Genomic DNA, 118914 nt, shown 5'->3' on the forward strand with positions numbered 1-118914 from the left:
AAAGGTTTTCTTTGAAAAAAAAATCATCATGAATTTTGGCGCAAAAATTTCTTTTTTGTCACATTTTGGACGACATGCTAAACTATAACATTTTTGGTGATATTTTGGATGACTTTTTTTCAAATTTTGTACGACATGCTAAACTATGACATTTTTGGTGATATTTTGGACGACATACTAAACTATGATGTTTTTGGTGACATTTTGGACGACATACTAAACTATGACATTTTTTTCACATTTTGGACGAAATACTAAACTATGACATTTTTGGTGATATTTTTGCCGACGACATTTTTGGTGACATTTTGGACGACATACTAAACTATGACATTTTTGGTGCTATTTTGGACGAAATACTAAACTATGACGTTTTCGGTGACATTTTGGACGACATAGTAAACTATGACTTTTTTTCACATTTTGGACGACACTTTAGTATGACGTTTTTGTCACATTTTGGACGACATACTAAACTATGACGTTTTTGTCACATTTTGGACGACATACTAAACTATGATGTTTTTGCCACATTTTGGACGACATACTCAACTATGACGTTTTTGTCACATTTTGGACGACATACTAAACTGACGGTTTTGCCACATTTTGGACGACATACTAAACTATGATGTTTTTGTCACATTTTGGACGACATACTAAACTATGACGGTTTTGCCACATTTTGGACGACATACTAAACTATGACGCTTTTGCTACATTTTGGACGACATACTAAGGTATGACATTTTTGGTGATATTTGGGACGACATAGTAAACTATGACGTTTTTGATGATATTTTGGCCGACATACTAAACCATGACTTTTTTTCCATATTTTGTTCCACATACTAAACGACGACGTTTTTGGTGATGTTTTGGACGACATACTATGACGTTTCTTTCTAAGTTGTTTTTTGGGCTCTTTTGTTGGTTTTATTCAATAGGTAAGTCAAGAGGAGACACAAAATCAGGGAAGACATGCAGTAAAGGGCCATGGGCTGCATCTCCGACACTGTCCTGTTTATAAACATTGTGTGACCTAAATTTATAGCGGGCGGCAGGAATTGATGGGACTAAAAAACACCCCACAGTTTAATCATTTGTTCCTTGTGTGATTTCCAACTGATAAATCACAGTCAATTTGTAGTAGGATTGCAATCATGTGATCGTCAGCACTGGCACAGTGTTCACTTGTTGTCATGGCTACAGCAACGCCATGCCAGCAGCAATATCTCGCAATGTGAAATCCTTATCAAAGCCGTGGATCCAGACTATAAGCTGCATCACTGTGAAAATTCAATGAGGTGGTCTTTGTGTCATTTCTGACTTCCCCTGAAAATTTAATCCAAATCCTTTAGTCCGTTTTTGAGTAATGTTTCACACAGACAGACAGATTCACAGACAGACAGATGCCGATCGTCACATAACTCCGCCGTTCCTTGACAGAGTAAAAATCAATTCTGAATCAAAAGTTAGTCTTAAAAAAGTTCTCAAGAAAGAGTCTTCAAGTAGTCCTCAGAGTCTGATCTGAATAATGTTATTCAATACAGAGTCTGTAAGAACAAACATGAGCAAAATCTCAAGATTTTAACAGACTACACAAAGCGTTACATCATCTTATATACTCATACAAACTTCTTCTAAACACTCCTCTTATGTTTTGGAAAACCACAATCCAAACGTCGATCGTCCTCAGACCCAATCAGGATGTATATGATGTAATCGTATCAGAAGTTTAACCGCCTCCTCTTTTTAAATTTCTGCTAGGTTGGCATTATTTCTGCTTAACTCAGTGTGACCTTGGTTTCAACTCAGGAGGGCAGACGAAGAGAGGGCATGAACTTCCTGTCTTACGCCTTATATGGGCTTCCGTTGGGTTGCTGCTTTCCACAGGATTATTTAATGCATACATAACTTCTGTTGGCACATTAGGTCTTCCAATCTTCTCATTGTTAGCTCTTTAGTTTGATTCAGACATTATATTCGTCAGATTTTGTCATTTGTTCAATCTTAAAATGCCATAATAAAAGAGGACAGAAGTCTCAACATTAAAGTTTACTTAAAAAGACCTACATACAGTCCAATAGCTGCTGTTTGACTCCCACTGGAACGCAAACCGGAGAATATCCAAACCTTCCACCACTGCTGGTGGAAGGAAATTAAAAAAAAAAAAACGCAAAACAACACGGTCATACCATATGTGACCGCTATGTCTAAGAAACTTCCTTTTCTCCGAACAAAACATCCCGGTACACTTGAGACCCAGCAATGCTCTTAGACAATAGTTCGGCCGATGGATAAAACACCCAATCATGAGCTGAGCAAAGAGTGCACAGACCTACATACAGGGGAGTGAATAAAGACGTCGCTGTTGAACTGGAACATCCATCTCTAAACAGGATGGTCACATACATTCCTCCTTAGGCAGCTGAACCAGCAGTCATACCATGAATCATGTGAGTTGGGAGTTAATAAATCTCTCCATTATTCTGTTACAACTGAAGAAGGCCCTTGTAGAGAAGTCCACTCTCTACTGAAGCACTGAGGATTACCATGACTGAGGGTGATCCAGCCCCAGATGAGATTTAAAAGCATTTTATCCAAAATCATAATTCCACCAGAAACACACTCAGCAAGAACCATCATCAACTTTTAGACACTCTTGGATCATCATTTTGTGTTGTCTCTGATGAGTGTAATACACATCCTGTCAGGATCGTTAGTTGGTTCCTTTTATTGAATTTGTGCAAATCTCAAAAGAAAAACAGACATAATATTTGCCTTTTATTTTTTAGTTTCTTCTGCTTCTTCCTCATTGATGAGACTGATGAGATTGATGAGCCTTCACTGCTGATTTTGCTGTTACGTCTTCATCTCTCTTTTTTTGAGTTACACTTCAGTTTATTTTGCATCCCACCGCCGTCAGTCATTTACATTTCTATACTTCTCTCCTGCTCTCTGTGCTCATATACATTGTATTTCAGCTTTTTTTTCTGTTTCTGCTGTCAGACAATAGAATTAAACAGTAACTGAAACGCAGCCCATGAAGATTAACCCTCGTGTCGTCCTATGGGTCAAAACTGACCCGATTTAAAGTTTGAAAATGTGGAGAAAAATAAATATTTTCACACTGAAACTTTTGATGTCCACATTTTCAACATTTTTGGGAAATCGTTGAACATTTTTTGGTGGGAAAAAAATGTTAAAAATGTTTCTTAATAACATTCACAACAAAATCAACAAAAATCCAGCAAATTTCGCTGGATTTTGGTTGATTTTCATGTGAATGCTCTTAAAGAAAATATTGGACGTTTTACTGATATATATGGAATCACTTTAGATATTTTTAGGATTTTTTTGGAAGATTTTTACTCATTTTTTGAAAATATTTACAAGAATTTTCTTGCCAAATTTCGGGGATTTTTTAAAAATAAAACTTTTACGGAATTATTGCAATTTTCTACCTGAAGGTTGTGCAAATTTTCAGAAATTTGGGGTATTTTTTTGCTGAATTTTTGGGATTTTGTTTAGACAAGGAAACAATATTTTTTGGTGGCCATAAATGAGGACAACACGAGGGTTAAATGTTAACCAGCAGTTAGCTCCAAACTGCTGCTAACATTCAAAATTAACATTCTAATTTTCTGACATATCTCTCAGTACATGAGTTAGAAAAAATGATGGTTCTGCTCATAGAAAATTTGGCCATATTTCTATGTAAAATGATCACTCCCAGAGAAAATTAGAAGTGACAGGATGTCTTTCTTATTTTCTTCTTGTTTTTTCTCTAACAAAGCAAACGGATCCATCTAGCTCTGAATAACAAGCAGGGAGGCTGAGCTGCCACTCAAAAACTCATCCACCAAAACAGCAGGACCAAAAGGCTTATTAAGGATGATGGATATGGGTTGCTGTGTGGTGGTTAAGAGAAGCTGTTCACTTCTGTATTTCTACTTCTATGTTGACACAGCCACATGAAGAATGTAAAGGGCTGTTAATTAATAAAGATACTGTTGGAAAAAGTGTGTGTGATCAGTGAGGAAGATGCATATGGAACTCAAAAGGTAAAAGGCCAAACAATTTGCGTTTTTTTCCCAATGATTTTTGCAAGCTTTTCTTTGATTATAGTGGCACAAAGCGCATCCTATTTCAGGGCAACTACAGTCCAGACAAAAGTCTTGTCGCATAAGGACATTTCTACTCAATCCATTGTTACAATAAATGGTTCATTTTAATGTTAAGGGCTTTCACATTAATGACTGGGTGCTAAATGAAACCTTTCTAAAGTGTCCTGAAGTTCACAGCTTGGTAAAGCCCATAACGTCTGTTTTTGCAAGGACAAAATCTTGTCTTGACTTTAAATGATTCAATCAAGATACCAACCTAAGATGATGGAGGAGGCCTGGAAGATGAAACAGAAGAATCTTGATGGAGTCTTGCTAGATGGCTTTCTTTGCCATTCCAGATGGCTTCATCAATTAGTTGTTTGAATCACTGGCAATCACGATATTCATTCTTTTTTTGCAAGGCACCGTGACTCTATGTTCTGATGCTAGTGTATCATATCTGTGTATTCAAAATAACGTGTACGTATAATTCCTACATTATTTATGGATGCAACAAGACTTTTGTCCGAGCAAAATCTGTCCTTTCTGTCCTAATTAAATGATGAAACTCAATGAATGATACAAAACATTATTTCATATAACCAGCATCATCTAGAGGGCTTTGCCTTTCATATCAGCCATTTCTATTTTCAATTGATCGACTACAAGTCAAGTTGTTATTTGTTGCTCCTACACCTTGGATAAGCGACAAGACTTTTGTCAGGGGCTGAATGCAATAATTCAGACTCTCAAATAACACGTTGAAAGCTAAATGGAGTGAACGTTTGGCCACAGATGGTGATATGCTGTTAATAGAAGTCCTACTGTACCTCTTTAGTGAAGTATTTGGGTGTCCAGGGTTTGTTATCAGCTGCTCTCTGCCTTTCCTCTCCTCTCTGACACTCTTCCAGTCTGTGTTTGTGCTCCGTGGCCTCGTCGATGTTTCCTTCCTTCAGTGACTTGGTGACATGTTGCCATAACCGCCTGCAAGACGAACAAAAATTTCAGTTCCACACTAATGCTACACACGTTCTAAATCAGACTGTCCAGAGGGCCGTGTCCAGTCGGTCTCACCTGGATTCTGTCCTCCCCTGTTTCTCCACAGGCCTCAGCTTCTTCCTGGTGACTGGGAGTTTGGCCGTGTCCATCACTTTGGTCTCGCCGCTGCTGTAGGTGAACTCCAGAGTGCCGTTCCACTCGCCCTGCGCTTTGCACACGATGGTGTTGGTCGGGTTGTGTTTGACCTCTGCTGTCACTCTGCAGTGGCAAAACGGATAAACCACTCAGGAACTGAAACCTCCTTAATGTCTGGGACAGTTCACTTTTTCATGTACACTAATGTTCAAAAGTCTGGGGTTATGCAGGCAATTTTATGTTATAAGATGAGCTCTACTTCATTCAGCCCAGAGGAAATTATTTTGCCAGAGTACAATGCAATCAACAAAGGTTAGTGGAATATGCACAGTTACACAGAGGATAGCAGTCAAATAAAAATAACAAAGAATACAAAGTGCAAAGTGTCTAAAAGTGTCTAGAAAAATAAGAATAAAACAAGTACAAGATGCAAACTGTAGACTAATAACAAGAAACAGATTAACAGATGTATTGCACTAGAAATATTGCGCTTGAACAATGATAATACACATCGTGACTCTATTAGGAAAGAGTCTGATGATTTTGCACATGGAAAAGTCTGTTGATTGTGACTCCCCTCTGCAGAAGGGGGACGAATCGTACAGTCTGATTACTACAGGTAGGAAGGACCTCCTGTGGCCCAGCACATTATAGCATAGAACACGACACTTCTCCAAGAAAACTCACGCTTTTATACATGTGCTAACATAACTGTACAAGGGTTTTGTAATCATCAATTAGCCTTTCAACACCATTAGCTAACACAATGTAGCATTAGAACTCAGGAGTGATGGTTGCTGGAAATGTTGCTCTGTATCCCTATGGAGATATTCCATTAAACATTTACAGCTAGAATAGTCATTTACCACATGAACAATGTCTAGACTGGATTCCAGATTAATTTAATGTATCTTCACTGAAAAAAATGCTTTTCTTTCAAAACTAAGAACATTTCTAAGTGACTCAGAACTTCTGAACAGTAGTGTATGGACGTATTTTGAGCATTGACATGGAACTGGAAACTGACAAAAATCTTAATTTTGCTGCTGTAACTGATTTGCCTGCTATGTTTATACTCTGTCACAGCTAATTTATTGTGAAATGACTTAGAATTAGTAAGCAGCAGCCTACTATAATTGGATTTACTGGCTATAACACTATATTCTAATGATATTTCTGTCAGAGAGATTAGCAGGTAATCAATATGTGTTGACTTCTGTGTTGGTACTAATTTGATGGACTTGAACTGCAAGTCACACCTGAATTAAATCAGGTGAAATCTACATATGAACCTTCATTATAACTGATGAAGACATAATGTCAAAACATTTCAGTTGTATTTAATAACGTGTCGTTCTGAGAGCACCTACTCTTTCCTCTTTCTTTCAATGCTTCAAACAAGAAAGCAAGTAAAAGACTCATTAAATATTAATGTCACTGTTGATTTTGTGTGACGGTTAACTCAAATGGAGAGTACTGACACTTTAAAATGGAAAATTAACCTGCAAAAAGGACTGTTTTCATGCTGCCACTGTTTAACCTCCATTACAGCAGCGGGTGACCCATTCTACCTGGCATTTATACTTAAAAGTCAAACCTGACAGCCTCACAGATGAATAAAATATTTTTGCTCAGTCTGCAAAGTATTAATGCATGAAGTCAAAGATAAGAACCAGTCTGTTTAACCATTTTCTGGAAGAGAGGATGGATGACAGGCAGTGGAGGAGGACAGAGACTCACCTGTGCACCTTCCCTCCGTAGAAAGGCTTTGTGTGGAAGGTGACGGTGGCCGAGTAGCCGCTCTTGATGCAGTTGATGGAGACTTTGCCTCCCAGCTCCACCCAGGGCACGGTGAGGATGGAGCGGGCGTAGGCACAGGGCAGCGTGAAGACGTACTCCTCGTCGTGCTCGAGGAGACACAAGACTCCTGGAAGAAGAAAAGTAGGAAAGTCAGACCTCAAACACAAACATGACCCATCATTCGAGACCTTGATAAAAGCGGGAAACAGCTAAAACTGGGTTTGGCAACATTTTGGAGACAATATTATTATTTTAAAATCAGGTGAGGAAAACCAACAACTGTAGAAGTAATAAATGGAGCTTAACCTGTGCTCTGGTATGTAGATGTTTTATCAAAGCCAATTACAGCTGAAGTCAGACGTTTACATACGAGTCTATCTATAATCGAGGGACTTTTAAAGTCCATGGGATATATCTTGTATACATTTTATTAAAAGTAAAAAAAAAAAACTCATGTTTTTTATGTTCATTATGATCATGTCTTTACAAATTCCAGAATTATTTATTATGGAAACAATCACTTATTAATAAAAAATGACTGGATATCACTAAAATGTCAACTAAATAACCGTCCCAATTTAATAGCATCCACCTTCTAATGAGCTAAACAATAATAAAATGAGCTGATTCAGAAATAGTTTGGATTGTCTTCTTTTTATTAAGTTGAGACAATCATGACAGATATTTCTTTTTTGGAAATATATCAAATTTTATATGGAAAATAAGTTACCCATTTAGGTTTACTACAATATCTTTAGAAATAACTTTCAATTTCAATTTTACTCAATTGTATATATAATATTTAGAAGAATCTTTCTGTAAAATGCCATGTGGTGTTTGGTTATAGGCGGTCATGTTGATTTTAGGCCTGAAAACAGCAAAAATGTCAACTATGGTACCTGTCAACTATGTTATAAAGAGTCCTGCAATTATATATTGACCCATACAACTTGTTTTTCAACCCCTCCACAGATCTCATGTAACCAACTATAGTGTTAGCAAGTCGGTTAGAATCTCTACTTTATGCATGACAAGCAATTTTTCCAACAAATGTTTACAGAGAGATTATTTGCCCCTTCATTTACTATATTCCAGTGGCTCAAAAGTTTACATACACTAAGTTCACTGTGCCGTTAAACAGCATGGAAATTCTAGATGCCATGACTGTAGAAGCTTCTGATAGGCTAAACAGCATCATGAGCATTGATGGGAGGTGTACCTATAGATGTGCTTTAAAGTATACCTCTACACTCAGTGCCTCTTTGCTTCAGCAATCAAAATAAAACAGCTAAGACCTCACAAATAATTCAATGAGTTGGCTTCAGCTTTACAAGCAAGTTCCAACAATCCACCACATCAATCTGAACACAAAGTGTGGTGCCAACAGTCAACAAATCAACCCCTGAACAACCGTAACATATCCTGTCAAGATGTTGGAGGAAACCAGTGCAAAGGCATGTATGGCCACTGTAGTTGAGTAGAATATAACCTGAAAGATCACTCAGCAAGAAAGAAGCCACTGCTCCAAAACTGCCACAAAGCTCACAGCTACACAAAGAAATGTCCTCTGGTCTGATTAAGTAAGAACTGAACAGTTTGGCCATGATGGCAAGCATTATATTTCAGGGGTAAAGGATGAGTCTTCAAGCCGATCCCATCCTGACCATACAGCAAGGTGGTGGCACCATCATGTTGTAGGAGTACTATGCTGCATAAGGTGAACTTAGAAAATAAGAGGGAGGATGGATGGATGGACGGACGGACGGACGGACAGATAGACAGATACTCCATGTTTTATGGTGCTCTAGCATACCATTAATAATAAAGAGTTCTCAAGGCTGTTATAGCAGCAACAGCTTTTAGTCTTAATTAATGCTGTAACTAAAACAACCCAGCGCAGTGTGTTTTCATGTCCTGTGTGCACCGAGAATAAAAGTTACATCATTTAACCTCACTGGCAATAATCGTTTTCTGTTACACACAAACCCGCTGTGAAGAACATTATATAAACCCTATCTGTTCTGTGCAGCTGTATCTTTTGGTTGCAGGGATTCCCGCAAGAAGCTTTTGTGATACATCGTCTGTATCATTTCATCAGCGCACAAGTGGATTTATTTTGTCGCAAACAAAGCCTCTCCGGTTTTCTTCTCATCCCCTCATGTCCGTAAATAGTTTTCACTTCTTACATCAGAACCGCTGTCTTACAAGGGACCAGCGATGTTTCACAGTCAAAATAATGCCTGCAGGGGGGTAAAAAAGCTGCATTGTGGCTCCATTGTGAGCAAATAATGATGCCGAGCGTTGACAGAGTGAGAGATAAACCTATCCACAGTCACAACAACGGCCTGCAGCCATTCACTTTCACTTTGTAGCAGGCTGAACTGTGTGATCACCAATTACTGCAGAAAGAGCTGCCTGGATGATATATGGATGAGTCTGTAAAGCTTAAACACACGGAGCTGTGGAATTATTCAGAGCCTCGGGAAGTAAAAAAAATCCCAGGATGTAAAATGTCCCTGTAACAAGAACAAATCCTTCAAACATTATATTTGACAAGAGTGTTATCAGAAGTGTGCATAAAAGCATTTATTAGGCAGAACTACTTCTATTACAAAGCTCCTGAAGTCTTGAAAGATGTCTCTGTCTAAATATAAAAAACTTATCAGGACTTGAGGAGCTTTGTGTTAAATATTTAACTTTATTGGATTTCTTTAATTATTAGAGCTTTAATGGAGCTGGTTGAGCTGGAGCAGATTTGAACTTTTAGAAGTGTTTTGATTGATTAAACCTGTTCTCTCAGTAAAGACTGAGTGGACGTGGACACGCTGGGTTTGACTGACATCTCTCCCACTTTCATGTCAGTTTCGTTGCAGAACAAATGTGTAGCGATGCACGATATCGGCTTTAAAATTAAATGAGCATCAGCCCAAAATAAACATCAACAAACAGATAAACAGCCTGTCAGGCTACAAGTTTAAAGGTTCTATTTTTTCTCCAGTTTGCTTAAAAAATACATAATTGTCTCTCAGATTTGGAAACGTTCACATTTGGATTTTTCTTCATAGCTAGATTTTAGACGAAAAAGGGAAAAAAAGAATATTTATGTGCCTGTATAAAAGCTAAGTTGTGTGTCTCCTTTCAGTCCCTTGTTCTGTTCATGCGATTCCTTCCTGCAAGTAAAACTTTGCTTTGACCTGAGAGACGACTCTGAGTGTTAATTTGGAGAAGTCAGGACTACACTGGAGAATTTTCCTGACAAAGAACCATCATTTTTGTTTTCCTTATATATGTTGTGTGCGTGTGGTTCTCAAATAGAACCTGTAGGCAGATAACCACATGAATCATGACATAACCTAAAATTAAATTTGGTGTGTTTTATATGTAAGTTGAAGTCTTTTTTTGGGGGGGAACCATTGTTTGTTATATCTGAGTCAATATATAATTGAGGGACTTTTGAAGTCAAAAAAGAAACCTAAAATCAACAAATCAAGAGAACCAAACACCACATGGCATTTTTACACAAAGATTCTTCTAAATATTACATATACATTTGAGTAAAATTGAAATTAAAAGTTATTTCTAAAGATATTGTAGTAAACCTGTTGACTACTTTATATTAAATAACTCAGAAAGCCTTGGAGTCTGGCCAGTCTTTTCTTCAGGAGGAAATGACATCATGTGGAGCAGGTCATGTGATCTGGAATTAACACACTTCCTGGAGAGGTGTTTTTGTAATGAGGAACTTAGTGGAAAGTGATTTCTGGGACAAAGATATAATTAGTTATTTTCCATATAAAATGTGATACACTGTCAAAAAAGAAATATCTGTCATAATTATCTCAATAAAAAGAACACAATCAAAACTATCTCTGAATGAGCTCATTTTATTATTGTTTAGCTCATTAGAAGGTGGTTGTTATTAAATTGGGACGGTTATTTAGTTGACATTTTAGTGATATCCAGTCATTTTTTTATTAAGTGATTGTTTCCATAATAAATAATGATGAAATTTGCAAAGACATAATCATAATGAACATAAAAACATTTTTTTTTTTTTTTTTTTTTACTTTTAATAAAAATGTATGCAAGATATATCCCATGGACTTCAAAAGCCCTTCACCTATATAATGACCTATTTAACAGTTATTTTGTAGGAATCTCTTGTCACGTTGACATGAAAGAGTCTTTATTTGTAAATTCTTGTCAAAAGCAACATATCAAATTGATTTAGATTTGTACTGGTGCTAAAGGTACAGTCCAACCACACAAAGATGACTGAAAACAAAGGAATTCTGTCAATTTATGAGCGCAATTTTGCAGTTTAGTAAACCGTTTTATAACCTATTTCTTCAGTTTATCGATCTTTATGCAGATGTTTTCACATAAATATTTCTGTCCTCTACATGTGACCCCTTCAGGGCTCCAGACAAACTTGTATAGGTGGAAAAACATCCAGCTCTACTAAAACCATCAGCTACCGTATCTCTGCTCTTTTTCTTCTGCTGCTGACTCACTGCCAGTCTGAGCCTTTCACAAAAATACGCTTTCAGCTGCAATCAGGGAAGCAGCCACTGCAATAACAAAAAAATTTAATCCAGAAATCAATATCTCCTGGGGTGAAGGTCACCGTGTTCTCTGACGGCAGCATCCGTCTCCGTACACGATAATGATGAACCGCTGCGTCACGACCTGCCAACAGGTGGTCAGAGGTCTGTTCGGATCAGTTCATGCATCCAGAGTCAGTCGATTGGGCTGAAGGACTTCCTCTGTGTGGGCTCAGGGTGACTCATCCTGGACACACTGTACTGAACACTGTGCTGACAGAGGCTGGGCTACCGGGAGAGGTCTGGGAGTGTTTATACAGACAGCAAACTGAGGGCAAACTGGAGTATTTGAAGTGCAAAATGTTATTTTACACATGTGAGTTATACTAGTGCATTTAATTTCAATATTTTCCATCAGCCATTTAAAAAAAGTGAAAATTTCATACATTCTAGACACATAAACGAAAATATTTTAAGCCTTTTTGTTTTCATTTAGATGATTATGGCTTATAGGTCATGGGAATCAGAAATCCTGTATCTCGAATTATTGGAATATTAAAGATGCCAGAGCCCGATTGTTGTTTAACGTCCTCTGGCAGGAACCTTCTGACTGTTCCTGAATCTCGTCTTGTGATCAGATGTGATCGTGTCTCTGAGGACCTCAGACTGGCAGCATCAGTGTTAATGCACACCTTCTTTTATCACAGGACCTTCTTCTGACTGCTTTTATTGTGGTTATTTTATTCTTATATATTTTACTTCGCTCTTTTACTACGTTGGTCCACTTGTTTTTTTTTAATCCTTTGCATTGTGTTTTTATATACATTTGCTGTTGTGTCCACTTGGTTTTATCCCATTTATCTTAACATCTGCTTTGTGTAGCAGCTTGAAACTCTGTAACAAAAGATGCTCTTTAAATACTCTTCTGCTCTTATTAAATTATATATGTGATATTCTTTCCACAGAAACCAGATTTAATATTTCTGTATCCAGTGAGAGATTTACCCTCAGTTTAGGAAGCATTGTGTCAGGAATATAATGAAAGTTAAATTATATGTACTGGAAAAGTCCTCCACTTGAACTTTAACACGATGTTGCTGTAAAAACTACGTACGTTCAGGTGACCTACGTTGTATAGATTAAGATAAAATACACATTTAGTGAAATGTGATAGTAAATTCTGCTTATTTCTGTATTTTTAAGGCAGCATGGCTTCTTAAAGAAAAACAAGCAGGCTGAATACCCACCTATACTGCTGGATAAAAATACTTCAAAATGCTAAAAAAATATGTTGATACTGAACAAAAGTATATCATCAGTACATTAATTAAAATATATCAGTGGTATATTAATTTAATGGCAGAATAGCATAAATTTAACAGTATATTTAATGAACTGTATCATGTTGATTAATATAAAAACCAGTGACCTCAACATTAATAACAACACACAAAAAATACTTTTACAAGCTTGTTTGAATTTACTATAGGGGTGTTTGTTTTATCCACCTGCGCAAGATTAATGATGCTTACATGATGAGTATGTTTAACAAATGTTGGGGAAAAACTACAGTTTTCAAATGAAATTATCTTAAATAACACATACTGTATGATTACCTTATAAACAGCTTATTCAATGGTATATTAAGTGTTGAAAATCAGCTCCATCTCAACCTGCTACAGCATTAAAACACTACTTAGGGAACTGTTTATGTTAACCCACCAATGACAGTAATCCACTTTTATATGCTGTAGTGTTGTGTTTGAGCGCTGATTTCGTCTGTTTTGTGTGTATTGTCTCACATTGTTTTTGTGCAGCCATCTTTGGGCAGTTTATTTTTTATTTTTTTAAAGAGCTTAATGTTGGGTTTTTTTTGGCCTTTTCGGCTTTTATTTGATAGGCACAGTGAAAGACAGACAGGAAACGGGGGAGAAGAGTGGGGGGAAGACATGCAGCAAAGGGCCACGAGCGGGAATCGAACCCGGGCCGCTGCGTCGGGGACCAGCCCCTGTACATGGGTCACCCGCTTAACGCGTTGAGCTATACGGGCGCCGAGCTTAATGTTTTAACTGAGAGTGTTAGATTTAATGGTAAATGAACTCACCTTCTCCCACCATGGACACTCCTATAGACATGCCCATGAACTTGCTCTTGGTCCACACGTGGGCGTTGACACACATCTTTCGTTCCCGGCACTCACAGTAAAACCCCGACACCGGTGGATGATGGGAAACCTGCTCGGCCACAAACCGGACTCTGTAGCAGTCTCCCGGTGAATCGTCGCCCTGCTGAGCGTTGTTCGGGCCCCTGCTGGGCTCCCTGGATGACCCCTGGTTCGACCTGACCGGAGGCCTGACTTTGTCCCGAGGAACCTCCCATGAACAGTGGAAGGTCTCCCCCAGCACGGGGTTGTAGGGCTTCTTGGCCACGGCGCCTTTCCGGCCCTCGTGGAAGGCGGTCAGGTAGTACTCCACAAAGCGAACTATTCGGTCCTCGGCTGTGGCTCCGGCTGTGATGGACAGGAACATGTCTGGGTGGGCCATGAAGTTGGCGTACATCTCCAGCAGTGATCGCTTCTCCAGAATGAAGGTAGGTAACACCACCTGGGAAGGAGACACAAAAAACTTTAGTTTCATGAGTTTTTGGTAAGATAAGAAAAGATACGATACACTACGATACGATAGGATACTCTACGCTATGCTACACTATGCCGTGATAAGACACAACAAGATAAGACACACTACGATACAATAACATATAAGACAAGATGCACTACGATGCAATAAAATAAGATACGCTATGTTAAGACATGCCGTGCTACGATGTGATACAATATGCTACGCTAAGATACACTATGACACAGTAAGATACGACACAATACAATACGATATAAGATATGCTACGATACAATAAGATAAACGCTACGCTAAGATATGCAATGCTACGATATGATACAATATGCTACGATAAGATACGTTACGACACAGTAAGATACGATACAATATGATACAATACGATACGATATGATATGATACAATAAAATAAGAAACGCTACGCTAAGATATGCCATGCTACGATGATACAATACGCAACGCTAAGATAAGATACACTATGACACAGTAAGATACGACACAATACAATACGATATAAGATATGCTATGATACAATGAGATAAGATATGATAAGATATGCCATGCTACGATATGATACAATAAGATATGCCATGCTATGACAAAATAAGGTATGATACAATAAGATAAGAGTCGATATGTTATGATTCACTACGGGAAGATACGATACGATAAGTAAGATACGATATGCTAAGATACACTAGGATACCCTACAATCTGATAAGACACGATAGGATAAGATACGATATGCTAGGCTATGATATGATAACATACGCTATACTGCAATATGCTATGCTATGATAAGATAAGATACAATAACATAAATTACGATAACATACTATTAGATAACATATGATAAGGTTAGCCTTTACTAATCCAATAGTGGGGGAATTTGTGTTGTTACCGTAGCGATGGAGATACCAGGAACACCAGTACAAAAATAAATGAGAACTAGTTCAGAACAGTGTTGCACATATCAGTGGTATTAAATGATTTCCTCCGGGATGAATAAAGTAGATCTTATCTTGTCTTATCCTATTGCACAGATTTTTTTCATGAATAGAAATACTGAGAGAAGTATTAATACTGCACAGAGTATTGTCTATATTGCACACATCTGTCCATAAGTAGAAAAATAATGATATTGCGCATATTCCAGTATATGTAGAAAAACAGATATTGTACAGGTAAACTTTGACCAGCTCGGCGTTCCTGAGATGGTCAAAGTTTACGAGAACAGGAAGGTGAAGCTGGATGAGTTCATCACTAACGGCGTGATTTTGGACCAAGTCAAAGACGCCATCGAACTGATGAAGCACAACAAATGTATCTGGACAGTCCTGAGTCAAAGTAATTCAGTAATCTACTGCTGGGTCATTCCACACCGGCTTACATAACCCTCCTAGTTCAAACGTCTGTTCACTTCATGTGACTTTGTGTAATTCTGGAGCTCTACTCTGAACCCTTTTAAACTGAATGTCGAATGAAATGTACAAAACATTCAGAATACACAGCTAGAGTGGGCGTTGGAGTGTTCTGTACCCGTGTGAGGTCCATGCCCAGTTTGAGCTGAGAGAGCAGGTGGAGGATGATGCTCCGCTGGTCGTCCAGGACGCCCAGGTCCTCCTCCTCATTGTCCTCCGTGTCCGTCACCTCCTCGGCCGGGCTGATGTCCTCCAGCCCTGGGTGGTGCTGAGAAGACAAGAGGGAAAATTCACTTTGTCAGGATAAATGACAACTTAAATCAAGCCAGTAACTTTCTGTCCAAGCACATTAGTTACTACTGTAGATGCAATACGTATATACACTGTAGTTTAAGCAGAGTGTTTCCCTAAAACAGCTGGAAATGTAGTTTTTTTAGCAAACTTTACTCAAATGGGAGTAAATAGCAAATGTATTGGGGACTACATTCAGCTGTGGATCAATACGAAAGTGTAAGTATTTATGGCAGCAGAACAGCATAAAGGGTTTGCCACAAAATACTTCACCCAGTGCAGCTATTTGTCTTAATGATTTGCTTCAAAAGTGGAGCTCTGTGACACAGAATCATATGATATAACTGCCTCGTTGGTGCAGACAATTCAGGTCAGTAGGATTAATCTGCTGTTGGTTTGTTTTTTTCACAGAATCTGTTGACAGAAAGAACAATCCAGATTATTGTCAGCCTTCTCATTAATCAGAAATCAATCGAAGAAGTGAATATCCGGAGCAGTTGCATACTAAAATATGGGATAGTAAATGCTGGTGTATTAGTTTCATAAAAAGAAGCTGTAATACTGAGAGATGCCTCTGTTCATTTCCTCTTATTCTTTTTATTGGACTGCATCTATATCACATGACTTGGGGAGTTTCTTTCACTTGGAGGAGGCGGAGGTCACAGGAATCTTGTTTCATGTTCACTGTTGGACCATTACTTTTGCTACTACGTTTCATTTGATCTTGTGATTTCAGTTTTGCCTTCATTTGCTGTTTGATTTAGTTTAGGCAGCAAAAACATACAGTAATTAGTTGTGATTTGCATTAAAATACATCCTTTTACAACATCAACTGGGTCAATATATAACTGAGGGAATTTTGAAGTCTATGGGATATATCTTGCATACATTTTATTAAAAGTAAAAAAAAAAATATGTTCATTATGATCATGTCTTTACAAATTCCATAATTATTTATTATGGAAACAATCACTTATTATTAAAAAATGACTGGATATCACTAAAATATCAACTAAATAACCGTCCCAATTTAATAACAACCACCTTCTAATTAGCTAAACAATAATAAAATGAGCTGATTCAGAAATAGTTTGGATTGTGTTCTTTTTATTAAGTTGAGATAATCATGACAGATATTTCTTTTTTGGCAATATATCAAATTTTATATGGAAAATAACAAATTGTATCTGTGTCTGAGAAATCACTTTCAACTAAGTTCCCCATTACAAAAACACCTCTCAAGGAAGTGTGTTAATTCCAGATCACATGACCTGCTCCACATGATGTCATTTCCTCCTGAAGAAAATACACAGACTGTCATCTGTGACAAGATGACCCAAATAAAAAAATAACACTGCCAATGAGATTCTACATTATATCTGGACTCTGGCCATGCTAACCATTCCACATCTCCACAAACACAATGCAGCTCAATCCGACTCTAAAAAAGGCCAGAATAAGGAAGCCAGAGTAATTTTCAGTATCATTGTTAAGGTCACGCGACTCATTCAAACGGCAGCACATGACCTGTGACAGCAGCGGCCTATAAATACCCAAGGAGACAAGCAATTACCAATTATTAGTTCACTTTTCACTGCGTCCCATTCACGTCCATTCAGCCGTGTCAACCTGCCTTTCAAGCCATTTTCAGCGCTTCATACGGCAACAGCAGTGAGTGCCTCTTGTTTGCTCCTAAGAGCCCTCAGCATCGACCTTCGCTGGTCAAAGTGCACACAAGTTGTGTCCTTCGCTTGTGTTCCATCACTCAACTGGAAACGGATCCGGTGGAGTTTAAAGAAGAGCTGATGCCTTTGATATCTCCTGCAGCAACTTGGGGCAGGAAGGAAGACAGGAAAAACAAAAAAAAAACAAGAAAGGGGTTGATGTATAATGCAGAAAGTGCACCCAAGCCTGTGGGCAACAACAACTCCCTGCGCCGCCCCTCTGCTCTTCATCCTCCACCTCCCTGCGTTTCCTTGTAGCAACACTTACAGATACATGTGTGTCCCTTATTCCAACTTGGGGATAATTTATTTCAGTGAAGCTGCTGTAACAAAAAAGCAAAATAAGCAGGAACTGTGAGGGGAAAATCTGAACTCTTGGCCGAATAATTGCATATGGAGCTCCTGCAGAGAGTGGAGGGAAAAACGAGAGAGATTTCCAGGACCGGAGTGGCTGCCTGTCACCTGAATATTTCATTCCATGCATGCATGCCAACAGCTCCACATATCCACTCACACATGCACACTCTGAGTACGCTGTGTGCACCGAAACATTTTGCACAGAAGACGCGAGCATGCATGAACACACACGTGCAGGAGTCCCTGGAGCTGGTCGCTTCTCTGAGCAGTGATATATATAGAAGTGAAAGGGGGGGAAAGAAAAGAGGGAGGCAGGGGGAGGACTGTTATGATTTCAGTGGTTCTAACTAATTAAAGAGGCTCCTGACAGAAACAGGAAATTACTGCTGAAGAGGTCAGGACGTCTCTGCGGAAAAGCCTCGAGTGGATATCTTGGTGGGCTTAGTGGCTGGCATTTACTGAGACTTTTTATTGCAGTTTAACTTGTCCAAAAGTGGATAATAATGTGTCTCAAATGATGAGGATAATGAATATGTGGAGGGAGAGCGGAAGAGGAGAAGATGGAGAATGCACCTTAAAGGTTTTCAGCACAAAATACTTGATTTTACTATTGTGTAGCAGCAGAAACAAGACGATATTCTGCCGTAATGTGTCTAAAAACGTGCTTGTTTGCAGGAATCTGTGCATTATATCACAGATTTACCTTTTAATAAGCCACTGTTTTGCCTGCAAGATGCTTCCACAGCCTGCTGCTGCTATAAAAAGTTACATAATTATAAGATTTAATTATGCACATATGGAGAGACAAAGCTTAAGCTTTCTGGGTCATTGTGATGAAATTCAAAAAGAATGCTTATCAGAGATAGAACAGCAAAACAGTGAGTGCTGCAGCTACTGAAGGCCATAGATTTACTGGGATTTATTTATAAATGTTAACTACTGGCTGATCAATCTTTAATCCTCGTGTCGTCCTGCGGGTCAAAATGACCTGTTTTAAAGTTTGAAAATGTGGGAAAAAAAATATAGTTTCACAGTGAAACTTCTGATGTCCACATTCTCAACATTTTTAGGAAATTTTTGAGCATTTTTTTGGTGGAAAAAAAGAAATGTAAAACAAAATGTTTCTTTAAGAACATTCACTAAAAAAATCAACCAAAATCCAGCGAAATTCACTGGATTTTGGTTGATTTTTTGTGAATGTTCTTAAAGAAAATATTAGAAGATTTACTGATATATATGGAATCATTTTGGATATCTTTAGTATTTTTGGAAGATTTTTACTCAACTTTTTGAAAATACTTAGACGAATTTTCTTGCCAAATTTGTTTGTTTTTCCTTTTTTTATTGTAAAACTTTTAAAGAAATTTTTAAAGGAATTATTGGAATTTTCTTCCTGAAGGTTTTGCAAATTTTCAGAAATTTGGGGAATTTTTGCTGAATTTTTGCATTTTTTTCAGACAAAGAAACAAGATTTTTTTTTGTTGTCTGTAAATGAACACAACAGGAGGGTTAAATAAAGCTTTATAGATCAAACAAGAAGACATTAACACAACTTTCAGGTCTTCAGGTTGCAAAAAATCCCATAGTAGGTTTGTATCATAGTTAAACCAAAGTCCATTGGATTAGATCAGCATTTTCTGATTAATATTATGATTTTTTAAAAACAGATTTCTGATTAAAAAGAGGAATTTAATATGGGCTACACTGACCGAGATGCATCTGAAACCTCTTATAATTGGTTACATGTCACACATAACTAATCAGTGTCAAAAAGTTTTCTTTTAATTAAACACACGTAAAATTTAAATTAAAAAATGCATTTCAACTGACTTTTGTGAGTTTTAGTTTTTCTTATTTTACATTCAGTTTTATTGCTAAAGCAAATCTGTTCAGTCTCCTTGATTACTAAAGTTACTAAAGTTATATGTGTCATAACTGCACACATGATGTTTTAGGTCTTTAGATTTCTAACATATGAAACTCTAGAAGTTTTAATCTGTGTTTACGCTGCAGTTTTAAGGTGGAGAAGCTCAGCCGTGATCCTGTTCACTCACCATGCGTCTTCTACCATATAAAAAAAATCACGTGGACATGTTAACCAGTTTGAAACTTGATTTTCAGCCGAGGGGGACACTGGATCATCTTCAGAAATGTGCTGTTCCATCTACAGCATACAACAGAAGTGGGTGTGCAATATCGCTTGAATGTCAAATTATTCACAATGGTGTCACCCTACGGAACCACATTACTTCTAACTTGGGTTGAAAGTAAGAAGATAAAAATTTTAAAATGCTTTCATCAAGTTATGAAGGAACAGTTTAGATTTACTATGTGAAACATGGAGTCCACACAGCAAGTCCTCAGTTCAACAAAAGTCAGTACAGTTATTACAGAGATTTTAATCTTTTATTTTTAACACTTTGTATGTCCAACATGTTCTGCCAGTCTTTACTGACTGCTGGCATGGTTTTGTTGCTCTACCTTAACTTTAAAATACCCCAAAGTGGTTCACAACTTAAGAAGTATTAGCATATTAGCATCACAATATAATTAAACAAGAAACTGCAAAAAGCAAAAGTTCCAAGCAGTCCTTGATGTAATCATCTGTGACGTGACGTTCCATCAAAAAACTGAAACAGATCTGAAATTCACATTGGGATTTTTCATCTGAATCCCTTTATTCTACATGTCTCTTTTAAAAATTCACCAAAAACAAGCCATTAGCAAAAACTAAATTCTGTAAAAAAGAAAAAAACTGCACTGTTCTGCACAACACTGAAGACATAAGTGACTCAGCTGTGACCAGCAATCATGTGACAAAAAAATTCAGGGACTTTTAGGCTGAACTGCAGGCTGTGTTCACACAAAATATAAGAGAGACAAGAATAAAAACAGGCTTAAAATGTGAGCAGTAAATTATCTATAGTGTGTGGAGTCTACTGGTAACACTTGTTACAGATTGTGGGCAGATTTTTTCACTTTTTGTACAATAAATAATAAAAGAAATTCCACTTTTTTATAATCAATGGTCTCCCAACTGTGTCATTTTTCACAGAGGACATTTCTGATTTCCTCTACTTTCTAGTCATGGTTGTGCTGTTTCCATAGAGCTGCAGGACTTTATACTACAGTGGAAAATGAGCCCACAGGGAGGAAAAAATGCACAGAAACTGCCTGAAGTTCAGATGGATAATCTGCAATATTTCAGTTTATTAGTTAGATTTAAGTTTAGTTCTAATACTATGAACATGAAAAGTAACTAAAGCTGTGAAATAAATGAGTTCAGTAGAGCAATCCTCCTCAAAATGCAGAGTATTAAGCAGCATAAAGTGCCCAATAATCCCACTTAACTACAGTACTTATGTAAATGTACTCAGCTGCACTGTTTATCAGAATTTCAAGGAATTTCTTTAATCTCTTTAAAAAGGCTGTCATATTACACAACTGTAGTCACTTCTTTTATAATCTCAGCAGGATATTGTATGAATCTGAGTCAGTAGAAAGCTGATATTTCACCTTTTCCATTAAAAAAAAAAAAGGTTTCAGCTTTTTTCAGCTGCTGAAACTGTTTATCTCTAGAACAAGCCCCGCTGGCTAGTTTGTTCTATAATGTATGAACTCAACAACGGCGCTCAGTGTTGGAGGAAAACTCTGCTTCCCATTTCAGATCAGGGACGTTTGCAGCTAAAATGCACTCGGCGCTCGCCGGGTAACCCGAGGCTGCATCTACACTCCTCACCCCAAATCTGAAAGAGATGCAAAGACGAACCACGCAAAGGATGCAAACACAAACACGAGCTTGTGAACACTCACACTGCACTGCTGTGTCGCTACAGGCTTGACCTGCATGAAGCTGGATCTCATCTCCAAACAGGGAAAAAGAAAAAAAAAGTAGTGGAGTCACCTCAGGTAAATGCCACAAAAAATTAAAAAAAAAAAAAAAATCCAGCAAAGAGGAAAGAAGTTGAAGCTCCACAAACAGGATGGCGACTGCACGAGGCTTCAGTGAGTGTATAATCCAATTAAAGAGGACGTTCTCTCAGTGGAAAACCTGCCCAAATCTGGGTCTTGTGAGCTCTGATGGGCCCCTCAGAAAAAACAAACTGTCTTCCTCCTCATCTGAATTTGCTGCCTGAGTGAGCAGCTGTCTTAAAGGAGTCCTGTTATGCTTTTTTTTAGAGCGACCGGCCGAGTGGAGCTGCTGAGCGGCTGTGCGTGACTAGCAGAGCTTCTATCCTCTCTGCCCACCACCCACTCTGAAAAAACAGGGAGGAGGCAGAGAGGAGCTGAGGGAAAGTCCCAGTGACGTTTCCCTCTCCTCCCTCCCATCATCCCTCTGCTGTGTTTCCCTGCATCTCTTTCCACTTTCACCTCCTCATCATCCTCACTTGTTCCTCCTCCTGTCCTCTGCTGCTTTCTACGCCTCCTGCTTCTCCTACTAAATCCCTCTCCTAAATCCATTTTCCCTTTAATTGACTCCACTCCTGTGTTTGATTCATTCTTCCTCTCTCCCTTCGCGCTGTCGTCTCCATCACCCTTTCTTTCATTCACCCTCCCTTCCCTCGTGTCCTCATTCATGCCATCTGCTATTCTGTTTCATCATCATCTTTCTACTTAACTGTCTCCTCATCCATTCACATGCTTTCCTCCTCCTCCTCCTTCCTGATAGAGTTTTTAGATCACCTCTCTGTGTTCCGTCTACCTCTGAGCGTTAGGGGAATGTGTGGGCGTCTGCAGAAAGCCTCAGATAGAGCAAGTCAGCTCTCACTTCAAAGACCTCCTTTTTATTCTCAGGCTACAACTTTGAGGGTCTTGCCCTCCTTCGCCAGCTGTCCTCTTCATCCCCCGTCACCAAAGCTTCCACCTTCGCCCATTTCTTAGTCAAAACAACATCTGAGAGGGACACTATAGGTGGATGAGAGTCAGCTTCTAAACGTTTTGCTGTGAAGACGTCCTCCGGCAGAAGTGGCTGCTTTCTAGGACAAGAAGAAACAGTAGAAAACCATGCAAGACATGGAAAGCTCCACTGTTTTTAAGGCCTTCAAAAGGAAAACTTCACTTCTCTTTTAATTGATCCATTCTGTGAGGTATTTGATCAATTTCAACCAAATCTCCACAAAATTATGTTCCTACTAGGGCTGGGACTTTAAGAGCGTTAATTACGATTAATTAATTACAGAAAAAATAACACGTTAAATGTAAACGTTACAAATGTTTACATATGTCTATTCATTGATTCAGTCATCAACAAAAATGTATTTGACTTGAAAAATTGTCAGATCTCGCTATTTGACAAAAATGCAATTAATTACCACATTAACAGTGTCTAGATTGTATTTCTGATTCTTTTAATGGCATCTTCACTGAAAAAATGCTTTTCTTTCAAAAATAAGAACATTTCTAAGTGATGTCAAACTTTTGAACAGTACTGTATGTCCAGTCAGTTTCCAAAAATGGGTAATAATTCTTTCTCTCCGGAAAGAATATTTTAACAGTGTCCAAGCCTCTTTCAGTGCATTAACAAAAAAAAAGATAACCTGCAATATATCAATATATTTGGAACAAGAAAAACCCAAGAAATCTGTCAGGTTTGTTCACGTTATGTCATTTCATTCTCTTCAAACAGCTCCAAGTAACATCAGCTAACACAACGGGGTTCATGTCCATGTTTTCAACATGTAGTTTTTTGAAATTATTCTTATTTTCAGCCACCTTTTAGGGAATTTAAAGCCCCAAAACTACTTGGTTAGGTTTAAGAAATGTTAATGTTTTGGGTTGCAACAATCTTCTCCTCCACTTTCTTAAACAAGCGACTGCATCTATAGTGAGGTCAAACTTAACTCTGTGCTGATTATGCTGATTTATGTGACGTCCCTTTTTGTTTGTTTTTTACTGATTTTTTTTTCTCTGCACAAACGTACAAAATATATGTACATAATATATGTATTTGCATTTACATGAAGTCTATAGGCCCCCATTTAAGAGAAATAAAGAAACACAAACAAGTGTCCTCTTTCTAGCTCTGCCTTTGAAGCTGGTGAACTAAAGCGGATTTCTGCTCCTTTGGGAACAATCTGCAGAAAGAAACAGGAAATGCAAGTGAAATGTTTTGTCTCCACCCAGCTCAAAGTCAGATTTTAATTGGCTGGATGTATTTCCTGCTGCGTTTCTGCCTAATGTAGAGCGTAAACTCGACCCTGAACTTGAAGTCTTTGTCTGTTCTGCTGCATGTGAGAGTCTTCAGCATGATCAGCAGCGACCTGAGGGCTGATTTTGGACAAAAAACTCCACATAAGAGAGCTGTGTACTGACATCCATCTTGTTTAGTGAACAAGATTAAAGTTACTTACAGTTCAGAAGTCTGTCTCTGCAGTGAGCGTGTGCACGGTTTGACTGAGATTATGACGCTGATTGCTGTAACAGCGCAGAGTGAGCATCTACAGTATGATTCATCCGTTTCTGTCTGTAAAACCGTTTCAATTTCCAAAAACTTAGGATGGCATCTTTATATAATTTGTTTTGTTCAGACCAGCAGTCCAAAACATACCGTACAGTCCAACAAGAGAGAAAATGTCAATAAAAACCACTGAATGTTTGCCGTATTTTGCTCGGTAAATAACCGCTGACTGTATTAAAGTTATATGGACTGTCCTATGTCAGCACCCACATGTCACTAAAAGCAGCGACACACTTAACTTTCAGCCTTAATACAATTTAATGGCTGAGCTATATAAAAATTCTGCCTTCATATGACTGTCTTGAACAGTAAAATTATCTATAGAGATCAAAACTGTTACTTCTACCAGGCTGTAAACGTGATTATTCCTGCTGTGAAGTTTGACCGTTTAACATTGGAGTCTATGGAGATTGACTCACCGTTGGAGGCTGCCTCAAGTGGACATTTTATGAACTGCAGTTTTTTCACACCATGCTGAGTTTACCAAAACAGCTGTTGTTTTACATTTTATCAGCCAAGCAATCTCCCTATCAGTCAGCTTTATTAAATCAGCTTTTATCATTATACAGGCTGAGCTTTAACATAGTTTCACACAACGGACAGTTCTGTGTAAATGCAAATTGTAAGTTAGTGTTTGCTATTTTTGCTTCTTCGTATCAGTGCCACACACAGCTTCAAGTGTAATTTTTACTTTCCTTCACATGTTGTTAAGACAATGAACAATATAAGCTGCTTTTATACCTTTCTACTGCTCAACAATAAGGGACAGCCGCACACTAATCAGATGTTGAGTAGGTCATCCTTATGCCGTTAAAACACCTCTGACCTGTAACAGGATGGACACAGGATCTCTGCATATCGAACCAGTTCCTCAGCACATATAGACATGATGCCAACTGTCTAATCTTTTCTCTTTGAAAATGCCACCACCATTCCTAGAAGATCCAATGGAGCTAAATATACCGGAAAAGATCTCTTAAAAAGGTAGACCTTTTCAGGTACCATCTAAACCCTTTCCTTTCCTTGCCGAGCACAGATACGAGAGACATAAACTCTCAGTGGAAGGAACTCTTTCCTCTTTCTATTCTTTTTTCATGTGAGAGCAAGAAATTTCAAAGCAATTTCATTGTTCCATGGGCCTTTGTAGCGTGATATAATGCGAAAACTGAGTCTGAAGGACTAAAGCCTTGTCCTTGTTGACCTCGTAAGATTTGCTCTAAGCCTTCTTATCGGTGTACATGATGATTTAATATTTCTTCTGTAGTTTAACACTGCTGGTGCTGCAGCTGAAAGAAAAAGGCTAAAAATATCTCACACTGCAGAAGAGTCAATCTAAACAACGCATTAACGTAATAGAATATGGAATTGTATATAGTCAGATCAACTCATGAGACAGTAAAACTGTTAAGCCTGGTTAGCATTCACATGGTTGGCAGTTATTTGCCATTTGTCCCTTCTGGCTCTTGCTGCAGCAGTGATGTTGCTTTTGGCCTGTGTTATCTTTTAAAGCCCCTAATGTTGGTTTAGGATTACAGTTTTTCCTTCATGTGAGAAATAAACATCTCTGCACTTTTCCATGTTTGGTCATCTAGTGCCAGTACCAAAAATTTCATACGGAGGAGCTCAAGGCCAAGTTCAGACACTCTGAGTTGACAACCAGCTTAGTGGGACTGTGGTTGTCAGGTTTATCCATCCATCCATTATCTATACACCACTTAATCCTAACTAGGGTCACAGAGGAGCTGGAGTCTGTCCCAGCTGACTGAGGGGTGAAGGCAGGAGACACCCTGGACAATTCCTTGTTGTGCTCCTCAAATTCTAGCAGTCAACTGATTGCATTTTTTCAGGGTCAGTAACGATTACTGGTAAGAATGTTTTATTGCCCACTAAGGCCCATATCTAAAGTATTATTAGTTACTGTTTTCCAGACAAGTTTTCTGGGTAATCTGCAGCTGCCTTCTAACTTAGTCGCTAGCCGTTAGCATAGTCTTAGCCACTGTAAAAGCAGCTAATGTCAACAAAAAAAGAGGTAAAAAATTTGATAAAATAGTTACAAAGCGACAAAAAATTGACAGAAACAAGACAATTACACAAATGACACAAACGAGACAAAAAATGACAAAAACGACACACGAAACGATGAATAAAGCAAAGCATAAAATGACAAAAACAAGACAAAAAACACAAGCGTGACAAAAAGGAAACACAAAATGACAAAAAGGAGAAGCAAAATAACAAAAACATGAGACAAATGACAAACAATAACAAAAACAAGAAAAAATATTACAAAAATGAGACACAAAATGACGAAAAAACAGTCTAGTATTTTACTTTATGATCAAAACAATTTGTCATGGTCTAGAAATGATTTTAAATTTATAGTTTTACTAATTTACAATCTGCAGTTAATGTCTTCTCTGGAATTTTTACACTTTGAGGGCTGGATTGGACCCTCTGGAGGACCGATTTTGGCCCGCGGGCTGCATGTTGGACACCCCTGAGCTATAATCAGACAATAAAAATACCAATACTAACAATCAGAAAAAAGCCAAACATCTGCCTCAATAATTGCTCAGGCTGATCCCTAGTTCCTGCTTCTTGCAGAGCATCGTCCTGATGGGGAAACCACTGCTTTTTTTAATGTATTTAATCACAGAGCTGTCGTGAACTCATGTTATCTTCTTGTACTTGCAGACAATATTACTGGATCCTGCTAATCACTGTCACTGGGAAATTAGCCTGTTAGCCTCTGACCTCTCTTACATCAGCGTGGTATTTTCACCGTCAAGCCTGTAGCTGACGAGGTGTGTTTTCTCGCTCAGGCAGCTAAATCAAAATCACTTCCGCTACCCGCTGTCCAATTATCTGACATTTACTCCAGCAGTCACTGAGCTTCCTGTCTGTGGTCTTCATCCTGTATTTAAGTGAGAAAGAGCCTGAAAGAGCAGAAGGTATCTGAATAAACTGATGGGCCTGCTTACTGAAGTAACAATCGTGTGTGTTTCTGAGCGCCGCTTCCTCCTGTTAAATGTCACGGATGTTTTGAATGTCAACTGCCAGGGAGGTACAGAACAGCTTTTGAGTTGCAGCTTCTAAGCGGTTCCAGTTTGGGTCCCCGTTTGGCATTTATCTCAAAGCTACAAGTGACAGTGTAAAAATTCCAGAGAAGACATTAACTGCAGATTATAAATGAGTAAAACTTTAAATTTAAAATAATTTCTAGACCATGACAAGTTGCTTTGATCATAAAGTAAAATACTGGATTGCTCATTGTTCTTTTGTCATTTTGCATCTCATTTTTGGAATATTTTGTCTTGTTTTTTGTTGTTTTTTGTCTTTTTTTGTTCCTCAATTTTGTCATTTTGTGTTTCCTTTTTATCTCGCTTGTCTTTTTTTGTCTATTTTTTGTCGTTTTGTTCCTTTTTTGTCATTTTTTGTCTCATTTGCATCCATTTTTTGTCGCTTTGTAACTCTTTTGGCAAATTTTTCTTTTTTTGTTTTTTCCTGTCATTTGTCTCATTTTTAAAATATTTTGTCTTGTTTTTACTGTTTTTGTCTTTTTTGTCTCACTTATCTCATATTTTTGTCGTTCTGTTTCTCGTTTTTGTCGTTTTGTGTTTACTTTTTGTCTCGCTTGTGTTTTTTGTATTATTTTTGTCATTTCGCATTTTGCTTTATTTGTTGTGTTGTGTGTTTTTTTGTCTCGCTTGGGTTGTTTGTCTTTTTTTTTGTCATTTTGTTTCTTTTTTGTGATTCTTTGTCTCGTTTGTGTCATTTTTTTGTTTAGCTTTCGTCTATTTTTTGTTGCTTTGTGACATTTATCAAATTTTTCATAGCTTTTTTGTTTTGTTTCATGTTGTTTGACTCATTTTTGTAATATTTTGTCTTGCTTTTGTTGTTTTGTTTTTTTTTGTCTGACTTGTGTCATTTTGATCATGAAGTAAAATACTATATTGTTCAGTTCCAGATAGCTGTGACTAAATGTTGTGTTTCTTTGTAGACACTCTGTGATCTGGAAGTTGTAATGTGTAAATAATAAACTGAGGCTGAATGATGTTGAAATTGAATTTATATTTCTTGAGAAATTTCAGGTTGTTCATGATGTTTTGTAAAAAGATAATTCATTAAATGTAAACATTTTCGGAATGTACTTGTTGGCACTAAAACAAAGGGAAATTTTTGGAGTTGTGGTTATTTATAGGTTAGTATGTCATGATTTTACTGGTCAAACTGGGCTGAATGTGGAACCTGAACTAAAATGAGTTTGACACCCCTGGCTAAGTGGATCTCTTGACAAGCTGTAATGTATTTACTGCTCATTATGATTAAATGAGTCCAGGATTTTCTGCCAGAAGTCCAGGTTTAGCATAAGAATGAAATCCATGAAGTGACACAAGCAGAGACGTTGCAGATTATTACAGTACAAAGATGGAAAAAAGAGGTGGGAGTTGACCTAGATGCAACATCAGAGCTGCAACAAATAATTCACAGACTCAAGCATCGCTTCAATGTTCATGAATGGAAAAGCAGATTGAGACAGGAAGACCTCCCAAATCTATCCCAGTTCTTTTAGACAAACGGGACCAAGATGCTGAGTTTGAGCCCTTTGTGTATAAATTATGTTGAGCTGTTTCATCAGTACGGAATCTAATGAGAAGATGTGGAGTACAGCCGGTGCAGACACACTGCTTAGGCACACGCATGCATGCTTATCCAGCCTCGCACAAAACAGAAAATAAGCTGTACACCATTTACGCTCGGGGGTGAGTCGACCAGACGCCCGCTCAAGTTAACCGTGTAGCGTTTTGCACGATAATTTTGAGCTACTGAGCAAATTACACAAAGGCTGCTGTCTATCACAAAGGACTGCAGTGAAGAAAAGCTGTGATAGTAACACAATAAAGGGACAAAGATTCACTCATTCATTCATTCTTCAAATCGTTCAGTCCATTCAAGCTTCAGCAGAGTTACAAGCGACTTCCTCCAGCTCGTCGTGAGGGATCCCCAGCTGCTCCCAGGACAGATGGGAGATAAAATCCCTCCAGCGAGTCCTGGATCAGCCTCAGGGCCTCCATCCTTCCAGCTAACTGTGCCTGTTAGACTTGTAAGGCATCCTTAACAGAATCACCTCAGCTGGCTTCTCTCAACATGGAGGAGCAGTGGGTCTCCTCTGAACTATTAACAGATTTCTGAATTTCTCACCCAATTTCAGGTCAAAAACTCATCTCAGCCACTTGTATTCTCTATCTTGCCCTTTCACCTAAAGCTCATGACCACAGGTGAGGGTAAGGATGAGGCTGACTGGTAAATCAGAGTGTTGTGGAAACTACACTCAACCTACCGTCAATCTCACAAACCCTTAACAAGACCCTGAGACACTTGAACTCATCTATCCTTAAAAGCTCTTTTTAAATACAGATACATTTTACTAATCTTGTGAGGGGAAACTGTCTTATCTCATACCCCAGCTTGTTAGGAGGCTGGGGTCAGTTACACTAAGGCATCCCTGATGGGCAGATTGGCAGTGCAGGGGCATGAACCAGACGAAAGCGTTTAACATTTAACCACCACCTTTAGACATTTTCCTGAAAAGATGTTAAATGAGTCAGCATTAGTTGGATTAAAGACTACAAGTTTAAAAATGAAACAAAATCGGGACAGGTGCAGTTTGTAGTCTTGCTTTCCCAGCCTGTTCTATGGAACATAATGCAGCTTCCAATCTGGTCGTGGGAGGACTTTATAAAGTGTAAAAATTCCAGAGAAAACACTAACTGCAGATTGTAAATTAGTAAAACTATTTCTAGACCTGACAAGTTGTGTTCATCATAAAGTAAAATACTAGATTGTTCATTGTTCTTTTGTTGTTTTGCATCTCAGTTTTGTAAAGATGGCCAAGATGGCCGCACGTGCGGACGCAGCGGCTTTGTGCTCCCACCTTCATTGCTTAGTTATATTTTGTCTTGTTTTTGTTGTTTTTCTGTCTGACTTTCGTTGTTGGTCTCATGTTTTTGTTGTTTCGTGTTTCCTTTTTGTCTTGCTTGTGTTCTTTGTCAATTTTTTTGTTGTTTTGTTTCTTACTTTTGTCATTTTTGGTCCCACGTGTCATTTGTATAATTTTTTGTCTCATTTTTATCGTTAGTCCAATTTTGGCCCTGTGTAACTTTTTTATCTAATATTTTGTCTATTTTTTTTCTTTAGTTTAGTGTCTTTTGTCTCATTTCTTGTCTCGTTTTTGTCATTTTGTAATATTTCGTCTTGTTCATGCCGTTTTTCTGTCTGACTTTTGTCGTTGGTCTCATGTTTTTGTTATTTTGTGTTTCCTTTTTGTCTCATTTGTGTTTTTTGTCTTAATTTTGTCATTTTGTGTTTTGCTTTATTCGTTGTTTTGTGTATCATTTGTGTCATTTTGTGTTTTTTTTGTCTCGCTTGTGTTCTTTGTCCTTTTTTTGTTGTTTTGTTTCTCGCTTTTGTCACTTTTGGTCTCTTTTGTGTCATTTTTTGTCTCGTTTTTGTCGTGTATCCATTTTTTGTCCCTTGGTAACTTTTTAGTCTAATTTTTTGTCTCTTTTTTGTTTTGTTTCGTGTCTTTTGTCTCATTTCTTGTCTCATTTTTGTCATTTTGCATCTCATGTTTGTAATAGTTTGTCTTGTTTTTGTTTTTTGTCTTTTTTTGTCTTACTTTTGTCATTTTTGATTTGAAATTGAATTGATTTTTTCTTCAGAAATTTCAGGTTGGTCATAATGTTTTGTAAAAAAAAAAAAAAAAAACTTAAAAGTGAGCATTGTCAGAACGTACTTTTTTGCATTAAAACAAAGGGAAAATTTAGAGTTGTGGTTATTTATAGGTTATTATGATGTGATTGTACTGGTCTGGCCCACTGGAGATGAAATTGGGCTGAATTTACTGTTCAAAAAACATTATTTTTCTCACACTGAACATGCAGCTCTTCACAGCGTCCTTCTGAAATCCTGTTTTAGTTTCTGCCTTTTTAATGCCTGACTTTCAAGAAGCCTGGTCTGCTCTGATTGATCACTTGTTCCAACAAAAGTCAGGCAACGTTGGCTACATACCATCAGTCCAAATCTCTGAGTACAGTGATGTATCCCTGAAGGAAGGGCTTTAGACGGGGAATAATGGAGCCCTGTGAGGAAGCTGCTCATTCTTTGTTTGAGGGCCAAACTAGCCGCTCAGCAGGTGTTATGCAAATGTGGTGATGTAGATAAGTAATGAGCCGTTTCAGGCAGGTAAGGACCAGTGCTTTCTCTGGACATTAGATTTTGTAGGTTTGCAGATTTTTTTCATGCACAAAGCACCTATAAAACACATTCAAGAAAAGAGCAAATGCATCATATGAGCTCCTAAAACTGACAGAAATAGCCCTAAATGAGCCTGTAGCAAAACACAGCTAAAGTTTAGTTTTTGCACAGAAGCAATTTTCTGTTTGTAGCCTGGACAATTATCCAATGAAGCATCGAGTCATGCAACCCACAGAAAAGTGTTGGGCTCTGAGAAAACATGGAAACACCTGTAAATGAAAGTATAGTCACAGTCTGGTCCTTCAGGTTTTAAACAATGGATGAGTGAAGTCTTCAAAAACATTGCAAATCTTTGTCTCGGAGCTTTAAGGAGAATTCATCAAAGAGAACTGAAAAGGGATAAAAGCGTGTTTAAAGCAGGTATTTTTATTTTATTTTAACAGGCAGGCAGCACCACAGAGGAGGGGTCTTGAGAAGATTTATAGGAAGTAAAAAACATTTTAAAACAATGAGAAACAGCTAAATTTAGTCATATTTATTAAAAACGTTTTTAAAAAACTGTTATTCGGCTTCTCCTACCTCCTGTTTCTTTACTCAGTGCTACAGTTTACACATGGATATTTCTCTGACTTATGTATTCTGACTGCAACTAAACTACATTAAATTACTGTAAAACAACAGGTTATTAGGCTGTTGTGTTGTTTTGTGTTGCTGCTATGCCTGTGTTTGGATAGTTCTATCAGTGTCATTGTGTTAAATTATTGGTAGCGATCAATGCACGAGTCTGAAAAGCTTTTCTGAACCCATCTTAGGTACAAACTAGAGCTGAAATGATTTAGCAAAAATTTTGATTATTGAGAACAGGAGTGTCAAATTCATTTTAGCTCAGGTTCCACGTTCAGCCTAATTTGATCTCAAGTGGACCGGACCAATGAAATCAGAGCATAATAACCTATAAATAACCACAACTCCAAGTTTTTCCTTTGTTTTAGTGTAAAAAGTGCATTCTGAAAATGTTCACATTTAAGGAATTATCTTTTTTTTTTTTAACAAAACATCATGAACAACTTGACATTTCTGAAGAAAAATCAATTCAATTTCAAATCAAAATGATAAAAGTCAGACAAAAAAGACAAAAAAACAAGACAATATATTACAAAAATGAGATGCAAAATGACAAAAACGAGCCACAAAACGACAAAAAAGCAACAAATGACACAAACGAGATCAAAAATGACAAAAGCGAGAAACAGAACAACAAAAAAGTAGACAAACAACACAAGTGAGAAAAAAACACAAAACGACACAAATCAGAAACAAAATGACAAAAACATGAGACAAATGACAAAAGTCAGACAAAAAATGACAAAAAACAACAAGAACAAGACAAAATACTACAAAGATGACACAAAATGACAAAAGAGCAATCCAGTATTTTACTTTATGATCTAAACTTGTCATGGTCTAGAAATTATTTTAAATTTATAGTTTTACTAATTTACAATCTGCAGTTAGTGTCTTCTCTGGAATTTTTACAGTTTGAGGGCCGGATTGGACCCTCTGGAGGACCAATTTTGGCCCGCGGGCCTCATGTTTGACACCCTTGATTTAGAAGTTATTTGTCTTTTTTTTTTAGGGATTCACAGGTTCTAGCTCCTTTGAGATTTTTTCAGGTTTTGAATAACGTTGGGTTCCAAAAGTACCTTTCTTATCATCGACAAATAGTCAGATAATTGAGAAAATGCCTGCCAGATGAATAAATAACATAGAAACATGACAGGATGCTTTTGTGTGTGCAGCAGAAGAGAGGAAATGAGGTGTATTTTTGCTGTTGTGTTTCATTTCCACCTGTAATAATCTAAAAAGCAAAGGTTGTGGTGTCTATATTGAGACGTGCAGGTGTCTTATTCAATCTGAAAACTAAAGCTGGAACAGATGACAGAGCAGAGGGTGACTCATGGGCTGAGATGTTTTTCCCGCTGAACAGACTGAATCCGAGCTGAGATGTCGCTGCTCATTACGTGTTTTTGTTCACACTGATGGGATCTTTGTCCGTTCATAAAGATTCAGGAAATGCTGCACAAAATTAGCACATTTAGACGCTAAATAAATCTTATAATAGTTCACTTGTGGGTTTGACTCCACATGAATATCTACAGATACATGGCTTTAGTTAAAACAGGGGGGTCAAACATGAGGCCCGCAGGCCAAAAGCGGCCCTCCAGAGGCTCCAATCCGGCCCTCAAACTGTAAAAATTCCAGAGAAGACATTAACTGCAGATTGTAAATTAGTAAAACTATAAATTTAAAATCATTTCTAGACCATGACAAGTTGTTTTGATCAGAAAGTAAAATACTAGATTGTTCATTGTTCTTTTGTGTCTCATTTTTGTAATATTTTGTCTTGTTTTTGTTGTTTTTTTGTCCGACTTTTGTCGTTTGTCTCATGTTTTTGTGTTTCCTTTTTGTCACGCTTGTGTTGTTTTATTTTTGTCATTTTGTGTTCTGCTTTCTTTGTCGTTTTGTGTATCATTTTATGTTTTTTGTCTCGCTTGTATTGTTTGTCTACATTTTTGTTGGTTTGTTTCTCGCTTTTGTCATTTTTTGTCGTTTTGTTTCTTGATTTTGTCATTTTGTGTCTTGTTTTTGTAATATTTTGTCTTGTTTTTGTTGTTTTCTGTCTTGTTTTTTGTCTGACTTTTGTCGTTCATCTCATGTTTTTGTTGCGTTGTTTCTCATTTTGCATTTTTTCTCCCTTATTTACAGGTCGTTATGATTTTACTTCTCCAGCCCTCTTGAGATCAGATTGGGCTGAATGTGGAACCTGAACTAAGATGAGTTTGACACCTGAGTTAAAGGATTCCTCTGATATACTGAACATCCTGAGGAGCTGCTCAGGGATTCAGAAGAAGACTTTGCTGCTCTCTGCTGGAGGAAATAAAGAATATTAACTCCACATTGCAAAGAAAAAGCAAGACTTTTGCTCAGAATGCAGGAATGAAACAGAAAATAAACCCTCATCTGATAGGACTGTTAGCTTATTTGGATTTTTGTGTCTCTAAAAGTGAAATTTTAGAACTGTTTTTACTCTCTACTCTGTATATATAATGTCTATTTCTTGTCTAGAACATCCTGGATGAAGGATATTTCTCTCTTTCTGGGTGCTTTCTGCTTTCTCTAATCCAAACATTGCATCTAAAGACAGCCTTTGTAATGTGTTGCACAGATTATGAGCTGATCGATGATTTTCTTTTGTGCCCGTCTGGAGCATTTCCGCCATTTAATATAGATTTTTAGCAGAATTTGTGCCTGTAAAGGGAGAAAAAATCCATCAAATTACCGCAAAATAGTGCAAAAGCAGATGAACATGAACATGGGAAGAGAAACGATGAAAAAAGGAGGGAATTTTCCTCTTTTCTTGTGGGTACAGAGCTGGCTGAAGGTCTGTCATTAAGCCTGTCCTGTGCAGCAGCAGCTCATAACTACAGTAATACGGCAGACAGGTCTAATATGTGGCGAGCGAAGGCACTGGAGCTACTGCAAATGCATCCTAGATTTCTGCAAGCACTAGCAATTTCCTCTCCATTTTCCCCACAGTCACGCAGCAGCTCTGTGCTTACTCTTGTCGGCTGCATACTGAATATCAAATGCCACGGCGGTGCTACATAATTCAAACTGCAAACCTTTATTATTCTGGGGTGATGTATTTTCTTCCTCGCTCTCAGAGACTGTTCATTAGATTACTGGGAAAATGGCAAAACTCCAAGATTAGCGAGCGCTGACCTTGAGCTTCACTGCACCAGAATGTAACTTTGGAAAATGTGAGAAACTACAAGAGCTTTGCAAGAAAAAATACTCATAATGAAGCGTTTTCTGTTGTTCAATGTGAGAAAGAGTTGATATAAAGTGACATTTTAAATCAGGGGTGTCCAACACGCGGCCCGCGGGCCAAAAGCGGTCCTCCAGAGGATCCAATCCGGCTCTCAAAGTGTAGAAATTCCAGAGAAGACATTAACTGTAGATTGTAAATTAGTAAAACTATACATTTAAAATCATTTCTAGGCCATGACAAGTTGTTTTGATCATAAAGTAAAATACTAGATTGTCCTTTTGTCATTTTTGGAATATTTTGTCTTGTTTTTGTTTTTTTGTCTGACTTTTGTTATTTGTCTCATGTTTTTGTCATTTTGTTTCTCATTTTTGTCATTTTGTGTCTCATTCTTGCTATATTTTGTCTTGCTTTTGTTTTTTTTGTCTTTTTTTGTTTGACTTTTGTCGGTCTCATCCTTTTGTCCTTCTGTTTCTCATATTTTTGTCATTTTGTGTTTTGCTTTATTCGCTGTTTTGTGCATCGTTTGTGTCATTTTGTGGGGTTTTTTGTCACGCTTGTGTTGTCTATTTTTTGTTGTTTTGTTTCTCGCTTTTGCTATTTTTTGTTGTTTGTGTCATTTGTATAATTTTTTGTATTGCATTTGTCGTTTGTCCATTTTTTTGTCGCTTTGTACCTTTTTTGTCTAATTTTTTGTCTCTTTTTTGATTTGTTTCGTGTCGTTTGTCTCATTTTTTGCCATTTTGCATCTTATTTTTGTAATATTTTGTGTTTTTCTTGTTTTTTGTCTTTTTTTCCAAATTTTTGTCATTTTAATCATAAAGTAAAATACTATATTATTCAGTTCCAGATGACTAAATGTTGTGTTCCTTTGTAGACACTGTGATCTGGAAGTTCTAATGTGGAAATGATAAACTGAGGCTTAATGTTGCTGAAACTGAATTTATTTTTCTTCAGAAATTTCAGGTTGTTCATGATGTTTTGTAAAAAGATAATTCCTTCAATGTGAACATTTTCAGAATGTACTTTTTTGTACTAAAACAAAGGGAAAATATGGAGTCATGGTTATTTATAGGTTATTTTGCTGTAATTTTACTGGCTGAATGTAGCCCCTGAACTAAAATTAATTTGACACCTCTGCTTTAAAGCCTCCTGATGCAGTCAATCATACTGAATTCAAGATGCATTTTGTTTTTCTACCACAAGATGGCAAACTCAGTGTCTCACCAAATCCAAACGGAGAAAAACAGATAAATCCTCATCCAAACGCTTCATTATCTAACCCTCACCTTGATGAGAAAAGAGAAGACAACTCTTCAAACTTTCCTTTTTCTTTGCGTCACATTAAACTTCCAATGACTAAGACAGGAGGCAGTGTTCAGAAGGTTGGTGGGTTCAAAAAATCCTCTTTAAAAGCTAAATAAACATTAGTGTCAGCCTGGAATACAGTGTGCTGCCTGCAGTCTTCAAACAGCAGCCAGAGCATCTTTAATGAAATCTGGTCGAGGCTGCAGAGCCGAGAAGCAGCAGAATATTACAGAGCTGTGACAGAGTGGAAAAGTCCAGGTTTAAAAGTGTCTTTCTAAAGCGAGACGTCTGCTTTTCCTTCACACAGTGACACCTCTGCTTTAAGATGACAGTTTATATCTCTATTTAACTAAAGCTGTAAGCCAAACGCTGACATTGTTTGAAGTCAGTTTTTAGACGGTGTTTTTCAATTTTCTGTCTGTTAAACCAGAACACGCTTTGATTTAAGAGGAAGACTGAGAAATGTCTGCAGAAAGTGTGAAATTAAAAGAACAAGACCTACTTTTGGATTCTTCAGTCACATCCCGCAATACAAAACTCACTACAAGACACCCTTTATGAATGATTCAGGGGAGTCAAACTCATCTTAGTCCAGGTTCCATATTCAGCCCAGTTTGATCTCCAGTGACCAGTAAAACCACAGCATAATAACCTAGAAATAACCACAACTCCACGTTTTCCCTTTGTTTTAGTGCTAAAAAGTACACTCTGAAAATGTTCACATTTAAGGAATTATCCTTTACAAAACCTTATCTGAAATCTGAAATTTCTAAAGGAAAATAAATTCAATATTATGCCTCAGTTTATCATTTACACAATAAAAGATCACAGTTTACCTACAAAGGAACACAACATTTAGTCACAGCTATCTGGACCTGAGAGATAAAATATTTTACTTTATGATGAAAATGACAAAAAAAAAAGACAAAAGTGTTTTTTGTCATGTTCCTTCTGTCAGTTTTTGTTTTGTTTTTGTCCATTTTTTTGTCGCTTTGTAACTTTTTTGTCTTTTTGTTTTGTGTCGTTTGTCTGGTTTTTGTCATTTTGTGTCTCATTTTTTGAAATATTTTGTCTTGTTTTTTGTCAGATTTTTGTTGCTTGTCTCATGTTTCTGTCACTGTTTCTCATTTTTGACATTTTGTGTTTCCTTTTCGTCTCGCTTGCGTCATTTCTATATTTTTTGTCATTTTCTTTCTCTCTTTTGTCATTTTTGTAATATTTTGTCTTGTTCTTGTTTTTTGCCTTTTTTTGTCTGACTTTTGTCGCTTGTCTCATGTTTTTGTCGTGTTGTTTCTGGTTTTTGTTGTTTTGTGTTTCCTTTTTGTCTCACTTGTGTTTTTTGTCTTATTTTTGTCATTTTATGTTTTGCTTTATTCATATTCATATCGTTTGTGTCATTTTGTGGTTTTTTTTGTCTTGCTTTTGTTGTTTGTCTACTTTATTGTCATTTTGTTTTCCCCTTTTGTCATTTTTTGTCTCGTTTGTGTCATTTGTAGAATCTTTTGTCCCGTTTTTGTTGTTTGTCCATTTTTTTGTCGCTTTGTAATTTTTTTGTCTCATTTTTTGTTTATTATTGTTTTATTTTGTGTCATTTGTCTCATTTTTGTCATTTTGTGTCTCGTTTAAGTCATTTTGCATCTCATTTGTGTACTATTTTGTCTTGTTTTTTTGTCTGACTTTTGTCATTTTGATCATAAAGTAAAACACTATATCATCAGTTCCAGATAGCTGTGACTAAATGTTGTGTTCCTTTGTAGACACTCTGTGATCTGGAAGTTGTAATGTGTAAATGATAAACTGAGGCATAATGTTGCTGAAATTGAACTAATGTTTCTTAAGAAATCTATATAATATTTTGTAAAAAGATAATTCCTTCAATGTGAACATTTTCAGAAGGTACTTTTTTTGCACTAAAACAAAGGAAAATTTGGAATTGTTGTTATTTATAGGTTCTTATGCTGTGAATTTACTAGTCCAGATCACTTGAGATCAAATTGGGCTGAATGTGGAACTAAACTGAACTAAAATGAGTTTAACACCTCTGCCTTAAAACCAAAACAATGAGCTGAAAGACTCTAAAAGGATTCTTTCATACATCCATTTCTGCCTTTCCTATCATTACTTTGTATTGTAGCGCCAAGCAGAATGTTAATAGAAAAGTAGATGAGTAATCTTTAACATCTTGCTCTGTTTCTTTTCGTTGCTTCATAGAAATAAATAGAGTACAGTACTGACAGCAGCAGGACTGTCTGTCTGGCTGAGGACCCTGAATCATAACTGCCATAATGCTGTCTTTAAAGCAGCTGAATCCCCGTTATGAGCTGCCCTCCGTCCTCTGCTCTTAATTGTGCGACATGAAGTACGTCGAACAGCTCGACAATTAGCTGGAAATGGGTTGACACGGCAACGCCCTAATACCCATTTTACACTTGTGTGTCAATAGAAAGTGATCATTAACATGACAGATTACATCTCTGCGCCTCCAGATTAGACTGCCGGGCTCTGAGCACGCTCAGATCCAGGGTAAAATGTCCCTCGCTGCCTCCCGTAATTTGTTTTGGGGTTGGACTGAAATAAATGTCAGGCCTTTGTGAGCCCTGACACGAGTGTTTAGCGGGTTGTTTTACAGCACAGATGTCTGACAGGTGAAGACAGAAGTGTAACATTTGACAAAGAGGCCGTAACGAGCAGGCGAGGCAGCGAACGACACCGACAACATTAATCTTCATCTGGGTGTTAACAGCTGAGGTTTCCATTATTCCACTAGAGTTGAATTAAAGGATGATGGAGCCAAGGATGAGTGTGAGTCGGCAAATAAAAGGTGTCTCTGAAAACTAACCTGTTGGTGTTTAACCCTCCTGTTGTCCTCATTTACGGGCACCAAAAAATATTGTTTCATTGTCTGAAAAAAAATTCTGCAAAAAAAATTCCACAAATTTATGAAAATTTGCAAAACCTTCAGGAAGAAAATTCCAATAATTCCTTAAAAGTTTCCCTTAAAAAATCCCCCAAATTTGGCAAGAAAATTCTTGTAAACATTTTCAAAAAATGAGTAAAAATCTTCCAAAAAAATCCTAAAAATATCTAAAGTGATTCCATATATATCAGTAAAACTTCTAAATATTTTCTTTAAGAACACTGACATAAAAATCAACCAAAATCCAGTGAATTTCGCTGGATTTTGGTTGATTTTTATGTGAATGTTCTTAAGAAACATTTTTAACATTTCTTTTTTTCCACCAAAAAATGTTCAAAGACTTCCCAAAAATGTTGAAAATGTGGACATCAGAAGTTTCACTGTGAATTTTTTTTCCCCACATTTTCAAACTTTAAAACAGGTCAGTTTTGACTCGCAGGACGACACGAGGGTTAATATTGGACTAATGCACGTAAATTGATCAAGCAAACCCTTTTCCACCTATATACAAGTGAAAAAGGGGTAAATGTTTTTTTATTGGCTGCAGGTTTTTATGTATCCTGATTTTAGAGGAATCTGCAGCCTTCTACTGCCGGCGTCCTGAAAATGAATCATTTACAGCCGATGTCCCGAACAGCCAAAAAACATGTTTCAGCTATTAGAACAAAATCCACTGCAGCTGTAGCTGGGAAGACTTTGATGTAAGCCCAAATTATCCTTTATTTTTTTCTTTTTTTGGGGGGTATCCATGGAAACAAGATCACTACACTGAAGATCACTGCTTTTTAACAGCAAAATGTTTTTTTGTGATGATAAAGTTGTATTTATGCGGCAGTTTATCAGTTCTCCAAAGGGAATAAAAGCAAGTTTGAATTACTTCTTGTCATGTGGAATTTGTCGTGAGCTTTTTAACCCTTGTGTTGTCCTGGGGGTCAAATCGACCTGGTTTAAAGTTTGAAAATGTGAAAAAAAAATACTTTCACAGTGAAACTTCCGATGTCCACATTTTCAACATTTTTAGGAAATTTTTGAACATTTTTTGGTGGAAAAAAAGAAATGTTGAAAAAAATCTACCAAAATCCAGCAAATTTCGCTGGATTTTGGTTGATTTTTATGTGAATGTTCTGAGAGAAAATATTAGAAGTTTTACTGATATATATGGAATCACTGTAGATATTTTTAGGGTTTTTTGGAAGATTTTTACTCATTTTTTGAAAATACGTACAAGAATTTTCTTGCCAAATTTGGAGGATTATTATTATTTTTTTTAATAAAACTTTTAAGGGAAAGGAATTATTGGAATTTTCTGCTGAAGGTTTTGCAAATTTTCAGAAATTTGGGGAATTTTTTGATTTTTTTCAGACAAGGAAACAATATTTTTTGATGCCCGTAATTGAGGACAACAGGAGGGTTAAAGGAACAATTAAAATCCACAAAATAATTTTTAGTGTTTTAAATTAAATCACACAATTGCTCAGTTTTCACCGGACCAGAAAAATGCACCGTCATGCAACAGTAATGTAACAGCAAAAACAGAAAGAGGAAGATGTTTTTTCTGTGATGGACGGCCAACATTAAGACACTGATTCATGATTGAGCTCAAGTAAACCCAACAACGCATACTTCAAAAATAGAAAATCCCTCTAAAAACACATTAAAAAGCAGCTGCCATTGAGTAAAACCTGCATAATAAACACATTTTATAGGTGAGCAGGAAACCAAAACATCCCATGGAGATGTAATTCTCCCGGTTCGATTACTGGCCGTGACCTTTGCTGCCTCTCATACTCGCTGTGTTTCCTGTCCGTCACATCATAATCCAATAAACGCAAAACAACAACAACTAAAATAAAAATCACCACGTTCTCCACACTTACGCCTCGCTTCATGAGCCGGAGCCTCGGACCGAAGAAGCACCAAACAGGCAAATGGAAAAAGATTCCCTGTGCAACCATCCAACCAACCGCTGTCTCAACAACACCATCTGTCCCAGATTAATTGTGCAGCTGTACAGTGTTCAGTCCCACTGTAATCCAAGGCCGGACCAAGTCAGCGGGGGGTGAGACAGAACATCTAAACAGAATTCAGAGGTGATAATTGACAGCGTGACGAAGCTTCTCACCTCAGCACCATGGGACAGACTCCTTTTCCTGAGGGCCGGGGAGGGCTCGGCTGATCGTAGAGGAGTCAGACCTCCGTTCTTCAACGGCTCCCCTGAGGGCGACTTTGGTACAGTCCACACAGGAACACCATCTGAAAGACGACAGGGCAGCGTCAGAGCCGACACTGGCGTTTAGTTAACGAGTGGAATCTACAGTGACTTTAGGTTGAAAGAATCAAAGGATGAAAAATACTCCGATTACTCTCCTATTTACATCTGACATTTAACCCTCCTGTTGTCTTCATTTACGGCACCAAAAAATATTGTTTCCTTATCTGACAAAAAATCCAAAATTCAGCAAAAAAAATTCCCCATATTTCGGAAAATTTGCAAAATCTTCAGGAAGAAAATTCTAACAATTCCTTAAAAGAGAAATTCGCTGGATTTTGGTTGATTTTTTTGTGAATGTTCTTAAAGAAACATTTTTAACATTTCTTTTTTTCCACCAAAAAATGTTCAAAGATTTCCCAAAAATGTTGAAAATGTGGAAATCAGAAGTTTCACTGTGAAAATATGTTTTTTTTTTTCCCACATTTTCAAATTGTAAATTTGCAAAACCTTCAGGAAGAAAATTCCAATAATTTCGTAAACGTTTCCCTTAAAAATTTGATTTAAAAAAAAAAAAATACCCCAAATTTGGCAAGAAAACTCTTGTAAATATTTTCAAAAAATGAGTAAAAATCTTCAAAAAAAATCCTAAAAATATCTAAAGTGATTACATATATATCAGTAAAACTTCTAATATTTTCTTAAGAATATTAACATAAAATCAACCAAAATCTAGCGAAATTCGCTGGATTTTGGTTGATTTTTTTTGTGAATGTTCTTAAGAAACATTTTTAACATTTCTTTTTTTCCACCAAAAAATGTTCAAAGATTTCCCAAAAATGTTGAAAATGTGGACATCAGAAGTTTCACTGTGAAAATATATATTTTTCCACATTTTCAAACTTTAAAATGGGTCAAATTTGACCTGCAGGACAACAGAAAGGTTAAACAATCAAAGGAGGATAATGAAAAATACTCCGATTACTCTCCTATTTACATCTGGCATTTAATACTGAGGAGTGTGAATTACTGGCAGAGTCTAGACAGCAGGAAATTGAGTGTGTGCGCTGTGTGTTTAAATGTGATATTTGATCAATGTTATATCCTGCTCTGCTGTATTGATTCGACTCGGTCAAACATTCAGCGGTGAACAGAAGGATGAATCATTCTGACTCTGGTCCACAGGAGATAAAACGTTCTGCAGAAATACAAAGAAATCAGCATTCTGTCGCAACTTAACGGAGCCTTTAAACCAGGGGTGTCCAACATGCGGCCCATGGGCCAAAAGCGGTCCTCCAGAGGGTCCAATCCAAAGACATTAACTGCAGATTGTAAATTAGTAAAACTATAAATTTAAAATCATTTCTAGATCATGACAAGTTGTTTTGATGTTAAAATGAAAAACTAGATTGCTCATTTTGAGTCTCATTTTTGTAATATTTTGTCTTTTTTTTTGTCTGACTTTTGTCGTTTCATGCTTTTGTCGCTTTGTTTCTGATTTTTATTTTGTGTTTCCTATTTGTCTCGCTTGTGGTGTTTGTCTTCTTTTTGTCATTTTGTATTTTGCTTTATTGGTTGTTTTGTGTATCATTTGTGTCATTTTATGCTTTTCTATCTCGCTTGTGTTATTCGTCTACTTTTTTGTTGTGCCGTTTCTCGCTTTAGTCATTTTTGATCTTGTTTGTCTCTTTTTTGTCTCATTTTTTGTCATTTTGTGTCTCATTTTTGTCATTCTGTCTCATTTTTATCATTTAATGTCTCATTTTTTGTAATATTATATCTTGTTTTTGTTATTTTTTTGTCTGATTTTTGTTGTTTTGATCATAAAGTAAAATTATATATCATTCAGTTCCAGATACCTGACACTGAATGTTTTGTGTGTTTGTAAACACTCTGTGATCTGTAAGTTGTAATGTGTAAATGAAAAACTGAGACATAATATTGCTGAAATTTATTTTTCTTGAGAAATTTGTTCGTGATGTTTAATAAAAAGATAATTCCTTAAATGTGAACATTTTCAGAATGTACTTTTTTGCACTAAAACAAAGAAAAAAACTGGAGTTGTGGTTATTTATAGGTTATTATGCTGTGATTTTACTGGTCACTGGAGATCAGATTTGGTTGAATGTTGCCCCTGAACTAAACGAGTTTGACACCCCTGATTTAAAGTATTCCATGCTTCTTATTAGAGCTGTTCGAGCATTTAATATTATTACATTTAATCTCCATCTTCCCCTACAGTGGAAGGAGTGTCAGGATTATTCACCTTAATGTTTTTGTGCAGCTGTAGATCACAAATATCTCTCAGCCCGTGTTGTCCTCATTTGGTTTGTCAGACTTCTCTTCTTACCACTTTGTAATTTGTCGCAGAGTTTGTGAACAACGCACCGAAAAAGGCAGCAACTGCTTTAAATCAAATGGCACCTACACTCAGTATTATGTCGGGAATAAATAAGAACAACGTAGAGGATTAAGAGACATTAACCCTTTAAACTCCAGGCAGTTTTTGGGTGTTTTTTAGTCACTGTGGGCTCATTTCTTACTACATCGTTAAGTCCTGCACCTCTATGGAATCAGCACTACCACGACTAGAAGAAGACAGGACTCAAACATGTCTTTATGACAAAGTTATAATGCCATAAATAAAAAATAAAATAAAAAAATTATTTTGTTTATAAAAATTGAAAAAAAAAAAAACCTGGAATTAACATGAAAAACGTTTTTCCAATTACACACATTAGTGACTAATACTGGAAAAAAATGCGACTTTACATGCTACAGATATTTCATCATGTTTTTCCCTATAACTGATTAACTGCACAGAATAAACACTGCCTGCAGCTCAGTTGAAAAGCCGCCAAAATTTTGTCACATGACTGATGGCTTCTCAGTTCTATTGAGGATTGAAGTTTTTTTTTTCTTTGTTTTTACAGGATCTGTTTAGTGCAAACGGTTTATTTTTGACATTGTTTTGTACACAAGTCATGTAGAATAAAGCAATTTTTGATGCAATATCACAATTTTAAGCTTAGATTTGATTGATTTTCTTGGACTGGAGGTCATACATGATTAGTTTGAGGACTGTCAGAAAGCTTAAAATCTTAGAATCATTTCCGTTTTCATTGTTTATTCCTCTGAGGGTTGAACGTAATCAAGATTCTCATTTGTCTATTTTCAGCTTTACCAGGATTATATGACTACATTGCAAAATTAGTTAGTTTCTTTTTTTAAAACAAAACAGCAATTATATCATTTGCCAATTATTAAGAAGAATTAGGGCTGTCAAAAATACAGCGCTAATGTGGATTAATTGATCATCGTGATTATTCTGATTAAAAATTTAACACAATTCACCCATCTGCAGCAAAATGACTCAAAATCCCTGAATCTAAATATCTATAGTAATTTTGTGGTGTCTTGATCTTAAATTTGTATTTTATGAAACATTTTAGGGTCCTGACCTTAATATTTAAATTGGTCAGGTAAATTTGTATTCTATATAATATTTTACATCAGTCAGGTAAATTTATGCAACATAATTTGCAAGGTGTTATTCTCATTGTTTAATTTAGTCATATATATTTATTCTCTTCTTTCTTGAGTCTGTCTGCTTATGCAAAATGAAACACGATTGATATAGATTAAAAATGAATGATATGAAATCGTGATTAATCGACATTAATCCACAGCAAGCATGAGATTAATCTGATTAAAAATTGTAATCATTTGACAGTACTAAGAGGAATGTTTTCCAAAGTTGTACTAGCTATTCCAGTCAGCCCAACATCTAGAAGAGTCGTTTTAAAGTAGCCTCAGCATGAACTTTCGCTTCATGAATTACACAATCATGTAACGTGGTTTGGTGAAAAGTCGCCAAAATCATGATGACTCAGGCCAAACACCGGAAAACTGCAGTAAGAGGAACTAAAGGTTGCAACACTGACTAAAAGGCTTCTGACTGGATATCTGCATAACAAGAGAGAAACTTTTCTAACAGGGCAGCAGCAAACCCACATTTAACGAAGGGCTGTTCAGTGAGACTTATCAGAAACTCTAAGATGATTTCTCACTTAGATTAAAAATAAAAAATCTAATAAAAAAACTGCAAATTTCCTCATTTAACAGCTTCTAGTACACATGACAGTAGATCCCATTTCAAAGTGCTGTTAATGGAGCAGCACCAGAGGCCCTTCTCATCTCCACTCCCAACACTCCAATTGGGTTAAAAACCTAATGCACCACCAGGCTGCTCTTTGATATCCATTAGCGGAAAGCAAGCTGTGCTGACGCAGGTCAACATGCCAGCGAGCCCGAGGCCAGTCTGCCTCGACAGAATGTGCTGAAAAAGCCCTCAGGCCAGATCCCTGCATTGGCCAACTGACAGCTTGACAGACAGGAACCTGAGAAATGTGAGCGAACCTCCTCTAGTGATACTGACCTCCTGTAAAGCAGAGACATGAACACCTGCCTGAGGGCCAACGGGATGTCAGTGATTTGCAAGTACAGTAAAAATTGAATTTTTGAGTTTGTTTTTCTTTTTTTCTCACAAGGTTACTCTCAAGATATTTGGAGGTTAATGGGTTCCTGAGCTCATTTGGAGGAAAAAAAATCTGTGGAAATTGTTGCTGTGTTTATGCTGTTTCTTTTCAGAAGTACAGATTTTCTGGGATGTCACAGTGAAGCACCAGAAGTAGAGACGTTACTACCCCTTTTCCACCAACAGGAAACGGATTCTGTTCCGATTCGCGCATCCAATTCTGAACCTTTCAGAGCATCTCGACCAAAATAAAATGGTTTGCAACCTAAAAGCAAGATTCCGTTGACGACATGAATGGGACGTCTTAAATTTTACGAGTCGGAAAGAGATGGCGGAAAAGTCAAGTGAGAGATGGTTGCAACAAAAGAACATGCATCGGTCTGCTGATGAAATCTAACGCCTGCCGATAATTTGGTCGTGTCTTGAGTAGGGCTGGCCCCGAATATCCGAAAATTCGATCGTTGTGGTACTATCCAAATATTAATGTTGAGATCCGAATATTCAGAATACCTCCCCCCGTCGCCGAAGCCACCGAATAGCTTACCAATGACGGTAAAGCATTGGTCAACGGTACTTTTGATTGGTCAGTTGGCTGGCTTTATCACGCAGACCTACCAACTCTGACGTCACGCTTCCCTTCGTCCGAGTTTGTAAACAGAAGACAAGATGCTGAAGACGGAGATATCCATGCTAATGCTAACGCTGTTGGACTCTGACGATGGACACCAATCTTCCACCCCTCCAAAAACTACCACCACCACCACCGCCCACCTGCCCCACCCCGCCACCACCACAGACGAGCCAGATATTCGTCATACATTGGGCCCAAATATCTGGAGCCCAGAAATTGCTATTCGGACCAGCCCTACTCTTGAGTTCATGTTGTAAGTTGTGGAGTGCCCTCCTTTGATGGCAAATCCTTGATTTCAATGGTTTCGCTCAAAACTGGTGAAAATGCGGTTGGTTTGCTAGATAGCACTGATGTTCCAAGACACCTGAACAGAAACGATAAAAGAACGAGGGATAATTTGGTGGAAAAGAGGCGTGTGTGAGCGGGGGCATGTTGGGGCCATTGGATAGAAGCATGCAGGTGAATCAAAAAGCTATCGCAGGTCAGACAGTGGAGAGACAAACATTCATGCAGTAGATGTTTCCAATGGCTTCATCTTCCATTTCTGGGCTGTGACATCAGTTCAGACTCTTACCCTACATGTTCATCTTAAAACTTTCACTACTATTTTGGTTAATTGGGGTACTTGTGCGTTAAATCCTTTATGTTAAGCTGCAAAGGGGACTAGTTTGCAGAGTTAATTTCCTTTATGGATTTTCATTTCCTTAAAGGAAAATGTTGTTTTTGTGAGGGTGGGGCTTCAAGCTCTTTATGGCAGTGACAGAGGGGAGGGAAGGGGGATCCGATAGAGCAAGAGCGAGCAGCAAAGATCCTACGTGACATCAGCTGATAATATGCTGTCTGGTTTGTGACTGGCAGGTTTTTTTTGTTTTGCTGGGGAGTTTACAAAGCTCCTTCAGGTTCTTCATTCTCTTTGCCTTTACTAGAGCCGACTCAAACAAGTCGCTCTGGTTTTGAAGTAACAACAGAAGCCCGGAGGGACCAACGTGCCGGCCAAACTCAGTCCAACCTCATGCTTGGCTCTGTACCAAAGAGTCATGTTGCCCATGCAGTGGCAATGCTTTATTGTAAGGGCATAACAAAACCATTCAACCAGCCAACCGACCAGCCAGCCACGACCTTTATCAGCTGCATCAGATCAGGACGCTGCCCATGCTGGTGAGCAACACTATCCATCACTCGGCAAAACCGAGGATCCTAACAATAAACTCTTCACTGAGGTGTGGGGGATACATGCCGGAAGCGGGGAGCAGCTGGACCCCCACAGGACTGATCAGCCAGGCAGCGGAAGGAAAGAGGTTTGTACTTGCGGCCCGGCGGTCCCACTCCACACCACCCCCTGTCTGACGAACAGGTACAGGGCAGGGTGACTGCTGGCGCAAAAAGAAGACCAACAAACTGTGAGGACTTCAGGACGGGATCCTGCACCCATCCAAACACAGACACCAAACCACCTTCCCAAAGTCACAAATGCAGGTAGACCATGACTTCTTGACTTCAACACTCCACCGCAAACCTGCAGGGTGTAAAGGACGCCTCTGGAAATTTTGTAGCTTGCTCTTTGGGAGTTGTTTAAATTCACAGCAGGTACAAAGGATTACAGTGAATACCTAGAAGTCCTTGATGACTAGTAAGTGTACTGTCAAAGCTGACGCAGTAAGAATACATTTAAACATGAGATAAGCCCCAGCAGAAGGCAACTGGGCTTTTTTCTTGAAGACCTTACACCTCTCATCTTCAGGTTTTATGAGTTCAAGCCTCTTGGATGAGAGGTAAAACATCTCCAGGAACCAAAAAGTAAAGTCCAGTTGCTTTTTTACCAAAGATTTAATGATTACTGTGACCTGAATGACTGAGAATCTACACGAATGGCACATTTAACACTTGCATTTGAATAAAGAGAGACGTTCCATAAACATTAGGATGCTGCACATGTTTGACAAACTTCTACTTCTAAAAATAACACATTTTTTGCTTATGTTTAAGCACTTGGATCCATTGTAACTGCTGTGAATGCAAACCGACTGTCACCTTCCACAAATGGAGCAAACTACATTTCTTCAGAGCCACCTTTCAAGCTACAAGCAATGAATATTTGGTACTCAATAGCTTTTCAAGTTTCTCAGTGGAGTTAAATCGGCTCCACTCCTCTTTCCTGGAGACAACATTTATGGGGCTGTTGTTCCGGAGCAACCTGGAGACTCTAAATGGATTATAAATATTTGTTTGTACTTGGGGGGCCAATAGGATTAGACCACAACATTTGATGGATTTCACCTTATCTTAATAGAGTCTACTCCTGTCCTGTATTTGTTGTCTACCTTACACTGTTAAGAAGTGCTCTTTAATCCTCATCCTTGGTGTTATGCCAATAGAACCACCCTCAGGCTGCAAATGGTTTAAATAGAAACAACTTTATTGGATCCATCTTGATCTGGCACAGAGAGGGTTAAACATGGCTGACATTTGAGGCACCATTGTGGATTCCTTTGGCAAAGACAAAGATCCTTTGAGGAGATTTAGAAGTGCATAGTCATTATATTTAGGTTTACTCATTCACACAGAAACCCTGATTTTCTCTGACATGCATGTAGGGAGACAGTCTGAAATGCTTTTATGGGTTCTGTCAACAATACTGAGGATATATTCATTTTCATACACACTTCAATCATGCTTGTACTTGGCACTACCTTTTTAAGGAACTTTTGGCATTTCAATGCAACTGACGACATTGAAGACAAAAAAGAAACAAATGGAAGACAACACAGAACAATACTTAGAACTACAAACTATGACAAAAACAACACAAACGGAACAAATAAAACTATTTAACACACAAATGCAACATTCAACAACATTTACTACAAACATTTAAGTTCAAGGTACCCATCAGGCAGGGGCAAGAGCCACAGTCTAGCTGCCCAAGCTGGGCCTTGCTGCTGGAGCTGGGCTCTGGAGGAGGAGACTGAAAACACAAGGGGGATGGGGGAGATGGAGGGGTCGGGGGCTCCAGTAGCAGCACTGGAACGGGGCCCGGGGCGGACTCACCGGAGGGGGCTCCGTGGCCGGCGTGGTTGCGCTGGGAGGCCTGGGACGGAGGCGGCGCCTGGCTGTGGCTCTGAGTCTGTTGCAGGATGTTCAGGCACTCTCCCAGGCAGCTGAGTGTGGCGGCCGACGTGGCTTTGAGCAGCAGCAGGTCCTGGTCCAGACAGGACAGCGGACCCCTGGTGGGCAGAGAGTCGATGGACTGGACGAGGTTCTTCTGTTGGCCCTCCGCTTGGGACATCACCTGGGGAAGGACAGGAACGTGAGACATTAACCTTCGTGTCGTCCTGCGGGTCAAAACTGACCCGTTTTAAAGTCTGAAAATGTGGAAAAAATATATATTTTCACAATGAAATCTTTGAACATTTGAAATCTTTGAACATTTTTTTGTGGAAAAAAAGAAATATTAAAAATGTTTCTTGAAGAACATTCACGTAAAAATCGACCAAAATCCAGCAAAAGTGAACCCTTTAAAATGGGTTCACTTTGTGTTTGCAAGCAACATGGTTAAGATTAGAGAGATGTCCCTGAAGTTTAGAGAGGAGATAGTTGCCAAACCATGCAACTGTATTAATCTGTGACATGCCATTTTATTGGAAAATTAACCAATTCTAGCTTAAAATTCAGATATTTCATCAAAACCACTATATTCTACATGACTCATTTAAAAAAAATCACCAAAATAAATCAAATGCAACAACCACATTCCGCAAAAACAAAAAAACCTTCACACCTCAAGACAACTGTGAAGCCGTTAGTGACGATACTGCAACCAACAATCATTCTGGGATTTTTAAAGTGAGTTGGGTTGAACTGCAGGCTGTGTCTACAGAGCAGATAGGAGATTAGTGTGGAAACAAATGGAAAATATAAGCAGGAAAATGTCTTTGGTATGTTCACATTTTTTTTCCAACAATAACACCGATGGTACTTGCCAAAATGGTGCTTTCATTTTTTCTTTTTAATGACTTATTCTGTGGTAACTTTGTCATACATCACAAAACACATTATTTAGTTCTCTCTACTTCTAGTCATGGTCATGTTGTTTCCATAGAGGTGCAGGACTTTATATTGCAGTTAATATGTGAATATATGGTCATTATTGTTTTCCAGTGCTGGTAACAATTAAGGGCACTTGACAAATGTTCATGTTGATTTCTGTTTGTTAGCTTTCATTTTTCTTCTTTTATGATTTATGGCATTATAACTGCATCATGCTGCACAGAAGACATTTCGGAGTTCTTTGTACTTCTATCTATGGTTGTGCTGCTTCCAAAGAGCAGCAGGAGTTTGTGTCGCCATGAAAAATGAGTGAAAATGTGACGGGAGCACAGAAACATCCAAAAACTGCTCGGGGTTCAGAGGATTAATGGGGTTTGCTGACAATAAGAAAACATAGAATAACTCTTAAACCTTCAATGTACAGTTTCACTGCTGACTCATGAATCACAGACCTAATTAGTCTAATTAGTTTCACTGTAATACGATGAGTCATCAAATTTTTTAAAAAATAAATTAGTCTGCTTGTGGAAACACTAAGAACGAAACTAGAAGTTTTCCTTTAAAAGCTATTTTTAAAGGTAAAAATTAATCGTTAGGGACATCACAATCTAAAGTGAACTATTTTTTAAAATAATAACGTTTTATATCTTGGAATGTTGGCAAACAGCTTTGGATTAGTCATACAGCTGAAGAGAGACTTAAAGACAAATATGAATGTATCTTTCTATCCTCCACACTGTGTAGGTAGCGACACATCTTAGCGTTAATTCTAGTGGTAGCGCCTCAATATCTAGACTGCAGACAACAACCGATCCACACAACCATCTGCTCCGACATGACAGCGCCAAGAAAGACACCACCGAAACTCTTCAAACACAAAAAAGTTTCTCTCCAAGCTCCCACAGAACTTTCAGACTCGGAAAATTATTTTTATGCGACTCCCCCTTTCACAGTCTAAATGCATCACAAAAGGAGAACGACAAAGTTGGCTCTCGCTGGCGGGTAATGCAGCGAGCATCTCTCAGGGCTAATGAATCTGGGTTGTTTATCAGCCTGGAAATGTTGTATTCATTAATATTGTAGGGCTCCACAAACACTTTCCCTGTGCACACACTCGGATGGCACATCTGTCTCCCTGCATCAGTACACAGAGTTATTTCTGAGCTGCTGAGAAGCTGTTGCTGTGAGGTTAGATGTGGCGACGACATTCTCTCATTTTAATGCACAGCACTTGTCCAATTATTGAGCCTTTTATCCGGGTCGGATGTTGACGTCCTCGGGCAGATGGAGCTCGAATTTTTATTCCGAATGCCTGTTATAAATAGATTTTTAGTGTTCAGCACGCTGACACCATATCATTTCCACTGTGCCCTTCAAACAATCACAACTCTTTGTTTCACTATTGCACACAAGAACTTCTTTTCTTTTAAAACCCTGCAGACAGTTTGTGTCTCATTCAGCTTTACTCGTAACACAAACACAAACTGATCATTTGTGATGAGAATAATACTGGATGACAGAATGGTCCAGATGTTCCAGGTGTTACTTCATAGACATGTCAGCAGTTAACCCTCCTGTTGGCTTCATTTACAGGCACCAAAATTATTGTTTCCTCATCTGACAAAAATCCAAAAATTCAGCAAAAAAAATTCCACAAATTTCTGAAAATTTGCAAAACCTTCAGGAAGAAAATTCCAATAATTCCTTCAAAGTTTCCCTTAAAAGTTTTATTTTTAAAAAAAATCCTCAAAATTTGGCAAGAAAATTCTTGTAAATATTTTCAAAAAATAAGTAAAAATCTTCAAAAAAAATCCTAAAAATAACTAAAGTGATTCCATATATATCAGTAAAACTTCTAATATTTTCTTTAAGAACATTCACAAAAAATCCATTAAAATCCAGCAAAATTCGCTGGATTTTTTGTGAATGTTCTTAAAGAAACATTTTTAACATTTCTTTTCTTCCACCAAAAAAATGTTCAAAAATTCCCCAAAAATGTTGAAAATGTGGACATCAGAAGTTTCACTGTGAAAATATACTTTTTTCCACATTTTCAAACTTTAAAACGGGTCAATTTTGACCCGCAGGACGACACGAGGGTTAAAGCTACTCTGAATCCAAACTGATTAGAGTGTTTGATGTTTCATAATAAACATACATTCTGTATTCCGTTTGATGGGATATAAATTATCAGTGCATGAAATATGATCAGAACGGTGCGTTGATGCTGAAGTTGTAGGATAAGTGTAGCTTTCCTAGACAACAGCTACAGATCAGGCAACATGAAACTGATGGCAGAGATTTAGAAGTATAATCACCTGAACCTCCCTCAGGGTCGATATTCACTGAAGGAAGCCTTTAGCGAGTGGAAATGCAAGTTGGAGAGCAAATGCGTTGCTATGCAACCTAAAGTTACTCAAAAAAAAAACATACCATGCACAAAAATAACAGTTCACTGGGTTTATGGTGTTCAGTAAAATGCAGAAACCTTTCTTGATGTTAGTGAAACATGACGTTTCCACATCATCATGGAAACTGCCGTAGAGAGGATTGTTGCTGTGCTTGTGCCAAGACAGACACAAATAAAAGATAAAGAAGATCAAATTTAAGGATTAAAAGGAATAATTTTAAGCAAAACAGGTGGAAAAATATGAGAACATTGAAAAGTATCATCTATAAAACTACCAGACTGAATTAAGAGACGGAACACAAAGACAGAAAGGACTAATATAATAAAAAGGAGAAAAAACTTTTCCTTATTGGACGCTTTTGGAAACAGCTGCACCTTCAAGTAACAGTCAGTCAGATGAGTCAATATATAATTGTAGGACTTTTTGTATCATAGTCGACATTTTTGCTGTTTTCAGGCCTAAAATCAACTATAACCAAACACCACATGGCATTTTTACACAAAGATTCTTCTAAATATTATATATATACAATTGAGTAAAACTGAAATTGAAAGTTGTTTATAAAGATATTGTAGTAAACCTGTTGACTACTTTATATTAAATAACTCAGAAAGCCTTGGAGTCTGGCCAGTCTTTTCTTCAGGAGGAAATGACATCATGTGGAGCAGGTCATGTGATCTGGAATTAACACACTTCCTGGAGAGGTGTTTTTGTAATGGGGAACTTAGTAGAAAGTGATTTCTCAGACACAGATACAATTTGTTATTTTCCATATAAAATTTGATATATTGCCAAAAAAGAAACATCAGTCATGATTATCTCAACTTAATAAAAAGAACACAATCCAAACTATTTCTGAATCAGCTCATTTTATTATTGTTTAGCTAATTAGAAGGTGGTTGTTATTAAATTGGGACGGTTCTTTAGTTGCCATTATTGTGACAGCCAGTCATTTTTTATTAATAAGCGATTGTTTCCATAATAAATAATTATGGAATTTGTAAAGACATGATCATAATGATGTACTTTTAATAAAAATGTATGCAAGATATATGCCATGGACTTCAAAAGTCCCTCAGTTATATATTGACCCAGATGCACACAGAGAAAACCTGTGCAAAAAAAACACACATTACATTTGAATATTACACATAAAATAATAAAATCTTGATCCTGTAATATGCTTAATAATTCCCCGTTTGTTTTATACACGTGAACACAACAAGAACATGAAACTGAGTGTTCTGGAAGCTCCCCCCTCCACCACCACACAGCTACAGCTCTGTGGACCAACGATGCTTCCAGAAATAGCCTCACCTCAATGATCCGGCCACGCAGCCTGAGAGCCCAGTGCTGCTGCTGCACCGACAGTCGGGGCGTTTGATGAGTTCACATCAGTCGGCTGTGACAGGCTGACTGAGGGGAGACGGTTATGTGGTCTGACTCCCACCATCACACGTGTGCTGAACGGACAGATCCACGCATGGATGGACAGACGGATGGGAGGCGACAGCGTGACAACGGCCCGAACATTCGACACGAGACCTCACCGATAGACTGGGACTTTAAGGATGTCTATCAAAGATGTCAAGATTAGAATTACTGCTGTCAACGCAATGAGGAGGATTGTTTCAAACTACAGTGGACCTTTAAGGGCTGCAGATTAAAGCCCCGAATACATTTAAAGTGTCAGAGGAAGATGTTGAATTTTATCAGACGTGGAAAACACAAACGCATCTCGGAAGAAGAATAATAAGCTAAGATGGACTTTTACAGTAGATCATTTAAACAGTTTATATTAAAAGCATCATTCAAATGTCCAACACTATATTATAGATCAGGGGCGTCAAACTCATCTTAGTTCAGGTTCCACATTCAGCCAAATTTCATCTGAAAATCACAGCAAAATAACTTATAAATAATCTAAATGTTTACTTTGTTTTAGTGCAACAAAAGTACATTGTGAAAACGTTCAAATTTAAGGAGCTATCTTTTTACAAAACATTATGAGCAACCTGAAATTTCTGAAGAAAAATAAATTCTATTTCAACAATATTATGCCTCAGTTTATCATTTCCACATTACAACTTCCAGACCACAGAGTGTCGACAAAGGAACACAACATTTAGTCACAGCTGTCTGGAACTGAACAACATATTTTACTTTATGATCAAAACGACAAAAAAAGATTAAAAAAGTAACAAAAACAAGACAAAATATTACAAAAATGAGACACAAAATGACAAAAATGACACCAATGAGACCAAAATTGACAAAAGGGAGAAACAAAACAAAAAAATAGACAAACAACACAAGCGAGACAAAAAACAGAACGATACACAAAACTACAAATAAAGCAACACACAAAATAACAAAAAGACAAAAAACATAAGTGAGACAAAATGGAAACACAAAACGACAAAAACGAGAAATAAAAGTACGAAAACGGGAGACAAACGACAAAAGTCAGACAAAAACGACAAAAAAACCCAACAAAATCAAGACAAAATACTAGAAAAACGAACACAAAATGACAAAAAATTAGACAAACGACACAAAACAAAAGAGCTAAAAAATTGGCCAAAAAAGTTAGAAAGTGAAAAACAATGGACAAATGACAAAAACAAAACAAAAAATTACACAAAATGAGACCAAAAATAACAGAAAGTGATAAACAAAATCACAAAAAAGCAAACAAAAAACACAAGGGAGACAAAAAACCCCACAAAATGTCAAAAACAACAAAAAAAGCAAAACACGAAACGCCAAAAATAAGACAAAAAACACAGGTGAGACAAAAAGGAAACAAATATAATGTATGCATGAAGGTATTTAAGATATATCCCATGGACTTCAAAAGTCCATTAATTATATATTGACCCGTTTTTGACATGAGAAAGTCGTTTTTGTAAACTGCTAATTAAATTGATCGTGATTCACTGTTGAAAAGCAATAGAAGATGGATGAACAATGCATTTGTGTGACTTATTTTGGCTTTTTAACACTTAGAACAGCTTTGATTGAATGGTTGAATCCTTTTAGACATCTAATCCTACCACATGTTTGCAGACCTCCAACTCCGAGCTGCTGGGTTCATCCTGCAGATCGGAGCCTCCTGCCTGGTCTTAGGATGGTCCAGTGAGTGCTGGCGGGACAGAGGATCAACAGGGCAGCGCTGAGGAGGCAGATCATGGGACGATTCACTGAGGCGGAAAGACAACTTTGAGCTACAGCGGGGTGGTTGGAGAGGCTCACAGGAAGCAGCAGAGTGGTGTTTATGAATATCACCAGCCATAGCGACCAGAAAACAGTCGGGATGTACGACACAACATCCCCGATGCTGCTGTCTGACCCTAAATCTGCGACGTAATCGGTCTCTACTGTGTACAGATGAGTATAAATCTCAGCGTGGCTAAAGCCCTCAGACGAGTTTCTAGGCTGGTTATGAATAAAGGAAGGGAAACAATAAATGACCCGAGGAAGGAGGGAAGAGGCTGAAGGAGATGAAGAGTGGAGTTACACGATATGAATCAGGTCACGGGAGCCTAATTCTACAAAAACGAACACAAAACGACAAAAAAGAGACAAAAAATTTGGCAAAAAAGTTACAAAGGGAAAAACAATGGACAATCGAGAAAAACAAGACAAAAAATGACACAAAAGAATGTCCCAGAATGTGAACTCCCATATAGGTGATGAAGCTGACCTTCATTACAAAGAAATATGAAAGTATGAAGCTAATTTGACATTAAACAAGCAAAAATAGATGTTTTCAAGCAAAAATGTCACATTTAGAGAGAGGATTTTTCTCCTCTACTATCAATCCTTTGTCAGACCAAACTAGCAATTTGACACTTAAGGTTCAAGAAACCTTTGATGAGATTTCATCAAAAGGTGCACGAGATTACATGATAATGAAAATAATCAGGAGCTGCAGCCTCACAAGTAATCAAGTTCATTATTCTGTATTTTCTGTGAGAGATGTTGTCGTCTCATCATCCAGCTGGGAATTTACATTTGGCCCGTGTTGATGCAAATCACTTTCAAACCTTTAAGCCTGCATTAATGGGCGCTTTTGGAAGCAAGCTGTAAAAATTATACCTTTTAATCTGATATGGAAAAATTAGGCGCAAACACAAAGCAGCAGTCCTCCTGAGGACATTCAGAAAGACCTTAAGGTTTTTGCTTTAACTCATCATAAAGTAAGTGTTCACAATGACAATGATCAGCATTTAGAATGGTTTTCTACACTTTCTCTTTGCTATTCTGTCTGCCACCAGATATCTCCAAGGAAAACGAAGCCTTGATTCACATCACCAAACAAGTGCATTTGCAATTGTGCAATGAAAACAGGAAGAAGACAGCGCTTTTGTTTCCCCTGGTAGCTGAAATAGACAGCGGAACAATCTGAGTAACACTGAAAACACTATCTGGCAAAAGAAATAGAGCTTTGAAGGCAGATAAAAGCAGATAGTGACAGAAAGTGAGGTAAGAGTGAACCTTGGACAAGTGTTCACTCTGGATAGGGTTCAAAATAGGCATTAGGTTGCTGTTATTTCTTCCAGATCTGTAAGTAACAAAACCTGCCAACAAGTTAATAAAACCGGATGTTTCCCTCTGCCTTTATCAAAGCACCAACATCAAGGTTTCTATTTGAAATTGCTACAGTTGTTTCTTGCTTTGGATGGGATCCAGGCTGTTGGCAGGAGCCTTGTTGTCATCACAGCCAGAAAGCAAACCAGCAGATATGAGGAGACTAATACGAGCCAGAAACTGGAACTTCTGGGCTAATTTAGGGCGCCCCAACACTTTAAGGATGTTCTGATCGCAAGAACCACCCGTGTAGAAGCTCCTTCAGGGCTGATTATCTGGGAAGAAGAAGAAAAAAGAACCTGCTCCAGGGTTTGTTCTTCTGAGTGGCGCTAAAAAGCTGCTGTGGGTCTTTACACCGATTGGTCGAACTCGGAGAAGACAACAAACGGCATTTTTTTCTGATCTCGTCCAGCAGCAGATTTCTTCAGCTTACTATAAATGCTAACATAAGAAGCTTCTATTGTTCCTAAGCGCTCACTGAACTGGAGTTGGGTCAATATATAATTGTGGGACTTTCTGTAACATAGTTGACATTTTTGCTGTTTTCAGGCCTAAAATCAACATGGCCGCCTATAACCAAACACCACATGGCATTTTACAGAAAGATTCTTCTAAATATTATATATACAATTGAGTAAAACTGAAATTGAAAGTTATTTCTAAAGATATTATAGTAAACCTGTTGACTACTTTATATTAAATAACTCAGAAAGCCTTGGAGTCTTGCCAGACTTTTCTTCAGGAGGAAATGACATCACATGGAGCAGGTCATGTGATCTGGAATTAACACACTTCCTTCAGAGGTGTTTTTATAATGGGGAACTTAATCGAAAGCGATTTCTCGGACAAATACAATTTGTTATTTTGTGTTTTAAAATAACACAAATGACCACAGAAAAACACAAAACGACTCAATGAGACACAAAATGATCACAAAAAGAGACAAAATGACCACAAACAGACTGATGATGACCAAAAATGACCACAGAGAGACACAAACTGACAAAGAAACATAAAATGTCCAAAAAAGGCTCAAAAAGACACAAAATGACTTAATGAGACACATAATTATCATATAAAGGCACAAAATTGACCACAAAACACGTGAAAATGGCCACAAAAATGCACAAAATTATTACAAAAACACCTAAAATGCTCACAAAACGGACTGAAAATGACCACGAAAGAAACAGAATGAGCACAATCACACACAAAACAACCACAAAAAGACCCAACATTACCACAAAAATGCGCAAAATGACAAAAACGAGACAGAAAACGTCAAAACCGATGCACAAAGCGTGGAGCAGGTCATGTGATTTGGAATTAACACACTTCCTTGAGGTGTTTTTGTAATGGTGTGTAAAATTTTAGTGATACTTCAGTCATTTTTTTTAATCAACAAGTGATTGTTTCCATAAAAAATAATTGTGGAATTTGTAAAGACATGATCATAATGAGCATAAAAGACAGGATTTTTTACTTTTAATAAAAATGTATGCAAGATATATCCCATGGACTTCAAAAGTCCCTCAATTATATATTGACAGTTATATCCAGTAACTACCATTTGTTGTTGTTTTTGTGCATTCTGAGTTGAAGTTGTTGGATTCTACACCACAATGGACACAGAAAGGCTAAAAGAGATGATTACAAGGCTGTTTCTGTAGAAACTTCTTGCACCTGTCTTCAGTTTCTGCAGTGTAAAGCCACCAAACCGCATCATCTGTGTTTGTTTCTGTAATAAAAGTGCTCTCTGTTGACACTTTAATTAAAACAGTAGCATTGTGGGCCAATATAAGAACAAAAAAAAAAAAAAAAAAACAATGAGCTAAAAGATGATAAAATGCTCCATAAAGCCGGGACAATCAACACAGATGCTAACTTTCTGTGAGTTTTTCCCTACAATCGACAATTTTCCCACCCACAGGTACACCATTAAGAACAAAAAGTATCGCCTAAAGCACTTAAAAAAGGAAATTCTTCAAATCAAATGATCCTTTTGCTCTGAACGACAACAAAAGATAACACAAAAATTAAAGGAAAAAGTTTCTCACAGCTCAAGGACAAAAACAAGTCTTGCGGGGATCAAACAACATTTTCCACAAAGCCAGGCGTGACCTCTTCCCTGTCGGATTTTATTTCTTTTCCTCTGTGCCGACGCTTTACACGGGCAGAAGTATTTTACATTTAGAAAGCCTCTTGTCTCTCCTTGTCCACGTTTCCTCCTCCATCCTAACAGCTAAGTCATCTTATCTCCATAATTCAGCGGCCAGATGCACAGCTGCCTGGCAACGATCCGAGAAGAACGTCTCGTCTCTAAACAAAAGGGGTGAAAGCAAAAAATAAAATCAAAAATGCTGCAGCTAATGGGCCTACGGTTTGGCAGCCAGGCAGGCGTACCATCATGTCTTCATCGTGTCTATCATTTTCGCTTCGCAAACCCAACTTCAAGCCTAATCTCTTGCAATTAATCACTCTAAACCGACTCCAGACAGGCTATTAAGAAGTGACGGGGAAAAAAAACAATCTTCTCTTGAGAGATAAGCAGGGAAGAGTGACTGACTGCTCTGAGTGCATGGAGATGTAGCAGATGAGGACGGAGTGGTAACCAGAACTGACAGGTCTGGTGACTGAGGCGGAGAGAATTAATGAGGATCTGAGCTTCAAACCAAGTCAAAACTGATAGGAAATTTCAAGTGGAGAGCTTTTTAATTAACTGGCCAAGTGCTTGTAGGTCTGCAAATGGAACCACTTAAGGAACAATACAGGCTTTATTCCATACATTCAGGGATTAGCAGGACGACGCTGTTCCATACGGACGAACACGCTGCCACTTTTCCACTTCCATCACCTCCACAATTTATCTTCGGCAACACATTTACAATTCGTATGTTGATTACTCACCGCACTGATTCAACAACGTACGCTCCGGCCGCTCTTCCCTCTGTCACCCGCCATCTTAATCAGCATTAATATATACAACAAAAACGCCAACAAAGCTGAACGTACAGCGAAGAGTGAGCACACTGCAGTCAGTGTCAGGCCCGAGAGAGCCAGAAATATCTGCTGAACTCACTGCACCAGCATCCCACCTGAGACCAGAGCAAAGACCACACCAACACAGTGCAGCTCTGTGGAACAAGTCTGGGCCAAACGGTCAGAAAGAGCAACAAACCTTTACTGACGGAGTTCAGATGATAGTTCGTCTCTGTAATATTTGAGAATTTTTTAAAGAATAAATCCAGTTTATTACAAATTTGAGTCAGTTTTTTGTAGTTTTGTCCTTACATTATGCTACAAAAGCAGAGATCCAGCAGGCAAACGGTCAAACAAACAAACCCTACAGTTAGCCAAGCTTGAATTTCCCTCAGGATCGATCGATTTTATGCAAATCCTTGTATAAAATACATTTGTGGGGGTGGGGGGTGGGGTGGGGGGGTTGCAAGTGTCCACTGGTGTTAATACCGCTGTTAATACTGTAAAAAAATAGTAACTCTAGATATTTTACAACTAACATTTTTAGATTTGTTTCCATGTGCTCTTATATGCACAGCCTGCAGTTCAGTCGAAAAGTCCCTGATCTATGTGACTGTTGGTCACAGCTGAGTCCTAAATGGCTTAATGGTTGGGCCAAGGGAGTTTAAAAGTAACTGCAAATGGTTTATTTTATATTGAGACATGTAGAATACAGTGACTGATGAAAAATCACCATTTTCACTTTAGATTCGCATCATTCTGGTGATAGAACAGCACGTCACAGAACTTAGTCTGTAACTTAGTAACTTAGTCTGAGGCCTCTGCGACATCTAGATGAGTAGCTGCAGGACCAAAGTAGAAAATCTGATCATTATTGACATTTTTACAACTCCTAGCTCTGATAAATGGTGGAAAACAAAATTCCCTTCAAACATGCCATCGAGTTTTGGGGTTCAGAGGGTCAAAAACAAAGAGATGATATATTATGCACCCAGCAGTCTGCTTTAAACTCCAAGCAACCCTATACACAGATTGTCAGCTACGAATCTGCAAACACAACATTAAAGCCACCAAAAGCTACTATTAAAACATTATATTTGCTGTAACGGAACAACTGATATTTTAGTGAACTAACTAGGCTAACCACCAACCCCTACATCTCTTATCGAAAACAAGCTAACTCCACATCCATCCTCTCCTTCAGTGCTCACCAGCGGATGAAAACCAACCACAGATTCACTGCATTTTTTCACTCAGCTTTCTCTGCTTGGTTTTCATCTTATAATATTTTTGGTGCTATGTCGGCTGGGGCTGATCTGTACCGTTTTATGAAGTGCTGAAGTTATCTGTGCACTGTTATTAGCTGGGGGGCTACACACCCTTTAGCACAGAAACATCCAAACACAGCAAAATGTGGAGAAAACAGGATCTCTGCAGATAAATACACCACCGCACACTTCTAGTGGCTCATAAGTGATGATCAAGATTACTGTTGCATGAGTCATCACATTCTTTTTAACCCTCCTGTTGTCCTCATTTATGGGCACCGAAAAATATTGTTTCCTTGTCTGAAAAAAAATCCAAAAATTCAGAAAAAAATTTCCACAAATTTCTGAAAATTTGCAAAACCTTCTGGAAGAAAATTCCAATAATTCCTTAAAAATTTCCCTTAAAAGTTTGATTTTTAAAAAATCCCCCAAATTTGGAAAGAAAATTCTTAAAAATATTCCAAAAAAATCCTAAAATATTTTAAGTGATTACAAATATATCAGTAAAACTTCCAATATTTTCTTTAAGAACATTCACATAAAAATCAACCAAAATCCAGTGAATTTCGCTGGATTTTGATAGATTTTTTGTGAATGTTCTTAAGAAACATTTTTAACATTTCTTTTTTTCCACCAAAAAATGTTCAAAGATTTCCCAAAAATGTTGAAAATGTGGACATCAGAAGTTTCACTATGAAAATATATATTTTTTTCCCACATTTTCAAACTTGAAACCGGGTCAAGGGTTAAGGAAACTGCTGCCTAAGATGTCGTTCTGCCGTCATCACCCACCTCTTTGACCTCCACCAGCCGTCCTGGGTACTGACTCTTGGCCCGCCGAGCTGCAGCTGGAGATTTGTGGTGGGTGATGGTGACGATGTTGCTGGGTGAGGCGGCGTGGCCCAGGTGCCTCTGGGAGGCCGGGGATGAAGACGGGGTTAGGTGGGGGAGGAGAGAGAAACTACGGGTCCGACCGGAGGATGAGGAGCCCTGAAGGGGGGAGGAGGGGGTGACACAGAGAAGGAGAGAGAGAGTCGTACGGGGATTTAAACATGACAAGAACATGGAGTAAAAGAAAAACAAAACAAAATGCTTTAAAGCAGGGGTGTCAAACATGCGGCCCGCGGGCCAAAAGCGGTCCTCCAGAGGGTCCAATCCGGCCCTCAAAGTGTAAAAATTACCGAAGACATTAACTGCAGATTGTAAATTAGTATAAATTTTAAACAATAAGTAAACGAACACAACAGGAGGGTTAAGATATTAAAAAAAAAAGTAGGCATAAAGGGCTTTTTTTCTGAAAAAGAGAAACTTGGAAATCTAAAAACAGTCTCTTAAATATCTTTTCTATGACCCAATATTTGACACTCGTCACTTCAAAGCATTTTTTCCTGACACAAGCAACCGACTGAGTTTTACTTTTTTTAAAAAGGCAGAATCATCCTTTTGCTGTTTTGTTTGTCTCTGCACCACTAAAGTCACATCTCATCCTTCATTCTGAAGCCTCCTTCTCTTCCTCGTTGCTGACCTCTGAGTTCCCACCGGCAGCAGCCATGTCAGAGCATCTCTCTCCTCCGTCTTTACTCTCCATTAGCTTACAGCAGCACCGAGGAACAAGGAGCTTTATCCCTCAGAGTTCTGGTCACCAAATAGATCAAATAAACAACGACTTCCACCCCAGATCACCTCACTGAGAGCCAAACGATCGGCCTTGGTGTTGGAGCGATGCTGCAGTAACCCAGGAAATCAAACCTACGACGAACCTGCTGCTGGAACTTAACAACACGCTTGTTTAGTTAAAATGTGCAAAAAACACCAGGTTTGGAGAGAAAAAAAGACAAGAAATCATCTTAATGTGACTGTGAGAATATTTTTTTCCTGTGATTAGATGCATCCAAATGCTAAAAAGAGGGAGTTCCAGCGGGTCGCTCCTTGTGTAATCATTTTAACAGAAAATAATCAGCTTACAGGAGGGAACACTGGTGTATTGTGCGACATTAAGCCATGAGTCGTGAGTAAGCAGAAAAAGGACGGTGTTTTGGGAGAGTGAACAGACAGACGCTGAGGTTTTGTCCTCCAAAACTGGCACAAAGCCCCGAGCATTTCAATAAACTGAAACAGACAGAACCGAGAAAAATCAAAGAGGAAAAGGAAAGGAGGGACAGGAAGGTGGATAGATGGGCAGGAAAGTATCAGCCACATTTTTAGATGAGTAAATATATCCGTTTAACTCCATAAAGAAGTGAAGGATCAGCTTCTCTACTCCGATTTCCCTCCAGATGTCTGAGCTTCTCACCCTATCTCTAAGGCTGAGCCCAGCCACCCTACAGAGGAAGCTCATTTCAGTCGCTTGTATCTGTGATCTGTTTCCATGGAGGTGCAGGACTTTAAATGAGCCAACAGTGAAGAAAATTCTCTGACAGGAAACTGCTTCGATCTCCTGAAATTAGTAGAGCTTTTCTCACAGCTCTCGCAGACACTTAAAATTTGGGGCTCTACATTCCCACCCTTGGTAACTTCAGAGCCATGGATTCGTCTCTACCTGTCAGACTTAACTCAGGGTATAAAAAGCCCACTTCCTGCCCCTTCCCAGGTGATCTCCTGCCACCCGGCTGTGGGCAGACTTGGCCCTGTGTGAGGCAGCGTGGGTAAACAGTGCCATTTTCCCCTCTACGGCAACAACACTAATTACATGCAATTAGCTCTCCAGTAATAACCCTGGTTGGAAGGCTTGGAAGTAGATAAATGCCTACACACTGTTACTTTATTATAGGGGGAAACCTCTGAGGCAGCATTTAGACTGCAGCAAGGCTCACTTTTCACTGAAATTGGTGCAAATTCAATTATTTTAAGTAGATTTCCTGTTTTCCAGCAAGATCTTTCTACCTTAGCAACAGTAGTTACCACACATCGCATAAATAGAGTTTCTGTATTCAAGCAGAATCATTACCAGTCGAGTACAAAGTTCACAGCTCGACACTCAGTGCCCTTCCTGTCACAAGCTGCGTTTCAGCTTCAGAATATAACAGCGAGCGCACGGCTAATTTATCAGGCTGCTAATCAGCTTGATAAAGTGCAGCTGTGCTTCCCGCCTCGCTGAGCAGCTTCACTTCCTCCACCTGCAGCCGGCTCTGAAAACACACCGAGGAGCTGCAGAGGGGTGGACACGACAACGACGACAGAAAAATAAGCCACGTTTCCCACGTGCAAGTGGGAAATGTGCAGGTGTAAATTCTAAAGCTAATGATAGCGGAGTTTAATTTAGCTGCTTCAGTTTAACCCTACAGACTCCAAGCAGTGTGTGGTGTTTTTTTTTGTTTGTTTATTTTTTTTGCATTGGTCACATTTTTTTCTTACTGTGGGTTCATTTTCCTGTACCTCTATGGAAACAGTACAATTATGAGTAGAAGGACAGAGAAGTCAAACGTGTCCTTTGTACAGTTATAATGCCATAAAGATGAACCAACCCGTTAGATTTTTTTTTTATTTAACAAAAATGTAAAAACTGAAATCAGCATGTACAACATTTTTCCAAGTGCCAACAGATGGGTCAATATATAATTGCAGGACTTTCTGTAACACAGTTGACAGGTATCATAGTTGACATTTTTGCTGTTTTCAGGCCTAAAATCAACTAGAACCAAACACCACATGGTATTTTTACACAAAGATTCTTCTAAATATTATAAATACAATTAAGTAAAATTGAAAGTTCTTTATAAAGATATTGCAGTAAACCTGTTGACCTGTTTTGTTTTTTTACACAATCCAGTTAGTGCAAACTATTTATTTTTGGCAATTTTTAAATAAGGCATGTAGAACAAAGGGATTTTGATGGATTAAAATTAGTTTAGGCTTATATTTGGCTACCTTTTTGGACACAGTGGCACATCACAGATGCCTTAAGGTAAATTAAGAATCCAATACAGTTTTTATATTCAATAAAGTTTCTGGCTCTGATAAATGGTGTAGGTTTTAAACTTTTTAAAGACAACGTGCACAATCCAGAATCTGCATGATGAATGGAGGTCGTGCATGTAAGGGGAGAAGGCCCAGATGAATGTAAAATTGGTTTGAAGTATCCTAACTGGCTGTTCAAGCATTTTCATGTGGGTGTAGTTCAGCTCGGTGAATGCCATTATATTGTAATTTTTCTCATCTTTCCATGCACAGTCTACTCAGCACTCTAATAGCAATTCTTCTGCTCTAAAATCCATTATCTGAAGATGCCTTTTCTGACTGTACAGAGGAAAGAGGCACCTATTTGGGCTCAGACTTCTTATTTTGTATCGCACCACTGGATTTAACCGTGAATCTCCGAAACCAGGACACAAAAAAACACAAAAACAACCAGCGTAACCAGCAACCTGTGGGGCTCAGCTGTGGCTAGAAAGGGGAAACCAGCCTGCTGACTCCACCAGCTGCAACCTCTCATAAACTGGTGGCTCAGCAATGGACAAGGTCAAACTTTCCTCTGGGACCTGATGGGAATCTATAGAGAGATCCCAGTCTCTGCTCGCTCATTAACCCTCCTGTTGTCCTCATTTACAGGCACCAAAAAATATTGTTTCCTTGTCTGAAAAAAGTCCAAAAATTCTGCAAAAAAATTCCACAAATTTCTGAAAATTTGCAAAACCTTCAGGAAGAAAATTCCAATAATTCCTTAAAAGTCTCCCTTAAAAGTTTCATTTAAAAAAAAAAAAAATCCCCCAAATTTGGTTCAGGTTTTAATTCCATCTTATTCTATCCGCTCCTGCTCTTGTTTTTGCTGATGCATGTGGATTTTAATCTTAAATGATCTATTTATGTTTTAATTATTTTATTAACTTTGTTGATTAATATTTTTTACTGGCCAGTGATTTGTATGCTTACATCCTTTATTTTCTTACTTGCCCACATTGTTTCATACCCCAATACACTCCAAGATTAAATAAAGGTTAAAGAAAAATAAAACTGCAGTCGACAAAATCTTTCTCTAAGCTTCATTTAGTGGCTGTTACAGAGTATTTGATCGCATCACATGGGCCCAGTTGTTCAGAAGTAATTTAATCAGATTTGGGCCACTGGATTGGATCAAAGCCTGGAAATTGGTTGTTCAAGAGCGAAAAAATGATCCTGAAATTTCACTCGATTTACAGAGTTTAGTCTTCAAATCTTCAGGACATATATATTATATCCCAGCAAAATGGTGAATTCATGGCTGATTTCAGGAACAACTTGATTTCCTCACCTGTTACAGTGATAAATAACGTAAGTCGATACAGGTGGTCCTTGACTTACATAGGAGTTCCGTTCCTTCGGTTTTCACCATAAGTTGGAACTCCGGCAAAAATGCAAAGCCGTTACGTGCATCACCATAGCGATCAGCTCTTCAGCAAAGTCATGAATACCAACGACTTTCATGCATGGAGGAGTCCTTTTACAAGAAGAAAACAGAATATGTTGCACTGTTTTTTACAACTTGAGCGTTTTATTACATCTAATTTCACTTCGATGGAGACGGCTTTCCTTTTCTTCGAAGCATCAGAAGAGTCTGACTTACGCTGGGAGTCATAATGAAGGAAAAAAGTTTGTGAATGTAGCTCAATCCAAGATGGCACACAACCGGAGAATGGAAACAAAGCCGTCATAAAGCGCCGTGTGACGCTGTATTCATCCGCTCGCCAACTAGTTCCACGTAACCAGTTCTGACGCAATGACAAAATGCCGTAGGTCGAGGACGTCGTAAACCGAGGACTTCCAGTACAGCAGACATGAAACTGTTATGTGTCCCATTGTAGTGAAGTAAACCAAAGAAAAGATGGTGTGTATGATTTGTTTTTGTTGACTAAGGACTTACCAAAAAAAAAGACTCTTTCATGTCAAAGTGAGCTTGAGCAACTTTACAAAGAAGAATGGGGGAAAATGACAGATCCAGACCTACCCACACAGGCTCAACGCTGGAACTGTGGTCAAAGGTTCATTTTCTAAATATTGACTTGATGGGAGTGAAAATTTATGCAATCACTTATTTTACATTTTACGTTTTTAATGAATCTAAATCACTTTGTAGAAATCTGTTTCTGTTTTGACATGAAAGAGTCTTTTTTGTGAATTGTTGTTTAAAAAGCCCACTTCTATCGATTCAATGCTGAAAAACAGGAAGTTTTTAAAGCACCAAAGAAGATGAATTTGACTTAAATGTCCACTGAAGCTACATGAAAACACCAGATCTGTGTGACACAATGGTGACACTGCAATATTCTTGAAATTAACACATGAAACAGACATGAACGTCATAGTTTTATGTTGTGTACAGGTGTGATGGTCATTCAAAGCCTCAAAACAATAGTGAGGGTAAACTTCAAGTTGTCTTCTGTTGATTTTGTGGAAGTTTGGTCTAAATCTGGACTGTGTGATGGGAGGATAAATAGAAGAAGAGCTGCTAATTCCATATGCTAATAAAGATTATGCTCCAGAACAGTTATTCACAGCTGCACTTCAACTTCTACTTAACAACATGATGTTTTAGAGTGCCAAAAATGTGTTGATTTACTACTCTGCAACACAATTTAGATTTTTTTTGCTGGACCTTTACAGGGGTTTCTACCATTTTCTCCACCCTACTGCTGTACCATCAATGCTGCTGCGAAGAAAAGCAACAAACAGACCTCATTTGTGTTCCTCTTATCTACCTGAATCAGTCAACTTTCATTTAGTTTCGTATAAAGACTCATGGGAAAAATGAATCCCTGACCCTGTTTTTTTTTTTTTTGTAATAAATAAATCCTCCTTTTCTGCCACAGAGCCGCGTTATCGGAGATGTAGCCGAGGCCGCCTCATCAGCGGAGAAGCTGCGATAACGATCTGAGCGGCAGACAGCGCGGCTCGGGGAAGGATTAGACCACAGCAGTGGATACAGTAACAACAGCTGGAAAAAACCCGACAGTCACCGAACGGGAACAAAACGGCCGCTTAGCTCCGTGGGGCAGCAAACAGACAGCTTCCTCCTTCCATTTTTCTTCGCTTATCCAGTTTTCTCCCATTTTCTGATTGCTTTTCTCATCATGGCTGAGCAGAGTAATTGGACGTCCCCCCCAGCTCCAGCTGTGCAGCAGTTTCAAGTGTTTAAGAGCTATGTGTTGAATAAGCAAGGCGGCAATGAGGCGGCAATGAGGCGGCAATGAGGCGGCATGATGCGGTATTTGTTTAAAAAGACACACAAACTGGAGAGATCTCCGCCCTGCAGGGGGGTTGTGGAGAGGTTTAAAGGTGAAGCTGTGTTTGCGGTTGTTGACTCACCAGCACCTCCTGGCCTCCTCCTGCTCTCTCCACGCTCAGGTGTTCATCGGAGCCCTTCAGCTTCCTCACCTGAAAGCAAACACACATCAGCTGAAGGAGAAAAACGGAATCATTTAGTCACTCAGAGAAAACTGAATGGTCTGATGAGTGGGAAACGATGCGAGTCACACAGAGGAACACCGAAGACGGACTCTGAATCGACAGGGAGGAGTTTCACTGATGAGAGCTATGTTCACACGGTCAATTGGATTATTTTCAGCAAACTCATGCAAGTTGTAATCGTAGATATTTTCAGGAAAACAACTGAAACAAATTACATTTTATGGGATTAACATATGGTGAACCAGCTCTTTACCCTTGCGGAGCTCCTGAGGGGGTCATTGGAGTTTGACCTGCCAGTCCACATGTGTTTTGTGGATCTGGAAAAGGTCTATGACCGTGTCCCCTGAGGGGCTCTGTGGGGGCACTGCAGGAGTATGGGCCACCGGCTCTCTAATACGAGCCATTCGGTCCCTGTCCAACCAAAGTGAGAGATATGTCGGTGTACACAGCACAAAGTCAGACTCGTTTCCAGTGGGTGTTGGACTCCTCCCCTCGTCTCCAATCCTGTTTGTGGTCTTCATGGACAGGATCACAAGATGCAGTTGGAGTGGAGAGGGTGTCCAGTTTGGGGACCTCAGGATCTCTGCTTTTTGCGGATGATGTGGTTCTGTTGGTTCCTCAGACCTTCAGCAGCACTGGAGCGGCTTGCAGTCGAGTGTGAAGCTGCGGGGATGAGGATCAGAACCTCCAAGTCCGAGGCCATGGTTCTCTGCTGGAAACCGGTGCTCCCTCTGGGTTGGTGGAGGGGTTCCTTCCCCAAACGAAGGAGTTCAAGTAGAGCAGCAGCTCAGATAGATGTGTGGCAAAAAAAAATACTTTGGAAAGAGTGAAATCGGGTCAGATTGAATGGATGAACTGCATTAGATCACAGAGATGTTCCTAATTATGCTGGTCACCAAACGAGCTCCAAAACACTGTACGAACACAGCTACAACCTCAACTTTAACACCAAAAGTTTTTTAAAGAAATAACAACAAAGTTTGGATTATTTCTTCGGCTCATGCACCGCTGGTTTCCAGGATGTCACCGCCGGCAGTGGAGCTCCACGAGGAACTCTATAACAAGCCTCATTCTCTGCTGGATCATAGGAACAGGAATACACCCCACAGAGATACAGTCATTCACGCACAGACACAGACTAATCCCTTGAAGCCCACGCCAAAGCGAAAAAATGCCCAAATATTAATCCATGAAACCCATATTTTAAAAAAAGAGCAGCTGTGGATGAAGGTGGTTCTACTACACTCAACATAATCTGTCAGGAAGATATGAAGAGGACCATTTAGCTCGACATAAAGCAGCAGCAGCGACTGCACCGTATTTCCATAAATCGCTGCGTCTTATGTCAATGGAGCTGCCAGAAATATTCCTGAATTAGACGAGCAAGACAAGTTTCACATGAGCTCTGCAGAGGGAGTCGCTCCTGAATTTTTCATTGCCTTCATTTTTTCAGCCCCACTTCTGTTGCCTGTTTGACATATTCTTCCCACTTGTCTGTTTTTGGGTTTCATTTTTGCTTCCAACCTTTCATTAATTGCCTCTTTATCGAGTCGTCTGCTTCGTTAGAAAGTCAGATGCACAAAGTTTGTTTTCGAAGCCGTTGTCTGCAGAGACGTGGCATTTATGGGGTTGACATTTATTAAGGTCTGAGGCTGCAGATTTGTTCGGCCTGATAAGCTTTTGGGGAAAGAAAGTGGAGGAGAGTCGGAAAATGAAAGAAATCTCTGAAAAACACATGAAAGAAGATGATGATGATACATGTGGTGCGTTGAGACTGAAACCCTCCTACTCAGCTGACTCAGTCTTATTACTTTCATGTCGTCCGTTTCAACTTGTTTCATCAGAATGAAAGTTCAAACCCCAAAATACAAACTAATTAGTGAAATCCATTATCTAAGAGCTATTAGAACATCAGCGTCTTCATGGGTTTTTTAAATTATATTACAAGCAAATCTCCACGATTAAGCTTCATACAGTTTACGCTACAGCTGCAACAATTGTCTGGGATGTAATTACTAGTATTAATGTTATTATTAACTATTTAATTACTTTTTTGATAATTAAATATTCGACCTGAGTAATTTTTAAGAAAATTAAAGGGTCAAAATTGTCATTGTGAATATTTTCTAGTTTATTTCCTCCTCTACAACATTAAAATCTTTGGGTTGTGGACAAAACAAGATAACTGAGGATATTATTTTGGACTTTCGGAAACACTAATCAACATTTTTACCCATTTTCTAATATTTTTTGGACCAAACGACCAACTGAGGAAATAATCAGGTGACTGAAAGGAGGAAGTCTTTATAGATAGTCTCTTTAGCATCAGAGTTTAAAAGCTAAACAACATGTTAAACTGAACAGCCATTAAATTGTAAATATAGTTAACTGCTTTAATATATAAATACATTTTAAATCAATGAAGGGGTAGATAAAGACTAGAGAGGAACTGAATGCCAGTGTAGCAAAGAAAAGTGATTTAGTTCAATATTATAAGCAACTTTTATTCTTGTATAATGTGACTTTAAAACATCTTCCTAACATTTAAATCAAGCAACAGGTTAAATATCTCAACCATATTTTAGATCATTTTTAAATTGATTAAACTCATTTTAAAAGTTACATATTTAGATTTTTTCCCCAGTGAATGATTCCCTTCTTCCCTTCAAATGGCTTAGATGTAACTTTGCACAGTTTTTTCCTCTGAAACTTGCACATTTATGAAGTCTGGTTCTTCATGCATCCCTCCCCAGCTCCAGCACACCAGCTCACCTCCAACTCTGCTTAAACACTGTCACACTACTCTACGCTACACGAATATTTCAGCCATACATGTTCATCTCAGAAGGAAAATGATACAGAAATCCACACATTGTAAGTTGACAGGATTTGTTCTTCAGGTTTGTTACAGATGAAGGCCTGAAAGTCTGAATCTGTGTTTTTGAGACCGTCGTCGGCTCATCGCAGCTTCAAGGAGCTCTGTCAATAAAATTGTTGTTTTTAACGGTAGAATTCCAGCAGCTGTGGTTCCAAGAACACTACCGTAAAATTCTGGTAAAACATTTTCTACATTTACGGTTAAGAAATGTTTTGATATTGTTAATTTTAGGGTGAAAAAATGTGCTTCATTCCATATTTCCATTCCATATATTCATTTCAAGATCATATCCAAGCTTTAACCTTTAAAAATTTGAACATTTACATGAAAATACTGTATGAAGTACAGTTTGTGTAACTTATTATAAATATTACAGCATTTTTCCATTAATGGCACAACAGTTTGTGTATTTAACATTCAATATATGTGTTTTTAGCAAAAATTGTGGTTAAAGCTGTCATAAATATTAAAGCATATGTCCATTATTATAACAAAAGTACATCAGTTTGACCTGTACAAATTGCACTTTTTACATGTAATAAATGCAGAAATTACTATTATTATTATTTATTATTTATATTATTATTATTGTTGCAGCATGTTTCCATTAGCAGTACAGCAATATGTACATTTAACTTTGAAAAACTGCATTCTTTCTGAGAATTAAAAGCAAAAATTACAGTACTGTTGTACATATTAGAGCATATTTCCATTAAAACCTATGCAGGAGTCAGGAAATGTATTTTTTCAAGAGAACAAAAATCTAAAAAACACACTTTTCTCCTGATTAACTTATTTACGGTAATTCTGTGTTATATAAACTGCATCAAACTGTTGTAGAATTTACAGATTTTTACCGTCATGGTTTGACAGTTTTTCACCATAAAATGTGCAAACATTTTTTACAGTGTGCTCAGCCATCAGCTGACTGCTTAGTTTGCTGATAATGTCTTCCACTATTTAAAAAAAATGCTAACAAGCAATTAAAACAAGCAAACTGACCCTAAATGAAGGCTGTTCAGTTGGCATCACTTGGCTGTACAACACTTTAGAGTGAGAACAGTGAAAGTTCAAGATTTTGCAAGAACTAAACTGTGCAAAACAATTATTCTCTTCGAACAGTAAATCTCTAATTGATAAAAACTTAATGTTTTTACTGAGTCAAGAGGTGAAGTTGCACCGACAGGAAGTCGAGAACATGAGAATCACCAGAGGAGAAAAGAATTTCAGGAAATAATGTTGGATTCATAGAAAACTCTGGAGTCTTGAGGGACTTTATGCCATTTCAAATGAAAAATGGCAGAGAAGGAATGTGTCACTGAAAGCCAGCAGAGTAACAGAAGTGAGAGAAGGAGGGCAGGATTTCCTTCAGGCACTTCAGAGGGTTTCCACCGAGTGGAGGACTCAATCCAGAGACAAACTGCTCATGAATCTAACCTGAGTTGGTAAAAATGGAAGACTGTCACATTTCTAAACACACACCAGGGACAGGATCCTCTGGGGAAGTGTCCAGACTTTCCGCTCGCTCATCTTCCTGAGAAACAGACCGAGAGGCCGGACCAGCGACATGTTTACATCTCTGTTAGGGTGTTAGAGTGTGTTTGTGGTTGTTGTGTTACCTTGGCACTGCTGTCAGAGTGACGTCTGGCACAAGCTTGGAGCTGATTGATCCAGAACTGCTGCTCCTTGGCGTCAGAGGCTATGGAGAAAAACAGAACGAAAAGTAAGTATTTCAGTCAAACACTTTCACCTCCTCTAACCCAGAATCACTAATAAATACTTTCAGCTGTGAACAAAAGTTTACAAACACTGGTAAAGATCATGTCTATCATGTCCGTTTTGAGTTTACAAACACTGATGGAATGACAAACGTTTGTCACGAAAAAAAAAACAATCGGACATTCTGGTTCTCTCATAGATTATATAATTGTGGGACTTGTTATAACATAGTTGACAGGTATCAACACACAAAACAACCACATAAAAACATAACATGACCACAAAAATGCACATAATGACCACAGAAAAACACAAAATGACTCAATGAGACACACAGTTATCATATAAAGATACAAAATGATGAGACACACAAAATCACTACAAAATTTTCAAAACGACCAGAAAAACACCTAAAATTATCATAGACAGACTGAAAACGGCCACAATGGGGTGCAAAATGACCACAAAAAGACCTAAAGTGCCCACAAAACAGTCTGAAAATGACCAAAAAAAACCCAAAATGAGCACAAAGACACACAAAACAAGCACAAAGAGACAACATGACCACAAAAACGCACAAAATGGCAAAAAAATGACACAAAATGACCACAGAACAACACAAAATGACTCAGTGAGACACAAAATTATCATAAAAAGAGACAAAACAACCAGAAACAGACTGATAATGATCAAAAATGACTACAGAAAACCACAAAAGAACTTAATGAGACACATAATTATCATATAAAGATACAAAATGACGAGACACACAAAATAACTACAAAAAAAAATCAAAATGACCACACCTAATATCACAAACAGACTGAAAACGGCCACAAAAATGCACAAAATGACCAAAAAAAACACCTAAAATGCCCACAAAACGGACTGAAAATGACTAAAAAAGACACAAAATGAGCAGGCCATGTGATCTGGAATCAGCACACTTCCTTGAGAGGTGTTCTGTAATAAATTTATGAAAGAACCAAAAGAGCTAAAATGCATGACTGTTTTTGTTGTTTAGTGACAAAGATGCATGGGTTTCAATAATTCCATCATAGAAAATTCTGAGTTAAAGAGTCATCGGAAACTACATTGGAAGCGTACATAAACTTTTGTTCACTGAGTTCAAACTCAGGTCAAGCAGTTTTCAGAAACCATCTGCCTTTAAGTGTACTACCGTTCTGGTTTTATTACCGTACTGTGACTTCCATCGCCACAGATTAACTTTTAAATTATTGCCCAGGATCCATCCAGAGCAGCTGGAGGAACAAGACGCTCGTGCAAACAAGGTTCTTTTAAAATCTGAGACTTATCTTAAGCTGCTTTTTTACAGCATATTTAATAAACTGTCGTGTTTTAGAGGCAAACTACTCTTTAGAAGGGATTCCAACAACACAGAGGCAAAGGTTAAAAGTGCAAATGTTGAATTGTTGTAATATTTAAGCCACTTGGGTCAGGTTCTTTCCATGTTCTCAAGGAGTTTCTATTCAGAATACATTCCAGCCAGTAAATAAATAGTGTACTATTGCCGGAAGGTGGTATTTTTAATATTATTTTTAGCAATAGAAGACTATATTTATTATTTTCCTGCCTGTGAAAGATAGATTAAACCTTAATGTTGGGTAATAAAATGTACTAAACTTTAATACAACATTTGAAATTAAAATCAAATGAAGAACAGTAAGAACTGAGATAAAAATAAATATTTTTCTTTTGGGATCTGCTGGAAATTTTCTGAGGAAGGATGAGGTCAACTAGGACAGTAAAGTATTTATTTATGTGTGTTTTTGTTGATTATAGTTCAGGCTATAAAACAGGGGAGTCAAACTTATTCTAGTTCAGGTTCCACATTCAGCCCAATTTCATCTCAAGTGATCCGGACCAGTAAAACCACAGCATAATAACCGATAAATAACAACAAATCCATGTTTCCTTTGTTTTAGTGCAAAAAATTACTTTCTGAAAATGTTCACATTTAAGGAATTATCTTTTTATTTTTTAAATTATGAACAACCTGAAATTTCTCAAGAAAAATAAGCTCAATTTCAACAACATTATACCTCAGTTTATCATTTCCATATTAAAACTTCCAGATCACAGAGTGTCGACAAAGGAACACAACATTTAGTCATCTGGAACTGAATGATATAGTGTTGTACTTTATGATCAAAATGACAAAAGTCAGACAAAAAACAACAAAAACAAGACAAAATGTTACAAAACGAGACACAAAATGACAAAACGAGACACAAAATGACAAACAAGAGACACAAAATGACAAAAAAATTAGACAAACGACACAATACAAAACAAAAAAAAGACAAAAAAGTTACAAAGCGGTAAAAAAAATGGACAAACAAAAACTAGACAAAAAATTACACAAATGACACGAGAAAAACACAAGCGAGATAAAAAGGAAACACAAAATGCCAAAAACATGAGATAAATGACAAAGTCACACCGAAAAAAACACAAAAAAACAACAAAAAAAGACAAAATATTAAAAGAAACAAAATGACAAAAATAAACAAAAATCACAAGTGAGACAAAAAGGAAACACAAAACAACAAATACGGGGCACGAACGACAAAAGTCAGACAACAAAAGACAAAAAACAACAAAAACAAGACAAAATACAACAAAAATGAGACATAAAATGACAAAAGAACAATCTAGTATTTTACTTCATGATCTAGAAAATATTTTAAATTTATAGTTTTACTAATTTCCAATCTGCAGTTAATGTCTTCTCTGGAATTTTTACACTTTGAGGGCCGGATTGGACCCTCTGGAGGGCCGGTTTTAGCCCGTGGGCCGCATGTTGGACACTCCTGCTCTAGACAGAGGCTGATGAGGATGACCTGCTGGGTGTCAACGATCTCATTTACTATCAAATAATGACCGACTCGCCGCCCGTCTCCCTGATTATGTGATGGTGTTGCTTCCTGACGGCTGCTGCCTCCTGAACCTCCTCGTTTTTCCTCTGCGCTAAATTGAACATTCTGTATTCAACAAACAGCAGCCGATTCATTTGGACGATCCGTGAGCAGCGCAGGAAGCAGCTTGATCCTCTGCATGCTCGAGGCTTTTCCCCCCGTTGGCCGCTCTGATATCTGAACAAACAGACCTGCTGACTAACAGCTGCAGCCGTCCGGTCGGAGAAGTCGCTGACTGTCGACACCCTCCAGGTCACACCGGAAAACGATATCCTTCTGATGCCATTTCACTGACTAATTATTAGAGAACAAGGTCTTTGATTTGACTGATAACATCCTGAAACGTTTCAGCTGGAGGTCGGCTCAGTTTTTTCATGTCATTGTGCAACTTTTTTTCTACTTTCCTCTACTTAAGGAACCAAAACCTTTATATTATTAAGTACAAACGTCTTTTAATCCCTAAAACGCTCTGAAAACTCACCACAAACAAAGAATCCTCTCAGTAAGAAACAAAGGGGAAGGAGTGCAGCAGGTAATCAGCACACCTGAGCACAACAGTGTGCTTGATTTATCCATCATGACGACTAAAGCCTTGATTCAAATACATCAAAAATCCTACATTAAAAAGAGACAAAACGACCACAAACAGATTGATAATGACCAAAAAAATGCTCAAAAAGACACAAAATGACTCAGTGAGACACATAATTATCATATAAAGATACAAAATGATGAGAGACACACAAAATAACTACAAAAAGTTGCACAATGACCACAGAGACACACAAAATTACCACAAGCAGACGGAAAACGGCCACAAAGGGGCACAAAATGACCACAAAAAGACCTAAAATGACCACAAAACAGTCTGAAAATGACCAAAAAAGACACAGAAAACAACTACAAAGACACGACATGACTACATAAACAAACAAAATGACAAAAAAAGACACAAAATGACCACAGAAAAACACAAAATATCTCAATGAGACACATAATTATCATATAAAGATACAAAATGACGAGAGACACACAAAATAACTACAAAAAATTGCAAAATGACCACAAAAACACCTAAAACGATCACAAACAGACTGAAAACAGCACGTGGCATTTTTACAGGAAGATTCTCCTCAAAATTATATATACAAGTGAGTAAAATGTAAATTGAAAGTTATTTCTAAAGATATTGCAGTGAACCTGTTGACTACTTTATATTAAATAACTCAGAAAGCCTTGGAGTCTGGCCAGTCTTTTCTTCAGGAGGAAATGACATCATGTGGAGCAGGTCATGTGATCTGGAATTAACACACTTCCTTGAGAGGTGGTTTTGTAATGGGGAACTTAGTGGAAAGGGATTAGAATTTGTTATTTTCTATATAAAATCGGATATATTGCCTAAGAAGAAATATCTGTCATGAACTTAATAAAAAGAACACAATCAAAACGATTTTTGAATAAGCTCATTTTATTACTGTTTAGCGCATTAGAAGGTGGTTGTTATTAAATTGGGACGGTTATTTAGTTGATATTTTACTGATATCCAGTCATTTTTTTATTAATAAGTGATTGTTTCCATAATAAATAATGATGGAATTTGTAAAGACATGATCATAATGAACATAAAAAACATTTTTTTAAAATTTGTAATAAAAATGTATGGGAGATATATCCCATGGACGTCAAAAGTCCCTCAGTTTCTGAAAATGTGAAACCATTAAATGCAAATGAAATAATCAGAGATCAGGTTTTCTGTAGAATGATGGAGTGATTTTAATTTAACAAGTGACTCATTCCTTTAAAAGCCAATTAAATACAAAAAAGCCCCACCTGACAGCCATAAAAACAGCAGATTTTTAAAACTTTAGTATATTTATTGGAGCTATGCAAACATGTACCTTTATACTAGGAATATTTTCTGAGTTAAAAGCCACTGATGTATGTAGGGATGGGTCAAAATTGGACACTTTCAAATTTGTGTTACTTTTTCTAGAATCTTTAGCAGAAATCATTCCATTATTAACAGTGAAGCTCCAGCGTGTCGGCAGCATGTCAATGTTTATATAAAGGGACACCAGATAAATCAGAGGGTTTCAAACATGAGAAATAGGAGAGGAAAGGAGAAATAAAGAATCTTTGATACACAAATCTGCTGTTAGGTTGTTGTACTTTCCCTTTAATTTTAGATTTCTGGACAGATGTTGGATAATGTGAACATTTCTTGCAATGGCACTATGAGGGAAGTTTAAATTATTATTTTGTGGAACCATTTACAGCTCATACGGATATGAAATGTGAACCTGACTACACCCTGCTTTATTAGAAACCAAAAAGGTAGAAAACCACCGAGTTGATATGTGATGAAACATGTAAAATCTTCATCTTCAACTAACTACAGCACTCAAATAAATGCAGTGGAGAAACAAGAATCATATTTTACTAAAGTAGTAAAATAGAAATACTCATGTGAAGTACAAAATAAGCCTCATAATCGTACATAAGTACTGCCTTTGAGTAAATGTACCGAGTTAATTCCACCGCAGCACTCGGGCCTCTCTTCAAAAACACTCTTAAACTTCACTGAGTATCATTTATTCAGCTCTATAAGCATCAGAATCAAGCATTTTCTACCTACATGATGATTCATGACTCGCAGCACCAGAACACTTTAAACTTCTGCTCAGCTCATACAGTTGGATAAACTTAACCCTGGTGTCATCCTGCAGGTCAAAATTGACCCGTTTTAAAGTTTGAAAATGTGGAAAAAAAATTATATTTTCACAGTGAAACGTCTGATGTCCACATTTTCAACATTTTTGGGAAATTTTTCAACATTTCTTGGTGGAAAAAAGAAACGTTAAAAATGTTTCTTAAGAACATTCACAAAAAAAATCAACCAAAATCCAGTGAATTTCGCTGGATTTTGGTTGATTTTTTGTGAATGTTCTTAAAAAATATATTAGAAGTTTTACTGATATATATGGAATCACTTTAGATATTTTTAGTATTTTTTGGAAGATTTTTACTCATTTTTTGAAAATACTTACAAGAATTTTCTTGCCATATTTGGGGGATTTTTTAAAAATAAAACTTTTAAGAAATTATTGGAATTTTCTTCCTGAAGGTTTTTCAAAATTTCAGAAATTTGGGGAATTTTTTGCTGAATTTTTGGATCTTTTTCAGACAAGGAAACAATATTTTTTGGTGCCCGTAAATGAAGACAACAAGAGGGTTAAATACTGTCAGTTGTTGTTCCTTTCAGTGAAAAACTGCTAAATTTAACAATAACTTATGCGTCATTTGTCATCAGAATCTCAGTATTAACATATATCCAACTGCAACTACCATGATAAATGTGAGGATCTCATTTAACAAATTTATCTGTTCCGTTTATAAAGAGTGGAGATTTCCTGCAAACTAAACTTATGAGGTTCATCGAGGTCTCATAAATGTGTCGAATGCAGATGTTTCTAGAAAAACACACCTGCAAAGCTGTTCTGTTGCGTCACCAACACCTGCACATCTGTAGAATACAGTGAGACTATTGGCATAAGACTGCCTAGAGCACCAGGAAAAGGACAAAACCTTTTAGGAAGCAAAAACCCAACAAGTATGTGAAGTTAATCATTTTCTATTACATTTCTGTTGTTTGAAAACTACTAGTTTGCTTTTTCTTCTAACCCTGTTCATCCACTGAAGGTAGTTTTTGAATAAACTGCGGCTGTAAATTTTGTACAAATGCGAGTTTCTCCAAAGGGTCCATGAGGGGCTCTGAGCGGCACTTCTGAGCACCTTTGCAGAACAGAATAACTCAAGTGGGACGCCGGAGGACTTTCCAGGTCCTCGCATGAAGGAGCACATCAGGCCCACGAGACTTATTTACAGATCACAGCTCCAGCGCTGCTTCAGGTCTGCAATAAACATTCAGATCTAAACTGCTGCATTTGACTCTCCTGATGTTTTGTGCTCAATGAGCCAGAACAGAGAGAGAAGCTGAACATCCCTCACAACTTTTTTCCTCACTAAAAAACAGCTCGAAAGCACAATAAAAGGCAATAAAAACTCCAAGTAATATTGAAGCATAGTGAAATTGAAAGCTTTTCAATCTGGAGAAACCTCTTCTGAACCTCTGAATCGTGCAGCATGAAGAAGAAACACAACATATTGACTGAATACATTGAAGTGAGAACAGATAAAGTGTCCAAAACAGGAGTAAAGGAGGTCGAGTCAAGGCCTCTAAAGAGTGTTTGTTGAATCGTCTAACAGCATTTAAAAACTCCTCTCTGGTGGTGTAAGGAGGGGAAGGCAGCATCTGACAAGTTTTGGGACCTTTGTGAAGCAGATAGTCCAATAATCATCCCTCTGTCTTCACCTACCGACCCAGAAGAAGGAACCAGACGGGGTCAGATCCACGTTTTATACAGGAAGTTGAGTCTGGGTTAGGGTTAGGTAACCATGGCAACAAGTGAACACTACGTCAGCTGCCTGCTGACGATCACATGATTGTGATCCTACTACAAATCCACCACTGTGGACTTATCAGGACTTATCCGTCAGAAATGATCCAAGGAACAACTGATTAAATTGTGGGGTGTTTCTGAGTCCCATCAATTCCGCCCGCTACACATTTAGGTCACGTGATTCGGTATCCGTACATAACGTACACATGCATAACGCAAGCCTGTGCTCAGCGCAACGTCATTTTGTTTGTGGGTACATCTATATTAAATGGTCACATTCTATGTTGCTGTGATTTCTGATCATCAATAACTAATAAACAAAAGCTGCATTTCTGACAATGCCATATACGGGAATGAGCAGCCTTGGAGGAGTACTGTTCTCTCTGAGGATTTTCTTGTTTTAAAACTGTGATGATTTAAGGTTAAATGACAAAAAGATGAAAACAAAAGCATCACTGTCAGTGGCTGGATAATGAGGATCTAATCTTCAGGTTCATAAATTATTGCATCATCCCCAAAATGAAACTCTGAATATTTTCTTTACGACCTAAGTGTTTTCTTTTGGCTCACTGCTGGAGGTTATTTCAGTGTGGGGAGAATTCAATTTGCACTTGTCAGTCAGTTGCACCGCCGACATCTGCCACCGCCATGAGAACGTCTACTAAAGGCCTCTCCTGGTGAAGAGGCAGCTCGGAGAAAATGAGACGATCACACAAGTGCTGCATTTGAGATGTGCTCTCCCACTGGGAGAGAACGCAGCATTCATACAGAAACACCTGCACTGAGCTGTGTTTCTAATAAAAAAGAAAAAGAAAAGAAAATGCAGTAACGAGCTCCCCTCTTCATCCATGTTGTCGTCATCCACAGAAATCAGTCTGAAGGAACCACTTAACCACAGAGCATCTAAATCCTGGATTCTCCTCTGTGATGCACTGCAAAAAACTCTAAATCTTACCACGTCTATTTGTCTTATTTTTAGTCAAAATGTCTCATCCCATTTGATTTAAGATAAATTCACTTAACCCTCGTGTCGTCCTGTGGGTCAAAATTGACCAGTTTCAAAGTTTGAAAATGTGGAGAAAAAAATATATTTTCACAGTGAAACTTCTGATGTCCACATTTTTGACATTTTTGGGAAATCTTTGAACATTTTTTTTGTGGAAAAAAGAAATGTTAAAAATATTTCTTAAGAGCATTCACAAAAAAATCTACCAAAATCCAGTGAATTTCGCTGGATTTTGGTTGATTTTTATGTGAATGTTCTTAAAGAAAATATTAGAAGTTTTACTGATATATATGGAATCACTTTAGATATTTTTAGGATTTTTTGGGGGAAGATTTTAGTCATTTTTTGAAAGTATTTACAAGAACTTTCTGGCCAAATTTGGGGGATTTTTTTTTTTTTTTTTTTTTAAACTTTTAAGGGAAACTTTGAAGGAATTATTGGAATTTTCTTCCTGAAGGTTTTGCAAATTTTCAGAAATTTGGGTATTTTTTTTGCTGAATTTTTGGATTTTTTTTTAGACAAGGAATCAATATTTTTTGGTGCCCATAAATGAGGACAATAGGAAGGTTAAGACAATGCATCTTAAATATCTTGTTAAGTCAAACAATCTTGAAATTATCTTGTTTTGAGTTGTATTTTACAAGAAAACTCAAAATAAGTTTAATACAGCTCAGATTTAGAGGGTAAATGAAAACAAAAATCTATTTTTGAGTGAAAAACTGCTAATTTTTAGCATATCTGGCTTATTTTAGGACACCTAAGCTTGACAATCCTGGTAAAATGTAGTTTAAAATAAGTTTTCCCAGCTAATTCTAAGATCTCAGTATTCTAAATATATCTTATTTCAAGAAATCTTACCAAGCCATTTTTCACTTGTTCTATTGGCAGATTTTTTTCACTTATTTCACAGTAAAAGTTCCTTGAAATAAGCTTTTTTTCTTGTTTTGAGAGGAGCATTTTTTGCAGTGTGTGCACTAGCCCAGCTGTGATTACAGATAATGTGTCGTCTGTACTAAGCAGGCGTCCTCCTCATGCAGCGATGCTAACACACACCTGTTCATATGGTGATAGGAGTGATATGTGGACTACTTAGGTACATGTTCTCATTCAGGTAGACGCTGAGGAAACTTAATGCTTTTGTGAGGCGACATGCCGGCAGCTCCATTCATCTGATGAATTCATGAGGTTTGAGCTGCAAACTGAGCAGACTAACAGCGTAATGAGAAGCTCCTCCGTGTCGCCTTTTAAAATGAACCACAATAAACACCCGTGCCGGAGTGTGCATCTTATTTAAATGTCAATATCCATCCAGAGAGACGATATCCGAGCGCCACACAGAGAGAAACCTCCTCCTCAGTCGATCACCGCTGCCGTCTAATTACAGCCACTTTAATTACAGCATTGTGAGAGACGTTATTGGTTATGATGATGGTGAGTCTGATGATTAATGCCTGGACCAGCAGTTACATCTGATTAAAGTTCTGTGAGACGTTATGAGCCGGGGCACTTTCAACATATATTACTGAGAGAATGGACGACTGACAGGGAGGAGGGGAGATGATTACAGCAACCAGCAGCTAACATTAAATATTTAAGAGGATTTTAGTGGTCATTTTAGGTTTAATAGCTGTTTAAGTGCTTGTACTCACTTTTAAGCGCTCGGTCAATATATAATTGCAGGACTTTTTGTAACATAGTTGACACTTGCTGTTTTCAGGCCTAAAATCAACATGGCCATCTAAAACCAAACGCCACATGGTGTTTTTACGCAAAGATTCTTCTACAATTTTGTTATTTTGTGTTATAACACAAATGACCACTGAACAACACAAAATGACTCAATGAGACACAAAATTGTCAAGACAAAATGACCACAAACAGACTGATAATGACCAAAAATGGCCGTAGAGAGACACAAACAAAGAAACACAAAAATTAACCAAAAAAGGCTCAAAAGACACAAAATGAGTCAATGAGACATATAATTATCATATAAAGATACAAAATGACGAGAGACACACAAAAAGTTGCAAAATGACCATAAAACACCTAAAATTACGACAGACTGAAAACGGCGACAAAAAGGCAGAAAATGCCCACAAAACAATTTGAAAACAATCAAAAAAGAAGCAAACGACAGATGGCAAAAATGGTGAGAAAAATCCAGTAAGTCCGGAAATCTAAGTCTAGAAAAGTCTGGAATATTGGAATTTTGTAATTTGTAAACAAACACTGAGCCTAATAGTGCACTGCGTTTGTTTTAGATTGTATTTAATCATCAGTACACATTAATCCATGTTTTTTCAGATGAAATTATTCAGTCTTTGCAGAAAAGTAAAATTAAAAGACAAAAAACTGACTCCTATTTCTACTTCTGGGAGCAAGAAGAACCAACTTTTATGTCCGTAAAGAGGACGGATGAAGTAAAATAACATTAAACATCTGAAAATATGCAACAGACATGATGTGGTTATGACAGATGAAGTTGATTTTTATGATTTTTCTGTCATTTCTATCTATTCAAGTGCAAAAAAACTCAACTTTCTCATCCGTCATTTCCTAGATAGAAGATGTTCGTGCTTACATTATTATTATTCTGGAATCTAAAATGTGTTGGAATTCTGTTTTCATCTCACTGTGAAACCAAAAAGGTCAGCCTGTTTCATTAAATACAGCAAAGTGCTGCTTTTGACCTACTTTTGCTCAATATTCTGGCCTAAATCGAACAATAAATAATGTGTACCCGCCCACAGAAAGGCCGGTCAATAAGCCACATTACCGGTGAAAGTTACTTAAAAAAATAAAAATCCACTTAACAGGAAACCACACAAACGTTAGACAGAGAATCAGCCTTGATGACAAATTTAAAACATTTAGTTTCATTATTCCGATGCACATGTAAGACTGTGCTTTGAATCCTAATGAGCTGCTCTGAACCGTCTCTCTATATGATAAATGGCTTCATGTTCCATCCGACATGATTAAATTCAAGTTGCTCTTCACCTTTGCTCGGCAGCCAAACCGTCTCCGTCTACCTGGCGGTTAGAGCTCCTCTGGATTAGAGCCAGAACCCCCTCAGGCTGGTTCGTATCACATCACACGTAACACTACAGATTCTCCGGCGATTAGAGAAACGTGTTCGAAACTCTGCAGTGAAAAGATATCAGCCTGAGAATAAAAGGTGAAGTTTAAAGCTCTGGACCGTTGGTGAGATTATACACAGCTTTACTGGCTAAACCGGAAAAAACTGAAAAGTGACTCCCAACTTCCCCTCCTCCATGATGGCCTTCAGGGGTTACCATGGTAACCGACAGCCAATCTTAATCTCAGACCGGTGAGGAAGCACTACTTTGTCGCCCGCTGTTTGAGTAAATTGAGGCTTTTGAGCATAAATGTTGCCTTTTGAGAAGTATTTCAGAAGAAGGAGAAGGAGGAGTTGTGCTGAGCAGCTCACAGGATGTGAGCTGCTCAGCACAACTCCTCCTTCTCCTTCTTCTCCTTCTTCTTCTCTGTAGCATCATTGTTTCCTCTAAGCTGCATTCACCAGATCGCTGAGTTATTTGGGGAATATAGGCCAACTTATTCTGATATCCTCCCCCTCCAGAGGGTGAAGGGACATTCCAGCAGCTCAAGTGGAGCAACAGTAAGGAGGAGTGCCTCTCGCTTCAGTGGATACAGGTCAGAGAAACCAGAGGCCTCCAGCACAGTGCTGCAGATTTACTCAGAGCTTCACAGCAGATGCACCCTTCCTGAGCTGGATTATACAGAGTTTAGGGTTTTTCAGATTTCCTCCATGGTAAATATTCAGAAAAATCTAATATTCATACACAACACACCAAAGTATAAAGTCTAGGCAAAGTAAGCACTTTACATATTTTGGATTTAAGTTGATTATTATATATAATTTTACATTATTTGAACTATAGCCACTATCTAGTTAAATTCATAGAATGCAATAAGAAAAAAAGTCTGTAAAAAATGGAGCCATCATGTCATTTGTGTAATTTCTTGTCTTGTTTTTGTTCACTTTTTTGTCGCTTTGTAAGTTTTTAATGAAATTTTTTGTCTCTTTATTGTTCTGTGTTGTGTCATTTGTCTCATTTTTTGTCATTTTATTTCTGAATTTTGTGCCTCATTTTTGCAATATTTTGTCTTTGTTGCTTTTTTCTTTTTCTTAGTTGCTTGTCTCATGTTTTTGTCGTTTTCTTTTTTGTATTTTTTGTCTCGTTTGTGTCATTTGTGTGATTTTTTTTCGCTTTTTTTGTTTAGTTTTGTGTCGTTTATCTCATTTTTTGTCATTTTCTTTCTCTGTTAGGCTATGATTTTACTGCTCCAGCTCACTTGAGATCAAACTGGGGTGAATGTGGCCCCTGAATGAAAATGAGTTTGACACCCCTGCTTTAAAGGGTTAAAATGCTTTCCACACCTAGGTGTCCATCTCACCAGCCCAGTGTGTATTCTACAGTGTGTATTCTACAGTGTGTATTCTACAGTGTGTATTCTACAGTGTGTATTCTACAGTGTGTATTCTACAGTGTGTTAACCGCTCACACTCCTCTCAGTGTTTGTTCGTTGTCTTGTACAGAGCTCCTACCTCTGAGTTTGTACAGCTCTCCGTTGACAGAGTTCACGATGAACATGTGCGGCGCCTCGTCGCTGGTGGTCACCGAGGCGCCGATCAGCGGCAGAGATCCCCGAGGCTTCTGGTTCTTCCCCTGCTCGTTGACGAAGTACTGCAGCTGTCCGAGGTCCGGATCCAACACAAAGTACCTGCATGGAGGAGAGAAAAAACAAGGAAGTTAACCCTCCTGTTGTCCTCATTTACAGGCACTAAAAAATATTGCTTCCTGGTCTGAAGAAAATTGAAAAATTCAGCAAAAAAATTCCACAAATTTATGAAAATGTGCAAAACCTTCAGGAAGAAAATTCCAATAATTCCTTAAAAGTTTCCCTTAAAAGTTTTTTTTTTTTTTTTTAAAAATCCCCCCAAATTTGGCAAGAAAATTCTTGTAAATATTCCCAAAAAAATAAGTAAAAATCTTCCAAAAAAGTCCTAAAAATATCTAAAGTGATTCCATATATATCAGTAAAACTTCTAATATTTTCTTTAAGAAAATTCACATAAAAATCAACCAAAATCCAGCAAAATTCACTGGATTTTGGTTGATTTTTTCTGAATGTTCTTATGAAACATTTTTAATATCGTTTTTCCACCAAAAAATGTTCAAAGATTTCCCCAAAATGTTGAAAATGTGGACATCAGAAGTTTCACTGTGAAAATATATTTTTTCCACATTTTCAAACTTTAAAATGGGTAAATTTTGACCACGAGGGTTAAGAAAGTAATGAAGTAATGAAAAAGATGGGGGAATAGAAGCAGCAGCGCCAGCGTTATCATCATCATCTTATTTACTGGAGAAACTTTTTTAAATTCCTGTTGCACAAACTTTTCAGTGTGTGAGGAGGAGAAGAAAGCAGGGAGGAGAGCTGCCATAAAAACATGCGACGACGCCTGCAGGATGTTATTTACCGCCGCTGCCTTTGTGCAGGATTCGTTAAAAACATTAACGCTGCCTGAACTCGCTTCCAAATGACTTCAGGTAGCGATTAGCAAGGTCATCTCCAGGCGTGGAAATTAAAGCCCACGTTCTCCCCTCTGTGATTAATGAATCACATTCAATCAGCTCCTAATTGAATCTCTGCCACGTTCATCTAACATCGTGGCAGGAAGATTCAGGCAGACACGTAACCGAAGACGTACAGGAGAGAGAATTCCAAGGCCGGACTGTCTGCTCTGCTTTGTTCTGTGGATGACCTCTCCATGTTTGTGTACAGCAGCCTGAGGTCCCGTCTTCTTCTGTTAACAAACTTTCCATCCTCGATTACAGAAGCTGCAGCATCGATCTGGACACAGCTGCTTCCTGGAGGTCGATGATTGAAGAGATCTCAGGCTGCCACCTCCGTCTCACAGGTGTTGTTTTTTAATAGATGTCACAGATTTCAAAGAGAAGCAACGGTTCCCTTCAGGCTGCAGTTTCACACTTGTTTTCTTCTTAAAAACCACGTCAGCAGAGGTTTGGTTGCATGTTATTACATACACTATCATTTTATCTGCCAAATTGCGTCTTTATTAAGCAGTTAAATGGTGAAAATGTCACGAAGAGTTTCCAAAAATCCATGCGGATGCCTTCAAATTTATCACGTCAGCTTTGATTGAAAAAAAGGAACAAAATTGTTACGTTTCTGTCAATCAGCTAAATAATTCATCAGTTTATTGTGTAAAATCCATTGTCTTCAGAAACATCTTACCCAACATCTTAGTAAGACACTTTCTGTTGTTTTTTTTCCCATTAATTCGTCACCAGTCTGTATCTACTGCAGTTGATTTACATCATCAAGTAATCTGCTGATTTTTTTGGGATTGTTTTGTACATTAAATGTCCAAAAACTGCACAAAATCCATTCATAAGTTTCTAGAGGGGGAAGACACAAAATGATGAGAGACGCACAAAATAACTACAAAAAAAATGCAAAATGAGGGACAGAGACATATGAAATGAGCACAAAAACACCTGAAATTATCATATATAGCCTGAAAACAGCCACAAAAATGCACAAAATGACCACAAAAAGACCGAAAATGCCCACAAAACGGCCTGAAAATGACCAAAAAAGAAACAAAATGAGCACAAAGACACACAAAACAACCACAACAAGACACAGCATGACCACAAAAACACCTAAAATTACCAGAAACAGACTGATAACGGCCCTCAATTATATACTGACTCTTATGTCATTTTATTTTTTTTCTGAGCAGTATCTGGCACAACATCTTGAACTGGATCTTTTACATTTTCCCATGAACTTTCCAGAGTTCCCAGAGAGGATGCAGTGAATACTGTAGTGTGAAAACTGATCCCCTCTACAGCGCTGCCTCCTTCCATCAGGAAAGCTGCTGATTTATGTCGACCACAGCCGACCGGGGAACAATCTGCCTGCGTCAGTTCATATCTCTCTTTTCCCCCCTCAAACCCTGTATGAACAGAACGGATGAAGTCTTATCTGCTGTTCAGTCAGCAGAACGGAGGCTTTTACCAGTGACCCCTCCAGGCTTTCTTGCTTTTGCAGCTAAACCACAATGCAGACCTTTAACATGATGGATGTTGCCGGATAACAGACCTTGGGCTTTGATATTGTGCCTCCCGTGTCAGAGTGCTGCTGATATTACGTGACCTGCGAGGCCACGGACTCGGCTGGAGGCGAACTTTTCACCTTTGAAGCATGAGACTGCAGCAAATGGGAGGTAATGACAGGATGACGGACTTTAGCAGCAGAGCGATAGAGCCGCTGCTTTAAACCAATTACACCTGGAACAGCAGATTTAATGTCACTACCAGAGGATTTGTTTGGATATTTTCCATTTGTGCTCAGCTTTTTCAAACAGAAGAATATAAATGTAAAACGTCTTAATAAAAAGCTTGGCATTCTAGTAGAACACGGGATTGTGAATATTAGTCCAAATGTCAACTGCAAACCCAAACACTAATTGAATATTACGAGGAACAGACAAAAAAAATCAGGCCTGGTGATTTAAAGAAAGACTGGAAATGTTCTATAAAAGGAAACCTATATGTAGTGTTCAGAACAGTTTAAGCTTTGCATTAAAAATCAGCCGTCATTAACCCTCGTGTCGTCCTGCAGGTCAAAATTTACCCGTTTACAAGTTTGAAAATGTGGAAAAAATTTATTTTCACAGTGAAACTTCTGATGTCCACATTTTCAACATTTTTGAGGAATCTCTGAACCTTTTTTGGCGGAAAAAAAAGAAATGTTAAAAATGTTTCTTTAGAACATTCACAAAAAAAAAATCAACCAAAATCCAGCGAATTTCGCTGGATTTTGGTTGATTTTTATGTGAATGTTCTTAAAGAAAATATTAGAAGTTTTACTGATATATATGGAATCACTTTAGATATTTTTAGGGTTTTTTGGAAGATTTTTACTCATTTTTTGAAAATATTTACTAGAATTTTCTTGCCAATTTTTTTATTTTTTTTTTTAAATAATACTTTTAAGGGAAACTTTTAAGAAATTATTGGAACTCTCTTCCTGAAGGTTTTGGAAATTTTCTGAAATTTGGGGAATTTTTTGCTGATTTTTTTCAGACAAGGAAACACTATTTCTTGGTGCCTGTAAATGAGGACAACGGGAGCGTTAATGTGAATGGGGTTAAAACAGCAACACATCGACAAAACCTGCACAATATGAGGAAACTGCAGTCACTATTGCAGTAATGAAATGACTTGCAATAAACAAACGGCGTTACAGCTGCTGAGTCTTTCTGCTTTCTGCTAGCACAGATCCTAAACATTAAAAACTGTGAGCTCGCCGACTAAATAAATGAGCTAAAGTCACAAACCTGCATGTGAACATTCCTACTGGATTACTGTGGAGCACATGACGGCAGAGCGATGACTTAATGCAGAGTTTTGGCATCTCGACTCAGTTTATCAAACTGGACTCTACAAGCTGCTGTTTGTCCATCTGGTTAGAAAATACAAAAGACTATTCAAGACTTTTATACCAGATGTTTCATTCAATTCAGTTCTTTTTAAGCAGCGTCAATTCACAATTCATGAGGCATATCAAAGCCCTCAAAAGATTCTATTATAGAGAAAAATCTAACAGAGCCAAAGATTCTGGATGTTTTATAGGGAAAATATACTAAAAATAATCACTATTTACAGTGCAATTTTCTGAGAAGATGTTAAACAATCTCAAAAGCTCACACTGAGATATCTGGAGATTATTTTGTACCATTTCGAGCTACAGTTGCATAACTGATGATATAGACATGAATATTTCTGAACTGGGTCAACATATAATTGAGGGACTTTTGAAGTCCATGGGACATACCTTGCATACATTTTTATTAAAAGTAAAAAATCTAATGTTATTTATGTTGACAACCTACAAACCAGACTTTCTGCCCCTACAGTAAAACATGGGAGTGGATCAGTGACCATCTGGGGTAGTTTCAGTCTGGGTGGAGCAGGGCCTTGTAATCCTCGTAAATATTTTCAAAAAATGAGTAAAAATCTTCCAAAAAAAATCCTAAAAATATCTAAAGTGATTCCATATATATCAGTAAAACTTCTAATACTTTCTTTAAGAACATTCACAGAAGAATCAACCAAAATCCATCAAAATTCACTGGATTTTGGTTGATTTTTTGGTGAATGTTTTTAAAAAACATTTTTAACATTTCTTTCTTTCAAAAAATGTTCAAAGATTTCCCAAAAATGTTGAAAATGTGGACATCAGAAGTTTCACTGTGAAAATATATTATTTTTTCCACATTTTCAAACTTTAAACCGGGTCAATTTTGACCTGCAGGACGACATGAGGGTTAAGTGATCATCAAGTGATCAATCTGTAAAATAGTTGTTTGATTAATCAAAAAACAGTCCAAAAACCATTACATACTGTAGACTTTGATTTAAACAAATTCCCCTGCATTTTTTTTAATCTGTCTGGACCATCCTTCATGTCCTCTCTGATGTTTAATCCAAACCCTCCTTGGCTCAAACCTCTGAAGTGTCATGTGACATCTGCAACAACAAAGATCCCTCCAATCCTGATCCATTATTTAAAGCTATCATCCAAATAAATCAGCAGCATAACAATAATTACACTGTACAAAGAGCTTAGTCCAGCACATTGGTCCACATCAACAGAAGCCCTGCCGTTTCTTAATGCCATTAACATCGATGCTGCAGGAAATAGACTGTCAGCAGAACTTAGGTCTCCTCGCTGCTCTTTTGGCCGTTAATTCTCAAAAAATGCTCCGAGGGACGCCATGGGAAGAAAAGGTAGTAAATCAGGCCGCTCATTGGCAGCAATGTGGCTGACATTTGTCCAGTCATAAAATATATGTCAAAGAAGCAACATTCAGCCAACTTTTGATGATTAAATGATATCAGTAAAGGATTCTGAAGCTGCATTGTGTCGTATTAACCCTCATGTCGTCCTGCGGGTCAAAACTGACACGGTTTAAAGTTTGAAAATGTGGAAAAAATATATATTTTCACAGTGAAACTTCTGATGTCCACATTTTCAATGTTTTGGGAAATCTTTGAACATTTTTTGGTGGACAAAAAGAAATGTTCAAAGTCTTTCTTAAGAATATTCACATAAAAATCAACCAAAATCCAGTGAATTTCGCTGGATTTTGGTTGATTTTTATCTAAATGTTCTTAAAGAAAATATTAGAAGTTTTACTGATATATATGGAATCACTTTAGATATTTTTAGGATTTTTTTGGAAAATTTTTACTAATTTTTTGGAAATATTACAAGAATTTTCTTGCCAAATTTGGGGAGATTTTTTTAAATAAAACTTTTAAGGGAAACATTTAAGGAATTATTGGAATTTTCTTCCTGAAGCTTTCGCTAATTTTCAGAAATTTGGGGAATGTTTTTGCTGAATTTTTGGATTTTTTTCAGACAAGGAAACAATATTTTTTGGTGCCTGTAAATGAAGACAACAGGACGGTTAAAGACATCCAAACCACTGGAGACATTAACATTTAGCAGCTTTTAGCTCCACCAACTTCCGACAAGAATTTAAACGTGTTTGATGCTCGACTCCTGCTGCCTGAACAAGTACAGACTGAACAAATACAGAACATTTGGCTCGCCTTATTATCTTATTTATCGGCTTTGTAAGTTGACCTGCATCTTTGTTAGTCCGTAGTAAATGTAATGTGTTGCTCTCAGAGTCACTCTCCATAAAAGCAGCAACAGAAAAGTTTGTAGTTTGTGCTGAGCAACAGTTTCTTGTCACTTTTAAAGAGTCTAAACTGGATGTTGACAGATTAAGCACAAAGAGAGAAGATCTAAGAACTTCTAAGATCACTCTAATAGATTTATTATCTCAGTCTATCTGCTAGAAGCACAGACAGTAAAATAAGTTGGATAAACTGTGAAAAAATGTAAAGTGGTTCTTCTTTGAACAGATCAACCTAAAAAATGAGCACAAAGATTGGAAAATTCACACAACTGTAATAATCTGCATAACAATGTTCCCCGATATTTTCAATAGATACAAATCCCGCAAACAGAAATTAAACAAGCCACAAGTTCACATTCCTGCTGGTCGCACCATCAGACGATAAAACTGGCAGCAGAGTGACTCTCTAATGATGTCAAATGGAGAAACTGATACAAAAATGCATCAGTGGGTTCAGTGTGAGATGTAGGAGCAAAATGAGTTTTAAAATCCATCAGGGATGCAGCCTGTAAATAAAAAAACATTTTCATGCATCGTTGCTTCAACCGACACACCAGGGACTGAATATGAAGCAAACACGGAGCTGTCAGGTTAAATGAAGCCTGGAGGAACATTAGCATTAAAAATCACTTTAACAGACAGATGACACCAGCAATGTCACGTATTTCACATCAAAATAAACATTTTTTCTATATATAATAGTAGGACTTTTTGTATCATAGTAGACATTTTTGCTATATTCAGGCCTAAAATCAACATGACCACCTAGAACCAAACACCACATGCAATTTTTACAGAAAGATTCTTCTAAATATTATATATACAATTGAGTAAAATTTAAACTGAAAGTTATTTATAAAGATATTGTAGTAAACCTGCTGGGATTTTACTAAATATTATGCGTAAATTAACAAAATGGGGAAAATCTGTAAAATATTATTTTAAAAAAATTTTTAAAAAAGCATTTACCATTTTAAAACTGTAAGTTACATAATCTTTCTTCTGAATGATGGCAATTATCTGCTAAATAATGATTTTTTTTTTTTTGCTGATTCAAATACCGTAAAAAAAAATTATGTAATTTCGTGGCCAAACTCTGTAACAGAACAAATTACTATTTGTAAAATTATAAGTTTTAACATGAAAGTTATTTACAACTTTGAGTTAAACTGTAAATTATTACTTTCTTCTGTGATTATATTAGTCATTCTCTCTTATTTAACATAACAGAAAAATCATTTTAATATATATATATATATATATATATATATATATATATATATATATACATACATATATATATGTGTGTGTATATATATATATATATATATATATATATATATATATAAAAGTTATCCAAAGATTTACAGTTGAAAACTGTTATAAGGCGTTCAATTTTTAGAAAAAAAAGATGGTGGTGCAACATGGAGGACTAATGCTAAAGGATCTGCTCTCTCTGTAGATATAAAGGGTGAATTTTTAGGATTATTTCTTATTACCAGTTGATTTTACACTAATTAAACATAACTAATAAGATTACATTGTATCATTCAATCCCTGACAGATTAAAAGAGCAGCATCCATTTCTTTATTTGTTCTGGAGATTTCAGCCAAAGCTCACTCTTCATGCTGATGAAGACAGTATGATATTCAGTCCCTCCAGGAATTTGCGATGTTGATTGCAGCAAGTAACAAAAATTCAACCAATCTCCGTGAATTCTGCGCGAATTTGCAATTTTGTCCAATCACCACAATTTTTCCACAATTTTGGCCCGCCTCCCTAGTTTAGGAAGAAATAGTGGCAATTAAAATGTTGAAACATGTTCTAAAAGCTGGAAAAAAAATTCAGCTTTTTAGCAACTGTCACTGTCTCCACAACAACTATGCTTAAAACATCGCAACTTACATCGCAGTTTTTTAGAAAAGCTGCCACGAATTCAAGCATTTTAAGGCTGCAACAATCTGGAAAAACGCCCGCGAAATCTTGGATGGACTGGATATGATTGAAAGTTAAGGAAAAAAGTGAGTTGAGCTTCTGTCACCTCCTGCAAAACCTCTTTTTCCTCCAGCCACAGGTAAACTACAGCGAAGACAGAGTGACGACAGCAAACATGAGTGAACCGAATTCAGAAAACGGCAGCAAAAGCCAAACCAGACAAAAAAAAAAATCAAGACGAAGCCAAGCTAACGCCCGTAAGCCTTCCTCCTCTCCTCTGCCTCAGAGACGCCCACCAGAGCTGCACCACTCCGACTCCCAGCCCAGATCAAAGAGGCCCAGCGGTGCTCCTTTCCACGGAGCACATCTGCAAAGAAATGATTCATCCTCACATCGTCCTCCCCACCCTGCTGCTCACTTACAGGTAGATTTAGGATCTACACGTGTACCGGGGCTCACAGCGTCATAGCACACAACGAGATGTCGGAAAAGGAGATTGAGAGTGCTATAAATGTTTCGCATGCTGTGATCTGCATACAAATGTGGAATAACCTACAGAAGCTGCATAAACAGATGCTGAGAACAAGACTGTAAAGAAACAGGAGAGCGAAACCTGCTGCATCTGCTCCGGTTCAACAGGAAAAACTGAGTTAAATAATTTTCGTATGAAATTTTTTGTTGTTTTCAGGCCTAAAATCAACATGGCCACCTATAACCAAACACCACATGGCATTTTTACACAAAGATTCTTCTACAATTTGGTTAATTTGTGTTATAAAACACAAATGACCAAAGAAAAACACAAAATGACTCAATGAGATGCATAATTATCATATAGATACAAAACGACCAGAGACACACAAAATAACTGCAAAAAGTTGCAAAATGACCACAGAAACACACAAAATGACCACAAAACACCTAAAATTACAACAGACTGAAAACTGAAACAAAAACACCTAAAATGCCCACAAAACAGTCTGAAAATGACCTAAAAAGAAACAAAAAGACACACAAAACAACCACAAAAACGCACAAAATAACCAGAGAAACAAATAATGACTCAGTGAGACAGATAATTATCATATAGACACAAAATGACGAGAGGCACACAAAACAATGACAAAAAATTGCAAAATGACCACAAAAACACCTAAAATTACCACAAACAGACTGAAAATGACCAAAAAAGACACAAAATGACCACAGAGAAACAAAATGAGCAGGTCATGTGATTTGGAATTAACACACTTCCTTGAAGCTCCAACAGGTGATCGTCGCCGGACACACAACCACATTTTCCTTTATCACTGCAGACATGATACTGAACATGCTCTCAGAGTGTATCAGTGTGTAATTTATACTGTAGGAACATGATTCAGTCTGAGAGACTGTTTAATGTCAAACTATTAATCTTCAAATGGTCTTCTAGCGCAGCATTAAGTAGATGAGTTCCGTGTGCATCAATACAACTTGAAATCTGAGTTGTTCCTCACTTCCGGTGAGATCTGAGACTTGATTTTAGCTTCAGATTAAAGGTTGTGGTTAGACGTGACGGTTTAAGCATACAGCATCCAGTTTACTACAACTTTGGGTGTATTTTCAAAGCTGTGGGCGTCTTTTTAGGGGGTTTATCAGAAGTTGCTGCCAGGCGACCTGGCCATAAGATCATGAGAAAGTCTTTTGTTTGGTAGAATCAGTGCCTGAATAACAATTTTCCCCACAGATTTAGTTAAACTCATGAGATTAGTCATGCATGTAGTTGCCTGGATACAAACCTCTTACTTCGGTTCAAGGTTAAAGGTCCTGTTTTTGCTTTCTAGGATCTTGTTCTGAAAGTTCTGCATAGAAAATGTGGTTGGTATCTCTGCAACCTTGACACTTCTTTAAAGACGTTGATCTATCCGCTACAAAATAATAGTTAAACCTCCCAGAATTGTCCAATGAGTGTCGTCCTAATTGTGTCAGATCCAGTCATGGGTTTGTGTAGTTCGTGTGGCACATGAACTGGTGTCACCTCCACCACTTTCTCAAACTGAACTTTTAAAAAACTGCTCTGAAAATAGCCAGGAAATGTTAACAGATCAGAAACTTTTGAGAACAGTTGATTTGCACAATAAGAAAACATGGAATCCAGTGTAAAAAACAGAAGAAATAAACATCCACAAAATAGTTTTTCTGAACTGTGGATGCAAAACAGGGCTCAACTTGAGAAGCAAGAAAGTCTCAGTGGCTTTCACAAGTGAACATTATGGACCCAAAAAGCCAGAAAAGTCACCAAGTTCCCACTTTTAGCCTCATGCAACCAATAAATCAAGACTGGTTGAACTTGAATCTTGAACTCTTATGAGCTCTAAGGCTGAAAAGTTTGCAGCACTAAAACAACAAGGCAGTTAAACTTAACATCTAATGGTAGGTTCGATTTATTACATTTAACTTGTCCCTATTTTGTCATATTTCAGGCAGTGAATCTGTTGTCACAGATTGCATAATGCTGGTACTTGACGTGATATTGCCATTGTTCCATTGCTGTAGATGTGATGCATATAGACGAGGGTTTATATTTGTGTTTTGTGTTGAGTATTATCATTTTGTCAACTCTCCAGTAGTCTAGACTAAACCTTTATGAAGCACCATAACTAGGGATGCCAGATATTGTCTTTTTTGCCGATAACCCATATGCCGATATTGTCCAACTCTCAATTTCCAATTCCGACATCAACCGATACCGATATCTGTGGGCTTTTTTCACATATCTCCTGTGGTGGAATTAACACATCATGACTCATTTTATTGTGATGCCCCATTGGATGCAAATGCAACAAGGCTTTCCAGTGTAAACATTGTCTGTGCAAAATAAGATTTTTATCAGTTTTCAAGAGTGGGACAGTTTAGACAGTGGCATTATGCTATATGTAAGTATTTTATTTTGAAAGATCATTTAGCACAAGCTCCCTGTAAATATATAGGGGTCAATATATAATTGAAGGACTTCTGAAATCCATGGGATATATCTTGCATACATTTTTTTTTTTTTTTTTTTTTTTTTTTTGTTAAAGTTTAAAAAAAAATTTTTATGTTCATTACTATCATGTCTTTACAAATTCCAGAATTATTTATTATGGAAACTATCACTTATTAATAAAAAATAACTGGATATCACTATAATGTCAACTAAAGAACCGTCCCGATTTAATAACAACCACCTTCTAATTAGCTAAACAATAATAAAATGAGTTTATTCAGAAATTGTTTTGAGTTCTTTTTATTAAGTTGAGATAATCATCAAAAACACCGCTCAACGCACAGCGTCACTGTAACTATGACAACAAGTGAAAGCTACATTCTGCCTGATGTCGATCCATGATTGTGATCCTACTACAAATCCACCGCTGTGGACTTATCAGGACTTATCCGTTGGAAATGATTCAAAGAACAATTGATTAGATTGCAGGGATGCGCTATAAGATGGCTTTGTTTACATTTTACTTTATTTAATGTATATTAAATTGAGATCATACCGTTATCCTTAGCGTATTTTTTGTTATTTGTGTGTGTTTTTGCCATTGCATTGTTGTTTTAACATTAAAATGATTATCTAAGCTTTGCTAAATAAAGTAGTTCCACTGAAATTAAGATGGTTAAAATCAAAATGAACCTTTTATCTGCTGGTCTTCATCAAAAATTATCCATAATTATCCATATCTGCTCATATGAAAGCTTTTATCGTATACATTTTGAAGCCCAGTCTGAGGTGAGGCTCCTCACAGAACACGCTGCATATGTAAAAGAAAAATGTCCACCCAGCACATTTTCTGCACACAAACACACACAGCACCTACACAACGTAGCAGCACTTCACACTGACACATGGCCGCCCACACAGTGGCAGAATTAGCTCCACTCTGGTCTGCTGCCCACCACGACACACAACCTGCCAATCACACACTTTCTGCTCCTCCACGTAATGAAGACTGGAATGCTGCTGACAACTGTAATTACTCCGACACGTCTTCCACCGGGGCACGGCCTCGTCTCCTTCATATGTCTCTCAATTTAAAACCTGGAGGCACTTACACATATTGACTGTGGGTGGTAGTAAACACTGAACACGACCAGAGGAAGGAGGGATTGTCTGGACTCTTCTGTTTTTAACTCCGCCGAGGAACATGGCGGAGTTTTGGGACGATCGGCGTACATGAATCCTTCTGTCTGTGCACAACATTACTCAAAAACAGACTAACGGATTTGGATGAAATTTTCAGAAAAGGTCAGAAATGACACAAGTGATTAGATTTTGGCAGTGGTGCGGCTTATAGTCTGGATTCCCCGATTTGTTAAGGACTTCCCATTGGATTAAAAAGAATATTTAAAAGAACATTCTGTGGACCATTTAAGTGTTTAATTTTGCTAACAAACACCAGTCAGCCAGAATATTAAAACCACCTGTATAATACTGTGTAGGTTCATGCTGTGGTGTCAGAACACCTCAGAGCTGTCAGGAGATGGACACAGGACCTCTACTGGTGTCTGGCACTGGGATGTTGGCAGTGGATCATTTGGGCCTCTGTGGACTGGATTCGTTCCAGGGCGTCACAAAGATGCTCACTCAGATTGGGATCTGGGAAGTTTTGAAACCAGTTCAACGCGTTGAGCTCTTGGTCGTGTTCCTCGAGCAGTTTCTGAGCTTTTTTTTTGCAGTTTGGTAGGTCGCATTGTCCTGCTGGGGGAAGGTTGTAACTGTCTTGAATATCTCTCGGGATTAAAAATCTATCTGTCTATCTATCTATCTGTCTGGAAATGCCGTTACCATGAGATGTGCTTGATCTGCACCAATGTTTAGCTGGATGTCAACAATGATCAATGTTTTTCACTTGACCTGTCAGTGACTGATCGGTGTATCTTGTATCTGTGGAACGCTTGCTGAGCAGTGGCAAGTGCATTAAATTCTGATAATTTCTGAGTCATTTTAGATTAGTTTTGAGTCATTTTAGATAATTTTTATATCTTTGGGATAATTTTCAAGTCATTTAGGACAAATTTCATGTCGTTCTGGACTAATTTTCCACAACTATGGATCATTTTCAAGTCATTCTGGACAGGTCAATATATAATTGCGGGACTTTTTGTAGCATAGTTGACATTTTAGTGATATCCAGTCATTTCTTAGTAATAAGTGATTGTTTCCATAATAAACAATTCTGGAATTTGTAAAGACATGATCATAATGAACATAAAAACTGTTGTTTTGGTTTTTTTTACTTTTAATAAAAATGTATGCAAGATATATTCCATGGACTTCAAAAGTCTCTTAATTATATAATGACCCAATTAGTGAAAAAGCTTGTAAAAATATTCATTCAAATGATGCCAAATTGTACATTCACTCACGTCACTAGCTTTAACATCAGACTCAGTGGTCAAAGTGATTTAAAACAGCATCAGCAGACTGGTTTTGTGGTAAATCTGTGCTTGAGATTTAGCTGATCTGACTGCAAACTAAAAGGCTTCTCAGTTTCAAGCTAAATTTTCAGTATGTTTTAGTCGCTGCTCGCTATCTGTGTCCACACAGGCTCAGGTCAACTGAAAAGAATCTCTGCTTTAAAGCTACAAATGGGACAGGTAGCATCACAATCCAACCTGTTAATCCCTCTCAGGATGTCGGCTTGGCTTTGAAAGCAGCACAAACCTGCACACGATACAGCGTCACATCTGTTTAAATTACAAACCAATCTACTTCCACATTATTTATCTGATTACATTTCTAAAACTCACAACAATTACTGTTTTCTTTCCAGTGATTTGTACTTATTAAATGTGCCAAAGGTTCATTCTCACTGCAGAACACATTGAATCTGAAGGAACTCATCACCATTGGAACTTATAAAAACCGTATGAAAGATTTTGCAGCAGCTACTTATCACACTTGTTTAATGTCAATCATTAATCCTGTTGCTTTTATCTAGCATGCATTTTATTTATTTTGTTGTGTGAGTTGGTGTTGTCTATTTTTAGGCAGCAGTCTTGGCCAGGCTTCCTTTGAAAAAGAGGCCATTGTATCTCAACGGCACCGACCTGGTTAAATAAAGGCTAAATAAAATACATATATTTTAATGCGGTTTCAGGTGACTGTACGTCCGACAAATCCCACGAGAACATCGGGCCTCTTTTAATCACTTTTATGTCTTGGAAGTGAGTGTGAGAGTCTTTTTTTATGCAGGTATTCCTGTGGGTGAGTATCAGGATGCAGCTCAGTGCATCATCCAGCTGTCTGTTTAACCCTCCTGTTGTCCTCATTTACAGGCACCAAAAAATATTGTTTCCTTGTCTGAAAAAAATCCAAAAATTCAGCAAAAAAAATCCCCAAATTTCTGAAAATTTGCAAAACCTTTTCCAATAATTCCTCAAAAGTTTCCCTTAAAAGCATTATTTCAAAAAAAATCTCCCAAATTTAGCAAGAAAATATTTTCAAAAAATGAGTAAAAATCTTCCAAAAAAATCCTAAAAATATCTAAAGTGATTATATATATATCAGTAAAACTTCTAATATTTTCTTTACGAACATTCACAAAAAATCTACCAAAATTCACTGGATTTTGGTTGATTTTTTTTTGTGAATGTTCTTCAGAAACATTTTTTTTAACATTTCTTTTTTTCCACCAAAAAATTTTCAAAGATTTCCCAAAAATGTTGAAAATGTGGACATCTGAAGTTTCACTGTGAAAATATATTTTTTTCCACATTTTCAAACTTTAAAATGGGTCAGTTTTGACCCGCAGGATGACATGAGGGTTAATGGTGGAGCAGCCGTTCTTTACTCCTCCCCTCCACATACACCGGCCTCCAGCCCGGATCACACACAACCAGCATCCAGGCCGAACTGCCTCCTCCTCTGCAGCCACAACGGGACGCTCCAACCGACTATTATTCTCGAAAGGAACTCATTTCACTGCCAAATCACACTAAAGCTGCAGAACAAAAACGCTACATAATTCATGTTGCGCAAGGAAGTTCACAAGAAAAGGCTTTCTGTTCCTCAGAAAGGAGGAAAAAACCAGATGTTCCATACGTGGCTCACAACAAGTGTGATCCAGAGCAGAAATCTGAAATTAAAAACTCACTCATGAAAACTCTCTCAGTGTTGGTTTGAGTTGAGTCAAACGGACGAGGCAGAAAGTGAACCCAAAAATGCTGCATGAGGCACAATAACGCACCGCTGTGATCTCCACCGCTGAGATATTGTGTGCTTCAGTATGAGAGCGGCTGCAGCAGGACGACGGAATAATATCGATAGATTTAAAGAAGCAAAACAACCGCAAGAGGTGAACTGAAGTTTATACACCATTTGGAAATGTCAACAAGACTTGAAGTTCTGATGCACTTTCCAATATTTTCTTGGTCAATATATAGTTGTGGAACTTTATGTATCATAGTCGACATTTTTGCTGTTTTCAGGCCGCCTGAAAACATGGCCGCCTAGAACCAAACACCACATGGCATTTTTATAGAAAGATTTTTCTAAATATTATATATACAATTGAGTATAATTGAATGTTATTTATAAAGATATTGTAGTAAACCTGTTGACACTTGACTCACACACTATTTTATGCTAAATAACTAAGAAAGCCTTGGAGTCTCGCCAGTCTTTTCTTCAGGAGGAAATTACATCATGTGGAGCATAAAATGACTCAATGACATACAAAATTATCATAAAAATAGACAGAACGACCACAAACAGACTGATAATGACCAAAAATGACCACAGAGAGACACAAACTGACCCAAAAATGGCTGAAAAAGACATAAAATGAGAAAAACACAAAATGACTCAATGAGATGCATAAATATCAAATAAAGATACATAATGAAGAGAGACACAAAATAACTACAAAAAGCAGCAAAATGAGAGACAGAGACATACAAAATGAGCACAAAACACCTAAAATTACTACAAACAGAAAAGGGCCACAATGTGACCATAAAAATGCACAATGACAAAAAATTAAACAAAATGACCACAGAAAAACACAGAATGACTCAGTGAGACAGATAATCATCATATAAAGACACAAAATGACGAGAGACACAGAAAATAACTACAAAAAAATTGCAAAATGACCACAGAAAGACCTAAAATGCCCACAAAACAGTCTGAAAATGACCAAAAAAAGAAACAAAATGAGCACAAAGACACAAAACAACCATAAACAGACACAACATGATCGCAAAAACGCACAAAATGACCTGATAAAAACATAAAATGACTCAGTGAGACGGACAATCATCATATAAAGATGCAAAATGACGAGAGACACACAAAATAACTAAAAAAAATTTGCAAAATGACCACAAAGACACCTAAAATTATCATAAACAGACTGAAAACGGCCACAAAAATGCACAAAATGACCACAAAACAGACTGAAAAGGACCAAAAATGAAACAAAATAATAATAATAATAATCTCAGCTACAGACTGAAAATGTGCAATAAACTCTGCACGTCTATTTCATGCTTTCTATCGGAGCTCTGCTGAAATGCATCGTCCCGATCAGATAAAAATAAACTCAATCAAAACAGTTCTAATCAGATTAATCAGTGGCAGAAATAAATGTTAGCTGCAGCTCACTGGTGTCGACTTACAGTTTACTGACTTTTTGTTATTTTATCCTTTAAAATGTTTCTCACCAAAACACCAACTCAGATTCATCACATGTGAAAAACTACTCAGGAATAAAACTAATAAAATGGACTCTGATTTTTGATTCTGTAGGTTTTGTTATACTTGGAGCCTAAACAATTACAATAAAAACAACATAACAGCTGATATTTTTTGACATAAACCAACATATTTTAATTCTGGCTGAGAAAGTGCCACCTGCAACAATTAATCGGCAACTATATTTTATAACTGCTATTTTAGCTGTTACCAGTTAATTATGTTTTTTTTCCTGACTAAATCACTTCTTAAAATCCATTTTATAGGACTGATTTTGTGTGGTGGTGTCTATTTCTACATTTCAAAAATATTTTTGTTGTCTAAGTCTAAATGTTTATTTTTTTACTTTCATTTTCACTTTGTCTTTTACCGTCATATATTTATTTTACTTATTTACTATTACTACTATTATTATCATTTTCAGTCTTGTGTTGATGGTTTTATTCTCCATTTTTCTTTTTTTACACTTGTTCTTTCCCTCACCTAGACGTGGCACTTTATTTTATCTGCTTTTGTTGTACTCATTTTTTTTTAACTCTTTTACCATGTTTGGACTGATCTGTTGTTCTTCTTTAGTTTTTGTAAACTCTGGTTTTAAAAAATGGATATAAATACAGTTATTTTTATTATTATAATTGCAAGTGTTTGGTCGGCACAAACATAGGTAAAAATGACCCTTCAAAACTTCTACCGACACCAGATTGTTCCAACCAATCCAAATACATTCATTTCAGCACTTTTAGGACCAAGAAAACCAACAAATATACTGATTTTTAGTATTTTTTTCTTCAGAAATGCCCGATATAGTTGCTGTTCCAGCCTCTGATCACTGCCTGCAGCCTCAATAATGACTGAAGAGTTTGTCAGGACACAGATTCAGGATGGAATGGTGCTTTTTCCCGTAATTTCAGTCACCTGTTTCGCATTTATCAGTGAATACAGTGGATCACTATCAGGCCTATGAGCTGGTGAGCTTTGAACCCCCTCACCTCCTCCCCCCTCCTCCCTCCTCACAGTGACGTGGTGGTAAAAGTGCAATGTGGACGGGGCAAATAACAACACGAAGCCCGAGCTGACACCTGAACCCGGAGCGAACCGACCCTCTAGCTCCTACCTGTTCTGCCAGCCCTGGATCAGGTTGGTGTATTTGCTCAGGAGTCCTTCCAGCTGCTGCCTCCTGCGCTGCTGCTGCTGCTGCTGCGGATTCATGCTGTTCCCCAGCACCGCGCTGCCCCGGCCGCCTCCAGCTCCTCCTCCGCCCAAGGAGCCGGAGCCCGGGCTGTGGGAGCCGCTCCGGCCGCCGGGCTTCCTCGACGACGAGCCGCCGCGGAGCTCCGAGGACGGGGAGTTGGTTTTGTTGGTCCCGGGATGCGGACTGCAGAGCGTCTTGTCCATCCTGGCGACGGGACGGCGGAGCGCAGGAGGAGGAGGAGGAGCAGGAAGAGGGGAGGAGGGGACGGGGATGGACCAGGAGAGGCGGCAGGGAAGCTCTCAGCAGATCATAAGTGGTGCAAACAGCGGAGTGAGTGTGCGGGACTAGAGCAGAGGCAGCGGGGACGCACTGACTGCGCTGCGCTGGCGTCCCTCGGTGCGTAACGACGCGGACATATTCCTCCGTGGCTCCTGCTCGCTCCTCTGCAGTGCGCGACCGTGTGAGGCAATGTGGGTCTCCTCCAGCGTTTCCCTGCTAGGAAGGACACGCCCACTCTGCGCCGTGGACCTGCCCCCGGATATTACAATGCGATCCTATCATACACATCATCCTACCAAAAAATAGTAGAGCGAAAAAGAGAGGCAGGAAAAGCCTCAGATGAGTCATGTTTTAGGCAGACACACACAAACACACACACATACACACAAGACACTGTACGATAATGTAAAAGCAAAACCTGCATAAAAACAGAACATTTACAGCAAGATTACAAGGATGGTGCATGGAGATGAACACAAAACCCTTTAGAGGAGTAAAAATGTGCGTAATTTAATGAAAATTCACTACCTTAGATGTGTTTTACGGCTGAAATCATAAATATTATAGCAGAATAGTTTACCATAACATGAAATAAATAGTCATATTTCAGTCTTTTGCAATGTCAGTGCATGCAAACCTCTGCATTATTAATATTTTGCACATTTAAAAGACTATTTACAATATAATTCTTTTGTACATGTACAAGAATCTGCACAATATCAGTACTTTGAATAGAATAATCCTGTGCAATATAGAAAAATACAAAAAAAGAACTATTTTCATGTCAAAGTGAACATAGATTTCTATAAGGTGATGTCACTTATGCAAAAAAGTGATTGCATTGCACCAAAAATAGTAACGGCACCCCTCAGATGACTCATGTTTTAGGCTGACACACGCATGAGACACTGTACGATAATTTAAAAGCAAGAACCGCATGAAAACAGGGCATTAACAGCAAGATTACAAGGATGGTTCACGGAGACAAACACAAACCCTTTTAGAGGAAAGAAAATGCAGCAAAAATGTGCTTAATTTAATGAAGATTCATTACCTTAGGTATTTTTTTTTAAGAAAACCTCTGCATTATTAATATTTTTGCACATTTAAAAGACTATGTACAAGAATCTGTACAATATCAGTATTCTGAAGATCCATATTTTTATTAATGGAAGAATATCTATAATAATCCTGTGCAATTTAGAAAAAAAATACAAAAAAAAGACTTTTCATGTCAAAATGAACACAGATTCCTACAAGGTAATATCAGTTATGCAAAAGAAGGGATTGCATTGCACCAAAAAATAGAAACAGCACCCTTTAAAAAAGGCTTCAGCCTAAGATGAGTCATGTTTTAGGCTGACACACACACACACACACACACACACACACACACACACACACACACACACACACACACACACACATATATGGCGAGATTACAAGGACGATGCATGCGGATGAACACAAATCCTATTAAGTGAGTATTATAGGAAAGAATAGCAATAAAAAGGTCTGTAATTTATTGGAAATTCATTAAAGGCAAACCTTAGAGGTGTTTTATGGGGAAATCATAAAATGTTATAGGAGGAATAGCCTCCATAACATATTTTAAACTGCCATATTTCACTCTGCTGCAGCATCATTGCATGTAAAACAGTACAATTATAACACCATCTATAATATGATTCTTTTCAACATATAAAACAATCTGTACAACATCAGTATTTTGAATATCTGTGTTTTCTACTCATGGAAGAACACCTGCAATATCAGTGTTTTCCTACATATAAAATAACCCTGTGTGATGTAGTTATTCTCCACATTCAAAAGCACACATCTTCCATCATCTATACACCACTTAATCCTCATTAGGGTGGCAGACAGGTCACCAGTCTATCACAAATTTGGGGGATTTTTTTTAAAATAAAACTTTTAAGGGAAACTTTTAAGGAATTATTGGAATTTTCTTCCTGAAGGTTTTGCAAATTTTCAGAAATTTGGGGATTTTTTTTTGCTAAATTTTTGGATTTTTTTCAGACAAGGAAACAATATTTTTTGGTGCCTGTAAATGAGGACAACAGGAGGGTTAAAGACAGTGAATACAATCACTCATTTTACATTTTCTAGTAGTCTAGACTATTCATTTATTTATTTTTGTTTGTGAATTACTGTCAAAAATTGTAGTGACCAGGTTTCATTGATTAAAAAAAGCAACAAAACTGGAAAAGTTCCAAGGGTGACAGATAGTTTTTATAGGCACTGGATCAATAAAAACAGAGACAGCAGAACAACAGCAGAAAAGGGCAGTAGGCATTTAGCAAACAGTAGGACTTAACAGTAAAGAGAAGCATGTGACAGGATAAAGCCTGAGGGGAGGCAGGGGTTGTGACCAGTAAAACCAAAAAGGGATTTTTTTTCAGCTTAGATTGTTGCATTTGGAGGATTTTTTTGAGGCCTGGAAAAGCGACGCTGTCTAGTTTTACAATGAAAAATGAAACATATATATATATTACTGTGAACCAGTTTACTGCATGAACAGGTTCTTTTAAATATCCCACACATTTTATCAGTAAAAATACTGGTACTGTGTCAAAAGATTGTTACAGATATTTACAATTAAGAAATGATTTAATGACACATAAGGAATCACCAACGCCAATAGAGGATTTTTGATTAGGGATATGAAAGAAAAGAATACAAGAAAGGTCGTCTCAGAATTATATAAATGCTTGCAAACACATTGGGCTGGGGACTCTTTTCATATTAAAGAAAGGTGGGAACTGGAAATTATTTATTATTGAAGATGAGGAGTGGCAGGAGAAATAACCAACAGCCCAATGTGGAAAGAATTTAATTGGAAAGTAAAGATGAGATATTATAAAACACCCTCCATTATCTCAACCTTTGATGAAAGAAACAACAATTCCTGCTGGCAAAACTGGAGACCACAATCACATATTTTGGGACTCAAGCAGAAGTAAGATCCATTCCAAGTGTTTATTTGCCACTTGAGCCATTGTTCTATATAATTGGTTCTATTCCAGAGGAAGTGATGGATTAAAAAAAAGGCATATCTATTAAATATTCTACTACTGGTGGCAAGAAAAATGATAACTGTGTCTTGGCTCAACCCACTACCTCCACCCTCCACCAATGGAGAGAGATTAAAGAAAGTGGATTCAATGGGAAAAAATAGCAGCAAAACTCAATTTGAAGTTCCTTTATGAATTCATGGGCTGCTGTTATTGCTTACTTTAACTTCATTAGATTATACATATTTGACAGGCTGGGGGAGATGTTTTAGTTTGAATTTCAAGTGGATTGTGTGTTTTTACATGTTTCATAACCCCTTGCTGCTCTTTAATTTATCTTTAACCCTCCTGTTGTCCTCATTTACGGGCACCAAAAAAAAATGTTTCCTTGTCGGAAAAAAAAAAATCTAAAAAAATTCAGCTAAAAAATTCCACAAATTTCTGAAAATTTTCAAAACCTTCAGGAAGAAAATTCCAACAATTCCTTAAAAGTTTCCCTTAAAAGTTTTTTTTTTAAAATCCAAGAAAATTCTTGTAAATATTTTCAAAAAATGAGTAAAAGTCTTCCAAAAAGATCCTAAAAATATCTAAAGCGATTCCATATATATCAGTAAAACTTCTAATATTTTCTTTAAGAACATTCATATAAAAATCAACCAAAATCCAGTGAAATTCGCTGGATTTTGGTTGATTTTTATGTGAATGTTCTTAAGAAACATTTTCAACATTTTTTTCCACCAAAAAATGTTCAAAGATTTCCCAAAAATGTTGAAAATGTGGACATCAGAAGTTTCACTGTGAAATTTTTTTTTTTTCCCCACAGTTTCAAACTTTAAAACGGGTCAATTTTGACCCACAGGACGACACGAGGGTTAAACTTAATTTGAAATTCTCCTCTTTGTGTTGGTTTAGATGATGCTGTGAGTTAGTTGTGTTGTCAAATTGACCAACAAGTAGGATATATACAGCATTAAAGCTAAATTAAAGAAGCAGATGTGTTTTATACTGACCTGATTAGGAGCTTGAACTATTAGCAAAATTTCAGTTTGATTCTCCATAATCACATTTCTTAAAATTGCTCTTTGACTGCAAATGAAAGCTTTATTTTTCACGTGTCTTATCACAGGAAAGTCCCTCAGAGAGCGACACAAACAGGCCCTTCTGCTGCCTGTTAAACAGCTGAGCAGCCTCAGATCTTTTAATTTTTTTCCCCCTGAAAGTTAAATACAACTCTCAATAGAGTTATCTGTTAGATGTCAGTGTGGAGAAAAGACGTCCCCATCTAGACGTCAAATCTATGAAAGCTTTTTTGTATTTGACGATATCAGGAGCAGCACGCTACAGATGTTTTGTAGAGCTACAGCTGGATTTCTTCCCCTCAGACCTCCACAGACCCCTAAAGCTCCAGGTAGTGCTATTTTTTAAAATTTGATTAGCCTACTTGAAAAATTAATTGAGAATTTACATCACATAGAGGCACCCTGTGGAGTTTCTAATCACTGGAAATGCCACAGCGCAGTTTTTTTTACATGAGTGGATCCTGTTTGGTTTGTTTTTGTGCACATGGATGACTAGACAGAAGATCTGATATGAATAAATGTAGAGAAGAAGACTGTTAAGCTAACAAACATGCACATAAGCAATACAGGTTTGGACATTTTAAGACTAACAGACACTTTATTTGTTTACAGGGAAAGTCCACAGGGCAGCCATAATTACAATATTAACTTATTCTATAATGTAGTGGTCCAATCTTTTAGAGGAACTTATGTCAAAATCTGTTTCTATCAGCTTCATTACTGGAGTTAATGTTGTGCTTGCATGGCACCTTTTCCTGAACAAAGCCGACACACTGAAAGCCCGGGGCAGGGAGGAGTGTAATTTGGCTTCTGTGTGTCTGAGCAAAATGAAATTAAGGCGCCTCTACTGTGTGCTTCGTGCACTGTACTTAATGGGAATTTGCAGGCAGTCGGGCCCAAACTATTTTAGTGCTGAAGTCCCAAAACAGGCTTTATAGTCCATGGATCCACTGTGGAGAGGGAGTAGCATCAGTAAGTATTAAAAAAGGAATAAAAGCGCAATTTGGCTAAGTGAACTTCTAATAACATAGCAGACATACAGAAGAGAACATTTCTCTGTCATTTGTGTTTTCATAGTTCATCAATCTTTGTGAGTTTGGAGGCTGGAGTTCAAGAATATAGAAACCAACATTCAGTAGTTTCTACAGCAGCTACACAGATGGACTCGATGCTTTGTGCTAAATGCCAACATCAGTGTGTGAACATGCTCACAATGCTCGTCCCACAGAGTCAGACCGCTCTCCACAGTGTGGTGTCGGTGCTGAGGAATGGTCTGGTCACACCTTATTATCATTCTGCTCTGGGGGAAAACATGCTCTGGCTTGTTTGTATTTCTTTAAACCAGTCCTAATCATCTAAGGTGGTGCTCAGCCCGGGATGCATCAATGCTTCCCCTGCAAAATAGTGACAAGAGAAACTGTTTTGGTGGAACATTTGTATGCTGGGAGGCTAGCACTGCCATTAAAAGAGCAAAGTAATTTAAAGAACCAATCAAGCCTGCCTTATTGCACAATTCAAGTCTTTGGCAAAACGTTCCATTTACAGTGTGGAGGTTGTTGTTTGAAACAAAACACAGATAACTGAAGAACGCTACACAAAATGTGCAGCAGAAATAATAATAATAATAACTATTTCTATAGCACCCTTAAGAACAGCGTTCACAAAGTGCTTTGACAGTTAAAGCATGCAAACACAGAGACAATCAAGCAAGATATGGGATATGTCAGAGCAGTCAATTAAAATAAATAGTAAAAATGACACTAAATTAAATGAATAATTAGCTAGATTAGCACGCAACTCAAACACGGGAACAAGGCAGTTTGAAAAATAAAGAACAAGATTGCGGGTTAAAACTAAAAGTCAAAAAAATAGAGAATTAAAGAGACAACATCACACCCAAGACCCAGGCATCTAAAAGTAAAATAAAACGAGAGAACTTCTAAAATAAACTGGACATATTAGCCTGGCAACACGCTTTACGTTGATGGATAATCGAAGTTGTTGGGAGTGAGACCGTTATGTAGGTTTGGAGGGTTAAAAAGTAATACGACAGGTTTATATTTGTTTACTTGAAGAAGGTTCTGAGCCATCCAACGGTTAATGTCATTGAGACCATTAAAAACAGCAGCTAGGCCTCCTGGATCAGCAGGTCTCAGTGGAAGTTATATCTGTGTGTCATCTGCATAAAAATGAAAGGATATATTGTGGATTAAAAGACCAAGGGGGAGTAAATAAATAGAAAATAAAATTGGAACCTTGCAGTACACCACAGGTAATTGGAGCTGAAGAGGAGAAATGATTACCAATGGTGACCGAGTAGGTTCTGTCTACAAGCCAATCAAGTGCAGTGTTCCTGACGCCAACCCAAATTCTAAATGGCAGTCTTATACCAATAATCTACTACCGACAAGTCAGATTATGACAATACAAACATACTGATGTTCGCAGACCACAATCTTAGTTTAGTGTGTTAGCAAGTTAATTTTTCCTAATTAACACTAAATCCACAGTAGGAGTGTGCAGGTCATGTCCTAACATGGGGTCCAATGTAACAGACCTTTTCAATCGTAACACAGGGCCAAGTACCTAAACAATGTTGCGTGGCTCACAAATGTATTCTAATGCATGATTTTCTCATGTGCAGACACAAATAGTTGCTCACATGTACCTATTTATCCATCGTCTACAATGGAGGGGAAACCAACAGATGGATTGAAACATCCATATCTATATTACAGCCTTTATTTGGAAAAGTACACTTTTTGACTGTAGTTAAATCAGCAAAAAATGTCATTATTTTCCACATATTTGCCGTTATTTCTACATAATAAAGACTGACAAATGGTAAATAATTTCTTAACTGCTATTTTACAGATTGTCCTTGTTTTTTGTAATTAGTTCTTTCACTATGATAGACTGTAAAAAATACATTGTTTTAATATATTTAAATCATCCTAAAGTATCATTATTTTACACATTTTCTGGTATTCTCAAAGTTTTTACAGTTTTAAATCTTGCAGTATTTCATTGTTTTTCAATGTATTTTTTCTGACTCCCTTGCAGCTTGATTTATTTTAACTGTGTATGTTGCTTGAGTAAAACATGATTAATCTAAATCATACATTTGGTTAATTATGCAACCAAACCAAAACAGAGCCAGCCATAATCTTCACTACAGCAGAGTTAGTTTTTGGGTATTCAGACGTAAACCTACGGGAATCATCAGAGCTGTTACTGGTCATTCTGAGGAAAAGATTAATATCTGAACCACATGTCCTGACGCTCCGGTCGGACATTTCAGCCCAAATCACAAATGTCAACCTCATCCAAGTCATTAATATTCATCATGTGGGAACTATTAATGTCTGTGTTGAGTCTCATGGTCATTCATCAACGAGAGTCGCTGCAAGAATGGCTTTAAAAAACACACACAATATATTTTTGGGTTGGGTTATTGGACAGAAATACGGGCAACATATCAGACTTTTACCAAAAAGAAATCCATCTTTGCTCCTTGAGTTGAAAATAAAACCGAGAAGAAAACAGGAATTGATCTGTTTTTTGAAGCAGTCGAAGGTACAAACACTCAGAAATCATCTGCTTGGCATCACTTGATAAAGATGTGTATATTTTTACTCCAAGTATTACATAACCTCTTCACACAAGCACTCACGCAAACACGACCATGACAACTGGGATGAGAAGGACACATTAACGAAGAGCAGATGGAGGAGCATTGCAAGCTATTAAGAAGAGGCCGAGGCTGCGCTGAGAAATCGAAGGCACGCCAAGATGAATCTCCACAGGACTCTTAGCCGAGCAGGGATAGATTCCTGCTTCTTGTCAGCTGAGGCAGCCACAAAGCAAAGATCAATACAGGAGCGAGGCAGAAAAAGATCCCTGGGCAACAGTGAGTCAATGGTTTGTTAAAAGCTTGTGCTGAGAGTCAAGCTCGGGGCAGCCGCATTTCATTAGGAGAGGTCACGGCAGCGTGGCTCCGACACCGTTCTTATTAACGTTCACTTCGGACATTGTAGGAAGAGGAATTTATCTGGTAGATTATTCACATTATTCCCAACCTCGTGATCTTACAAAGAATAATAGCCGCTACTTGGATTATTGTAGGGTTAATAATATGGTAGCTGTTGGAGTTTTTCTCAGAAATCTGGGAAAAACACGAGGGTCAATATATAATTGAGGGACTTTTGAAGTCCATGGGATATATATCAAAAAAATATATAAAAACTAATGTCTTTTTGTTCATTATGATCATGTCTTTACAAATTCCATAATTACTGATTACGGAAACAATCACTTATTAATAAAAAATGACTGGAGATCATTAAAATCTAAAAAATTCCACAAATTTCTGAAAATTTGCAAAACCTTCAGGAAGAAAACTCCAATAATTCCTTAAAATTTTACCTTAAAATTTTTATTATAAAAAAAATCACCCAAATTTGGCAAGAAAATTCTTGAAAATATTTTCAAAAAATGTGTAAAAATCTTCCAAAAAAGTCCTAAAAATATCTAAAGTGATTACATATGTATCACTTCTAATATTTTCTTTAAGAACATTCATATAAAAATCAACCAAAATCCAGTAAAATTTGCTGGATTTTGGTTTATTTTTTTGTGAATGTTCTTAATAAACATTTCTAACATTTCTTTTTTCCACCAAAAAATGTTCAAAGATTTCCAAAAAATGTTGAAAATGTGGACATCACAAGTTTGACTGTGAAAATATATGTTTTTTTCCACATTTCCAAACTTAAAATTAGGTCAATTTTGGCCCGCAGGACGACACAAGGGTTAATCAAATGAATCAATCAGACTGGAACTGAAAGAACCCTTATTTTAATACTGTTGTTTCTCTCAGTACTACTTTAACTACTTCCCACTGCTGATGCTTTGTTTTCAATGCACAGTCAAGGAAGATGTTCGATTCACTTTTGTCGTATTGATTTGAGACCTTTTGTCTAATCAAATATCTACCAAGCATTCAGTTCCATTGTGAGAGCAGACTGATGTTCTGTCCTGATTCTGGTACAGCTAGCTTTCTAGTACTTGGACCACAGTACTGCACCCAGTGTGGTACACAGTGTTCTCACTTATCAAGTGTACTAGACTTCAAGTACATTCGAGTATGCAGAACAAGTACGGAAGCTCTCTTAGGAAAATGTTGGCATTTTAGCATAAGATTGGATGAAGTGATTGACTCTCAAGAACTGTAAAATGCACACGCGTTGGGTTTTTTTTTTTTTTGCTCTGCTTTTGCATAGAGCAAAAGCAGAGCAGAGGTTCTGGTAGATTTTGGACTCAATCAGACGGAGTCAAGTTCATTGCTTTCTTCGCTTTTAGTGTTGGTGCTCAGCTAAGTTATCCAGCTGCTGGTTGTTGCTTCATATTTACTGCATAAAGAGAGTGGTTGCAGTCTTCTCATCTACCTGCTAACTCTCAGCAAGAGAACCTGTCACAACCCAAGAAAAAAAAACATATTTCCTAAAAAATTAACTCTTTTTTGCCTTTGGTGAATCATCATAGCCAAAAACCTCTAAGAAAAGGCGTCACATCAGATTTTCCTGGAATAGTGTAATGTTTACACTACTGTTCAAAAGTTTGGGGTCACCCAGACAATTGTATTCATGTGCTAACATAACTGCACAAGGGTTTTCTAATCATCAATGAGCCTTTCAACACCAATAGCTAACACAATGTAGCATTAGAACACAGGAGTGATGGTTGATGGAAATGTTCCTCTGTACCCCTATGGAGATATTCCATTGAGCATTTCCAGCTAGAATAGTCATTTACCACATTAACGTCTAGACTGGATTTATCATTCATTTAATGTTATCTTCATCAAAAAAAACTGCTTTTCTTTCAAAAAGGACATTTCTAAGTGATCCTAAACTTTTGAACAGGAGTGTATGCTGTCCTGGAGTTCACCAGTTCCATTATACAACACAAATAATGCTGCTTCTTTATTATGTTTATCTCCTTTATGTCTATATTTATCATTACTATAGAATATCAGCAATGAATAATTTATAACGTATTATTACAGATTCAAAAACCCTGCTTTGTACATATAATGTAGCTAAAATTATGTCCACTTCAGCTTCATACAAAGACATGTCAGTAGTTCAACACAACATGATGAACACTATTCTGAACCTTTTACTTTTGTGACATTTTGTGCTTGTACTTGTAATTGATTTGTTTTATAACTTGTAAAAAAAAAAGACCTTAGTACTGCATTTACCATCATCATCATCCTCATTCTCTTCCTCCCTCCATCATCCGTGATATAACCCGTTTTATCACAACCACCGCCATCACTCTGCTGAACCAGAACAAGCTGCTGCAGAAGCCACACAGCACTGACACAGCAGAGAAACGTCTCCTCGCCTCAGCACGGTAAAACATGAAAGGAATCGTTCCCCAGAGCTGCGCTTGGACGTGCGTCTCCGGCTGCACACTGACATCGCACCAATCTCCTCCATTACAGCCCTGCGTCAGCCGCTCAGATTTATGGAGGCCGTGGCAGCCCAAGGCAGGCCCTCATCGTCCTCCACCACCAGCCTGCTCTCAGCACCAGGGCCGCTACTTTACAAAGTAATATCTCCTAAATGTCGGCTTTTTAGGACCTAAGAACAGCAGCCTTGTTTGTACGGGGATGGAGCGTGCTTCTTTGTTTGTCAGATGGGTTATAAAAGCTTAAACTTAATGTTTCATATCACAAACATGAAGGTTTTAGAGCATTTTAAAGGAGCACCTTGGGTTTTATTCTACGTTCAGCCCTTAAAGTCTGATAGTCTGACTGCATAGTTTACTATGAATTAGGGATTAGTTTAAAGCAGGGGTGTCCAACATGAGGCCCGTGGGCCAAAAGCGGTCCTCCAGAGGGTCCAATCTGGCCCTCAAAGTGTAAACATTCCAGAGAAGACATTAACTGCAGATTGTAAATTATTAAAACTATAAATTTAAAATAATTTCTAGACCATGACAAGTTGTTTTGATCATAAAGTAAAATACTATATTGTTCATTGTTCTTTTGTCATTTTGTGCCTCGTTTCTGTAATATTTTCTCGTTTTTATAGGTTTTTTGTTGTTTTTTGTCAGACTTTTGTCGTTGGTCTCATTTTTGTAATACTTTGTCTTGTCTGTTGTTTTTTGTCTTTTTTGTCAGATTTTTGTCAGTCTCATGTTTTTGTTGTTTGGTTTCTTGTTTTTTGTCGTTTTGTGTTTCTTTTTTGTCTCGCTTGTGTTTTTTGTCTAATTTTTGTCATTTTGTGTTTTGCTTTATTCGTTGCTTTGTGTGTCATTTTTATAATAATAATAAGGACAATCATCACCTTGCTGTATATCAAATAACACTGAACCTTTGCAGCAAACGTAAATATTCTGGATGTCTTGTGCATCATTTTACACACAAAAATTCTGGTTAGTTTATACTGACTGGTCAGCTCACACAGTAAAAATCATACATCCTGTCTTTCCTTTTCTCCCCACATTTAGCTGTTAACAGAAACAAGTAAATCAGATCAGATTCACAGAAATCTGTCGTCACATCATTTTGAAGAAGTCAAAACTAAATCTATGCATTACGAGTGAAGCTTGTGAATTATTTTTAAATATGCATCATTAATTCTCAGTGAAGGATGCTGAAGATGTTCACTCACAAAAGTCTGATAAATGAATTTAATCAGAACAAGATGTACAACATGCCCAACAACTTTGTGGTTTATAGAAAACACCGATGACATAAAGATGTTTTACAAATGTTAAACACTCCGAGGCACTTTATTCATGTTCAAGCTCAGCATTCATAGAAGCTGTTTCTAAAAATGTGTATGTTTCTGTAGACATCATTTTATCCACAGTTTTGCTGCATTTTGTAAAGCAACAGTTTTTGACATTTTGGGAAATAAGTGAAGAGTGGCTTCAGAGCAGAAGAGTTTGATCAGAGGATTATTATTCTCACATCTGGTTCAGTGTTAAACTGAGCCAAACATTCCCTGGCTGCTCTGTGCAGATATGAGAGCGGTTTCAAAATCATCAAACTCTGGCCAATAAAGTCACCCAGAACGTTTCACAAAATGTCAAACTACGGTTTAAACCCAAAAGCACACACGGATATTTTAGCAAACCGTCCATTTCCAGCTGTGCGTTTGTCTCTCTCTTGTTCCAGTGTGATAATGGCTCAAAGCTGGCTCCATAAAGAAATGCTTTTTCCAGTGTTTTGTGTTTTTGGCCGACCTCTGACCTCAACCCCATCCGCTATGGGATTAACTGGAACGCTGACTCCGAGCCAGCCCTCGCATTAGCTGCTAACCTCGCTAATGCTCTTGTGACTGAATGGGAGCAAATCCCTGCAGCCAAAATCGTGTTCAAAGAGTGTTTGTTTTGGGGTGAGAGAATCAACACTGACGGGTAATGAGTGTAATGCTCGAGTGTCTGCTTACTTTTGGCTGAAAAGTAGTTTCATTTAGATAATCGCTGGATGTGGCGGCAGCGAATTTTGAGCAAGCGCAGCTGATCAAAGTGTGCTGCGGTCCGGCACATGTGGCATTTAGATGTCTGACAGCCTTTCAGAAAATAATGATGATCGATAGCGAGGCTCAGCGGAGGAAAAGCCTGAGACTCAGCTTTAAAGATAAAGTGGTGAAGAAGAAGTCCTCCCTCAGCACACGTCCTCGTCTCTTAGTTCTAATGGATTGACTTCCCAAACATTTTTCATACTTTTTAATGGCTCCTGGCATCTCAAAGGCGGTGAGTGGCAGGATGTGGATGCAGCGTGTCGGAGCACATCATCATTGCTTAGTGCACATTTTGAAAGGTTATTGGGAAAACTCTGGTTCATGTTGGAGCCAGCTGTCAGGACTTTGAATAAGAACTGGTGCATTTCATCAGCGATCGTATCAGGACTCGAATGTGTGAGCTCATCCCACAGATATCTGCTGCTCTGCCAATCATGCCTTTGTGTGCCGATATTGGTGAAGTCTAAACTAAAGGCGCTTTTCCACTAACACCTA

General features: G+C 37.6%; 1 protein-coding gene across 2 annotated transcripts; it reads right to left on the reverse strand.

The window, feature by feature from the left end:
- Positions 1-4905: 4905 nt before the first annotated feature.
- LOC111584929 (oxysterol-binding protein-related protein 10) lies at positions 4906-105983 on the reverse strand. Of its 2 annotated transcripts, XM_055017941.1 has the most exons (12): positions 105406-105981; positions 87433-87608; positions 74334-74413; positions 69735-69803; positions 63249-63446; positions 50207-50447; positions 41904-42034; positions 15760-15909; positions 13692-14190; positions 6984-7170; positions 5184-5366; positions 4907-5093 (listed from the first exon to the last, which is right to left on the reverse strand). In XM_055017941.1, exons 1-12 carry the CDS (start codon positions 105684-105686, stop codon positions 4931-4933), a joined length of 2358 nt encoding a protein of 785 aa, XP_054873916.1. In that variant the 5' UTR covers positions 105687-105981; the 3' UTR covers positions 4907-4930. The 2 variants fall into 2 exon arrangements, with proteins under 2 accessions (XP_054873917.1, XP_054873916.1); XM_055017942.1 differs by lacking the exon at positions 63249-63446 and having other exon boundaries at positions 4906-5093; positions 105406-105983.
- Between the last annotated feature and the right edge of the window lie 12931 nt (positions 105984-118914).

This window comes from Amphiprion ocellaris, chromosome 15 (genome assembly GCF_022539595.1).
Source record: "Amphiprion ocellaris isolate individual 3 ecotype Okinawa chromosome 15, ASM2253959v1, whole genome shotgun sequence".
NCBI classification, from domain to species: Eukaryota; Metazoa; Chordata; class Actinopteri; family Pomacentridae; genus Amphiprion; species Amphiprion ocellaris.

Coding starts and splice junctions, on each gene's coding strand:
- LOC111584929 (XM_055017941.1), bottom strand. CDS start 105,686: ATGGACAAGACGCTCTGCAGTCCGCATCCCGGGACCAACAAAACCAAC. Junction 74,414..87,432: donor AGAGCTGTACAAACTCAGAG/GTAGGAGCTCTG, acceptor TTTTCTCCATAG/CCTCTGACGCCAAGGAGCAG. Junction 69,804..74,333: donor ACTCTGACAGCAGTGCCAAG/GTAACACAACAA, acceptor GTTTGCTTTCAG/GTGAGGAAGCTGAAGGGCTC.